The 120280-nt window shown below is 49.4% G+C and overlaps 5 protein-coding genes across 60 annotated transcripts; 1 reads left to right on the top strand and 4 right to left on the bottom strand.

Annotated features, from left to right (window-relative positions):
* Positions 1 to 61504: 61504 nt before the first annotated feature.
* On the bottom strand, positions 61505 to 65126 carry ZBTB9 (zinc finger and BTB domain containing 9). Of its 2 annotated transcripts, XM_005603517.4 has the most exons (2): positions 64256 to 65126; positions 61505 to 63968 (listed from the first exon to the last, which is right to left on the bottom strand). In XM_005603517.4, exon 2 carries the CDS (start codon positions 63897 to 63899, stop codon positions 62514 to 62516), a length of 1386 nt encoding a protein of 461 aa, XP_005603574.1. In that variant the 5' UTR covers positions 63900 to 63968; positions 64256 to 65126; the 3' UTR covers positions 61505 to 62513. The 2 variants fall into 2 exon arrangements, with proteins under 2 accessions (XP_005603574.1, NP_001244056.1); NM_001257127.1 differs by lacking the exon at positions 64256 to 65126 and having other exon boundaries at positions 62514 to 63899.
* On the bottom strand, positions 65126 to 98760 carry SYNGAP1 (synaptic Ras GTPase activating protein 1). Of its 23 annotated transcripts, none has more exons than XR_011429678.1 (21): positions 96726 to 96811; positions 93324 to 93445; positions 91015 to 91120; positions 84737 to 84828; positions 84207 to 84328; positions 82309 to 82462; positions 81984 to 82082; positions 79869 to 80495; positions 79590 to 79734; positions 79207 to 79351; positions 77498 to 77734; positions 77171 to 77372; positions 76785 to 76963; positions 76117 to 76158; positions 74647 to 75721; positions 74072 to 74245; positions 71936 to 72141; positions 70795 to 70885; positions 69856 to 69935; positions 67731 to 67848; positions 65126 to 67062 (listed from the first exon to the last, which is right to left on the bottom strand). XR_011429678.1 is itself a non-coding variant. In XM_023624717.2 (19 exons), exons 1-19 carry the CDS (start codon positions 98646 to 98648, stop codon positions 66916 to 66918), a joined length of 4029 nt encoding a protein of 1342 aa, XP_023480485.1. In that variant the 5' UTR covers positions 98649 to 98760; the 3' UTR covers positions 65126 to 66915. The 23 variants fall into 23 exon arrangements, 17 of the variants coding, with proteins under 17 accessions (XP_023480485.1, XP_070100551.1, XP_023480488.1 ...); XR_002802211.2 differs by having other exon boundaries at positions 65524 to 67062; positions 71936 to 72147; XR_002802213.2 differs by having other exon boundaries at positions 66933 to 67062; positions 70795 to 70898; positions 71936 to 72147.
* On the top strand, positions 89055 to 100518 carry CUTA (cutA divalent cation tolerance homolog). 10 transcript variants are annotated; one of them, XM_014734352.3, is made up of 9 exons: positions 89055 to 89567; positions 90736 to 90876; positions 98702 to 98999; positions 99083 to 99254; positions 99402 to 99610; positions 99790 to 99849; positions 99958 to 100003; positions 100129 to 100178; positions 100301 to 100518. In XM_014734352.3, the coding sequence occupies exons 5-9, from the start codon at positions 99429 to 99431 to the stop codon at positions 100422 to 100424; spliced, it is 462 nt and encodes a 153-aa protein (XP_014589838.1). In that variant the 5' UTR covers positions 89055 to 89567; positions 90736 to 90876; positions 98702 to 98999; positions 99083 to 99254; positions 99402 to 99428; the 3' UTR covers positions 100425 to 100518. The 10 variants fall into 10 exon arrangements, with proteins under 10 accessions (XP_014589838.1, XP_070100557.1, XP_070100559.1 ...); XM_070244458.1 differs by having other exon boundaries at positions 89080 to 89667; positions 90730 to 90876; positions 99083 to 99134; XM_070244456.1 differs by lacking the exon at positions 99083 to 99254 and having other exon boundaries at positions 89055 to 89667; positions 90730 to 90876.
* A 76-nt stretch (positions 100519 to 100594) lies between these two features.
* On the bottom strand, positions 100595 to 106125 carry PHF1 (PHD finger protein 1). Of its 5 annotated transcripts, none has more exon segments than NM_001416116.1 (15): positions 100595 to 101248; positions 101407 to 101487; positions 101757 to 101851; positions 101940 to 102129; positions 102239 to 102343; positions 102509 to 102576; positions 102685 to 102808; positions 102946 to 103014; positions 103204 to 103299; positions 103482 to 103630; positions 103725 to 103825; positions 104261 to 104356; positions 104462 to 104543; positions 104636 to 104810; positions 105541 to 105763. In NM_001416116.1, coding segments are annotated over 14 exon segments (1704 nt in total). In that variant the 5' UTR covers positions 104795 to 104810; positions 105541 to 105763; the 3' UTR covers positions 100595 to 100959.
* Positions 106126 to 106835: 710 nt separating this feature from the next.
* On the bottom strand, positions 106836 to 119576 carry KIFC1 (kinesin family member C1). 20 transcript variants are annotated; one of them, XM_005603812.4, is made up of 11 exons: positions 119307 to 119576; positions 113598 to 113735; positions 113394 to 113493; positions 112803 to 112856; positions 112630 to 112683; positions 112028 to 112428; positions 110593 to 111372; positions 109723 to 110013; positions 109549 to 109622; positions 109331 to 109406; positions 106836 to 107024 (listed from the first exon to the last, which is right to left on the bottom strand). In XM_005603812.4, exons 2-11 carry the CDS (start codon positions 113622 to 113624, stop codon positions 106980 to 106982), a joined length of 1902 nt encoding a protein of 633 aa, XP_005603869.3. In that variant the 5' UTR covers positions 113625 to 113735; positions 119307 to 119576; the 3' UTR covers positions 106836 to 106979. The 20 variants fall into 20 exon arrangements, with proteins under 20 accessions (XP_005603869.3, XP_070100535.1, XP_070100540.1 ...); XM_070244434.1 differs by having other exon boundaries at positions 112028 to 112425; positions 119307 to 119473; XM_070244439.1 differs by having other exon boundaries at positions 112606 to 112683; positions 119307 to 119381.
* Positions 119577 to 120280: the final 704 nt, after the last annotated feature.

Genomic DNA, 120280 nt, shown 5'->3' with positions numbered 1-120280 from the left:
GACACGCCCTTGAGCCCTTCTCAATGGCTTCCAGCCTTTTTTCTTACTCCTAACAAATGGTCCACATACCACTCTGGCGTCTTCAGAGTTCTTCCCACTTCTTCCCCATTCCCCAACCCACATTAACCAGGAATGTCTCCCCTCAGCCATCTCCTTTGTTTGTTTAAACATAGCTACTTCATCCCTTAACATCCAAAGGGCAGCAGGATATACCGTCCCCAAATATGCCACTTCGGTATATTTTGAGCTGTAGGCACTTGAAAAATAGCAAATGCAAGGAGAGGCTTTCTCTGAATTCCTGTATCTGCCTAAAGACAGATCTTCCAAAAGGAACTCAATGGTCATATATCCCCCTACCCAGGAGTTTCATCAGCCAGGGAAGGTTGACCCTTATCCCCTAGAGGAGACTAGAAGTCCACATCACACCCAGACAGACTGTCACAAACTACCATGTCTTTCATCTCTTCTTCTAAGGGCCCATTCATCTTTCCTAAAAATCATTTACTTTCCGCTAATAATGCCTTCCCTTTCCCTATTAAGATGGTATTAAATCCTGAATTTGAAGGCACAGCAGGAAGTTACTCATTTTTCCCTGGGGATCTCCCACGTACACACGAGGGATACATGTTAATAAACTTCTGTTTGTTTTCCTCTGCTTAATCTGTCTTTTATTACAGGGATCTCAGCCAAGAACGCAGACGAGGAGAGGGAAAAGGATCTCTCCTCCCCTATGTGTCCACTGCGACTGCCTTCTCTGCCAGGAAGCCTTCTGTGACCACCTCTCCAATTCTGGGTCAGTCTCTCCGTCCTCTCACCTCCAGTGCCCCTTGGGATCTGATCCACTCCCTTGACAGGCAATGGCCTTGTCCAGGTAGGAAGAACATTTCACTTTAAATTTTGGGACCTGAGTATAAGTCTTAGATCAGCCTCTTATATAGCTGTTGGGTCAGTCCCTCTAAATATGAAACCAAATGAGAATTCATACTTCCTTTCATTCATTCAACATTTCTTGAGTACCTGGAAGGCTCTATAAAGCGAAATCAAATAGAAGGTCTTAGGAATGAGCTATAGTATTTGTGCTTGTCATATATATGATTTGAGGGTAGGAATTCTGAGTTTTATCTATTGTATTTTGCTTATCAATACTGCTAATCAAATAATAGGCCCTCATTATAATCTTCAAAAATATTTTATTAACAAAATAGCTAGGACTTGTTGAGTTTTTACTATGTACCTAGTACTTATTGTCCCCTTTACGTACTTTATCTTGTTTAATTTTCACAAGTTTAGTGAGTATGCCCATTTTGCAAATCAATAAACTGAGGTTTAGAGGGGCTAAGTAACTCTCCCAGAGTGTGAGGGATGAGCCAGGATTTGAACCCAAATCTCTTTAGTGCTTGTGATTCTTTTGAAGTCTATGATCTTTATCATTATACTATTCTGCTTTCTTTTTATTATAATTGGGAAACATATTTATTGGGGAAAATAGAGAAAAAATTAAAAATCACTATAGCAGGTGTTGGCCCCGTGGCCGAGTGGTTAAGTTCGCGCGCTCCACTGCAGGCAGCCCAGGGTTTCGTTGGTTCGAATCCTGGGTGCGGACATGGCACTGCTCATCAAACCACGCTGAGGCAGCGTCCCACATGCCACAACTAGAAGGACCCATAACGAAGAAGATACAACTATGTACTGGGAGGCTTTGGGGAGAAAAAGGAAAAAAATAAAATCTTAAAAAAAAATCACTATAACATACTTTTCTCAACATTTTGTATAGTCCTTTTCTAATCTTTTAAAACTGTACACACATATTCAATAACTATGTATCAGTTAGTTATCACTGTGTAACAAACTATCTTAAAACTTAACAACTTAAAACAGCAACCATTTATTGTTCCTTACAGTCAATGGTTCAACTGGGCAATTCTGCTGATATTGGCCAGGCTTGGCTGCTGTTGGTTGGGTTCACTCATGTGTTTGTAGTCAGATGGCAGGACAGCTGAGGGCTGGTTTGTCTAGGATAACCTCAACTGGGACAACTCACCTTTCCTTCATGTGTCATTCACATCCCTCCAGCAGGTTAACCTGGGCATGTTTTAAGCATATTGTCATGGTGATCACAGAGAAGTAAGAGAAGAAACAGAAACACATAGACACTTGTTCAAACCTCTACTTGTGTCAAGTCTTCTAACGTCATCGTCATTGTAATGGCCAAAGCAAGTTGCACGGCCAAGCTCATATTCTTCAAGAGAGTGGAGAGATACATTCAGCTTCTGTTATGAAAGGAATTGCTAATTCACAGGACAAAGGACACGGATATAGGGAAGGGTGAAGAAATGGAGCCATCAATACAATCAGTCTACCACAGTCTGCCGTCTGGCCTCAGGCCTGCCAACTGGCTATTTGCCAGTGCACGTTACATGGCCAAGTTCAGATTTAAGGGGCAGGGAAATGGCCTGTGCTTCTTTTGTGAAAGGAATCAAAGTCACATGGCAGAGGATGTGGATATAGGCAGAGGAGAAGAATTGGAATTGTTAATGCAATTAATCTATCACAAATTATTGGCCAATTTTTCTTTTCTTTGAGAAACTAGATTGCTCTAAACCATTTTGATTTAAATCATCAATCTAATAATTTAAGCAGATTTTCTTCTTTAAAAGTTTGTTTTTCTTAGAATTCTTAACATAGCTTTTAAACCAAAGACACAAATATGCACACTATTTCTTTCTTTCTTTTTTTTCTTTGCTTGAGGAAGATTTGTCCTGAGCTAACATCTGTGCCAGTCTTCCTCTACTTTGTATGTGGGTCACCACCACAGCATGGCCGCCCACAGGGCCACCAAAGTAGAGCATGCTGAACCTCACCACTAGGCCACAGGGCCGGCCCCCACACTATTTCTATTTTTAAAAAATGGTATATTGTCTTGAAACCCCACTGTGAACAGTGGAGGAATCAGAGTAAGGAGAAGGGTACCTCTCTGAGAAAGACATTTTTGTTTGTTTTCACAAAACTGCCTCCCGGATGTGGCCCCTCCTAAGAAAAGAAGAGACACTGGCATTTCTCAAAATTAATCTGAGTTTTGGGGAAAGATTGTGGCACTAGGAAAGGAGAAAAGAGGGAATGAACATGTGTTATTATGCTTATGACAGACATGTCATTTTGGCTGTGCGTCTGTCTAAGGCAGAAATTGTTATGCCCAAATTATAGATGAAGCAAAAAAAGAGATCTAAGTAAAAGCAGGAAAAAAGTATACTAAAGAAAAGAAAACATGATAGTAGAAGGTTTGTATACAGTATAACGTTACTTGCATCATTCACTCTATCATAAGTGTTAATTTTGTTTCTTTGCATAGCTAAACAATATATGTTAATAAATATATTAGTTTTTTTTAACTCTAAGTTTACGTTTAGAAGAGTAATTATCAGACTTTTCTTTAGTTGTAGGGGCAAATCAGTAAAATGATTGTAGATTTGTGGCAAGAAAAATATGAACAGAAAGTATTTTTTTCTACCACCTTGGGAAGGAAAATAGAAATGACTAAATAAAAACAAATCCATAATGTTGCTTCCTTTGTGTAAAGGTTAGGGAAAAGATTTTGGAAGCTTGAGATAATCTGTGTGTTTTTGTTTTTTAATGTGTCTATAATATTTAAGAGCATTTGGCATATTAGAGAATCTGACAGATTAGTCTTGTGATTTCAAATTAAATTGTATAATTTATTTTAGACTTGTGATTTGGAGCTGTAAGGTATAAGATAATTTGATTACGTTTGTAAACAGTATTGAAATCTTTAAGATAACTTGATTTGCCACATTTAGAAGTTTAAGTTATCAGGTTTATGAGAGTTATTTATATGCTTAAGAAGATTTTTTTCTTGTTTGACTTGTAAATCTGCCCTATGAGGAATTTGAAGTCCTTGAAAAAATCAAGTATATTAAATTTGTAAATGTAGTTTAAATATTTAAGAGAATTTAATTAACTAACTTTGTAAATGGCATGAGTAATGTTCAAGCAGATTTAATATGTCAAGCCCATGGGCGAAGTGAACGTTAATCAAGGAACAAGTTATTGCTCTTATTTTTATACAAAAGTTAACAAGATTTCTAAATAGAACATCAAAGTTATGCAAGTTGAACTTAAAAACTCAAGAAAATCTGTTTGTAAATTTACAACTTTAATTAATTGAAAATTGATTAAAACATAAGCAACTGCAAATAGTCCTTTCTGTTCTCAAATGTGTCTCTAGGATCTTTACCTCCTTGGCAGCTGAACACCTTCTTCTCAGTGTTCTCCTTTCTCTGGGCTCCGACAGCCCTCATTCCTGGCAACTCTTTACTGGGCCCTGATTTTTATGGTTATTGAACTTTTATGAGAATGCACATTTTGTCTGAGCCTTTTGAAGGCAGGATTCATGTGAAGGGCTTAGCAAATACCTGGCGTGAAGTAAACCCTCAATAAATGTTAGCGATTCCCCTCCCCTGTCATCCCTGTATCCCACAGCATCTACGAGCCTCAATACTCATTGAATATACTTTCTCTTGATCCCGTATTTTCTAGGAGTTTAGCTTACAGAAAAGCCTAAATATAAAAAGCAACAATATTTCAAATAGCTAAAAATTAGGATTGCTTATTCAACAGTAGGGAAATGGTTGAGCAATTTTATTTATCCCGTGTAGACTACCTTGCTTAAAAAGAATTTAAGCTGGCTTACGGAGGCCTAAACCAAAGCAAGATAAAATACATTTAAAACACAAGAAAGATAAGGCAAAGGGAAAACAAGATAGCAGACTGGGAGGGGGCCAGGAGTGGCTTTAGCAGTATAAAAATATACACATTCTGACGTCATATGTCCTTGCCCCTTAAGATTTGCCCTAAGCTTTGTGGCAGCCAACTCAAGCCAAATTCAAAACCCGCAGGGTCCATATGCCCAAAACTAAGCAATTGCTCTAGAAAAGTTAAACTCTTCTTGACAGCGAGACCATAAGAACGTCCTCCGTTGAGTAATTATAGAGGGGCTGTGTAATGAAGGAGCACCATCCTCAACAGCTTCTTGGAGAGAAAACACAGCGACAGCTTCACAGCACTTCCCCGAAGGCCGATATTCCCGGGCTCATTCTAGGTGCTTTGATACAAAATGAATAAATAAATGATGATAATCCAGTTAATGGACTATCACAATGCTTGCAGCAGTATGGGGGGAGAAGAGAGCGCTTACATGACAAACTTAAGTGGGGAAATTGAAGGTGACAAAAACACTAAAATATCAAACTATGTGTATAAAATTATGGGGGGGAATTCACTAAAATGTTAACGGTAGTTATTTCCATATATTAGGAGTAGGATTGCTTTTCTTTTTCTATTTTTTTTTTTTAGCTGTCCAACGGGAATACAATGGGAAGAAAGTATTCTTAAAGATGATTCACATAAAATCTGAACAGTGATGAGGCCAGCTCCCCTGCGCATTCTAACGCGGAGCGGAGGGCGCCAGGTAAAAGCCTGGACAGGCGGTACCCAGGCGTCTAGGCAGCCGTCCACAGAGATGCGGGTCCTCCGCGGAGCCTAGAGAGGACGTGGAAGTGGGCTGGGGGCGGGGTCCGAGGCCCCTGCAGACTCCGCGTCCGCCGGCTGGGTGCGGCCCCGCGGCTGCCAGAGAGTCGGTCGGAAGCGAGCGCTGGAGGGGCGATGCCGTGCACTTTGCCCCTCTGTCCTTCCGTTTCCCTCGCCGAGCCATGCCCCTGGCGGCCGAGGAGAGTGGGCGCGGGTCCCGAATCCCCCGGCGGGGTCGACGCCGCTGTGCATCGCCGGGTGCCCGGGGTCGTTGGGGCCCCGCCACCCTCGGTCCCCGCGCCCTCCTCTTCTCAGGCCGTCCGTCCCGCGCTGCTCAAGTTTCTAGCCCTGCTCCTCTTGTAGGAGCAGGGGTGGGATGACCCCGGGCCAGAGTGGACAAACCTCCTGTTCCTGGAGCCGGTGCCCTGCGAGGATGCGGACGTGGGCTTCAGATAAGAGTGGAGGCGCCTGTCCGCCCTGGGAAAGCTCTGCGCGGACGTGATGCCGAAGATTTCTGGAAACGTCGTCGCACTGAGTAAGGCCTTTCCTGGGACCCACAGTCGGTCTGACTGGGAGGCTTAACTGCGGCTTCTTACTGGGGTCCTCCTCCGCATTCCCCCTCTCGTGTGTCGTGGAACGTGTCAGGGACTGGAGAGCTTCCAGAATGTGTCCGAATACACCTCTGAGCTCGTTTCTTCTGTTTTTTGTTTGTTTTTGTTTTCTTAGTATTACTTTATTTCTTCTTTATATTACTTATTTGTGTGTCACACAAAAGGCTTGGAATTTCGCTGTGTCCCTTATTGGTATGGTGAGAGTGTTGCTGAATCCAGGTTTACAGTCCCTGATCCCCCCTATATTGACAGGGAGAGCCTGGAGGTGCTACTGGGCCTTGAGGCAAGGTATTTCCACTTCTAGACTCATGTCTTCCGATTCTTACCTGTGAAAAGCGGGCAGTTTTCTAAGTGTTCTCAATGACTGCCTTTCTCATACCTGGAGTTCCCCACAGCAGGATCCCAGGCCTGCGATGGACTGACTGGTAGGTTTCTAGGGTAGCTGCCCTCTGCCACTGCCTTTCAGGGCATCCCAGACACACAAAAAGGGCCACGTTGCTTTCCAGGCCTGAGAATATATCTGACCCCAGAAAGAGCATATTTCTCCAACTTCCCCAAATATATGAAATGAGTCTTTAGCTCCTTTTGTCCCTGTAATTCTGTATCAACGATTTAGTGAGATTCGGTTCAGGGGGATATTAAGGTGGAAGGCTCTCACCTAGAGTTTGCCAGCCCCTCATACTTTGTAGTTAGAAAAGGAGTCCCCACCTCAAGTGTTGGAGAAAGTGTGTAAGAATGGGATGGAGCTGAACTCCACCCTTGATATGAGAGTGTGATAGAAAAAAGATCCCCAGAATATCATCTAAAAAGGAAAACCGGAACTATGGACCAGGCTTTAACTGCCCGTTGCCTGTATTTGTTTAGTGATCAGCAGGAAAATCTTTATCTGCGAAGCTTTTTTAGGTTAGAGTGGACAGCACGAAGGCAGAAAACTGGGAGGTCTACAGCTAGTCATGGGGAGAAAGGAAAGAAGGAAGCGGATGGAGTATCTAGAACCAGAGGGAAGGAGCCAAGGGTGGAGCAAGAGGAGAGTTAGCCTGCCTGGGGCCATGAGATTAGCGGGCTCACCAGCGGAGAGGTGCCCTGATACTCTGATTCCTTAACATGCTGACCCTTTTCCTTGCCCACTAGTAGGCTTTTCAGTTTATAAACCTGAGGCGATGAGCCTTTTGGAAAGGGAGGAGGCCTCGTGTGTCCGTGCTGGACAAAAAACCACAGCCAGACGGTGGGTGCAGGAATGCCTTTGGGGCCCCTGTCCTGCTCTGCCTTCGACTCATACTGATTATAGTAAGTAATTCTAAGGGCTTGTGGGTTCTATTGGGCAAGATATAGGCTCATCCTAATTAGTTTTCTCCTGGTTGATTTTACTACTGCCCATGATTATGCAGCCTTTTTCTCTCAGCTCTTGCTCTGATTCAGAGTTACTGTGAGGGGAGGCTAAAGATGGGTTTCTTTGCCCCTCATCAGTTCCCAGTGGATTTAGGATTTCTAAGTGGGCAGAGGAGCATTTACAGAAATAATGTGCCCTATTTAGAATCAGCATCTTCCTTTTTCTTTGGAAATGGAAGCAGAACAGAGACTGGGCCTTTGGATCTGGAACCCCCAAACTCTCAGAACCCTCCTGTTCAAATAAGCACCACGCTGAAGCCGGTGGCCCGTATGCTGACATTGGATGAGAAAAGGTGTCTGGGTGATGGCAATGAGACCTCCAACCCTCCCTCCTCACCTCTGTCCTCTTAGTGAAATCGTAGGGACTTCTCACCCAGGGGAATAGGAAGAGGACCTGAGAGATGTCTCGACAGGAAGAGCTGTTTGCCCCTTGAGGACGAGACCCTCCCTGGCTGGGGAGGGCCGAGAGCCCCTGCCTGCTCCATGCTCTCCTGGCTGCTGAGGGCCGGGGCCCTGGCCCTGGCACAGGATTGATGCCCTCCTTGCCATCCAGACAGTTGGGGCACACTCTCCCTGGTTTCCTAAAGGCAGAAGAATAACTTCAACTACCAGACATTTAAACAGTTGGAGCTTTATTACAGACAAGGTTAACTTAAACATATACACTGTCAAATTCTGTTTAAAGACTAAATCCAATAAAGTCATTGTTTCTATTCATTTTATTCGTTTATTTATTCTGTTTTTTTTCCCTCCCCAAATCCCCCCAGTACATAGTTGTATATTTTAGTTGTGGGTCCTTCTAGTTGTGGCACGCGGGATGCCACCTCAGCATGGCTTGACGAGTGGTGCCGTGTCTGTGCCCAGGATCCGAACCGGCGAAACCCCGGGCCGCCGAAGCAGAGCGCGTGAATTTAACCTGTCAACCACTGGGCTCCACTATGCTCTTATGAGTAGAGGAGAGTGCTCATAATGACCCTCTCCTGGCTTAAGAATGGGAAGTCACACCTTCTAGAAAACGTAGCATATCTATTTCAATAGTGCTACCAGGACTGCAAATTATTAGGTATCGAATCAGAATTATAGACTTTAAAAGTTCAAGTTAAAGATCACTTTCCCATGATGTAAAAACAAACCCTGAAGTCCAGGAGTCCTGAAAGACTCCTTAAAAACACCCTCAGCGAGAGCGGTCGTATGACGTTGGAGAGCACTTGCCCTTCTGCCGCTGTGGGGGAACACAGAGCTTTTTCCTCTCCTGATCTCGCTGGGACTTTTTCGTCTAGCGGTTGGGAAGAGCTGCAGTTTCAAGGCCGGACTTGGAACCCTGTTAGTTAGTACAGGGGGAGGGAAAAGAGGCAAATCTGAGGAGCTCAAAACTCACAGCGTGGGAAGGAAACGGGCTGAAGAGAGTGATTGTCCAGCAGAATGTGGGAACGTGCCGGGGTCCTGTTTTCCAGCTGCAGAATCTGGAGGGTACTTGTTAGGCAGAACTCACATCAGATTGAAGGCCCAGCTGGTCCCGGCCTCTCACAGGGTCTTGGGCCTGTAATCACGGCCTCTCCTGTCACTGCACGGCCGGTTTTTGAGCCGGTGGCTGACCTGTAACCCCTGGGGTCCAGTGAGAAAAGGGGAGCAGAGGCTGGCTGAGGGAGGACCTGACCCCACTGAGTCCAGGTGGAGCCCTGACCCCCGGAGCCTGTGTGGTATCATGGGAGGGACCAGGGGGCTGAGAGTCAGATGAACTCATCTACTGCCCCTCCTCCTGAAGCACTTTTCACGTCTCGGCCCCGGGGATCAGGGCCCCCACTCCCAGGGCCCTCCCCCGGGCCATGGAGGCCCTCGGCTTCCTCTCCAGGATTCCAGAGAGGAAGATGCCAAACCTTGGTGTGTAGTAAGCCCTTGCAGTAGGTCTTCTGGATTATTTACTAGGACAGTGGTTTGAAGAGGTTTCCTGCCACATCCATAGATAGTTCTCAGGCGAGGAGCTGGAGTTTACCCTAGGCCGTAGGGAACACTTTCATTTTAGTCGGGTGGCCGGGTGGCAATATGTCCCAATTTGTTTGAGGCACTTCCAGTCGAGATCCCATGTCCCAGTGTGGTTATTAATAGCATTCCCTTTCACTCCCAGAAATAAGAAGTATCCTTATTGTGACAATAAATCATACGGTCCCTGGAGTTCTAGGACAGGTCGTATTTGCTCCAGTATCAGCTCCTACTCTCTGAATTCCCTCCCCAGTCATTCTTTCTTACTGGAACCGGTAGGACTAACTTGCCTACAGGCCCCTCAACTGTCTAACCAGGAACCCCTCTGTTGCTACAGGTTGGTCACGCAGTTGGTTTCTGTCATCCCTGTGGCCACTGACACTGGGCGAGGGTGAAACTGTTCATTGCTCTCTGCTTTGACAACAGCCTGCCTGAAGGAGCACTGAGAAGTGTTTGAAACCCGGTTGTAAACACCCTGAAGAAAATGGAGCGTTGACTGGGGTGTCCTGTGCCACAACCCGTAAAGTTCACATCACTTTAAATTGTTGTTTTCCGTGAACACTTGAATGCACAAGTCAGGGCAGTGGCAGGGCAGGTGTGGGCTGTCAGGCCCATGCAGGGCTTTAAAATGAGCTGAGTTGAGGTACTTCTGGGGGGTCCACCCTCTTCAGGGAGCCAGAGCCGCCCCACCCCACCCAACTCCCAGCTGCTTCGCTCACATTTATGTTTCCTGTCTGGGGCCTAAGGACTTGTGAGTTTGTGACCTCAGTTCTAAGTTTCCCCTTCCGTCTTTGTTACCTGTTGTGCACACTGGAATGGGATGGAGAAGTCTGCTGGCCCCTCAGGCTGGCTTTACAAGTGGGGTCACCACGGGTGACCGCCTCACACCACCATATTTGCAAAAATTTCCATGCTAATAGCCAACCTTTACTGAGCAACTGCCACCTGCCAGGGACTGTTCTAAGGGTTTACCTGTCCTGGTGACCTTAATGGGGAGGTGGTTTTATTCCCACTTTGTAGGTAAAGAACCCAGCACGGAGAGGGTGATTAGCTTGCCTAAGGTCATCTAAATGATAACTTTTATTCTATTTTTTATTTTATTGAGGTCATAATAGTTTCTAACATTGTGAACTTTCAGTTTTACCTTATTATTTATTGGTCACTGTATATATGTGTCACTTCACCCCTTATGCCCACCGCCAACCCCCTTCCCCTCTGGTAACCACTTATCTGTTCTCTTGGTCCATATATTTGTTTAATGAATGATAATTTTTACAAAAATTACTGCCACTTATTTTCTGATTATAGAAGTAATTATTGTTCATTATGGAAAATAGAGAAAAATTATGACATAAATTTACAAAATTACAAAATAAAACAAGTCATCTCTAATTGCACCCTGAGACATAGCCTCTTGCTTTGTAAGGTTCTGTCAGGTTTTTTTTTTTTTCCCCTGAGTATATATTTTTTAAAGCACAGCTGGGATCATTTGCTGCATCTGTTTTATAGCCTGGTGTTTTAAACGTCCTCTGTTGTGAACATTTTCCCTTGGCAGTATCTACTCTTCTACACCGTGCTTTTCATGGCCGCGTAGTCTTATACACAGGCGCCATAATGAATTTTGTTCTTAACCAATTTCCTATTGTTGGACATTTATGTAACTTCCAAGCTGTTGGAATGAACCAACATGCAAATTCACAATGAGAAATATATCTGGCAAGCAAACAAGACTATTTCTGCGAGTTGGTCACACATCTTTTCCCTGTAAGAAAGTAGGTAGAAAATCAAACTATATCATAGAACTCAAAAAGGGGTGTTGATCTTAATAACTGGGTCGGCAAGCCGTGTGATGGCCTGCTGAGACGCAGTTGGACGTGTTTGAATAAGGTTGCGTCCGTTGCAGCTTTCCCAGTTACATCAAAGACGATTCCCGAATCGTGTGTGTCGGGGTCCCCCTATCCACACCTTTAGAGGTGCCCTGAGGTCAATGGGTTCTGCCTGGGATTAATCTCGTCTCTCCTGCCTCTCTCAGGGTCCTGAGTGCCTGTCACCATCATCCCTGTGGACTGACACATGAACATCTTACGTGGCTGTCCATGGACACATACATCTTGTCATCTGTTCCTCCGTGACTTACGTCTCATTGTCTTGTGTGCGGAGAATCCATATCTTTGTAACAGCTCCGTATTTGGTTGACAGCACGTGTCTTAACGTCCTCCTCTATTAGATGAATGCGTAGGTTACTGGGAACCTATTCAGTGTCCTTTTCTCTTGCGGACATTTGCAGATTGATTTAATGTGTGTCTGTGTGTAACTTTTTAATTCAAGCAAAGACTTTGTTCATTGCTATCTCTAGTCATTCAACTTTTTTTTTTTTTGGCACACCTAGTATGTGCCAGGTACTGTTCTAGATGCTTGGCATCATCAGTGAACAAAAAAAAGACAAGACCCCTTCCCTCACGAGTTTGTATACTGTGGGGTGGGGCTTAGGTGTTGTGAATTTCACTGCGTGGTAGTATCTGCTTAGCCACTCTCTTGTTACAGTGTTCGTTTAGTGTGAGTTTTGCCAGTTTGAATTGTTGTGTAGACATTTTAACTTAGCTACGTTCAAAAGACAGCTTAAATAGTGTTGTCTAAAAATTTTTTTGTAGTGTTCTTATATATAAAGAGTGTGGAGAGTAGAGCAAGAAGGAAAAGGAGAGAAGGCAGTGTGCGCACCGGGACCCTGCAGTGTGTCTTAAGTGTGTGTGTGTGTTTCAGCGTTTCCCCCTAAGTGTGGGCGCCTGGGGAGCTGTACTTGGTTTCGTTTTGCTGGGCTGGCTTGCAGTGTGTTTGGATTTGCCTTGGAAGCTGATAGATACATGTAGGCCTCAGACGTGCCAAGTCCTTACTTCCTGAGGATCATTTTATTATATTAATTTATTTATATTATTATTATTTATTATATTAATTTAAATGTAGCCAAAAGCGACTTAGTGGAGTCTGGAAACCAAGGGACTGCTGACCCTGTGAGTAGATACATAGTCAGCAATTATGTGATGTGAGCGGGAAGTTTCTGGACCTTAAGAGTAGAGGGTGTGCAGTTTATACTCAGTTCGGGGCTCGTTGTCATCACGGGTGGAGCAAGGTCCCTCTCACTTTATTCCCTCTTTCCTCCTTAGCCCTCTCCCACCCCAGAGGGTAGGCAATTCTTTGTCTCATTCGACATGTGCCTTTTTTTTTTTGTCTTCTTAAGAAAGGTGTACTTTTGTGTGGGGTACACATATCTTTTTTTTAAAAAAAATTTTATTGTAAAATAAAACTCATGCAAATGTAAAAAATTCAGTCAATAAAGAAAAGTATAAAGAAGAAATTCAAATTTATTCATAACCCTACCACCTACACTATGAGCATTTTGATGTGTATACTTCTGTCCTCCAGACATTTTTATACACGTATATGTGCCAACATATGTTAACTTAAAATGAAATGATTATATATAGTTTGTAATCAGGTAATGGTCGTCTGTGCTCTTTCTTGCCCAGGGCCCTCTGGTTTCTCTTCCAGTCTGTACATCTGGAGTGGCTCCTTCTCTGTAGTAAATGCATGTGGTAGAGGTTGTTCTGTCACCTTAAAGAGGTCTGGAGGTAGGCACTCCCAGGCAGCATAGTGGCTCTAGGATGCCATCAGGGCCTCAGGCTCCATCTGTTTTGTCCACTGCCATCCTTAGCATATGGCCTCTTCAAGGTCACATCATGGTCAAAAGACGGCCACTGTAGCTCCAGCCACCACATTCACATTCCAGGCGGGAGGAAAGAGGAAGGTAACTACATCAACTCTCCTTAAGGCAGCACTTCTCAAAACTTCAAATGCACCTGTGAGTCAACAGGGGCTCTTGTTAAAATGCACGTTCCAGTTCTGTAGGTCTGGACTGGGGCCCCAAATTCTGCCTTTCTAACAAAGTATCTCACTTTTTAATAACAGGGCTGTAAAGAGCTTTCTGGAAGCCCTGTCCAGTGACTCCTGCTTTCGTTTTCTCGGCCAGAACTGTATCATGTAAGCAGCCCTGACTGTGGGGAGGCTGGGAGAGGTGGACTTTTAAGCTAAGCACTTTGTCACCCTGAATGCAAATGTGTTTCTGTGAGTAGGAAAGAAGAGGGTGTTGTTGGTTGGTGACTAGCAGCTTCTGACAGGGTGCTCAGATCACATAGGAAGAGCTTTTTTAAAAATCTGTCCCTTTAGAGGCTGGCCCGGTGGCGTAGTGGTTAAGTTCACACACACTACTTTGGCAGCCCAGGGTTCATGGGTTTGGATCCTGGCCACAGACCTGCACACCACTCATCAAGCCATGCTGTGATGGTGTCCCATTTTACAAAAAATAGAGGAAGATTGGCACAGATGTTAGCTCAGGGACAGTCTTCCTTAAGCAAAAAGAGGAAGATTGGCAACAGATGTTAGCTCAGTTCCTCACCCCAAAAAAACTGTCCCTTTAATAGTCACAGTTCATTTCCTTTTTTTTTTTTTTTGAGGAAGATTAGTTCTGAGCTAACATCTGCTGCCAATCCTTCTCTTTTTGCTGAGGAAGATTGGCCCTGAGCTAACATCTGTGCCCATCTTCCTCTATTCTCTATGTGGGACACCTGCCACAGCATGGCTTGATAAGCAGTGGGCAGGTCCACACCCGGGATCTGAAGCACCGAACCCTGGGCCGCAGAAGCGGAGCACGTGAACCTAACCGCTGCGCCACTGGCCGGCCCTGCAGTTCATTTCTGATAGAACGCCACATACAAATATGTAAGATCCTGTAAATACATTGTTTTTTCAAAATAAAAAACTAAAAATCTCCAAGATCCTGATCCAGCTGTAAAAAGATATTTTTGAGACATTCTTGGTTGTCGAGAGCAAGTAGATGAAACAAGAATAGCAGAGTGTTTTTGACTGCACTTTACTTTCTCTGCTTTTGTGAATCTTAGAAATTTTCCATGCAGAAAGCTTTTTCAGAAAGTTTTTTTAAAACCTGAAAGATATCCAGAATATATAAAGTACTCCTACAATTCAACAACAGGAAAACAAACAACTCCATTAAAAAACGGGCAAAGGACATTTCTCCAAAAGAAGATATGCAAATGGCTAATAAGCACATGAAAAGATGCTCAGTATCACTAATCATTGGGGAAATGCAAATCAAAACTACAATGAGATACCACTTCACGCCAATCAGGATGGCTATTATTAAAAAAAAAATGAAAATAACAAGTGTTAGGCTATGGAGAGATTGGATCCCTTGTGCATTGCTGATGAGAATGTAAAATGGTGCAGCCACGGTGGAAAATGATATGGCAGTTCCTCAAAAAAAATTAAAGACAGAATTACCATATGATCCAGCAATTCCACTTCTTGGTGTACACCCAAAAGAACTGAAAACAGAGACTCCAGTAGATATGGGCACAGCCGTGTTATAGCAGCTTTATTCACAATAACCAAGAGGTGGAAGCAGCCCAGGTATCCATCAGTGGATAAACAAAATATGGTATATATGGATAAACAAACAAAATATGGTGTATATGTACACACACACACACACACGCTGGAATGTTATTTGGCCTTAAAAATGAAGGAAATTCTGACAGGCTACAACATGGATGAACCTTGAGGACATTATGCTGGTGAAATAAGACAGTCACAAAAGGACAGCTACTGTTTGATTCCACTTACATGCGGTACCCAGAGGAGTCAAAATCATAGAGACAGAGAGTAGACTGGTGGTCGCCAGGCGTGGGCGGAGGGGGAAATGAGAAGTTATTGTTTAATGGATACAGAGTTTCAGTTTGAGAAAATGGAAAGAGATGGATGGTGGTGATGGTTGCACAGCAGTGTGAATGTACTTAATGCCGCTGAGCTGTACACTTAAAAATTATTAAAATGATCAATTTTGTGCTATCTACATTTTAGCACAGCGTTTGAAGAAAGAGTGGCTGCTGGCTGGGCTGGGCAATGAGGAAGTCTCGTTTGGGATTATCCTTTTAGGCTGGGTGCTGGGGAGCAAAGACTAGCTGACCGCAGCCGTCATGTTTCTTTAACGTGCTGTTGTTAAAGAAAAAAAAATACATGCGTGCATGCATTTATGTTTATATTTTACCATAACAAAAACTTTTGGAAGAAAACTTGTTTTTTTTATTATGAAATACAAGTTTTTTGTGTAAAAAAAAAAATTGTGGGAAGTGATTACCTGAATACTTTTCTTCAAGAATTTAGAGTAAATTCGTCCAGATTTTATGTATGAATACCTATTTTTTAAAAGGATCAAGCTGAATCTTGTTTTTCCACTTACGGCAACTGACTTGTTTTTCCACTTATGGTGTCATGAAAGTGTCTCCAAATCTTTCCATGTGGATTTACTACGTTCTCTCTATAGCTCGTGGTGCTTCACTGTGTGGATGGGCCGTATCTATTTGGCCAATGGAGAGTTATCATTTATGATACTTTTAGTTGTTTACTTATTTAGCAGCCCAAGTTAAGATGTTTTAAAATTATTATTTTGTTGTTGTTGTTGAGGAAGATTAGCCCTGAGCTAACTACTGCCAGTCCTCCTCTTTTTACTGAGGAATCCTGGCCCTGAGCTCACATCCGTGCCCCTCTTCCTCTATTTTGTATGTGGAACGGCTACCACAGCATGGCTTGCCAAGCAGTGCCATGTCCGAACCTGGGATCCGAACCGCCAAACCCAGGCCACCGAGAAGAGGAACGTTCGAACTTAACCACTGCGCCACGGGGGTGGCCCCTTAAAATTCTTAAGAGTGAAACCTGCCTATTCTTCTCCCACACGAGAGATGTTAGGCGCATTATTACCCTCAGAGTCTGGTTCCTGACGTGGATTTTGGTGCAAGTTCAGAACCTCAGCGCTGTGTGCGCTCCCTGCTTTGTAAATATTCCTGCCTTGTGTGTGTGGTGCCCCGCTGGTCATTGGGAGCTGGTCCTGGTACCAGGCAAGAGGGCTGACTTTTTTCTCTCCTAACTCAGACTTTTCCCCCAACCTGTGCCAGTCGTGGCCCTGAAGTGTACGTCCTCTGCAGAGGAACGCCACAGGGCCGGGGCATGACGGCCACAGCCCTGGCACTTGAGTCCTGTAAGCCTCACTTCCCTCTGCTGTCCTTTCCAAGACTTTCCCTAGCCACCTAAATAAGCTTTGCATTCCTTCCTGTGGTATAATAAATATATTTGGTCCTTGTCCCCATTCCCAGCACAGAGCTCCTAAAACTCTTGAAATGTCCTGAGTGATAGAATTGTCTTTTGTTACTCATAAAGGACCCCTTTTGAGCACACCAGAGTTTATGCTAATGAGGTGACTTAGGGTGGGACCCCTGGATAGCCTTAGGATGGGGCCGGTCACCAGAAAGACCAAGTGACTGGAGGGCCAGAACCTCTGGGAAGTCGGGGGGTTGGCTGGATATTAAGCGCTATAAAATGTCTTGGACAACGAGATCTGATGAGCTCTTCTCTGTTGGGGAACAAGAACGCGCTTAGGTCCACAGAGGAGCCAAGCTCCTGCCTGTGCCTGTGTATCTCTACATCTGGCTGTTCACCCTTTAACGTCCTTTGTAGTCAGCTGGCAGGAGTACGTAAACTGTCCTCCTGAACTCTGAGAGCCGCGCCAGCCAAAAAGCCGTTGTGGGAGCCTTTGCTTTGTAGCCAGCTGGTCAGAAGCGCAGTTGACAACCTGGATTTGAGATTGGTGTCTGAAGTGGGGGCAGTCTTACGGGACCGAGCCCTTAACCTGTGGGATCTGACGCTATCTCCAGGTAGACAGTGTCAGGATTCATGAGATTGTGGGGCACCCGGCTGGTGTTGCAGAATTGCTTGGTGCAGGAACCCCCCTCCCCATACACACGTCTGGTGACCAGAGGTCTTGAGAGTAGAGGAGGGAAATAGAATTTTCCCCTTGCTGTGACACTGCTGACACGGCAGCCCTGACCCTCCCCCTCCCCGTACAACAGGGGCTTCCTAGACTTGGCCCTCGGCCTCCTGTGCCCCAGCTCTTCCTGCTCCGCAGCCATAAACACAGACTCGAGGCCTCCCCCTCCCTGTGAATCTGGGGTGTCCCTCAGGGATTTTTCCTCCGTGGCAGAGAAATCGTGTGCTTCAGGGTTGGGTGACCTTTGAGGATGTGGAGGCCGTGGCCATATGCTTCACTCGGGGGGGCTGGCACTGTCTGACCCCTCCAAGAGGAATCTCCATTAGCATGTGATGATGGAGAATTTCGAGAACGCGGTTCTGACTGCACAAGTCTCTGTTTGACTCAGTTCACCCATTGCTGCCTCCCGTTTGTTGGTAGCGATGTGGTCTAGAGGTTTCAGGTTAGTTGGTTTTAGTTTCGAACCGTTTGTATCGGAGACCCTGCCCGTGGGAGTTTCACTTCTCTTCTGAGATGGCCGGCCCCTTAGACAGCAGCCGTGGTGTTGGCGCTTCCCCAGCGAGCTCTTCATTGTCCCCCGACCTCGTCTGTTTCATGTTGACAAAAGGGCTAAGGCTGGGTTTGCTCCATTATCTCTACTTTCCTGTTTTCAGTGCTATGAACAGAATTTCATTTTTCCAACCCACTCTGATCATCCTCCTGGAACAAGGGGAAGCACCGTGGGTACCAGATCTGCAGGCGGCCGAGGACACAGAGCTCATCGCATGGGACCGTGAGGGAGAGCCCATTAGCGCCCCTCCTTGTTCTGGCTCCTTCCCTCGTGGTTTAGAGCTTTGGAGAGCCCCAGGCAGCATGCTTATTTAGAGGATTCCTTGTTTTCTCTTGGTCTCTAAGCCACCAGGTGGAAGTCTGATGGAGACCTCCACATAAATACCTCACCATGCGTTCCTCTCCTCTGGGTGAGCCGTCTGCAGGGAGGAGAGTGGCCCGACTGTGGCCCTGCTCGCTCTGTCTGTGCATGACGAGGACACCGGGACCTCCAGCCCTCAGCCCTTCCCCTCAGCTACCGCTTCATTTTCTCGCCCTTTCCTTCTAGGGGTTGACTCTGTCTTCACACATCCCCTGACTTCCCTGTTTATTTCTCAGGCATCATGTCCTGCCCTTTGCTCCCTCCTGCTCATTCTCCTTCATGCAGGTCCAGTACACTCGGCTCCTCTGTCTGCTGGCTCTGGAGGTTTCCATCTTGGTCCCATTCCCCGCCCTTACTGTTCGGGCTTGTGAAGGAAGTGCTGCCGTTCTCTCTTTGTTGTTCTTGATTGTTCTGTTCTCCTCAAGTTGACTTTTGCTCTGAATGGGGATCAGGTCACATCTGGTTTTTTGTCAGATGTAAGAGCAGAACCAGGCAGTTGGACCCACCCCTCAAACAGGGCGTTTCTGAGGATGCTCAGTGTGGAGGGAAGGCGCTGGGAGAGCTCCCAAAGGCTGGGCTCCAGAGAGCCAATGTTCTAGAATCTCGTGGATCCCAAGAAACCACAAGAGGTCTTAGGAGAAAGGATCCTTCAAGTATGGTGCGTGCAGGAAGGGCTCCACTAGGAAGTCACGTCTTCCTGCTTGTCAGAAAATCCACACTGGAGAGAGAGAGGTTTGCGCTCTCTCCCTCCTGCAGCCCCGAGGCCTTCCCCCGGCAGAGTCTTATAGATGTAAGGAGTGTGCGAAGGTGCTGGAACACAGACACGGGTTCTCTCACAGCAGTGGACTCGCGCCAGAGGGCCACCCCACACCTGCAGTGAGTGTGGGACGTGCTTTGTGTCCAGTGGTGTGACTTTCCACAGCGGAGAGAAGGCCCCTGAGTGGGAGCAACGTGGCAGGGCCCTTAGCCGTAGTTCCCAGCTGACAGCACGTGGGAAGAAGTGTCCCGAGGGCTGAGAGTGTGGAGAAGCGTCGCGAATCGTCACTCAGGCTGCTCATCAGTGCTGCATGATAGACAAAGCTCCACTACATCACCAGGCAGGCCCCAAGAGGCCGCTTTTATTGTTCATCACACGGTCCACACTAGAGAAAAGCTGTGTGGAATGTAAAGAATGCAAGAAAGATTTCAGACAAGTCACACCTCATGACACACCAGGGAGTTCACACCCCTAATAGGCCCTGTGTGTGCAGCAAGTGTGGAAGAGTGTTCATGTATTACACTAACTACTGTACACTGCGGGGTTCACACCAGAGAGAAGCCCCGCAAGTGCAAAAGCTCCCGACGCCTGGTTCCTTCGAGGAGTCCCTCTGGGGAAAGCCTTGACGTGTGGTGAGTGTGGGAAGGCCTTCAGGGGTCAGCCCGTGTCATCGCCCATCAGCATCCATACTGTGAAGAAGCCTTAAGACCGCCAGAGGCGTGGAAGAGCCTTCAGCCCAAACTGGAATCTTGGCCCATCAAAGAGCTGGCACTGGAGAGAACCCCCGGGGGGTTGCAAATACACGAAGGCCTTTTCGAGGAGCACCAACCTTCCTATTCATCAGACTCCACGCCTGGAGGGAGGAGGGAAGAAAGGTTGTTAATAATCATGGAGACCTTCGTTAACATCACAGAATTCGCACAGTTTCAGATCCCATGAGTGCGATAAGTGGGAAAGCAGAAAAAGATCACACCTTACCCTATCCCAGAAAGGATGTGGGAGGCAGATTGTGCACACAGACCGAGGAGGGGAAGGCTGTCAGTGGAGCCGACTCAGTCCAGAGCCAGGTTGGCATGCTGCTCTGTGAAGGGCAGAGAGTAAATATGTTAGCCCGTGGGCTCTGTCTCAGCGCCTCAGCCCCGCAGGTGGGGCAGGAAAGGAGCCAGAGAGCATACACGAGTGAGCGGGGCTGTGGGCTGGTAGAGCTTCCTTCACAGAAACAGGCGGCCGGGCAGATTTGGCCCACGGGTCATACTTTTCCATCCCATGTTGTAGAGAGAAAGCCTCTTAAGAAGCCTTAATAATCCAAGGGCGGAGTCACACAGGACTGGATTCCTTCTTTTTTTTCTTAATTTTTTTTTTTTAAAGATTGGCGCCTGTGCTAACAACTGTTGCCAATCTTTTTTTTTTTTTTTCTGCTTTATCTCCCCAATCCCCACAGTACACGGTTGTATATCTGAGTTGCATGTCCTTCTAGTTGTGGGATGTGGGATGCCGCCTCAACGTGGCCTGACGAGTGGTGCCATGTCCACGCCCAGGATCCGAATCCTGGGCCGCCGCAGCGGAGCGGGCGAACTTAACCACTCGGCCACGGAGCCGGCCCCTGGATTCCTTCTGCAGAGAAATCCTAGCAGAGCGTGGTCCGTGGTGCGGAACCCTCCAGGGTGCCCCAGCGTTGTGTGAGGGGTCTGGGAGGAGATGCGTGGAAGATCCAGAGACCTGGGTTCTGTCACAGAATGGCTGAGGGACTAGCAGCCAGTCCCTCAAAAGCCATAGGGCTTCTATGAGGAGGGAGGTAGCATCTCTAAAAGTGCTCTCAAAGTAAACATGGCAGACGCACTTAAAATCGTGATTTACGTGAAAAGTTTCACTCTTGCCAAAAAGTTTGTGAGCCTAGCTCTGCCAGTTTCCCACAGAGGTCAGTTTGGGAGTATCAGCTATGGGTGGCATGTACAACCATGGGGCTGGGTGAGTTCACCGAGGGAATTCGTGCAGGTTGTGCTGGGGGCCTCCAACGTTTAGAAGTCAGGGAGAAGGGAGGGGTCTGGCACGAAAGACTGCATCCTGTGAGGTGGGCGCCCTGTAGTGGGCAGCCAGGAAAGCGGGTGAAGGAAGCGTCTGAAGGATGGGATAGTCAGCTGCCAGCGCTGCCATGTGTGTTGGGGGGTAGCAGCAGGGCGAGGAATGGACCACAAATCACCACCACCTTGGGGGCCTAAGACAATGGAAACGTGTTCTCTCACAGTTCTGGAAGCCAGATGGTCCGAGTCAGCAGGGCCGTGCTCCCTCCAAGGGCTCTGGGTTATAATCTCTGCTTCTTCCGGCGCCTGCCGGCCCCAGATGTTCCTCGGTTTGTGGTGGAGCTCCGTCCTCTGCCTTCATCTTCACAAGCCCTCTCTTCTGTCTGTGTCTCTCCTCGTCGGTCTCTTAGGACGCTTGTCGATGGATTTATGGCCCACCTGCTAATCCAGGATGGTCTCATCTCAAGATGTTTAACTTAATTACATCTGCAAACACTCTTTTTCCAAATCAGTTCACATTCATGGGTTCCAGGGTCAGGATCTGGGCATATCTTCTGCGGGGACACCATTCAACCCACTACAGGTTTTGTTGGTGGAGCGAAGGTAACCAAGCACCTGAGCCAGTTCTGGAGAGAACAGGGGCAGTGGGAGTGCAGACAGCAAGCATGCCTAGAGCTAGAGGGTACGACTGAGTCACACTCGCCTGATGAAAGCCAGGATCCTGTTACACCCACCTCTCCGTGTCTCCGTGTCTCCGTGTTGGATGCAGCACCCCCCACACACGTTCTCAGGAGGAGGGGCCGGGGGAGGCGGGAGGGAGTCATATCACAGTGTTCCTGTCACACAGCCATGGCCTTTCTGGAATCAGCCATTGTAGGGTGCGCATTGCGTCAGGGTCTCTAGATGCCACACGAGCTTGACTGGGGGTGGGGTGGGGAGGGCATTGCTGAGGCCGGTGGGCAGGAGTAGAAGAGAACAAACTTGCGGTGGCCCGAGCTGCCGTGGGCACCCCCGGAAGCCCTTAGGCTGCGTGCGGGCTCGCAGAAACCGGGTTACTCTGGTACTGAGGCAGCTATCCAGAAGGCAGGTCGTGTGTCCTTCCTGCAGCCACAAGTGACTTGTCCTCACGAAGCTACACCCACCTGCTGAGCCTCCAGGAGAAAGAGGCTGTCCTGTGTGCAGGTTTGGCATTGAGGCCCGTGCCCAGATAGCTGGTGGTGAAGGCCCACCCCAGCTGTTTTACGTACGGTTTCTTAAACAGGGACACAAACAGTGGTGTGCTTTGGGGAATGGTGGGTTGAGGGAATCTCAGCCTTGAACCAAAGAGAACTAAACAGAAGGTCTTGGCGAGGGGCCTTGGCCGGAATAGGCCAAGTTTCGACATATAGACAAGACGGATGCCAGGATGAAACTGCTCACTGGAGCGGGGTGGTACCCGGAGGAAGGTGGTTCATGAGGAGGATGTATTTCAAGTCTTAAACATAACTTTTTCACAAAGGCTTTCTTTGAGACGGGCCTAAGTAAGTTGGGTCCCCTGTTCTTTCAGCTCACTTGTTCAGGGTCCGTCATCAGCCCACGGGGGTGGTTCCACCATGGTAGGGGCTGGCCCAGCATCTCCGCCTGACACCTGGCTGACACGGAATGAACCGGAGGAGAAGCGTAGGGAGAAATAATCAGCTGTCTCCTGCTTCTCCCTCCGAGAGGGCTCTGCTCTGAGCAGTTACTGTGCCATGTCCTGGAGGACTGCAGTTGCCAACCACCTGGAGGAGCTGTTCTGTGAGCGCTGCCCCGTGCACAGCACAGGCCTGTGGAGGAAGAGTGGCTGGCCCTCTCCCGGGGTCCCTGAGGATGGAGTGACTCCACCCTGTCTCTGTCGGCTTGTCTCACCAGCGTCCTCTATTGTCACCACACCAGTTGCTTGCCGTCTCCCAGCTCTCCCTCTTCCCTGTCCTGTTCCCAGACTGAGGAATGCCAAGCTGAAGGGTTTCCTGGGAGTCTCCTCTCCCTGCAGGCTTCCCTTCTGCTCTGTCAGCCAACCCCAGCTGAAGCAGTGAACAGGGGCCGGCAGTGTGCCGCCCCCAACGCCAGCATAAGCCCCTCCATCCGATTCCATCCTCCCACTGGTCAGATGTTCTTCAAACCATCTGATGGCAGCAAACGTTTTTCCTTGTCTTACATGCACTTCCGGGAGCGTGTTCACACAGGCGTGTCACTACAACAAGACAGGCCAGCACTCAGCCGTTTCTGAGGTTTGTCATTGGAGATGGAATTCCCGGAAAGACCCACTTTCTGTGTCCTGTGCCTCTGGCGTAGTTTGTAATCAGAATGAGAAATTAAAATATTGAAAACTCTCTGTGTGTTGTTTGCTAACCTTTCGTAAGCAATGTTTCAGGAATAGGGCTTTGCTCAGCTGATCTTTCCGTGACGTCTGATTCTTTTGAAATTTAATTTTGACACACAAAGCCCATATGGTTTGTGAAGCACAGATTTAAAAATTTTTTAAACCTATTTTTAGCTAAAGGAAGGTTGTAGAAAAATAGGTTTTATCTAATCAAATAGTCTTTTTCGAAGAGTGAAGCCTAGTTCTAATAGGATCGCTGGAAAGGGTGTCTAATCTTGCAATCTTTGAGAGGTGTCCATTTCATTGCCTACTGGTGTGCTAGCTGCACCGGGTTTCCCAAGTGATGTTTATTTGCTGGCTGTGAAGAGAGGGGAATGCCCCCCAGACCGTCACTGGGGCCTGTCTGCAGAAGTGGAGTGGACTTCCTTATGACCCAGGGTTTTCTCGGTGTGATGCTGCCTTCAGCGTGACCTAGAAGGGATGCCCCAGTGTCCTGATGTCCTCTCCACACACGGCACTAAATAAGTAATCTGAAAATAAAAACGAGAATGTCCTGTTTTGTAGACAATTTCAGAGGGAAACCCTTGAAATGGGAATAGACTTTTTAAAAAGCATCCTTTGCTTCATCCCTCAACTTTCTTTGGTTCTGATTCCATTCCTCACTCTATAAACTCTTAAATATTTGAATTTCAGTTTTATTAAGATAGGTAATTTCCACTGTTAGACACGGACTTTTCTGAGGGGTGGCATTAAAAACATAGGGCTAGACGGAGCTTTTTGAAAGCGGGGACCCTCTCTCAGTCGTCTTGGTATCTCCAGCTAGACCTGAATGAATAACTGAAGGAGGATTGAGTGACTGAAGGAGGATTGAGTGAACGAGGGCCTCTGTGCTTCCAGGTGGCCATAAAGCAGCCAACCGGGTGCTTGCTCCTGGGAGGAGGTGGGGTCCGCGGTCTGCCCGCCCCGCCCCGCCTCTTGCACCCCCGCCCAGAGAGGGGGTTACAGCTGGGTGGACCCCGAAACCCAGGCGGCCGGATGGCCTCAGCACCCCGGGTCAGAGAACAGTGAGGGCGGCGCCGAGATGAGGCGGGGCGGTGGGCTGAGCGCACCTCTGCCCCGGCCAGGGAGCAGGGGTGCAGGGAGGAGGGGAAAGAAAGGGCCGCCCGGCGGGAGAGCGCCTCGGACCCGCGAGGGAGCGTGCGAAAGCTTACAACGCTGGGAGGACAGGCAGGAAAAAGGTTTCCTTTCGGGGGAAAAGGAAGGAGAGAGCTGACGGCAGACGGGGGCTGGGGCGCTCAGATCAGCCCCCAACTGCAGGCAGCACAGTCCTGGAGCCGGAGAAGCAGGTTTATGAGCCTTGAAACCTCTGAGCCGGGAGAGATAATATCCATAAAATCCGGGATTGCTAGAAAGCCGCAGACTTGCTTCTCCACTGCTGAAAATAGAAAATAGGAAGTGAAATTAATAGCGCTGGGAATGAGAAAGAAACAAGGCCATGTGTGCATGTCTTTAAAGCTAGACAATAACAGCATCTTCTGAACACATTACGTCCCAGGTGCTGAACTGAGCAATGTGCACTTATTTCATTTAATCCTCGTAACGACCCGAGGAGATGGGTATCACCATCCTGTTTGATCGGTGAGGAGATTCTCTTTGGTTGAGTAGCATGCCCAAAGGTACAAAGCTGAGCCCACTTCCAGCTGACTCACAGGAGGGATTTAATCACTACGCCAGCAGCTTTCAAACTGTTTTGACTCAGACCCACAGGAAGAGATGTATTTTAGGTCTTAACCCCATGTACACAGATGTAATATATAACTGGAAGGAAAATTTCATAGAACAACATGGACCCTCACTGCCTACAGCACTCTCTGATACTTTCTATTCATTCTATTTTATTTAAAAGGAAGTGCTGGTCACAGCCTGCTAAATGCATTCTATAATTCATTAAGGGGACAGGACCCCCCAGTCGGAGAAACACTGCATTACCACCCCCTACACTGGGGGGGCTGGGTTGGACTCTGAAGAGGGCTCTACCAGGCTCCCCTGAATTGCTGGGCTGAAGGGGAAATACCCTCCTCAGATAGAGCCGTCCCTAAGATCTTCTTGACTCTGCTGGTCCTGAGGAATTACATCCCAGTGTAGTGGGAGGGCTTGCCTCAGAGACCTTTGAGGAAGTGCGGCAAATGAAACGGGCAGTGAATTATGAACAAATAATTAATAAGCGGTTATAAAGGGGAGCCGCGTGCATACACGAGGAGCAGTCCACGCCAGGTGGATCTCTGTCCTGTTAGAAATACCTCTCCCAGCGCTGTAGACACAGTGCTCCCGAATCTCAGCAAAGCATTTGACTAAATTCCTAATAGCCCTAAGGATAACTTTGGAAATGTGGGATGGTGTGTCGTTAAGTAAATTTATCCCTGCTTGACTGCCTATCCCAAACAGGGCTCGAAAGAGACAATTCGTGAGGGAGTTCTTTGTAAAAACAAAAGCCCTGAACAAGTGTAAGTTATAATTTATATCGTATATTTTGTTGTGTCTGCCTCCTCCACTGGAAGGTGAGCCCTCTGAGGGGAGAGAACTATTTCCCTTGCTGCCTTTGTGTTCCCAGCCCCCAGCCCGGGCCCAGGCATTTAGATGCTCCTCGGTAACTGGCTGGAATGTTATCATTAATTAGTCAATATCTGCCTGAAAGAGGACTCCAGGGACACGGTCCGGGGCTCTGGCCTTCGTCCTCTCCTGTTCCATATTCTTCCCAGTTACTTGGACAGGGGAACGGATGATAAATTTATCAGTTTCAGGTGGCAAAAAACTGGGACAACCCAAGCACTGGATGACAGAATCAGGATCCAAAAATAACTTAGCAGCCTGGACTGGTGGATGGAATCAAGATGAAAAATAATAGAGATCTGTATTCTGCCTGGAGGGTCTAAAGTTTAACTTCATAAGCACAGGGTAAGGGGGTATGTGGTTTAACAGCAACACATGTGAGGGACTTGTGGTTTTTATTGGAAGCTAAAACATGTAGCAGCAATGTGGCGAGGCCACCGACGCTGCAGACTTAGCCAGTGAAAATACAAGGTTAGTGAGCAATCGAGGGAGGTCAGAGTCCCTCTACTTAGTGAGGTCAAATCGTGCTGGAAGAATTGGCTTTGCCTGAACAACAGTTATTTAGGACGATATGGACACTGCAAACCTTCTAAAGAACAAGATGTTGAATTTGCCCACATGAAAATCAAAGATTTCTGCTGAGTAAAGGACACCATAAAGTCTGGATGGATAACAGACTAGGAAAAGATATTATATAAAATTAACAAAGTTGGGGCTGACCCGATGGCGTAGTGGTTCAGTTTGCGCACTCTGCTTTGGCAGCCCAGGGTTCACAGGTTTGGATCCTGTGCACGCTTGTCAAGCCACGCTGTGGCAGGCTCTCACATAAAACAGAGGAAGATTGACATGGATGTTAGCTCAGCATCAATCTTCCTCAAAAAAGAAAAAAATAATTCACACAGAATTAATATCTAGTGTGTTTGAGAACACTTGCAAATCACCAAGAGAAAAGCAGGAAACCACGGGCAAAGAGGACAAGAGGGTACGGGTGGGCATCTCACAGAAGAGAAAACTTGCCCTGCTAGCAGTGTAAGACCAGGGGCGGGATTCACCCCATCAAAGAAATGCAAATTAAAACCTCAAGCTTCCCTTCCTGGTAATAGCAGGATAGCTCTCTGCAGCAATCCTCCTGCTGAAAACAACTAAATAAGCTGGATCGAAAGTTTTCAACATCTGTAAAGGACTGACAAGATGGGACAGTGTCACTCTGTAGGTCACAGGAACCAAGGAGGGAAGAGCCCAGAGGCTGCTCTCTCCCTAAGGACCTTCACCCACTAGGGGAGGGGTGAGCTTTCCTTTTGATGGCATCTCGAGATGAAAGGGGTTCCATCACAGCCCAGAGCCTATCCCGGGTGGGAAGTCTAACAGGAGAGCCCTCTCCCCCGGTGAGCCAGGACGAGGGCAAGCTGGAGTTACAGCTGGTTCTCTCGGCCTGGGTTGCCCAGGGTATCGAAGCCTTGACTTTGGATAACTCGGCACTGACGATGCCCCCAGCCTCCTAGAAGAAGCCAACACAGATTCTCTCTGGAGGAAATTACCTTCATCCTGGCCCTCAAATTATTCCTACAAATCATTTTTCAAATATAATGACCAGCAGATAGTCAAAGATAACTCGGGACGCAAGGAAATTAGGCTCCAGCCCGTTGCCCTAGAAGCCCAATTTCTGTGGCTGCCAGACTCCAAATCTGATACCTGGGGGCCGGGGTGGCACAGGGCATGTGGCTGTCAACAGCTGTGTGCGCCAGCATCCAGGGACTGTGTGAGTGGGTGACAGTGTGGCTGCATGTGTGTGCCACCAGAGTGCTGGCGATTTCTCCCTGGCAGAGCTGGTCAAGTTTTGTGAGGATATTCTAACTTTTCAGAAAATGTGCTTGAGGAAGGGTCATTTTTTCTAGCTTGCATAAAGGTGCCCTGTGGCCTAGGGGCAGCCCCCTGTGAAGACTTTAGATACTGGAACTATCTGTTATGGAGTATAAAATAACTAAGTTTATTATTTTAAAGACATAGCTTGAATATGCCTGCAGGAAATAGGAAATCAGAACAAGTGATACAGCAGATTTTAAAAAGAACCAAATTGAACTTCTAGAAATGATAAATGCAATGAAAGAAATGAAATACTCACGCCAGTGAGATAACCACTTTATACCGACTAGAGAGACAACAGGAAGAAAGGTGGGATATAGCCAACACTGGCCAGGATTTGGGGAGCTGGGGTCCTTGGGCAACAGTTGTGGACGTGTACAGAGTACTGCCCTCTGGAGAGGCACCTCTAGTGCCTTGTGCAATTGGCACATGTGCCCACTGTCACCTACCGGTCCTGACCCTGAGATCAGAGCTCAGAGAAACCATTTCACAGGCCCATGCAGAGATAAACGTGAGGGCATCTGCCCAGCCTTGTACTGCGGGCAGTATGTGCCAGTACCTGCAGCTGGCAGTGGCTTTATTAAGGCAGATAAGGGAAGAACGTTTTTGTTTGGAATAATTCGTTCTGTTGCCTGTGGAAACTGAAAAAGGAGGAAAGCTTATCTTTAAGGGGCTCTACCTAAATAGGAAGCCAAGGTGATTTTTCATGTGGAGATGATTACAAAATTCAATTTTAACAATATTTTATTTGTGTTGATGTCATAGTTATTAAAATCACTTAGCTTGTTTTGTTAAAGTCAATACGCACTTGTTATAGAAGAAGTTATTCGGATTATGTGACGTGGCTCTTTTAGAAAACTAAAGTACTTTTATAATGTCGGTGTTTCTTGGTAAGGGTCTCCTTATAGAGTGTAGCAAAAATAAAGTCACAGCCAAAGTGCAAAACTGACCAATTAGTTGAAGAGAGTTTTCTCCCAGGGACTTCAATTATTTGCATCATTAATTTTTGCTAAATTTATTAACAAAATTATCTTTCCATATTTCTTTGGATACATTTGCAAAGTTAATGATTAATTACTTATAAAATTATTTAATGCTATTAAATTTAAAAAGTCTATATAGTAAAATGTAACCTAGAGCCAAATCTGAGATGTGAAGATGCTGTATTAAATTTACATCAAATGACAAGCACCAACTTTGTGTAGAAAGTTGATTAAATAAGAGACACAGACCAGCACTTTAATTGAACTCATAGCATATGCTTTAAATAGTGAATTGAATCTATGGTATTAAAATTAGATCCCCTGGCTCCAAATACTGGATGCTGTTTGTGCTGATAATATTTAAAACAGTGGCAATTCCTGAACATCACTGACTCACCCCTGGAAGATAATCCTCAGAAAAGTTCGACAGGTGAGGTGGGCCAGCCCAGAATCCAGCATCCTGAGCGGGCGTACCCCAGCACCCGTCTGGGCCTGGATAAGAAAGGATTAACTACTGAAATGTATTGCCACCAATCGGCTTTAATGTTTCCTGGCTCGTTGATGTAAAATTGTTTGTGTTGAGGCTACATTTGCAAGCTCCTTATTAAGGGATTAAATTTACACTGGTTTGCTTTGTTGTCTTTGCAATGCTCAGATACATTTTTATTACCTTCTGGGAGCTCTAGGGGTTTCTCATAAGTAAGCTTCTTGTTAATTGCCTCTTTTGTACATAAGCAAACTCCCAAATTAGACAAACGAAGGAAAATGGAGAACTGAAATTTCTCTACTTAAAATGTAATTCTTTTGTAGTTTTATGCACTCTTTCTTCCTTTTCATTAATTATTGAACACACTTTTATAATCCGTGGGGTTAACTGGCCCGAATTAAAGTTGAAACTGGGAAAAAATACATATGTAGTCCAAATGATGGTGCTTTTTTCCAGTAATAGTTCTAAGGGACAGTGGGACGAATTTGAAAGAGCACAAACTTTACACTCGTTCAGACCTGGGTTTTGACTGGGGTTCCCCAATTAGCTGTGAATTAAAAGCTCTGTGAAATGGGAGCATCTCCTCCCCTGCATTGTCACGAAGGTTAAAGCTAATATGAGCAAAGTGCCTGGCACACGGCAGAGAGTTTTTAACATCATTCCCTTGTGTGATTCTTGCCGGGGTCTGATGATTTAAGCACGTCACTCTTGTGGGGTTTTTGTTTTGTTTGTTTTCACGCGTAGCATGGCCTGGTGGACTGTTCTTGCCCTTCTATTTTTCTTTTCAATGTGATTTTATTTCATCTGGACTTCAGACATACCTTCACATGAGTTAGTTTATCCAATCTCCTCAGTCGCCTATGAAGGTCTGTCTCAAGGCCGTCAACATGAGCTCACAATCCCAGATTAGAAAACCCACGAGGAAATGATCCATATGAGTGAGAGTTTGCCTACGTAACAAACAACAGGATTAGATAGACCCTCAAGCACTTCGGACATTGGAATTATGTGGTTCAAGTTATAAGTATGTTAAAAATTATTGAAGTCATAACACAAGGAATCAAAAAGCATGAGAAATAAACAGAATGCTATAAAAAAAGATTAGATAGGTATCAATGATTACAAATGATCACTATAAACTCAATGGATGAGTTAAACAGAAGATGAGAAGTAGCTGAGGTTAGAATAGGGCACTGGAAGATAAATCTGACAAAATTACCTCAAATGTCGCACAGAAAGATAAAGAGATGAAAAATATGTAAAAGAGAAGAAAAAGCATGATGGATAGAATGAGATGTTCCAACAGATGTCTGAAAAGAATTTGAGCAGGAGAGAACAGAGAGAACGAGGCAGAATGGAGAAAAATTCATGTATTTACAGATTCACTCAGAACTATTAATAAGCACCTAACGCGTGTCAGGCACTGCTTTAGACTCCTACAGCGGGTAACGAGATGATCAGAAGAGATCATGGTTGATCATCTGTTCGAACTGATTCTGGACAAGCATCCTCAGTCTCAGGGAAGAAATCCCAAGATCTTCTGAATCCTCACCCAGACACATCAGAGACAAGTGGAAGAACTCAAAGATGGGGGAATATTTGAAAAGAAACCAGAAAGAAAACATGTGTTTTCCACAAAGCAAGGATGCCTGGATGAATAGCAAATTTCTCAACCACAACTATAGAAACTAGAAGACTTGGAAATACCGTCTTCATGGTTCCTGGAGGAACTATCTGGCAACTTAGACCATTACACCCAGCTAATCCATCATTTGAGAACAAAGGTGACTTGAACAAACCCCCAGTATAAAGTCAACTCCTGTTTAGATTTACCTAATCTTTCCTGATTTTTTAAACAGTTGGACAAATATGAATATAGACTGAGTATCGGGTGGTATAAAGAATTATTATTTTGTTAGCGATAATGATATTGTGGTTAAGTAGGAAATGTCCTGATTTTCATAAGATGAATATTCAAGAATTTAGAGGTGAAATCTCAGGATGTGTATAATAACTTTAAAAAAACCACAATGAGATATTATCTCACATAATCATATTGACAAAAGTAAAAAAAAAATTGGAAAATACCAAGTATTGGGGAAAGCCAATGTCTACATGCTGCTGGCGGAGGCATAAATTGGCTAGCTGGAGAGTAATTTGGTATCAAGTGGTAAAGCTGAAGATGCATTTTCCTCCTACCCATCAGTGCTGCTGTCGGAGGAGGTAACTGAGAGGACGTGACCGCCAGTTGACCCGAGAACTGGACCTGGGCAATCGGACGCTCCTCACCACCCGCCCTGTGCTGGGAATATCTTCTCTCCCCATCATTCCCACAGTGGGAGCCATTTTCAAGGACGCAGCCTTGAGAGGGCGCTGTGCTGTTGAGACCATCTGGACGGCATACGTGACTGAACTCAGTTAAGGCTTCTATATAAACTTTTAAGATTTGGTGGGCGAGTATGGAGATCTACCTGTCTTGTGGCCGCCCGAGACAAGCCTTGTAAGTAAGTTCCCGTGCTTATTAAAACTGCCACCTACCAATCTGGAATGGTCTACCTCTTTCTAGGGTCTCAGCTGGCCCTCTGGGTCTGGGGGCTGGTTTCAGATATCACCCCAGAAGCTCCTGAGGTTGTGAACCAACAGATACTTTCTACATTTATATCCTAGAAAAATTCTCCTACGTGTGCAGAGGCATATTCCAAGTGGTCCCAATGCGCGCTAGCTAGAAGTTAAATCTACATGCCCCTCCATCCTCAGCATGCATTTTTCCAATACCCTGCCCAGTCTCTTGTGTGTTGCATCCTCATTGGAATCTTTCACACAGACGTCCTATGTAGAAAACACCTGAAACAAATCGTTAATGAAGGACACAATCCTCGCACAGAACTCTGAACAAGAATGCTTATCTAACAGGTGGATCAGTAACAGATGATTATATTCTGATGTGAATATTGCATCACCTGTGATGTGCTCTAGCCAATAACGTTTAGTTTAAATTTAATCCAGCCTTTGGATCTAACTTACAGTTTAAAGGAAATACAGAGGAAAGAGGAAGAGCAACATGCTAACACCACCACAAGGAAGCAGTCCGATCCTAAGGTGGGATATTCCACAGCACAGGCGGCCCTGTCTGTTCAGCTCATCAGTGTCATGATAAAAGGGACTATTCGAGATTAAAAGAGGCTTAAAGGACACAATAAATGAACCGATGCAGCGTGCGGTTCTGGATTGGGTCTCATTTGGAAAACTAGACCTTATTGGGATAATTGGGAAATCTGAATATGGAATGGATAGCAGATGATATTAAGAAATTATTTTTCATTTTGTTAGATGTATTCATGTTAATTTGATGTAAGCAAAACTTCTTTCTAAAATGTAGACACAAAGATTGTAATATCAAGACATCTAAAATTCTGGATTTTTAAAATATAAAGCAAGTTAGTTTTTAAAAATGAGGATGAAATAAAGTCTTTTTTTTTTTGAGGAAGATTAGCCCTGAGCTAACATCGGCTGCCAATCCTCCTCTTTTTTGCTGAGGAAGACTGGCCCTGAGCTAACATCCGTGCCCATCTTCCTCTACTTTATATGTGGGACGCCTGCCACAGCATGGCTTGACAAGCGGTGCCATGTCCACACCGGGGATCCCAACCGGCGAACCCTGGACCACCGAAGCGGAACGTGCGAACTTAACCACCGTGCCACCAGGCCGGCCCTATAAAGGCATTCTTATTCAAAGAAAAACTCAGAGTATATCACTTACGCAGCCTCAGTGAAAGATTCTTAAGGGATGTATTTCAGGATGAAGGAACGAAACACTGAGATGCAAGAGAGAAGAATATGCAGATAAGGAGGTGAAGACATTTAGACAGGTGTTGACTGGATGAAGCAATAGTAACAACAACATCCATGCGGTGGGTGTGAAATCAATACAACTGAATGCTGGACATAGTAACATGCCGGGGGAGCGGGCGGTCAGTGTGGTAGCAATCAGGCCTCTTGTTGTTCTGAAAGAAGGTACAGAGTTTAACCAACTTTGGACTGTCAAGTACGCGTGTTAGAATATGAAAGATATTTACTAAAAGAATGAAAATAGAAAGTGTAACTTCCAAACTACTAAAGAGGAAATAAAGGAAAAAAGAAAACACAACTATTTCTAATGCAAGCAGGAAAGGGGGAAAGAAGCAGCATAGGAAAAATCAAGAAACAAAACACAAAATAGGGGCTGGCCCCGTGGCCGAGTGGGTAAGTTCTCACGCTCGTCTTCGGCGGCCCAGGGTTTCGCTGGTTCGGATGCTGGGCGCAGACATGGCGCCGCTCATCAGGCCACGTTGAGGTGGCTTCCCACATGCCACAACTAGAAGGACCCACAACTAAAATATACAACTATGTACTGGGGGGACTTGGGGAGAAAAAAGCAGGGAAAAAAAAGAAGATTGGCAACAGTTGTTAGCTCAGGTGCCAAGCTTTAAAAAACTCACACACACACACACAAGATAATAGTAATAAATCCAAATATATCGCTAACTGCAATAAATATGTTTCTCATGTTTCACACAAGGGTTGTTGGATTGGATAATTTTAAAATATCAAGCTATATGCTATTTATTAGAGTACATTTAAAACAAAGAGGCACGGAAAAGTTGAAAATAAATGAATGGTAAAAGACATAAAGAAAAAAAACTAACCAAAAGAAAGTATTATTAGAAATGAAGAGGACTTCTATACAGAACTCAAAATATAATGATGTATACCTTAAATTTATTTAATGTTATAAACCAATGAAACCCAAGAAAAAATATAAATAAATAAAAAAAAATTTCACAGCAAAAGAAAAAAGAAAGGAGGATCTCTCCATAATCGTAGACAATATAATTCACAGGAAAGAATTAATAATTCCTAATTTGTATGTACAAAATAATATAGTCTATAAATATAAGAAGTAAAAACTGACAGAATTATAAGAATAAATTTATAATTATCAATGAAAATAGGAGATTTTAGAGTATATCTCAGAAATTTCTAGATCAAGCAAGGTAAGAAATATACTAGCACACCATCAATAAGCAATCTTGTATATAATAATTAGAGAACACACATTCCTGTCAAATACATATGAGACATTTACAAAAATGGCAAAAATTGGCCATGTCCTTGGACGTAAGTCTCAACAAATTGCAAAGGTTATTATCATACAAGACCATATACTTAGACCACAATGCAATTGTTAGAAATCGATTTTTTTCAAAGATACTTTTAAAGCTCCACATTTTTGTAAGTTTAAAACACACACACCCAACTTCTAGATGAGTCATAGGTCCAGTAAAAGACACCACGGTAAAGAGCCTACATCTTACATCTGGACAGCAGCTGCAGTGGGAGTCAGCATTAGATTAAGCTCACAATAGGCCACAGTCATTTTTCTAAGATCCGCCTGACTAGCACGGGCCAAAGTGGTGAATCAGACGGAAGGGTTAGGCATCACTACCCCTGCTTCTTTCAAGTCCTTGATGGGAGTATTAATGTCTGCATTTCCCACGGGGATGCAGTGCTGCTTCCGGTTACTATCTTGGCAAGAGGCAGAAGTTCCAGAGGCTTCCACTTAGCCCTACCCACCATAATGACCAAATAATTAATAATCCCATAGGTCAGAGCTGGTGTGAGGGTTCTGCTAGCCGCCAAATACATCCGTTCCAATTATACTTTCAGGAATCAGGGAAATAACCACAGGGTGAGTTCATGGGCCAACTGGGCCCCTTGTGAGTCAGACTTGGGTTGAGATTCCACCATCTGTCCACCATATACCCCTGCTTCGAATGGTGGGCTGCAGCGGCGTTTTGAATCCTAAGGAATTGGCCGAAATTGAGAGCCAGTATCTAGTCATCCCTGAAGGTCTGGGTATTTCCTTTTCCCCAGCGCACAGCCACTCTAGAAAATGGCTGCAGGTCCTTTGGGGGATGCTTGGAGGAAGATTAAGGTGTTTACTTGTGGCAGTGGTACAAGGTCCTTCTTCAAGGAAACCTGGCCTTTTCAAAGGGCTCTGGGTCTGTGAACTGACTTAAGTCTGGAAACTGGGTGAGAGGGTATCATCTCCACTACGGTGAGTCAAGTTAGGTTTTTCGCTACCAGACCAAGAATTTTTCCTGTTATATAGATCAAGCAATATTCTAATAGGCTGACTGCCTATTCCGTTCCTAGGGACACCATGATCAATTAGCTACCATTAAAGATCTCTGGAGGCCAAGGCATTCTGATGGCCAAAACATCCCTGGGGCCCTTCACAGTTGATGTGGCCATCTTGTCTTTGATGGTTAAGTGCTTCCACTTTGGCCTCTGCTACAATGGAATGCCATCATCCTTGTTGAAACCGGGAGCCTGTCTGGAAGGTGGCATCCTCTGCAGTCATAACTGGCCTACAGCAGAGAGCAACCATAGAACTTTTGAAGAATGCAGGTCCTCCTGTCACTAATATATTTCTCAACGCCTTAGTGAAGGGAGCGTCTTCATGGGTCTTCACATAGACTGTAGTTAGGGATAGGTCACACATGATAAATCCTGTCCAACATTGTGATCTCCCCACACCTTTGGATTTCCTTCTCCACATCACGCCAGCGGAGCTCTGGCATCCTAATCTCAAAATCAGACCTCATTAAACTTGAATATTGAGTTCAAGTTTCAGTCATTCAACTAAATAAAAAGTTAGAGCCACCTCTAGCTACACAAGCTAGAATTCTAGCCTGGAATTCTAGTAAACATATTCATATAAAAAATTTAGCCTGATGTAGTGTTATATTTTGCCCTCCTTGATTTACCAACCTTAGAATCCACTCTCACACGTGTTCCCAGGTTACTGCCCATATATATTAGCAAAGTCCTGCAATTCTTTTGGTGCCTAAGTGACTTTCTCGTGGCTCATATTGTGTTCCTGTCCCTCTGGAACATGCTAAGATTTGACACTAGAGATAGGTCTAATGGCAACACGGGATGGCTGTGGTGGATCCTGAGGGGAACGAGCATCCTCTCTCAAGGCATCTAGCTCAGGTAAGGCTGTCAGGAGTTTTTCAAGTAGAGGAAAACTAGTACTATCAGACAGCAGAAGGCAAACTGTGTCCACTGGTAAGGGGGCTTAGAATGACCTGGGAGTTCAAGATTATCAGTTTTATTTGGATGTTTCAATTCATTTGAGATGTCTCAATTTCAAGTTCAGCATCTCATTCTTTCCTGATCAATGCTCCAATTTTTACATGAAAAACTTGGCAAGATTATTAATCCAAGAGTGCTGTAAGGATTTGCAAGATGAAGCAAGCAAAGGGGTGCAAAGTGAAGAAGGAGATTCTTTCAGCTGTGATGGACTGGCTTGTAGCAGACTAGCCCTCCCATCAAGAAAAGGAAAGCCTAGATAAAAATGAAAACAAAACAAACAAAATTTTATTTGAAGGCATCAGAGAGCTATCAAGACAGCCAGAATTTGAGGGGCCAAGTTTCCAGAGAGAATGGAAAATCATTGAAGTGAGCCCATTTTGACTCCACTTTTCGCCTAGAAGTATTTGCCAGTCTGTAAGTGGTGCAGGGCGAGGGGCCGAGAAGCTTATCAGAAAGTGGCCACTAAGAGGCCAGGAAGCTCAGCAGCTCTCTCATGGGGCTGAGGAGGCTCCTGAAGCAACCAGGACGTGAGGGGCTAAGATCCTGGAGAGGAGAGTCCTAAAAAATGCACTTTCCCTGCTGGGCATTTACTTCTTTGCAAGTAGCAGAGCGAGAGGCTGAGAAGCTGAGCAGAAAGCCTGTGCTAGATGAGAATCTAAACAGAGCTCTTGGCTGTCTCATGGTGCTTGGGACATAAAACATGGAGTTCAGGCCGGTTAAAGAGAAGGGCTCCCCATAAACCCAAGCCTCTCAGTTAGGACCTCTTAAGGTCTACATCCTAGGAGTAATGGGAAACCTGAAACCGGAAACAAATAAAGCTTTGCAGAGCAAACCAGACACAAAGTAGCTCAGTTCCTGAGTGGATTCAATTAATCTGTCCTGCCTCTGACTCTCTGCCTGGAGAAGCCAAGTAAGTCGTCTCTGGACAAAGATAACATCACCCAGCGCCTCTACAATATGTCATACAAAGTGTTCAGCACTGAATAAAAAACTACCAGGCGTACTAAGAAACAGGACCAAGAAAAAAAGTGAACAGGAACGGACCCTTAAGTGATCCAAACATTAGGATTTCAGATGCAGGTTTTTAAATGGCTAATTAATACGTTCAAGAAAAAACATGACACAATGGAGAATTTTACATAAGAATTGGAGTCTATAAAAATAAATAAAATGGAAATTCTAGGATGTAAAAATCCAATCAATGAAATTAATAACTTAATAAATTAATAGCTTAACAGACTTAATTTGACAGCAGAATGGATGCAGCTGAGGAGAGATTAGTGAACAGGGAAATGGATTAGTAGAAACTATCCAGACTGAAGCAGAGAGACAAAACGATGAAAAATACAGAAAAGAGCAATAATAAATGGTAAAAACTGTAGTATATGTGTAGTTGGAGTTCTAGAAGAAGAAAAGATAGAGAATGTGACAGAAGCAATATTTGATAGAATAATGGCTGAGAATTTTCCCAATCATTAATAAACATCAAACTACAGATGCAAGAAACACACACACACAGGCACATCATAGTAGAACTGCTGAAAACCAAAGAGAAAGGAAAAAGATTTTAAGCAAGTAGATGTTGCTGTCTCCAAAATCCAGAGACCAAGGGTCACTGCATCCTTTTGGTGGCAGAAGATGCAAAGTGCAGTAAATTGCCCGTTACCGTGGAGAGGATGTCTCATCACGTCCAAAATCATTGGACACCTTATTCCTCACCAATATTTGAAACCCCTGAATCTGTGTGTCATTTATCTCCCACCCTCTGGCATACCTGTGTCTTATGGGGGCATCCAGAGTACTTGCTACTTCCTGCTCCCTGACCCAAGATGTTTTCAGTGTAGTGGATCAGCATAACATTCTGGGGAATGTCCAGAGGATCAAGGTCGTGTTAGCCTATGTCGTGACAGACAGAGCAAGGGAGGGAGCAAGACAGTAGCCCTGGGAAAGACCATGATTGTACACTTCTGTCTATTCCATGTGCATGTGAACTGTTTCTGATACAGACAGAAAAGAATACAATCACCAGATCAAGAGCCAAGAGCCAGAGGCTGTGCTGGACGACCAAACAGTCCACTGCCACCCACTGCGATCAATCTGGTTTTTACAGGGACCACACTGGGGAAATAAATAGAAATATAATATGTAACAACTGCGTTCTTTAAGTATTTGAGGATGATACTAATGTCTGCCATTCCATGTAGGAGGCAAAACTATTTCTGATTTACTTTGGTTTGGTAGGGGGAGATGAGACAGTTTTAGAGGCTTTTCCAAGTCTTTTCCTACCTTTATGGCTCTTTCGCCATAAGTCAGGGAACCACTGTGAGGGGTCTACCAGACTCTAAATATGTCCATTCTTACTGGGCTTTTGAGAGCTAGGGATAGTACCAGAGGATCTGTGCACGGACCCATTAGGCCCACTGTGGGAAAAACCTGGGCCAGAACTCCAAGTATCACTCAGCCTCCATACACCACTTAACGGGGACCAAGATGTCACTTTCGGTATCCTGATACCAGTGTTGTCTCAGACTCTGAAACCCACCTCTCTCAAAAGATCTTGTTTCTCCTCTTTTTCCTGTGTACAGTTATCTTAGTAAATTGCAATAGGTCCCTTTAGGATTAGAGGAACCGCCATGGTGTTGTCACAAAGTCCTTCCTCAAGATAAGTCAGTCTCCTCTGGGTCTGAGCACTGCCTCAGAGCTAGCAGTTGAATGAAGGATCGATTTTTCTTTTGGCTCATCCACTCTTGATCTTTTTTTGGTTATATAGGTTGAGGAATATCCTAATTGGCTTTCTGTCTATCTTGCACTGGGAATACCATGGCCTGCCAGCCACTGCCACAGATCTCCATAGGTGTCTTCCCTCTGATTGCCACTCTGGCTCTGCTGCCTGTTACAGTAAGTATGTCCACTTTGCCCCCGACAATTGAGTCAGGGCCTCTACTCTTTCAGAATCCTGTCGTCCCCATCGACACTAGGGACTCCAGCTCCATATCAGCCTCCTCCAGGACGAACCTTCGCTTTCAAAGAACAGCTACTGCTGATATTCTCGACAACGTCAGTGCTCACCTCTAGCACATTTCTCATTACTTTACTGAGGGGAATGCCCTCTGGGCCCCCCAGGGAACACAGTCAACTGATGGGCTCTTTAATCTTCAGGTAAACCCATTCTAGCATGTCTACATTTTAACTTTTCCAAGACAGTTCCAGCACCTCCACCTCTCTTACTATGGGGCATTGTTTTTCCAAGCTCCAAGAAGCTTTCTCAGTGATGTGTTAGGATTATTCCAGATATCTTTGCCAGGACATTAAATCCTGAGCCACAGGAGAGTGTCTTTATATTAGCATTCTCTTTCTTATCCAGTCTTACATTCCAATCCCCTGGGTCCAGCACCCTCAAGATCCCCATCCCCAGGCATATTCTCCCAGTTACTACTGGTACATATTAGCTAAATCCTGCAACTCTTTTGGTGAATAATTTCTTTTCTCCCAAAACGAAGTCAGCATTTTCCCAGTTGGGCCATGATGAAAAAATGATCTAGATTATTGGCCTAGAAGCCATGAGGGAAGTTGGGGACAAATCTTGAGGAGGGCAGGTACCATCTTACAAGGCATCTGCCTCAGATGTGGCCTCCACATGTTTCTGAACAAGGGGAAGCTGTTATCCTCCAAGAAGGGGGAAATGGGAATGCTTCTTTAGGTCTACAGAGATCAGGGCAATTGGGGTTCAAGGTTCTTAAGTATGTCCACCACAGGTATCAGGGTGCCACTCTCTCCTTATCAGCACACTGATTTTGATGTAGGAGTCTTAACGAGGCTGTGAATTAAGCCTTCTGCATAATTCTGATACTCTTACAATTAAGTCCTGTGCTTGGTTTTCAGCTCAATCAGCCCTCTAGCTGCAGGTGATGCATGTCTTTTAAAATACCGTCATAGAGGTAATCTGCCTCTCGCACCTTTCCTGAGTTTAAGGCTAGTTAGCTAGAGTGTGTCATTTTCTTCATTCAGCATATTGGTGGCACTTAACAATAACCTAAAAAAGAGTATCTAAAAAAACCTTCAGCAAACGTCATAGTCAATAGTGATATATTGAAAGTTTTCCCCATGGCATCAGATATGAGACAAGGATGCTCACTAACACCACATCAATTTAAGATTGTATTAAAGGTCCTAGCTTTTATAATAAGGCAAGAAAATTTAATTAAAAGTAAAAGGATTGGAAAGAAAAAATAAAACTGTCATTATTCATAGACGACATAGAAAATCCAGAAGAATCCACATAGAAACTATTAGAATTAATAAATAAATTTAATATGATCATTGGATCAATATTAAGGAATAAATTGCATTTTTATATACCAGTAACTCAAAATTAGAAAATGAGATTAAAAAATACTATTTATCATTACATAAAATACCCAGAAAAATATCTAACAAAAGATGTGCAAGATCTCTACAACTAAAAGTTTGAAACATCACTGAGAGTTACATGAGTGAGAATAGTGCAGCTATCCCCAGAAACACCAAACCACCTGTCAAAAATAGTCAGAATCAACCTTATGGGACTCTGGAAGCTAGTGAAAGGTTTACAGCAACCAAGTGCCTGCCTAACCAGGAGAAAGACTACTGTAATAGGGCAGAAGAGCTTTGAGGTGTTTTACTTTAGTCTTACTCCCACCCCCCTGCCACCCCCAGCATGGGGGCAGTCTTGAAGACGGCAGCTTGTGTTCCTAGTGAGGATACTTGGTTCTAGAGAGAGTAGAGGAGACTTTGCTCCCAGGGAATTCTGTTTGTCTGTATGACCTGACTGGGGTTTCCCGAAGAACTGAGCTAAACACTTGCCTTTGTTTTTCTTATCTCAGAACTCTATCAGGGTGGAGCAGCTATGCAGAGGACATTCTTAAAAACACTGAAAGGCAAATGAACAAGCTGGTGCCACCTGGGGCAAAATATAACAGTTGGAGCAAACAACAGACATGCCAAAAACCTGGGAGTAAAAGCCAGGGAGTGAGATTCAGTGGGGAACAGCGTTCTTGAAAAGCTCCCGTATAGACTGGGGAACCTAGATATCCACACACATGCCCAGGGCAGGATGCATGCTCAGAAAAGACCTGAGAAGAGCACAAGCAGGAAGTGAAGGCTAAGACAGAGTTGTAAATGGCCTGGTTAAGCATTGAAGGAGTTCCCCCAACCCAGAGCCAAACTGAAAAGACCTAGAGAGTAATTTTTCTTTTCTTTTCTTTTTTTCATAATATTAAAGATGTCCAGTTTTCAACAAAAAATTATGAAGCATTCAAAGAAAGAAGAAAGTACAGACCATTCACAGGGGAGAAAATGGAGAATATCAATAAAGAGATGGAAATGATAAAAATGAACCAAATAGAAATTCTGGAGCTGAAAAGTACAATAACTGAAATGAAAAATTTATTAGAGGGTTTCAACAGCTGATTTCAGCAGACAGAGGAAAGAACCAATGAACTTGAAAATAAATCAAATAAAATTATCCAGTCTGAGGAGCAGAAAGAAAAAAGTATGAAGAAAAATGGATAGAACCTAAAAGACCTGTGAGACACCATCAAGCAAACCAACACATGCATAATGGGGGTCCCAAGAAGGACAGGAAAGAGAGAAAGGGGCAGAAAGAATATTTGAAAAGTTAATGGCTGAAACCACCCTTCCCCCCCAAATTTGTGAAAGACATGACTCTACACTTCCAACAAGCTCAATGAACTCTAAGTAGGATAAACTCAAAGAGACCCACATTGAGATACAAAATCAAACTGTTGAAAGCCGAAGATAAAAAGAGAAAATTGAAAACAGCAAGAGAGTAATGAACCATAATGTGCAAGAGATAATCAACAAATATTAACAGCTGGGGTTTTTTTTGGTTTTTGTTTTGTTTTGTTTTGTTTTTGGGTTTTTTTTGGTGAGGAAGATTAGCCCTGAGCTAACATCTGTTCCCAATCTTCCTCTTTTTTGTGCTTGAGGAAAGATTGTTCCTGAGCAAACATCTGTGCTAATCTTCCTCTATTTTATATGTGGGACACTGTCACAGCATGGCTTGACAAGCAGTGTGTAGGTCCATGCCTGGGACACGAACCTATGAACCCTGGGCTGCCAAAGTAGAGTGTGAAAATCTAACTACCATGCCACCAGGCCAGCCCCTAACAGCCAATTTTTAATCAGAAACCGTGGAGGCCAGAAGGCAGTGGGCTGACATGATTAAACTGATGGGAAAAAATCCTGTCAACCAAGAATTCTACTTCCAGCAAAACTATCCTTCAAGAATATAGATGAAATTAAGACATTCCCAGACAAATGAAAACTGATAGAGTTCATTGCTACTAGACCTGCTCTATAAGAAATGCTAAAAGGAGCCCTTCAGGCAGAAATGAAAGCACATTAGACAATCTACATGCAAAATAATGAAATTGGAATCTTACCCCACACAATACACAAAAATTAACTCAAAATGGATGAAAGACCTAAAAGTAAGAGTGAAAACTATAAAACCCTTAGAAGAAAGCTTAGGGGGAAACCTTCATGACTTTGGGTTTGGGTATGGTTTCTGAAATATGGCACCAAAAGCACAAGCAACAAAAGAAAAATAAATAAGCTCATCAAAATTTAAAACGTTTGTGCATCAAAAGATACTAGCAAAAGAATGAAAAGGCAATCCACAGAATGGGAAAAAAGACTTGCAAATAATATATCACAGAATGGGAGAAAATATTTGCAAAAAATATATACAGAGAGAGAAGATCCAAGATGGCAGCGTGAGTAGTCTTCTTTGTCTCTCCCCATTCTAATCTACAACTAATTGGACATTCATCACTTAACAAAGGATATCCGTATAGCATCTCAGGACGCCTGAGAGACCCACGCTGCTATACATTGGAAGGCGGATGGACTTCCCTCTGGGAGGAGGTGGAAATAGGTGAAAACTCTCCAACCCCGACCCCCGAACAGCCTAGTACCTGCAAGCGGCTTTCTTCCAGTGGACGCCCCCAGAACATCGCCACACACCAAGGGCAGGAGGGAGCGCACACCAGAGGAGCGATGGTGGAAACAGGTGACCAGAGCCCTACCTAAGCCCCCCACAATTACAACTAAGCCCAGAGGGAAGCTCCAGAGTTACACACCAGAGGCAGCGGGGAACACCCCTACCCGCCATTAGCGGAGAGGCCCCGCCTAGCATCCACAATGCCGGGAGGCTCCTGGAGAGAATCCCAAATGGCACGGCGGCCCACCAGCTGCTGCCGCCGGCTCCACTGACCAGGCTTTCACCCGGGAGGGGCTCGGGACTACCAGAGATCTCCTGGGAGAGGACTGGGGCTGGGTGGAGCTCAAGCGGCTGGCTCCGTGGCCCGGGGGGGAAACTCCAGAGTTCCGTCCGGGCAGCAGGCAAAGTGTCTACCTGCCATTAGCGGAGAGGCCCCACCCAGCATCCACAATGCCGGGAGGCTCCCAGAGAGAATCCCAAATGGGGCAGCAGCCTGCAAGCTGCTGCCGCCGGCCCCACGGACCAGGCTTTTGCCTGGGCGGGGCTCGGGGCTACCGGAGATCTCCTGGGAGAGGACTGGGGCTGGGTGGAGCTCCAGCGGCCAGCTCTGCAGCCCAGGGGGGAGACTCCAGAGTTCTGTCCAGGCAGCAGGCAAAGTCTCTGCCTGCCATTAGCGGAGAGGCCCCGCCAGCATCCACAATGCCAGGAGGGTCCCGAAGAGGAGAATCCCAGGCAGGGCAACAGCCAACCAGCTGCCACTGAACTCAAGGTCCCCAGCTATCCCCCAGGCAGGGCAAGGGGCTCCCCGAGATCCTAGGGGAGAGGACTGGGGCTGGGTGGAGTTCCAGTGACCCAGCTCCGTGGCCCAGGAGCAAACTCTACAGTCTCACAGCAGCCTCAGCAATAGCCTCTGCACAGCACTAGTAGAGAGCACCCACCTGGCAACCACAAGGCTGGAAGACCCTGGGACAAAAGTAGCATGGCTAGGTGAGCTAACCACAGACTGCAGAAGACACCCATAGCTCTGCTGTGACCCATAGTGGACAAGTGAGATTTTGTGGGTGCCGACAGTGACAGAGCTGCAAATATAAGTGATCCTGCCCCTGGCCGCTGGGAAAGCCCATAACATCACTGCAGACCCTAAGGAGGGAGCATGTCTAGGTGGTCTGCAACAGTAGGCACCAGCAGCCTGAAGCCCCCTTGTGACGGCCCCCACAGCTGAAGAGGGAACCCACAGGATCACTGTGACTGCGAGGAGGGGCCCAGGCCCAGTTAGCAACAGCTGATAGGGTTCCTGGTTGGTGCAGTATAAACAGCTGTCCTCCCACCACACCAGCAGAAACAAGTGGAAGCAGTAACTAAGCTCTATCTCTATGTGGAGGCACAAATCTACACCATCAAGCAATATGAAAAAATATATTAAATCTCCAGAACAGAAGGAAAATGACAAACACACAGAAAACAATCCCAAAGACAATGAAATATATAACCTAAATGATGATGACTTCAGAACAGCCATCATTAAAAAACTCAATGAGTTAAAAGAGAATTCAGATACACAACTCAACGAGTTCAGGAGCTATGTCACAAAAGAGTTCGATACTGTAAAGAAGAACCAAACAGAAATACTGGAAATGAAGAACACAATAGAGGAGATTAAGAAAAATCTAGACGCACTGAACAGTAGGGCCGATAATATGGAGGAAAGAATTAGCAATTTGGAAGATAGGAATATAGAAATGCTGCAGGCAGAGGAGGAGAGAGAACTAAGACTAAAAAGAAATGAAGAAACTCTCCGAGAATTATCTGACGCAATTAGGAGATGCAACCTAAGGATTATAGGTATACCAGAGGGAGAAGAGAGGGAGAAGGGGGCAGAAAGCCTATTCAAAGAAATAATGGCTGAGAACTTCCCAAATCTGGGGAGAGAGATGGAACTTCAGGTGACAGAAGCCAATAGATCTCCAAACTTTATCAGTGCAAGTAGACCAACCCCAAGGCACATAGTGGTGAAGCTAGCAAAAGTCAACGACAAGGAGAGAATACTAAGGACAGCCAGGCAGAAGAAATTAACCTACAAAGGAACCCCCATCAGGCTATCAGCAGATTTCTCAGCAGAAACTTTACAGGCTAGAAGAGAGTGGAATGATATATTTAAAAATCTGAAGGACAAAAACCTGCAGCCGAGAATTCTCTACCCAGCGAAAATATCCTTCAAATACGATGGAGAAATAAAAACTTTCCCAGATAAACAAAAATTAAGGGAGTTCATTGCCACAAAATCTCCTCTTCAAGAAATGCTCAGGAAAACCCTCATACCTGAAAAATCAAAAAAAGGAAAGGGGCTACAAAACCAAGAGCAAAGGAGATAAGTAGAAGGACAACAACAGAGAGTATCAGCTCTCCATCAGAACAGACTAAACCATGGGACGAGAAACAAAGGAAATTGAAGAAAACCAGAAAACAAGATATAAAATGGCAGTGGTAGGCCCCCACATCTCAATAATCACTCTAAATGTAAATGGATTGAACTCTCCAATCAAAAGACACAGAGTGGCAGGATGGATCAAAGAACAAGACCCAACAATATGCTGCCTCCAGGAAACACACCTCAGCCCCAAAGACAAACACAGACTCAGAGTGAAGGGATGGAAGACAATACTCCAAGCTAATAATGAGCAAAAGAAAGCAGGTGTCACTATACTAATATCAGACAAAGTAGACTTCAAAGCAAAACAGATAAAGAAAGACAAAGAGGGACAGTATATAATGATAAAAGGGACTCTCCACCAAGAAGAAATAACACTTATAAATATATACGCACCCAACACAGGAGCACCAAAATTTGTAAAGCAACTCTTAACAGAACTAAAAGAAGACATCAACAACAATACAATAATAGTAGGGGACCTCAACACCCCATTAACACCAATGGATAGAACATCCAGACAGAAAATCAACAAGGAAATTATAGAATTAAATGAAAAATTAGACCAGATGGACTTAATAGATATATATAGAACACTTCATCCAAAAACAGCAGGCTACACATTCTTCTCAAGTGCGCATGGAACATTCTCAAGAATAGACCATATTTTGGGAAACAAAGCAAGCATCAATAAATACAAGAGAGTTGAAATAATATCAAGCATCTTTTCTGATCATAATGCTATGAAACTAGAAATCACCTACAAGAATAAAGCAGAGAAAGGTGCAAAAATGTGGAGACTAAACAACACACTACTGAACAAACAATGGATTATTGAAGAAGTTAAAGAAGAAATCAAATATTATCTGGAGACAAATGAAAATGAGAACATGCCATACCAGATTTGCAGCAAAAGCAGTCCTAAGAGGGAAATTCATTGCAATACAGGCTCACCTCAATAAACAAGAAAAAGCTCACATAAGCAACCTCAAACGACACCTAACAGAATTAGAAAAAGAAGAACAAACAAAGCCCAGAGTCAGTAGAAGGAGGGAAATAATAAAAATAAGAGCAGAAATAAATGATATTGAAACAAAAAAGACAGTAGAAAGGATCAATGAAACAAAGAGTTGGTTCTTTGAAAAAATTAACAAAATCGACAAACCCTTAGCCAGACTCACCAAGAAAATAAGAGAGAAATCTCAAATAAATAAAATTAGGAATGAGAGAGGAGAAATCACAACAGATACCAAAGAAATACAAGGGATCATAAGAGACTACTATGAAAAACTATATGCCAACAAATTGAACAACCTAGAAGAAATGGACAAATTCCTGGACTCTTATAACCTCCCCAAACTGAATCAGGAAGAAATGGAGAATCTGAATAGGCCAATCACAAGTAAAGAAATAGAAACAGTAATCAAAAACCTCCCCAAAAATAAGAGTCCAGGACCAGACGGCTTCTCTGGAGAATTCTACCAAACATTCAAAGAAGATTTAATGCCTATCCTTCTCAAACTATTCTAGAAAACTGAGGAAGATGGAGTACTCCCTAACACATTCTATGAAGCCAACATCACTCTGATCCCCAAACCTGACAAGGACAACACAAAGAAGGAGAACTACGGGCCGATATCACTGATGAACATAGATGCAAAAATCCTCAACAAAATTCTGGCAAACCGAATACAGCAATACATCAAAAAGATTATACACCATGATCAAGTGGGATTTATACCAGGGACACAGGGATGGTTCAATATCCGGAAGTCAATCAACGTGATACACTACATTAACAAAATGAGAAACAAAAACCACATGATCATCTCAATAGATGCAGAGAAAGCATTCGACAAGATCCAACACCTATTTATGATAAAAACCTTCAATAAAATGGGTATAGAAGGAAAGTACCTCAACATAATAAAGGCCATATATGACAAACCCACAGCCAACATCATACTCAACGGACAAAAACTGAAAGCCATCCCTCTGAGGACAGGAACAAGACAAGGGTGCCCACTTTCACCACTCCTATTCAACATAGTACTGGAGGTGTTGGCCAGAGAAATTCGGCAGGAAAAAGAAATAAAAGGAATCCAAATAGGCAATGAAGAAGTAAAACTCTCGCTGTTTGCAGACGAGAGGATCTTATATATAGAAAATTCCAAAGAATCCATAGGAAAACTATTAGAAACAATCAACAGCTACAGCAAAGTTGCAGGGTATAAAATCAACATACATAAATCAGTAGCATTTCTATACACTAACAATGAACCAACAGAAAAAGAACTCAAGAACTCAATCCCATTCACAATCGCAACGAAAAGAATAAAATACCTTGGGATAAATTTAACCAAGGAAGTGAAAGATCTATACAATGAAAACTACAAGACTTTCTTGAAAGAAATTGACGACGACATAAAGCGAAGGAAAGACATTCCATGCACATGGATTGGAAGAATAAACATAGTTAAAATGTCCATACTACCTAAAGCAATCTACAGATTCAACGCTATCCCAATCAGAATCCCAAGGACATTCTTTACAGAAATTGAACAAAGAATCCTAAAATTCATATGGGGCAGCAAAAGACCACGAATTACTAAAGCAATCTTGAGTAAGAAAAACAAAGCCGGAGGCATCACAATCCCCGATTTCAAAACATACTGCAAAGCTACAGTGATCAAAACAGCATGGTACTGGTACAAAAACAGGTGCACAGATCAATGGAACAGAATTGAAAGCCCAGAGATAAAACCACACATCTATGGACAGCTAATCTTCGACAAAGGAGCAGAGGGCCTACAATGGACAAAAGAAAGTCTCTTCAACAAATGGTGCTGGGAAAACTGGACAGCCACATGTAAAAGAATGAAAATTGACCATTCTTTTTCACCATTCACAAAAATAAACTCAAAATGGATCAAAGACCTAAAGATTAGGCCTGAAACAATAAGTCTTCTAGAAGAGAACATAGGCAGTCTACTCTTTGACATCAATTTCAAAAGAATCTTTTCGGACACTGTAACTCCTCAGATGAGGGAAACAATAGAAAGAATAAACAAATGGGACTTCATCAGACTAAAGAGTTTCTTCAAGGCAAGGGAAAACAGGATTGAAACAAAAAAACAGCCCACTAATTGGGAAAAAATATTTACAAGCTACTTATCCGACAAAGGATTAATCTCCATAATATACAAAGAACTCACACAGCTTAACAACAAAAAAAACAAACAACCCGATCAAAAAATGGGCAGAGGACATGAACAGACATTTCTCCAAAGAAGATATAAGTATAGCCAATAGACACATGAAAAGATGTTCATCATCACTAATCATCAGGGAAATGCAAATCAAAACTACACTAAGATATCACCTTACACCCGTTAGATTGGCAAAAATATCCAAAACCAAGAGTGACAAATGTAGGAGAGGTTGTGGAGAAAAAGGAACCCTCATACACTGTTGGTGGGAATGCAAACTGGTACAGCCACCTTGGAAAACAGTATGGAGATTTCTCAAAAAGTTAAAAATAGAAATACCCTATGACCCAGACATCCCACTACTGGGTATCTATCCTAAGAACCTGAAATCAGCAATCTCAAGAGTCCGTTGCACCCCTATGTTCATCGCAGCATTATTTACAATAGCCAAGACGTGGAACCAACCTAAATGCCCAGAACCTGACGACTGGATAAAGAAGATATGGTATATATACACAATGGAATACTGCTCAGCCATAAAAAAGGACCAAATTGTTCCATTTGCATCAACATGGATGGACCTTGAGGGTATTATGTTAAGCGAAATAAGCCAGACAGAGAAAGACGAACTCTATATGACCCCACTTATAGGTGGAAGTTAACATATAGACACGGAGAACCGATCGGTGGTTACCAGGGAAAAGGGGGAGTGGGGGGAGGGCACAAAGGGTGAAGTGGTGCACTCACAACATTACTAACAATAATGTACAACTGAAATCTCACAAGGTTGTAATCTATCATAATCTTAATTAAAAAAATAGAGAGAGAGAAAGAAAGGTCTAGTCTCAAGAACATGTAAAGAACTCATAACTCACAACCAGAAGACAAACAACTCAATTTAAAAATGGGCAAAGTGCTGGTGGGAATGTAAAATATGGTAGCTGTTGTAGAAAACAGAATTATAGTTCCTCAAAAAATTAAACATAGAATTACCATATGATCCAGCAATTCCACTTCTGGGTATATAGTGAAAAGAATTGAAAACAAGGACTCAAACAGATATTTGTACACTAATGTTCCTAGTAGCATTATTCACAATAGCCAGAAGGTGGAAACAACTCACATGTCCCTCAGTGAAAGAACGGATAAACAAAATGTGGTATACACATACGATGGAATATTATTCAGACATAAAAATGTGTGAATTACTAATCTATTCTACAATATGGATGAACCCTGAAAACACGCTAACTGAAAGAAGGCAGACACAAAAGACTCCATATTCTATGATTCCATTTATATGAAATATTTCGAATAGGCAAATCCATAGAGACAGACAGCAGATTTTAGGAGGTGGGTGAACAAGAGAATGGAGAGTGACTCCTTAATGGGTACAGGGTTTCTGTTTGGGATGATGAAAAAGTTCTGGAACGAGATAATGGTGATGGTTGCACACCATTTTTAATGTACTTAATACCACTATATTACTTTAAAATAATTAAAATGGTAACTATTATATGTATTTTACAACAATAAAAAATACTATTGATAGGAATTAGTAAAGATTTAAACAAATGTAGGGCTATACCATATTCATAGATTGGAATATTCAATATTGTAAAAATATGAGTTCTTCTCAAGTTCGTCAATAGATTCAATGCAATTACAGGTGAAACTCCAGCAGGGATTTGTGGAAATTGTCAAACTGATTCTAAAGTGTATATGGAATTGCACAGGGCAAAGGATAGCAACTACAGTCTCGAAGTAAAAACACAAGTTGAAGGACCTACTCTGATAGATATCAAGACTTACTATAAAGATGTAACAATCTTTAAGACAGTGTGGTATTGGAGCAAGGATAGACAGTCTAATGTTATATGTTTTCTGTGTCAGTTCCCCCTATTAGAAAATGAAACTTAGGGGCCGGCTCCGTGGCCAAGTGGTTAAGTTCGCACACTCCGCTGCGGCGGCCCAGGGTTCGGATCCTGAGTGCGGACATGGCACCGCTCATCAGGCCACGTTGAGGCGGCGTCCCATATCCCACAACTAGAAGGACCTACAACTAAGATATACAACTGGGGGTGGGGGGGGGGCGCGGGGCGGGGTTGGGGAAATAAAGCAGGGAAAAAAAAAGATTGGCAACAGCTGTTAGCCCAGGTGCCAATCTTTAAAAAAAAAAGAAAATGAAAATTAAAACCTGTGGAAAACCTGTGAAGAAAGCACTTGAATTAGATTAGAGAACCACGTATATTGAAAGTGATCAAGTGTTTTAATAGCTGAAAGCATAAAATGATACATGCATGGCCATGCATGTTTCCCTTTCTATGAACACCCGATTTCCTGTGTGTGAGGAAATAAAGACAAATTGTTCAAATGTTGATCCTGGAAAGTTTTACCATGTTCCTTCCAAGAAGCACATCCAACTGGAAGGAATAATGCTCGAGGAAGCTGGAGGAAGAGGAGGGTTACTGACTGAATTGTGTCCCTTTACCCACCCAAATTCACATGCCACAGCCCTAACGCTCGCTGTGACTGTATTTGGAGATCTGGCCTTGAAGGCAGTTCAGAGTAAATGAGGTAACAAGGGGGAAGCCCGCGTCCGACATCGCTGGTGTCCTTGTAAGAAAACAGAGTTCCTACGTGCACAGAAAAAGGCCATGCGAGGACCCAGTGAGGAGGTGATGATTTGCCAGCCAAGGAGAGGGGCCTTAGGAGAAACCAGACCTGCTGGCATCCGATCTGGAACTTCTAGTTTCCAGAACTGTGAGAAAATAAATATCTGTTGTTTAAGCCACACAGCCTGCGGTGTTTTGGAATGGCAGCCCTAGCAGACTGAAACAAGGAGCCTCAATACTTGACAACAAATCTTTAAAGGAAATTTGAGATCATGTGGACAGATGACTGCTGTTGCCTACAAGAGATCATGGTCCTGACAGGAGCAGAAAAATCACATTCGAAAATGCAATTCCCGCACAGTCTAAGATTATCAGAAGCTGCATAACATGAGCAAAGGGAATGTAACACTTGTCCATTTCAAGTTTCCTGTTATGCTGTGTCAATAGTTTCAGAAGATTATTTACAACCATCCACTCCTGAAGACTCCATTGCCAAGGAAAGCAGACTCGCCGCCAGCTTCTCGGATCCGGACAAGGACGAAGCTCGGGCATTTACTGTGTCACCCGCTCCTTCCGCAACTCCTTCCTGTTCATCCTCATCCACCACTGAACAGCAACAGGACGACGGCCTCCACATCTCCCTTCTCATCTCCAAACCTCGCTCAGGAAACACAGCAATCTTCAGTCATCATGTTTGAAAACTTGCCTTATTTATTTTATTATTGCTAAGTATTATTTACTTTCATTAGGTGTCTTTGACATATTATTTCACTATTCATTTACATTACAGTACACACTTGTTGCAGTTAAAAGGAAAACATGATTTGTATCCTATAATGTTACTGCACAAAGTCATTAATGAGTTAATTAAGCGTTAAACAATTAGGTAACTGGTGTTTTAAAGGCTTTATACTAAGCAGAAAAACATGGTTGATTGTTATATACATATTTTTAGAATGTTTCAAGAACGGAGAGAAATTGGTGGGGGTTTTTAGATGGGTTGAGAATACATTATCATTTTTTCCTTTTAAAATAATGGTGCACAGACTCCCACTATCTAAAAATTCACTATCGAACATGTTTTTAGGAACGGATTAGATTCTCTGAGGCATGCCTGAACTGGGACACAAGGTGCTAGGGAGAATAAAGTCACCGGGTTGTCGTGTTGCTGTGTACTTGTGCTGTGTTCCATTAGAAGACAATATGCTCAAGCATTAGTGACGCGGATTCACCCACAGATTAGGGTGGCCACACACTGATCACCCAACTTACATTTAATGCTTTCCTTCTCGACACTGGAAAGTAGTCTGTGTGCTGTTACTTTGTTTCTATGTGAATGTTTACAACAATCAATCATCAACTGGTTTTAGCACCAACCGATGATCATTGCCTGAATCCATCATTTCACTGGAGTTTGTGAAATCATGTTTTTCTAATACTTTTATTTCCTTCACATTGTTTAACTAGCATTCTGTGAAAGTTTTCTTCATTAACTAGGACTATTTGGTTATTCTAAGATAAATTTTTACTGGAAGAGCAAAGTAAATGCTTAATATTTTCCCTTTAATTACAAGTTGTCAAAGTAAGTATTTGTTTTCATAGTTGCCTCAAATGGTAACAAATGAGACTTCTTGACTTACTCTCATTTTGAGTATCACTATAAAATAATTAATTTTCCTTGATTCAATGTGTTCAATACAATCATTATTCTTTTAGCTGCTCAGATTGTCACAGCTCTGTTCAGTGGGGACACCTTCATATGGGCTCCTAGGTTTTTGACATAACATTATCTTCTAAAGCTTTCCTGCTTCTTTACACAAAAAGGTGTCCTAGGTGCACCGTGAAAAGTGCCTGCTCTAGACCTGGAATCAGCAGTTTCGCAGAGAAGCCAGACTTTGCTCTCGTGGGGATGGTGTTAGAGATCGAATCACGCGCGCTAGGGCTGCTCGTCGCTTCTAGTCCGTTTCAACGGACGCGGCCAGAGAGCATGTATTTGAAAACCCATGAGTTCACATTGATGTTTCATTTTTAACACTATTATGTTTTCATCTAGTTTTTTTGGTTATCCAATTGTATATCTTTTCTCTTACACTAACAATATTGATTCCTTACATTATTAATATAATTACTTATGTCCTTTAACCTATTTATAAGAAATACTATATTTTCAAAATTCCAGTACTGATAATACTACAAACAATATAACTTTTGAGAGAAATTTAAAATTTAAGAGAGTTTCATATTTAAGGGTATAAAGTTTAAAATTTTAGTTGGAGACTTTTTTTTTGTCCTTAAAGTACATCCCATTAAGGTGTAAAGTCTTTAGAAGAAACACTGTCTCTATGTGATTATGTTGCCAAGTTGATATGGTTCAGTTCATTTGTTCTCAAATTAAAAGAATTTTTTAATTTTTGCTTTTGTTTTTTGATTAGGTAATAGAATTACGTGATTCAAAGTACACACAGAGGTCTAAAAGTACACAGTCTCGTTTCTGTCCTTACCTCAACTTCCTTTCCTGTTTTTATTGGAAAAAGAAGTTTCTTGTTTATTCTAGCAATGCTTGTTTTTGCAAATGTAGGCAAATATTATACCTGTCTTATTTCCTCCCACCTGCACTGTCTCTCTACAAAATACAGCATGCTATATTTACTGTTCTGCACTTCGATATTTTTCACTCAACAATATATATTGGAGATTTTTCTACTTCGATACATAGAGCAATTGATTATGTTATTTTTAAGAGTCAAGCAGAAAGTTTTATTAACTTGAACCAGAATAACAAACCAGAATGTGTTCATAATATAAAATTTCTGATTAGACATTCTTAAAGAGTATAGCTATTTCCTAACATATTTCTCAATCTTTTAAAAATTGATATATATCCAAAAATTATAATTTATACAATTATCTAGAGCTCATATATATGTGTATTTGGTATTTTTATTCAATCCATAACTATGGATGAATTTATCTACTCATAAATAACCAATGCCATCAAAAGACAAGGACTTTTTTTTTAACGTTAACCACAATACCATTATCATACCTAAACATTTTAAAAATAACTCCTAACATCATCAAATGTCCACCCAGTAGTTGAGTCACCAGTTGTCTCATAAAGGCCATAAATGTTACTTTAAATCTTTTTAAAAAACTATGATCCGAATAAGGTCGGCATATTATGATTGGTTAATATGTCTTTTTAAATCTTTTAAACTACAGGTTTCCCTCCATCCCTTTTTCCCCTTGGCAATTTTTGGTGAAGAAAATGGGTTGTTTGTTCTTTAGAATTTCTTACAGTCTCCGTTTTGCTGATTGCATCACTGCGGTGTGGTTTCACGTGTTTTCCTGCCCTCTGCATTTTCTGTGAATTGATAGTTATATTTCAAGGCTTGACCACATTCAAGTTCGGTATTTTTGGCCAGACGAATTCAAAGGTGGTGGTGGTATTTTCCATCAGAAGCACATAACGTCTGGTTGTGTCTTTTCGGTGGTGTTAGCAGCCACTGATGCTCAATGCCTAGATCCTTTAATCTGTTCGTGGTTCATTTATTTACTTTTTTATTGTGGGAAAACATACCTAACATAAAATTTACAATTTAAGCCATTTTTAAGTATACAGGTCAGTGACATTAAGTACATTCACATTGTTGTGCAACCATCACCACCATCCATCTGCAGAACCTTTTTCATCTTTCCAAACTGAAACTCTGTACCCATCAAATAATAACTCCCCATTCCCCGCTCTCCCAGGCCCCGGCAACCACCACGCTACTTTCTGTCTCTATGACCTTGACTGCTGTAAGTCTCTCATATAAGTGAAATCATACAGTATTTGCCCTTTTGTGACTGTCTTATTTCACTAGCATAATATCTTCAAGATTAGTCCATGTCACAGCATGTGTCAAAATTTCCTTCTTTTTTAGGGCTGACTAACATTCCACTGTATGGAATAGATTATATTTTGTTTATCCACTCATCCGTCAGTGGACACTTGGTGCAGACATGGTAATGTTTCTTAATGAATTTAATCTAAAGTTCCAAGGCACAACAGTGCTCCTCTGTGAGACATATATGCAGCAGCCATTATCGTTGTCTGAATCACAGGTGGTGTCAAGCGGCCATACACACTTCCGGTGTTACTGAAAGTTAGAACAAGAAGCAAGATCTCGTTTCCCATATAAATTTTGCAGCAGATATATTTTCTGGGCTCAAACTACAGTTCCGACAGTGTTTTTCAGACCTCAATGCAAGCGCGAAGGAAATTTCTATATTGCATATAAGGAGCTTACACCTAACCTTCAACTGGATGTGATTAATCTACAATGTAATGTTGAGATAAAAGGCAAGTATCAAGAGGAGAAGATAACAGAATCCTATAAGTGGCTTTCAAGTGATGAATACACTCAATTAAAATCATATGCTCTTGGACTGATACCAGTATTTGGCAGTACTATCTGTGTGAAGACATTTTCAAAAATGAAATCTGTAAAATCTCATTACAGATCAGCATTAACAGGTGAACATTTGCAATTGATGTGGATGATAGGGAGCACTAACTTTGAGCCTCAGTTAAGCAGCAGACCTGTATTATAAAAAATTGTACTCAATTATTATATTTTGAATTTTGTCAGTAAAAAATTTCTGGAGGGGCTGGCCCTGTGGCTGAGTGGTTAAGTTTGTGTGCTCCGCTTTGGCGGCCCGGGGTTTTGCCAGTTCAGATCCTGGGCGTGGACACGGCACTGCTCATCAGGCCATGGTGAGGCGGCGTCCCACATAACACAACCAGAGGCACTCACAACTAGAATATACAACTCTGTACTGGGGGGCTTTGGGGAGAAGAAGGAAAAAAAGAAGATTGGCAACAGTTGTTAGCTCAGGTGCCAATCTTTAAAAAAAAAATTTGTGGAAATTTGTTTTAATTTTTACGTACTTACATAGTATCCTTGATTTCGCTTCTTGGCATGCAAAGCCTAATACTTACTGTCCGATCCCTTACAGAATAAGGTTGCCAACTCCTGGTCTAGAAGAACACTGGATGAGTACATCCAGCTGCCCACTGGATAGCTTCTAGTCATTCAAACAAAACCCTTGATCCACTCCTAAGTTCTTTTCTTGTCTTCCACTTGTTAAATGGCCTCTAATTCAATTGCTCAAGCCAAAACTCTAGAGGTCTTCCTTGATTTTTTTACTTTCCCACAATCTCTATATTAATCTGTTAGAATGCCCTGTGTGGGTCCTACCTCCACACATAAAGCTTTAATCCATCTACTTCTCTCCATATCTTACCCATCTCTTATCCGCACTACTGAAACAGTCTAATTGGTCTCCCTGCTTCCACTCTGGCCCTCTAATGATCCAATATTTGCTCTGTAGCTAGAAGAATCTCTTTAAAATATTAAAAGATCGTCATTCCCCTGTTTAAACTCTTTTGCCTCCCCACTGCATTTAGAATAAAATCCTACTTTCTTATCACTCTTTGAAAGGCTCTGTATAACCCAGGCCCAGCCTACCTCTTCAGTCACATCTGCAATGGACTGAATGTTTCCGTCCCCTCCAAATTCATATGCTGAGGTCCTACCCCACAATGTGATGGCATCAGGAGGTGGGGCTTTGGGGAAGTGATTAGGTCATGAAGGTGGAGCCCTCCTGAATAGGATTAGTGCCCTTATGAAGACACCCCAGACAGCTCCCTTTTTCTTCCCGCCTTGTGAGGATACGGCGAGAAGATGGCCATCTATGAATCAGGAAGCAGGTCCTGACGACACTGAATCTGCTGGCACTTCATCTTGGACTTTCAGCTTCCAGAACGGTGGGAAATCAATTTCCACTGTTTATAAGCCAGTCGGTCTATGGTACTCTGTTATAGCAGCCCAAACAGACTGAGACATCTCATTCCTCTCCAGGTCCACTGGTCTCCTCGTCAAGCATACCAGCCTCTTTCTCTTTCCTGGCTTTTGCACCAATGAATCGCTTTACTGGAACCCCCTTCCCCACTTCCTTTGCATGTCTGGGTCCTTCTTTGCCTGTGGATACTAGATCATGTGTACAGTATGCTTTCCTTTTCTGTTACTCTCCACCTTATTACCTGGTTTATTTCCTTTTCAGCACTGGAATGTGATATTATGAAGGCAAGCAACATCCACCACGCCTAAAACAGCACCCACATATAATGGGTAATCCTGGATAGTTGGCAAATACTTTTGAATAAAGGAAATTCTAGGAAAGTCTCATCATAGGGGGAAATAAGAGCCACTAGAGCACACAGCTGAGGTCCTACCTGGCCTAACGGTCAGGAGATTTCTAGAGGGAGTGTTTAAGTTGATATCTGAAGAGAGTAGGAATTAGTCCATTGAGGGCTATTTCTAGGTAGGTAACACTATTCTAGGTAACTATTCCTGGTAGAGAGATGAGCATGAGGAGCAGAAAAAGCAGAGGCCTAGGGGAGACAGTAATAAGAGCCGAAACTGTAGTAATTGGGACCAGATCATTTGGACTTCATGAAAGCGCAAGAGGAAGCAAATGAAAGGTTTAAGGTGGAGAGCTGGCAACAGTGCTTTTTCCTTTGGCAACATCACTCTGGCCATAGTGTGTAGAGTGAAATCTACAGGGAAGCAAGACAGAAAGCAACATGTTAGGAGGTTACAGTAGCAGCAGTGAGAATGAAGGAATGTATCGAATGAAGGAATGTATCAATTTGAAACATCTAGGAGAGACAGCATTGGTAGGACAAGTGTGGGACGTGAGACAGGTGTCCAGGAACACTCCTAGGTTCCAGTCTTGGGCATTTGCGTGGATGGTGGAGCCATTACTAAAACTGGAAACAACACAGGAGCAGATGGCTAGAGGTGGGGTAGAGCATTCAGACATGTTGAGCTTGAGCTGCCTATGAAGTATTCACATAGCTGGTTTAAACATGTCTCTTACAGTGGTAATCCAGGGTCCAAGCCCCTCTGATACCTTCCCCTTTCTTCATCAGTGTCTGATACACAGCAGGCACTTATTGTTGCAGGAAGGAAGGAAAGGAAGAAATCTAGGTGGGTCTGGGGGTCAGGAAAACGAGATACAACATTAAGGGTCATCAGTATTTAAATGGTTTAACTCAGCAGAGTGGATAAAAATCAGCCAGCAGTGTACAGAGAAGGAGGGTGCAAGAGCCCTGAAGAACTCCGGCATCTATGAGGAAGGCATAACAATGACATCTAAGCCTCGCTGAGCGCTGTATGCCTCATTTCCCTGTTACGTGAAAATGTTTTCCCTTCACGTATGTGATCCCTACCTGAGAACTGAACCCAGTGAAGGTGTGGGGAGCTGACTAACGTTCTCAATCGTAATAACAGCTAATGTTTACTGAGTTTACAGAGTGCAAGGCGCTGTCCTAAGCATTTTACATGTACTAATTCTCATAACTCTATGAGATGATTAAATGCTAATGAGGAACTCCAGAGACAGGGTGAAGATACAGGATGGAGGGGATAACTTAAAAAGCAAAGGCCCTGGGAAGGGGGCCAGCCTTGGACAGTAGGAGGGACACCTTTTTGACTATAAGGAGGAAAGGACAGAGGCAGAGAGGTACATGTTTAAGTTTGTTTAAACTCAAATCTTTCATCATGAAACTTATTTTCTGTATAATACCCAGTAACTTAAAAAAAGAAAACCTCTAACATGGTGTGTTTTTTTTAAAGATCTGCACCTGAGCTAACATCGCTTGCCAATCTTTTTTTTTCCCTCTTCTTTCTTCTTCTCCCCAAAGCCTCCCATACTTCGTGTATATTCTAGTTGTGACTGCCTCTGGTTGTGGCATGTGGGACGCTGCCTCAGCGTGGTCTGATGAGCGGTGCTGGGTCCGTGCCCAGGATCTGAACCAGCGAAACCCCGGGCCGCTGAAGCAGAGCGTGTGGACTTAACCACTTGGTCATGGGCTGGCCCCTGACACGATGTTTTTTTTTTTTTTAAAGATTTTATTTTTCCTTTTTCTCCCCAAAGCCCCCCGGTACATAGTTGTATATTCTTCGTTGTGGGTCCTTCCAGTTGTGGCATGTGGGACGCTGCCTCAGCGTGGTTTGATGAGCAGTGCCATGTCCGCGCCCAGGATTCGAACCAACGAAACACTGGGCCGGCTGCAGCGGAGCGCGGGAACTTAACCACTCGACCACGGGGCCAGCCCCTGACACGATGTTTTAATAGGTATTATAGATGTAGTAATGAAGTGCTGTGGGGATTAAGGAGAGAGGAGAAGCAATTCTGCCTTAAGTTCAGCGGGCACAGATGGAAGTTGGGCAGGTTCAACGTTTCTTGAACACCTATTAAGTGCCAGGTATATCTGAGGCTTTAAGGATCCCAAGATGGGCAACACGTGGAGATTGTCTGGGGTGGGCCTCTGTTGCTGTGGGCTGGCCAGCACCCATTCCCCACTCTTCTGTCCCAGGACTTCAATTTCCCCTTGAGGATTCCATGTCTACTTTTTTGCCTTAATGGAACATATGACCAAGGTGCTCTGGCCAGAGGGCGGACTGAGGCTGAGTTCTCTCCCAGAAAATTTCATCTTGAGATGAGTGACACAAGAAATAAAAACGACTGGGTCATCATCCCAAAATATACGACCTGAAAAGATCCCTTAAGAGTTCCTGCTTCCTGGAGCCCTGAGCTGACCTGGGCCTTGTCCTTCCAAAGGCTGGTCCTTCAGCTCTTCCTTCCGTTCCAGGAGCCACCCCACATCCTTCTACAGAGTCTTGTTTTGATAAGGTTAGTCAGAGCCAGCTTCCATTGCTTGCAAACAAAGGATCCTGGCCAATGGATACAGCCACCTACAGAACGTGTGCCAAAGAATGGCAGGGGGGTAGGCTTTTAGTAGATCCAAGATTGGCAGTCCCCTCTGACCCCTTTCCCAATGTGTTCTCAGTCCCTACCATGGGGATGGTACCATGGCATGGCTCTTTAGAGAGGCTGACACATCCCAGCTAGAATCCACCTTCTCAACCATAAAGTCACACTTTTCAGCCCCTTCTGGGTGCCAGAACTAACAACTTTTGAGGAACATGCTTTGGGGAAGGCTATCACTCCTGGCCCTGTAGTTGTGACTTCAATGCATGTTTCCACATCAGTTCAGCCACCCACACCCACTGCCATACTCTGGCATGTGGAGTCCTTTGTGAAACTTCTGCTGACCTATAATAGGTCTTTGCTGGGCTTCCTTTGTGCCACTACAGTAGCTTGTCCTGCCCACTACCATGGACTTATCACACCACATCATCATTACTTGTCTAGCTTTGGTAGTAGCTGTGAAATCTTTGAGGGCAGAATGTAAGTGAGGGTCCAGTACAAGGCTTTGCATTAAATGTTTGTAGAACAGACCAAACGTTACACATAATACACGAAGCCAGGGAGTATTACAGGTAAAGGTCAGCGGAACCAATCCCTTTAAAAAAAAAGACAGAGAACCAGTTAAAGGTACCTATCACCTTCCCCCTCCAACACATACACACAAAAAGTGACAGTTGACTCTGAAAGATAAGGTAACACACCAGAGGTTACTCATTGGCAGGTCAGGGCCTAGAATCCGGCCCACTGAAGTCCCGGACAGTGTTCTCTGCATGGTGTGAAACTATCCCACTCTCCCCCCATCAACATGGCCCAGCTGCATACAGATCGCATCCAAGTCTTCGCAATTCTGTTCTCAGGTCGTCTCTCCCACATAAATTACTCCTCAGTCCACTGTCAGCTTGGGTTTCAGGACAAAGTTTATTTGAAGAAATTAAGTAACCTGTGACAAACTCCCCATCCCAATATCTACCCTTCTACCTCTCAACCAAGGGGCTGTCCTGTGTGGGTGGGGGGAGGGGGAGGGGGTGTTGTCCCACTGCACAGTTACTCTCCACCCTTCAGCACGCCCCATCTCAGCCCTGAGTCCCTGTGACCAAGGCCACTTTTTCAGAGCAGTGGTGTTGCCCTGAGAGCATTTCAGGTCAGTTGTCATCTCCTGAGTTCACTGGTCACATTCCAATCACTATGATCAACACGAGTGATGACTGGTGGTCAAAGGTAGACAAGAGGCACCGGCTGCCGAGGGCACACTCTCTACTCAGGAGGGCGCTCGGAATGACACGTGGAATGCTTGATTTGTTAACGTGCTCAACTACAACATAAAAAATACAGGTGCTGGGAAGGTACCTACTGTAAGAAAGCAAGTTATGATCTGAGGGATGTCTGGAAAGATATAACATAAGAAGGTACATAAAGAGAACTCTGTTCGCATCATCTCAGCAGTGATGAGGGGGCGGCAACCTTAGAGCTTGGTCTCTAAATTACTCAAACTCTGAGTCAAACGTATCTCGAGATGGAGACCAGCTCCTTGACCTCCTCGTGGACACTGAATCAAACACTGATGATCATGTCTTTTTCTTCTAACTCTTCTCTCATCAAATAAACTTCTAACCTGAAATCAGGTTTCCTGTATGAAAAGAAGGTCTATTATGGGCAAGTGATCAATTTACATATAGCCTATAAACCACTTTCCTGTAGGATTATTAGTAAAAACCTTGGGTGAGACGAGAAATCTGAATTTCCAGATCTGTGAGGTTGAGGCCCACACCCAAGAAAAAGAGGTCTACAACGTATCTATTCTCTTGGCCTGATTACAAGATCGAGCATGGAGGTGTGTGGGAGTGAGGGTAAGACTCCGTCAGCAACAGTGGCGCTCTCGGACTGGAAGTTAGTATTTGGCTTCCGCAGTCATTCGTAAGTCCAGTGAGCAGTGGCCCAGCCCTGGCCCTTGCACAGGTCCTGGTGGCGAAGGAAATAGGCATGGACTCGGAACTGACGGCCACAGTGGGGACAGGCATGCAGGGCTCCTGCATGGGTCTTCATATGCTCTGTCAGATGGTGCTTCAGCTTGAAGCGCTTGTTGCAGATGCCACAGCCAAAGGGTCGAAGGCTGAAGGTCAGCATGATGTGCCGGTCACGCTTCGGCTTCACTGCAAACCGCTTCCCACACAAGCAACCAAAGCGTTTCCCATCGGCAGGGGGTGCCCCTCCAAGCTTCACAGGCCCGTGCACAGCCTGCCCTGCTCCTCCAGGTCCCCCACTTCCTGACACGATTTCATTCCCGTGAAGATCCACTGGTTTCCCTGACGAGCCCGCTCCTCCAGACGCTGCCCCTGCTCCTGACGGCAGCAAGAACGCTAGCTCTCCATTCCCCTCTGAGTCCCCTCCAGCAAACACTTTGGTCTCCTCCTCTGCTGCTCCAGACTGAGTTCCACCTCCTGATTTCTCCTCCTTAGGCTCAAAGGGCTCCTGCTTAATGTAGAAGATTTTGAGAGGCCGTGCAGTCTGAGGGGCAGGAGGCTCAAGTGGTGCACTCTCCCCCTCTGGAAGCCTGCGGGGAGTAGAGGACACGGGCAGTGGCTGGGATCCATGAGGGCGAGGAAAATCCCCTGACGCTCTCTGAGATTGAGGAGTCTGAGAGGGTGCTGCTGACCCCTGGTCCTCCTCCTCCTCTTCCTCAATTTGAATCTGTAACACATCTTCCAGTTCACTCCCCTCCCCTCCAACAAGACTCTGTGTAGAAGTGGACGACTGCACCTCGGTCTGGAAAGAGGAAGAGCTTATGCACCAGCCTCCTGGAGAGGATGTGGTGGAAAGAAGCGTGTGGCAAGCGGTCGATCCAGGGGTTGAAAGTCCGCCACCTGAGGTTTCTAGGTCTCTAAGAATCTCTGAGCACTGATCTACTACTTGCCACATCTGGAGCCCACTGGCCACAAGGAGGTGAGCAGGGAGAGCATCCAGCGGCAGGCGGAGGCGCCCTGAATAAATGAGCTGGAGCAGCCCCTCGAAAGCATCCGCTTCAATGACGCTGGGCAGAGTGAGCCGTGGCGCGTCCCTCAGAAGCAGTTTGTCATGGAAGTAAGGAGAGGCCGCGGCCAACACGGCTTTGTGAGCCCTAAGTTCCCGGCCCTGCACCAGGAGGGACACGTCGCAGAACTTTCCCTCGAGCCTGTGGCGGTTCAGGGCTTCCAGCAGCAACGAGCTGTGCTGAGGGAACTCGATCTGGATCGTCCGTGGGGCTGGGCTGAAGTTCGGGGAGGGGGCTACGGGAGGCAAGGGCGTCGAGGTATCCATGGCCTCCTCGGAAAGAGAGCCTCCGGAGGATCGAGCACAGGAGACGAGGGGCCGGGGCAAGACTGAAGGCTGCGGAGGAAACAGATGGGGTCACAGAAGCTCCGGCTAAGAGGGACCAGGTCTCCTCGCACTCCACCCGCCTCCCCCACCCCCCGGCACGCGGAAACTGTTCGGCCAGCGGTGGTTTCTGCCGATCGGTCCCGCGCACTCCTCCACCGAGAAAACAAAAACTGCCCACAAGACACCAACCGGGGTTTCACTTCCAGGACCGCGGAGGACGAAGCGCTTCAGCCACGAGCCTGAGCTCGCCGGCCCTGACCGACCCAGCCCGCTGCCACGACCCCGCCAGTACTCACCCGGCAGACCCCGAACGCCTCCACAGCTGCCGCGCTGTCCTGGGCCGGAAGCCGCCGCCTCCTCGCCGGACGCCGACGCCGGGCGCGGTGGGCGGGGCCAGGGCCGCAGCCAATCGGAGGGCGGCGGCCTACAAGCCTCGTGTTGATTGGCTGCGCGGGTGAGGGGGCGGTGCTGGCAAGAGGCCGCGGGCCCCCGCGGCGCCGCGTGGGGTGGTCGTCCCTGCGGGAGTGGGGAGGGCGGCTCTGGAGAGCGCAGCCCGGACGGAGTCAGTGACGCGGGAGTCACCGCGGCGAGTAAACGTAGCGCCCGTCCCCCGGTAGGTGCCGAAAGAACGAGATTAAGTGGGCACCTGCTGTGTGGGCTAGGCGTTGTCCACAGCACCCTGTGTCCTCCCCCCGCCCCGCGAGGTAGGTGTTGCCATCTCGTTTCCTCGGGGGACACCGAGTCTGGCGAGTGGTCGGCCTGCGACTGGAACCAGGTTCTTTCCTCCATTCCGCACGGGAGCATTTTAACCAGCAATTAAACCAACCCTATTTCTAGGTAATTTCTTTTGTTGTTAAGATACATATAAATATACTTGGAATCTTTTATCAGATGCTGGTGCTTGCTTCTTGACTCTTTTCTCCCTCGGGTTAAGTGGAGCAGTGGTGAGGGAAGAGCTAGACTGGGTACGTTTGGCCACTGCAAAACCCCTGGTCAAAAACGGAGTGAATCTCCTGACTGGGTCGGGGAGAGAGATTCTAGGGGGAGACTATGGCATCACGCAGGGATATAGTTTCTCCCAGGCTGTCAGCCTCCTCTCAAAAGGCAGATCCTATCACCCTGCTGGTCTCCCTGGAGATCCCAGCCTAGGAAAGTCAGCACAGCGATAAAAGAACAATCTCCGTTTATTAAACATGATTTTTCTGTTTCACCACACACTCCAGAAAAAAAGGAAATGGGGCTGGGAGTGGAGAAAAAGGGACAGTGAGGGGGGATAGAGAAGGCTGGGAGTGGGGTGGGGTGGGGAGGGAGAACGAGAAAACAAAATAAAACAGGTAGGAAGAGCATCTCCCTACCCTTAGGGGGGTGGGAGAGAGGGAAGCGTGGAGGGGAGGGGGCCAGGAAGCTCTGTACAGAGGGGTTGCCCCCAGCCCCCACACACACACCCCGGATATGTACAGTACAAATCCCAGATAATTACAACAGCCAAAGAAGAGAGGAGGGAGGGGGTTCAGGGGTAGGGTCTGGGGTTGGGAAAGCAAGGAAAGGGCACAGGGATAAAATATCACATATTTACAACTTTTATATAAGTATAAACTTGGCCCCGGCTGGGTGTATGTGTGTAGGGGAATGGGACTGAAGGGGAACTGTCCATACAAAAGAAAGAAGGGTGGAGTCTGGGAACAGAGTCTCAATACCAAACGCAAGAAGGGATGAGGGGGCAAGGCTGGGTAGGGGACAGCAGTCAGGGAAGAGGGGGTGCCAAGGAGGGGCTTCACCCCTCCCATGACCTACCCACCCCAAACCCCATCCATCCTACCTCCCCTATCCCGCCAGAGAGCTATATACAGAGAAACACCGAAAAATTGTGGAGCTGGCGGGAGGGAAGGAGGGAGGTGGAGGGAGATTGGGGAGGGGGGGAGGATGAGAGGGAAGCCCAGCCCTGTCCTGCCTCCCCCCAGGGGGACAGAGTCATGGAAGGGGGCCCCCAACACCCCCCCCCTCCAACACAGGTCCCCCCACCCTGGGGGAGAGAGACATGGCTTTTCCTAGAGTAAGTTCCCCCCTCCCCCTGGGAGTAGAGACCAAGAAGAGAGAGGGGAGGGGCAGGGGGGACTGTATGTGTTAGGGTAGGGCAGATCAACTAGTCTGTCCTCCCCAACATACACACCCTCCTAAACCCTAACCCTTCACCCTAACCTCAATTCCACCCCACCCAACACACTGGGGGAGGGGGGGGCATAAGCCCCCTCACCCCGCTCTGGGACCAGCCAAGAGCAGATCAGGTGTGGGAGGAAGGGGAGACAACTCCCATTCCCCCCTTGCCGCCCCCTCCCTGCCCCGGTGGCCCCTCCACCCCATCTGGGTTCTGGGTGGGGAGGGAGTAAATTTAAGAGTGGTAGGAGGAGAAGGAGTTTGTGCGTGCTGAGCCCCCCCAGACGCTCCTGAGAAATCAAGGGGTAATAGGGCCCCCTCACCCGGGGTCCCCTCCCCATAACAAGGGGGACAGGGGAGGCCAAAATGGGGCGGTGGAGGGGAGTTAGATTGTCAGCTCTGGTTACTGCTAAAAAATCACCCTGAAGTTGAAAGTTTGGAGGTGCCGCACCCCCAGGGTGGGGGCAAGGGTCTGTCCCCCAGTGCTCAGGGGAACGATGAGGCAGAGGATGGGGATAGCACCCCGGAGTGAAGGGGTCTGTGTGGGGTAGGTGGTGTCCTGGGGCAAGGGTCCCTGGGGGTCACAGGGGGCAGCACCCCAACAGGAAGGAAAAGGGGGCAGCTAAGGGTCCCCACTCTCCCTCCTGGAAATGGTGCGGTGGGGGTGGGGGATTGGTGCCCCCCAAGGAGGCATTTAGGGAGGCAATCCCGCTGTCCCTCGGCGACCTCCAGTCCTGGTGGTTGGTGCTGTTCCAGGGTGGGGTGCATGGGGAGGGGAAGAAGGTCTGTGATGCTGGGTGGGCTAGTGGTCTGCGGTGTTTCGGAACTCGCCGTTCTCGGTGATCTGCAGCCGGGGTGGGGGGGGCGGGGCTGGGGGGGCCAGGCCGTTCCAAGGTGGGGCCAGCGTCACACGCGGGTTTGTTGGACCCAAGGGGGGAAGCTGCCTCTCCTGCAAGACACCAAAGAGGAGAGCGCGGACTTATTGAGACGCTTCGCGGGGGCCTGGGTGCCAGTCCCCTAGTAGTGGCCTCCCCCATAACCAGCCCCCTCCATAAACCATGTCCACCCACTTCCCCGGAAGCACCCTTCCCCCATCCTCCTCTTGTATCTCTCACCTGCAGTAGAAGTTACATCTTCTGGGATCAGAGAGAGGAGAATCTCACCCCAGACTCCTAACAGGGGCCTTCCTTCAACCCAGGGAGTCACTCACACCAGGAAACCAGTTCAAAAGAAGCAAGTTCCCACCTCACCCCCAACCTCACCCTTGTTATTTTGCCCTGCCCAGCCCACCCTCCTCTTGGAACCCCTCTCAGCCCACCTCCAATCCAAGGTAGGAGCTTTGTGTTGAGGGAACAAGGGGAGGCAGTACAGCAAAACCTCATTAATCCAAACCCCCGTGGATTTGGAAATTTTTCATAATTTGAACAAAAACTGGGCTTGAGTTTTCCTTTATCTATGAAGAAAGGGTGTGCTAAGCAAATTAATAGTGGAAATGTGCCTGTGGGAGGGAATAGTTAAGCTGTACTAGAAAACAGACTTTTCAATCCTATCTGTTCATTAACGCATGCTCCCTGAGGGCCTGGAGTGGAAAAGCCTTGTTCATCGAGTTCTACTTACTGTATATATTTTGAAGACATGCATTTCATTAAATAGACACTGTCATTCACTTTTGTCACTTATTCAGAGTGGCCATCTTCTCAAATATAACATTCCAAATTAGAGAGGTTTAACTGTACTGGGGGGGGAAAGGAAGGGGATTCAGGGAGGTGATGTGGGAAGGTACAAATACTGTGGGAGGGCTGCCTCATGCTAACAGCAGAGGCAGAAACGACCAGGAGCTTCTGCAGAGACACAGCATGCCCCAATCTCTGCATCCCCAGGAAGCAGAAACGCTTCATTCCTTTCCACCCCCACATTCCTTTCAGTCCCTCTCCCTGGGCTCCCACTTAGAGAGCCAGGGGTACCAGACCCTACTCCCACCCCTGGGCCTATTCTGTCACCCCCTACCGCTCCTGGACCAACTCCTGGCTCCTGCCCTCAGCTCTGGCTTCTGTTCCTCTGCTGGGAGAGGAGAAGAAAGCCATCTGTACTACACTTCTGGTCGCTCACTTGGCTTTTTAAAATAGAGGTACCAAATTAATTTTTAAATTAATGGCTGAGTTGCAGAGGGACCAGTACCTAAAAGTGGTTTAGAAAAAGTGTCCAAATTTATTTCCTGGGCCACAGGGCATTTAGGCCTGGGCAACCTAGTTATGTGTGACCATAGCTCTAAAGGAAACAAACATGTTCCAAGTAGAGGCTCCCAAACCAGCTCTCCCTTCCCAACCACAGAGCCCACCTCTCAGAAGGTCACCAAAACCCCGGTCTTAAGCAGAGCTGCCCTCTTAGCTTGCTGAGCATATCCCACACTCCACAAGTCAGCAAAAGAGGAAACTGCGTGTGGTGGGGGATCCTGAGTGTGGCAGGAGGGCAGGGACAGGAAACCTCAGATTCCCTTCCCTCTGCTTGTCTGCTGGTGACAGCACATAGGCATGCCCCCTACACCCCCATGGACCCAAATTTAGAAAGTAGATAAATTAGGGTGCCATTATTCATTTTACAAAAGAAGTCACTGCAGGAGTCCTTTAAATGGTGAGGTCCCCTGGTGCCTTTTAGCATCTGCTTACAGATCACTAACTACTTTGACAGAGAGGCTGGCCAGGCAGAGTTAAAATTACAGTGTGAGGAGCCACTGCCCACTGCAGATCAATCCCACAGAAAATAAAGCAACTCAGAAATGATGTCGGTGGCTGACAGGTTCCCATTTACTGGCTTTTTAGGTAGGATTATGTGTCCGGCAAGGCCACTGGGTGGTGGGAGAGGGGGAGTGAGTGGCATTCACAACCCCAGGATGTGAGCTCTGACAAGAAGAAAGATTTATTTAACATGCGGTCCCTGGCATCTCTGCCTGGGAATCAACATGGCTCCTGAGCCCATGATGTTACTTAGGAAGACGCCTCACCCCACTGCCAACTCCCACGCCACATGGGCCAGTCCACGTCCTAACATCTGTCAAGGCTCCTTTCTTGCTCCTTGCTTTACTCACCCTGCCTACTGTCCCAACATCTGAACAGCATTCCTTCCAGGGCCCTGCAAAGTCTCCGTGAGTTACCTACCCACTCTTAGTTCTCACCCAGTGGGGCCGACTAGGAGCCCCTGATGCCTTCTACCTCATAGATGTAAGGGAGGAGGAAGAGAAACAGGTGGGGGTGGAAGGAGGAGGGGCAGAGAACCAAGGTTAGGGAAGGAAGGGAACCCCCAACCTACCTGCTGCAGTCAGTACAGCCCCTCTAGCCAGGGTCCCCCAACCCATCATCACCGCCACCCCTTTAACAAACCCCACCCCCAACATCCCAACCCCCAAGGACGCTCTGGTGAAATGGGGGGTGACAGACATACACTGGAGAGGTAGAGGAGGAGGACTGAGTCAGGAGGAGGCTGGGGAGGGCGTGTAGGAAGGGAGTGTGATCTGGGGATGCGCTGGGGCTGGGCCTGTCTAGGGGTGAGTGCTTGGCGCTGGAAAGGTATCACTAAGAGTGCGGGGAGGCAGCGGGAAGGGCTCTCTTGGGGCAGTGCCTTGGGAGGTGGGTCTGTGCGGGAGGTGTCAGGACGGTAGGGTCTGTGGAGGATGTCGGGTGTGGAGGGCAGCAGTGAGGGGGGAGAGGCTCTGGAGAGTCGGAGGGGAGTGGGCTTCATGACCAACCTGCAGTGGTCCGGAGTCACCTCCCCCTGTGTCCTCCGCCCGTGGTCAAAGCGGAACCAGGAGAATTACCTGATGAGGAGCTGCAGGGGGAGAGAGTGGGGTCATGGGGTCAGGAGCCTTGGTGGTGGTGGTGGGGAAGCCTGGCGGTCAGAGCAGAGGAAGGAGGAGCATGGGAGGGAAAGTGAGCAGAATTTGGAGACAGCAAGGGGTAAGGGCACAGGAGGGAGGTCCTGAAAGCTGGCTGGTGAGAAGAGAAGGAGGGCAGCAGAGAGCTGGAAAGCCAGTCAGGTGTGAGGACCAGAGGGAGAGAGACCAAAGGAGGCTAGACTTAAACACTGAGGGAAAGGAGAGCCTGCGGGGGAGGCCTTCAAGATCTGAAGAGTCAGGAACAGGAAGCTCTGCGGGAGCTGCCAAGGAGTCAGGAAAACTGGGGAGCCAAGAGAACAGAGGTGATGGGGACCCCAACTCCCCAGGGCACCGTCCAGAGCCTGGGGAAACTAGAACTCATACTGCCCTGTGCTCTGTTCTAGCAAAGTGCAGCCTCCAGCCCTCCCAGCCCAAGAAGAGCTCAGAGGAAGCTGAACTCCGACTTGAACAGGAGCAGGCACAGAAGGGGCAGGGGACCCGGGAACTGGATAGGGTCTAGGGGCAGAGAGACTGAGGTTCTGGAAGAGATCCTGAGACGCAGACAGGAGTGGGAAAGACAGGGTGGGAAGGCACGGGGGTGGGGCTGACGCTGCCAGGAGTGACAAAGGCACAGACGATGGGATGAAGATGGGGTCACTGAGGGGCTGCCAGGAGCAGCCAGTGGACAAACGGAAGACAGTGGGAGAGACAGATGGCGATGGGGCTGGGCTGGCTGGTGCAGTGAGTGCACGAAGGACAGTGGGATGGATGGGGATGGGACACGGAGAAGATAAATGACATTGTAATTTCCACCTGAGCGTCGAGCAGCCTCTTCTTGGGTTCAGGCAGCGGCTCAGCCATGGCGGGGTGGTCCCGGCGCAGCTCCTCCTCCACCAGCATCAGCCTGAAGGGACGGGCTTCAGTGGGGTTAGTGGCGGGCACGGGCTCGGAACCTGCCCATGTAACTTCTGATCTCAGGGAACCCCTGCACCTCTCTGGAAAAGCCTCAGGCATCCTTCTCCCCTCTCCCTCAGTCCCTCTCCACCCAAAAGACTCCATTACTCACCTTCTTCTCAGGGTCCCTCACATCTCCCTGCTAAGGACAGCTTTCTGGGCCTCAGAGCGCTCTACCACCCAGACCCCCCCGGCCCTCCACCCTCCATTCAGGCCAGTGCCCCCCCACAGACCTTCTGTGGCTGAAGACCTGACACCTCGCCCAAGAGGGATCTCTGCAATCACTATTATTCCCAGCGTCTCCCTGCCTTTGATAGAGATTCTCAAGGTGATTTCTCATAAAGGATATGAAGGAGAGCAGTCGTTTTCAAAAAAAGTTTCAAGTCAAGCCTTTTTCTTCTAATTAATTGTACTCAAAAATACTTTTAGACTGGATCGAAATGGAGCTGGCTCTGGTTGGAGTGGGGCCCGGGGTCCTGCCCAGTCCTCAAGATAACTGACCCCCTTGCTTGGCAGAGCAACTGAAAGCGTGCACAGGCTTTATGAAACAGGGGTTACTTATTTTCTAACGGAACACCTTTCCAAGGCTGGAGAGGGAGGGTCTGGCCAGGATGGGGATGGTCAGGAGCTCCTCTGGCTAGGCACCCCTGCCTAGGTTTGGGGGAACATCCCAGGCTGGGTTGAGAATAACCAGTGAGTAGTCCCAGCCTAGGCTGGGTGCAGACACACAGTGATGGCTGGACACTAACAGGCACATTTTCCAAGGGCTTCAGAAGTTAGTCTATCAGGAGCGAGGTCAGAGTTGGTAAATGGACATTTAGTGCACTAAGCAAGAGGTTTCTCCCTTCTGGTGGTGGGTAAGCGGTGGCACCCGTGGGAGTAGGATGGTGGGTTTTCCTCACGGCGTCCTGAGTTGGGGGCTGGCAGCTGGAGGGGGAGCTCCCTGGGTCTCCTCAGCCTCAGGTTCTCCCTTGCTACCCCTCCCCGGGCCGCTCCTCACCTGCCAATGATGCTCTTGATCTGCGAGTCCTTCTCCACCTGCTGCTGCCTCAGCCTCTTCTCGCTCTGCTCTAGCCGGGCCTGATACTGCATCAGGATTTTACTGGTCTGTTCTTCCTGGGACAGCAGCCTCCGCTCATACTCTTCCAGCTTCCGGTTAGACATGTGCAGCCGCTCCTTCAGTGAGTGGATCTCCTCCTCGTACTCCTTCACCTGCCCGCCGGGCACACGACCCCGCACTGTGAGGGGCGCCTTGCCCTGAGCCCACCACCCAGCCTCCCTCCCTGCCTGCCAGGCACAGCCACTGCCTTGCGCGGGATATCCCAGCTGCCTTCTCCAGCCTGTCCCCTGCCTGTTGATCATACACACGCTCGCTTTTGAGAAGGCCCTTCCATGGAGCTGAGGCTCCCTCAAGATGGAGCGAGGTGATAGACCCCTACACCCCGAGAGGTATATACATGTCCTCACCTGTGTGTCTGGACACATGAGGACCCACACGGGAACCTAGGGAGACTCACGGACACACCTTGAGTGACTGTACCCCAAAATTAAAGCTAAGGTGATTCCTCAGCCCCAACCCAGGCCCCAGAGCACACTGGGGAGACCAGGAGGAAAAGACGTTGGCTAGGGAGAGGAAAGGCTCTGTCCTGGGGACACGGCATCTGGGCTTCAAGTGAGTCCAGGCTGAGAATCCAGCACTGCCCCTCTGTGGATAACGACCCTGAATACGGGGGCTGGGAGGGCTCAGAAGACTCATTTTATCTGCCCTGTTAGCTCTAGAGTTGAGAGCTGTGCCAACCAATCCAACACAGTAGCCATTAGCTACTTAAATATGGCTACTTAAAATTTAAATAAAACTGGGGCCGACCTGGTGGCATAGTGGTTAAGTTCACATGCTCCGCTTTGGCTGCCAGGGGTTCACCAGTTTGGATCCTGGACACAGACCTACACACTGCTCATCAAGTCATGCTATGGCAGCATCTCACATAGAAGAACTAGAAGGACTTACAGCTAGGATATACAGCTATATACTGGGGCTTTGAGGAGAAAAAAAAAAGGAAGATTGACAACAGATGTTAGCTCAGAGCCAATCTTCCTCACCAAAATAAATAAATAAAACTAAAAATTCAGTTAATTGTACCAGCCACATGTGGCCAGTGGCTACCGTACTGGTCAGTGCAGATTAGAGAACATTGCCATCACTGCAGAAAGTTCTACTGGACAGTACTAGTCTACAGCCTTCCTCAACAAGGACTCCTCATCTGAAGCACAGAACAGAATAAATGATCTGAGAGGCCTTTCTCATTCTCCAAAGAGGGTACATACATAACCAACCCCATTCTAGACATAAAGGATGTTAATTCATTACCTACGATGGCTCCGTTGGAGCATCAAGGCTTAATTCTCATGGAATTTGCTGGACCAAACCCATCTAATCAGTCCCCAAATTTTCCTATGCTCAAAGACCACTTCCCCCAGGAAACCTCTCTGCTCCCCCAAACTGGAGTCATTACATTCTTCACATATAACCTAATCTTGCTGCCACCCTCTTCTTCAGGGTCCTGGGAGCAACGGCTTCCCTAAGGAACTTTCTGCTAAGTTATCTGTGTGTGCCCCAGCACTCTTGCTGTCTTTTGCTCTGGTCCACCACCAGCTGAGAGTCTGGATGGTCTTTCCACACCTGGGTCAATACATACCACATCCCAACACCGACCCTCTGTCACCAATGCCCATGGGACAGTGACTGGGTAAGCATAATGCAACCCCTCTGCCCCTGCCCAATTTATCAGCTCACACTGCTGGTAAAATAACTTTCCTTTCCCGAGCAGTCCTGAGAGCCAGGGCTTCCGTTCTCCCTGGGGAAGAACATGGAGGTAAACCTGAGATAGAACATGTTTTCCCCACGTGGTCTACGATGTGTATAACCCACAAAATAGAGTTGAAATTGGCTTTTCAACAGACTGATTATATCTGGTCTCCCCTAATAGACTGAAGGCTTCTCAAGAGAGGGGAGCAGGTCTTTGTCTTTTCTTTCCATCATAACTACCTGACCCTGGATGCCTCCCTTGGCAATGACTAGAGGCCTCCCCAGTGGGGAAAGGGCAAGGTGGGCATGGGGCTGGTGGGGCCAGCGTACCCTGTCCAGCCGGCTCTCATCCATCGACTTTGAGTACTCCTTCAGCTTGTACTCTTCCCGCTCAATGTGGGCACTCTCGATGTCAGCTGACAGGTGAGGCATATTGGAGACCCAGGCCACCGTCCGCTCGGAGGCTGGCATCGTGGGGTTCAGCGTGGATGGCGTCTGAGAGTGCTGGGATGAGGCAAGGTGGGGGCAGAGAGAGGGAAGGTGGGAGAAGGCAGGGTGCACTGAGAGGGAGAGCACTGCCAGAAGAGCTGACAGTCCCCACCCTGTTCCCCTGCTCTGGCACTGGTCACCTCGGGAATGCTATGTGCGTTATTTATCATGTCTCCCCTCTGAACGTGAGCTCCGTGAGGGCAGGGATTTGTGTCTGTTGTTCACTGCCGAATCCACAGTGCCAGACAGCACATGGCACAGAGCGGGCACTCTATACACATTTGTTTAATGAATGAAAGGAGGTGAGAAAACTGTGAGGAACTTCACACCACAGACTATTCTACCCCCACTTCTCCAACCCATTTCCTTCCCTCCCTGCTCTTCACCCATCCGGCCTTCCTCCCACCCTCACCTACCTGCTTGGTGATGGAGGGCTTGAGCCCCCCACCCCCTCCGCCACCGCTGCCCCCGCTGCCCCCAATGCTGCCCTCCTTGCTGAGGCTCTGTTGCCGTGGACGGGCAGGGCCGTAACTCGGCTCCGGTGACTGCAATAGATTCCCGCTGGATGGCCGGGGTTTCTGGGCAGCGCTGACTGTCAACTGCTGAGACTTGCCCCTCTGCAATGGAGGCGGCTGGCCCCCGCCACCCCCACCACTGCCCCCACCACCACTCCCACCTCCAGGCCCTGAGGGGGCGGGCCTCTGGGGACCAATGGTGATCTGGGGAGGGGACAGCATGTGCTGCAGGTTGTCCTGGAGTGAGAGCTGCCGACGGGTGAAGTCAGTGCCAGAGGGTCCAAACTCATCACTGTAGCTGTGGCTGTGAAGGATGGAAGCAGCGGGGGGCTTGGGGACCCCTGAGGAGAGGTCCTCACTCTTGCTATAGCCATGGAATGGGGCGAAGGTGTCTCCTGGGGGCTCTCCACCTCGGTGGTGGTGGTGGTGGTGATGGTGGTGATGGGAGGAAGGTGGGCCGTGGCCAGCACCCGCTCCGTGGCCTCCTGGGGGGCCTGGCCCATCAGCAGCCATATGGAAGAGAGGGTTCTGGAAGGAGAGGGGGATGCGCAGTTGCTGGGCAGGGACACCGTCCGTGGTGACGCCCATCTGGCTGAGGCGCATGCCAGCCGCAGTGATGGACGAGCCACTCCCCTGGGAGAGGCGCCCAGCAGGTGCAGGCCGCAGCCCCAGGGCCGCTGTCAGGGAGGCCTGGCTCGAGTGCAGCAGGTCCCCAACAGCCGCCAGATTGGACACACTGCTGCTGTTGAGGCGGCCGCCAGGCCCATCGCCCTGCAGATCCAGCATGGAGACACTCTTGTTGACACTCAGCATCTTCTGCTCTGGCTCTGTGATGTCCGAGCTGCTCGTGCAGTATGCTGGCGAGGAGCGGGCCAGAGGCGGACGGCTGACATAGAACAGGTCTTTCCCCCCACCAGGAGGCGGTGGGGGTGGCTTTTCCTTGGTTGGGGAGGGGAGGCGAGCCATGTCCATAGAGCTGTGGGAAGGGAAGGGGGCACACAAGCAGGAGGTAAGACCAAGGCTGCTGGTGATGCAGCCTGCTGTGGTCTGGCACAGGCCTCGGGGTGCAAAGTGGGACCTGCAGGGAAGGGCTGAGAGCTGGCGGCAGCAGCTCTGGAGAGGGCAGGCAGGGAGGATGGGAGGGGACATGTGGGCAGAAGGCAAGGACAAGGCCCCGCCAGGAAGGGAGGGAGGCCTAGAGGAGGGGAGATGTGGGCAGCAGGAGCGGGGATGAGGGGCAGGTCTGGGCAGATATGGAGGAGATGAGGGTGCATGGAGGAGAAGAGGAGAGTTCGAGGAAGGTGAAGGCCATTGGAGTGGGAGAGGGGGAGCAGACAGGAGAGGAGGGCTGGGGAGGGGAGAGCCCCTCACCTGTTGAGGCCTCGAGCCATGAAGGACTGAAGGTCGATGGAGCTGGAGAGAGATGGAAAGAGGGGCGAGCACAGAGAGAGAAGGAGAGCAGTGGGCAGAAGACATGGGCGAATGGAAGGGGAGGTGGGAATGGTGGAATGGGTATGGCATCATGGAGGGCGAGATGGCAGAGGAACAAGCAGGGCGGTCATCAAACAGTGAGCAGCAGCTGAGGCCCGTCGCCGTTGCATCGGAACGTATGCTGTGGCTCGGGAGGCCCACTAGGGTCTTGGTGTTACTTCTCTAGTGCTGGATCATGGCGAGGTCTGTGGGGTTCTAGTGGGAGGCTGGGGGTGGTGCCTATTTACCAGCTAGTACAGAGATATTTGCATGTTTTGACACCACATTGTTGATCCAGCATGCACTGGCTGAACCTCAGCTCTGGGACAGCCAGACCCCTACGCTTACAACAAGCTGGAGCTAGAGGAGCCTCCACACTTCTCGGGCTCCCTCTGGCTTTAAAGGACTCTCAGCCTAACCACTGACTGTACCTGTCCCCTTACCATTTTCTCTGAGAACCTGCTGTTTTTCCCTTTCTTTCAAGCCCTAGAATGATGTCTAGTGAAGTGCATCCAGAACAGAAAAGGAGGGGTTTCTGGGGCACAAGGGTGGGGGTCTCAGGTGCTCACCTGTTGAGGTCCCGCATCATGTAGCCCTGCATCTCGGCTGACGGACCCCGCAGCACCACAGGCTGAGGCCGGGGCCGCTCGCTCTGGCGGCTTGGCTGCCTTTGGATGTTGGGGTTCCTCAGAGCTGTGCTGATGTCATTGAGGAGCCGGGGCAGCGGGCCCAGCTTCAGGAGGGCTTCCTGGAAGGGTGAGGCTGTTACCTGGGGGCTACGTGACCAGCTCTAAGAGGGCCTCAGAGAGTGCAGGCGGAGGGTGTCTGAGCTGGGGGAGTGGTGGTGATACGTCGGAGGACAGGGCAGGGAGAAAAATGTATGGAGGGGGTGGTCCCTCAGGCCACAGGAGCCTCTGGAGACATCTGGGGATGGGGCAAAGGGGCATCTGCTGACCTTGCTGAGCTGGGGTAGCACCTCCCAGAGCAAGGCATGCAGTGTGGAGAGCTCTCGGCCCAAGTCGATGTAACCCTCAAAGCTGCTGCTGTTGGTCAGCGTGTCCAGGTTGGAGATCTCGTACAGGAACTGCTGCATGGAACCCCACTCCAGCTCCAGAAACTCATTCATGAATCCCAGAAAGTCCTCCTTTGAGGTAAACCTGGCCAAGGCATCCAGAAGGCAGAGGTCACACACGCAGAAGGCCTCACACCCACCCCGGTCTTAGGGTCTCTGAGGACTCAGGAGACCCTTCCTGCCCACCCCCAGCCCTGAAGCTTCCCTCACTTGGAAAAGTTGGCCAGGTTCTGGATGACCTTGGCGATGAGGGTGAGGGTTCGTGAGGTCTGCTCATCTGGGTACTCCTGCATGAGCCCAAAGAGACTGGGCGACATAATGGCTGGGCAGAGGAAGCGCAGGAAGAGTGAGGCGCTGATCAGCCTGTCAGCGATGTCCTCCCGGCCCCGCTCTGCGCAGCGCAGTCGCCAAGATGCAAACACCTCCTTCAGCTCCCTCGGGAACACGCTGGGGGGAAGGGGTGGGGAGACAGAGAGAGAGAGAAAGAAAGAGAGAGACTGGGACTGAGCCCCAGAGACCCTCAGCTTCCAGGGAACATGCTGAGGGGGGTGGCAGGAGGTGAGGGTGTAGAAACAGGTGAGAGAGACAGGGAGGGAGGGACTGCAGGAAGACAGGAGGCTGCTGGAAGGAGAGGGCTATGGCAGAGGAAACAGACAGATTAGGGAGAGAGAAATGGAGGGGGAGAGAAGGGGACGGGAGAGAGACACGCGGGAGAGAGACGGAGGGTGTGTGAGAGAGACAAGGAGAGGAGGAGAAGAGAAACAGACACCAGGGAGAGACAGAGATGGGAGAGAGATGGTGGGTCACTTGAGGTACAGGGAGCTCGGACCCCCCAACTCTTCTGGATTCCAGGGAAATGGGGATGGAGGTGCCCCCGGCATGATCCCCAGTCCTTGGAATGGCTCAGAGCTCACTCTCCCCACCTCCCCATTCCACTTCAGTGTTCCATTGACACCGGAAACTCTGACTGGAGTAAGGCGGAGCTCACCATCGCCCCCACACCTCCAACTGGCTCCTCCTCCTGACTTCCCTGGTTCTGTCACTGAGGCCACAGGTCTCCTAAACACCAGCCTCATGACCTCAGCTCCCGCAGTCAGGTGAAAAAGCTCTTCCTCAGTGGCTCCTTACAGTAGCCCCTTCTCTACTTTCCTGTCACCATCCTGATTCAGGATCTGACTTCCATGCCTGACCCACGAACAAGAGCTTCCAACTAGCCTGGACTTCATTCTCCCGACTCGTCAACCCCCACCCCCCACTCTACTTAAGAATTAATCTTCTCAATCATGATACCTCTTGGCACCAGCACCATAGTGGCATCCCATGACCTAACAATGAACTCAGACTCCTGAACCTGGCAGCTGAGGCCCTCCAGATTCCCATTCTAATCCTCCTGTCCAGACATCTCTCCCTCCACTCTCCATTCTGAGCCATGTGCTCTGTTAAACCTGTTCTAACTGCTGTCCCCTGAAAGCTCCTAGGCCTTCTCACCTCTATGCATGTGTGTGTCCCACAGCCTTCTCCTGGAATGTCTTCTTTGCCCACCATATCCATGTATCAGAACCTGACCCAGTCTTCACAGCCCAGCCCAGGGGCACCTCCTCCACAAAGACTTCCCTGCTTATCACAATCAAAGCTCTGCCTTCTCTGACCTTATGTTGTATTGGAGGACCCTCCCTTGACATTTAACACATACTACAACTGTTCTGTGGCTTTTTGTACATCTAATTTGTCCCTCATTCTAGTGGAGGCCCTTTGAGGGCAGGGACGAGGCCTCATTCTTCTGTCTGCTCTACAGCACCCAGCACAATGCTTTGCCCATAACTGGTACTCAGTCCTCTTTGAGGATGGACAGATGGATGAACAGATGAACACACGACTCCCCCGACCCCGGCCCCCCAACCCAGCGCTCCCAGTCTCACCAATGGGAGTTGACCACCTTGCACAGGGCCAACTCACAGCACATTCGCAGGTTGGCCTGGTGCTCTGCCAGACTGGACGCCGTGCACTTGATGGGGTCCACCTCACAGTTCTCCTCAGACTCATACAGAGCACGGATGAATTCCCCTGGGGAGTCGGGGTGGGGGCAAAACCGGGTATCGTCACACTTTCCAAGGGCAGGGACAGGGACTGCCTGGGCTGGGGGAATCTTGGAATCATGCGGTTGGAGGCTGAGTCCGGGGACTCTGGGCTTGGAAGCATCAAGCTGAGGAAGGTGGATCTGGGGTCTGGACTAGCCGGGTTTAGGGTTGGGGTGGATCTCTGGTAGGTTTGCGAAGAAGAGGACCTGAGGGTGGGCCATTACCAATGGCATCCTTGAGGTATTTCTGACCAATCAGTCTCATGTACTCTTCTATGGCTTTAGTGGCGAGCGTGTTCTCGCGGAATATGAGGTGCTCCCGTTCCATGAACCGGTCCACCTCAGACATGGCCATGTCCGAAAGGAAGTCCTGGGGCCGAGGAAAATCCAAGGGTCAGCCTCTGTACAACCCAAGCTCATGAAGACAGAAGTGCCCTATGTTCACTGTCCCCTCACGCAAGTGCCCACTCCCAGGTCGCCTTTTCCTGAAGGCACAGCACTCACCTTGGCCTTGCCCGTACTCTGCAGGATGTGAACCAGTGCACTGGCAACCTCCTCCTTGCCCTTGACATTCAGGGCAGGCTCCAATACTGCACACAGCATCCGATAATGGTTGGTGACATACTCTGCAAACTCCTTATACAGCTCCATGGGCAGGATACTCATTGTCTGGTAACGTGCTTTCAGCCGCACAGCTGGGCAACCTCCTTTGCCCTTGCCCCCTGAGCCACCCCCTGAGCCCCCTCCCCCTCCTGAGCCCCCCATGCCCCCGGAGCCCCCGCTGCCTGTTGGCAGGGTTACAGGGTACCACTGCTCTGTGAAGTGGCGCCCAGCTAGGGTGGCCACGGGCACAGTCACCAGGCCGACATAGCCCGCCTTGTCCTTCTTGCGCTTTTTGTCTGAGTCACGGTAGAGATGCAGCCGCAGGGCACGGACCGCTGGCAGGTTGTTAAACTCAAAGTGCTCGCCCCAGAAGACGGTGTCCCCTGAGGCTGAGCGGGGCTTGGAGGTGGTGCGGGCATACAGCATGTCGTCCAGGCAGAGCTCACAGTAGTACCGCTTCTTAGGGGGCAACTCCCGGGCCTCTATGATCCACAGCTTCAACACATTGTCCACCCGGCGGCTGTTGTCCTGGCATGGTGGGGTGAGCACAGCGGATAAAGGGGAAGGGACAGAGAGACAGAGACACCAAAAGAGGAGAGCCAGTGAGAAAGTGAGACAGTCTATGAGACAGCAATCATAAGGCTGAGAAGGTGTGTACTGGATTGAATAGAGTACCCCCAAAATTCATGTCCACTTGGAACCTCTGAATGTGACCTTACTTAGAAATAGGGTCCTTGCAGATATACCTATATTAGGATGTGCTCATATTGGATTCGAGTGGGCCCCAAATCCAATGACTGGTGTCTATGGAGAGGGAGGTTTGGAGACAGAGACACACAGACGGAAGGTGGCCATGTGAAGGGGGAGGCAGAAACTGGACAGATGCAGCTACAGGTCAAGGAATGCCAAAGACTGCTGGCAACCATCAGAAGCTATCAAGAGGCAAGAAAGGATTCTCCTAGAGCTTCGGAGGGAGCAAAGCCCTGCCAACACCTTGGTTTTGGACTTGGAGTCTCCTGAACTGTGAGAGAATACAGTTCTGTTGTTTTAAGCAACCCAGTTTTTTGTAATTTGTTACAGCAGCCCCAGGAAACTACTACAGAAGGGTAGCTCATACATCAGACAACAGAAGCAGTACTGGGAAAGATTTTAAAAGCTAGAAAAACAAACCAAAAATATTAAGGTGGAATTTGAAGGGGACGGGGGGGACTCCTTCAAAGACAATCAGAAGTGAACTGCATAAATACAGGATGAGTGAGGCTATATAGTCAGTATGAAAAGGGCCTGAGGGGATACTACTGACCACAAGCTCATGGTGAGACTCTGATGACGCTGCAATGCAAAAGGGGCATGGTGTTTGGTGTCTGGAGCAAGGTGCATGAGTTAGATCGCATCCAGCGTCTTGGGTCTAGTTCTTTAAGAAAGACACTGAGAAACAAGGGGTCCCCCAAAGGAGGGTCACCAGGACTGTGAGCTCACTGGAAACTGGGATAGAGAGAAGAACTCACAGAACTAGGAGCATTTCTCCTGGGAAACAGAAGCCTTGGGAAGGACACAGACTCACAGAATTTCTGAGCCAAAGACACTGTAGAGAGCATCTCTTCCAACCTGACTCCCGCCAGTTTTACAGAGAGGAAACCGAGGTCTGGAGGCTGGGCCAGCCAACAACTCATGTGGCCTGCAGAAACGCTGCAAGCGGGGGCTGGGCGGCCGCCTGTCAGGTTCTTAGTGGGGCATTTCTGCCCGCAGGGAAGATGGGCCAGAGGACTTGCAGAGCCCCATCAACCCTGTAGTCTGTGATTTCTATGGTAGAGAAACAGATCATGAGGTGGAAAGAAACAACGGACTCAGAAAAAATGGAGGTCACCTCCTGCTCATCCAGGTCCCCTCCACCTTGTCCGCTCTTCCCCCAAGTCTCCCTTCCTTTAATTCCTCTTCCTCTCCAGGCTCTCAGCTTCCACTGTGGCTTGACCTTTGCCTTGCCCATGCTGTCTATGTCCCCTTTACTCCCAATACCTTGTTGGGTTTTACTGCCCGTTGTAGATTCTCGATCCATTTGTCCCTTTCGGCCGCAGAACGACAGGCAAAACATTTTGTTCCTGATGACGTTGTTACCTAGAGAGGGGTGTGGAGTTGAGACGGGGCCGCAGAGGGGAGCTGACTCCTAAGTACTGGAGACCCCACCACCATCTCCTCCTCCCTGGCCTATCCTCCTTTCTCCCAGCCCCAAAGGTTTCTGTTCTCTTGACATTCCCACCTGTGCCGCTTTCTCCAGGCCCCTCTGCCCTCACCTTCCCTCACCCCAGCCCTTCAGCCTTTCCCAGGTCACTAGATCCAGTACCTCAAAACAGAACTCCTGGCCCAGGATGGAGCTATGCACTGGCTTGATGATGGAATCTTCATCCAAGTTGAGCTCCAAGGCCTCAGCCGCACTGCTAGGACTCAGCAAGGACTCATGAGAGTGCGACTCCTTAAAGCTCTGCATCAGCCGGGCCCTGGCAGGCGGGAGGTTCAGGAGAGAGGATCAGGGCCCCACTCTGCTTACACACCCAGGGGCCTGCATCATCAGTCTGGCTGTAGGACGGAGACTTGGGGAAAGGGCCTCCTGAACCCCCATCCCACACGGACACAGACAGAAAGAAATCCAGCCTATCCTGGGGAAGGACATGAGGAATGTAAGAGAAATCAGAAACTTAAGAAACCCCCTCCCTCCAGTTCACACTTAAGGGGTTGTGAGGACTAGGGACACCTAGAAATATCTCAACCCAGAAATGGACCATGGCAGAAAAAAAAAGGGAACAAGTGGGCCTGGGACACTTCCAGGTGGGACTTCTAGGTGACCCCCCAAAACCAGAGCCTCAATACAAGGGAAAAAAAAAGTGCAAGTAAAAAAACAGAAGCACAAAGATGTCTGTCTGGGCCTGGCACACAGCTAGTGGCTAAAAAACATTTAGTGATTCAAAGAATGAATGAATGAGGTAAGAGGACAAGTTTTAGCAGAATCAAGGGGAAAAGTGAGAGAAAATCACAAGAAATAGGAGAAAGCTGTGGGCAGAAAAGGAAAATGAAGATGAGAAACTGAAAATGGGGACTGGGGAAAAAGAGGAGATAGGACAAGAAGCAGGAAAGAGGGAGGCAAGGACATGTGCAGAGAGACAGAGGATGGAGAAGATGAGGAGGGGCAACTGGAGAGATGGACGTAAGAAGAGAGATGGGGAACAGAGGGGATGAAACCCGGACAATCACTGCGGGAAGGCAGAAGGAAAGGAGCTGAGGGGAATGGAGGATGGGGGCACGGAACAGGAGGCACAGGAGAGTGAGGGCGATGGAGATGGCCTGGGGATGAAGAGTGGAGAGCCGTAGGGAAGCGGGAGGGGGAGCTCGGGTGTGGGAGCCTCCAAGAAGCTATTTATAGCAGCCCCGTCATCTCGGGCGTCAGCGCGACGCTCCCCCGGCCCCCCGCCCCCGCGGCCAGGAATACCATGCCCTCACCCCCCGCCGGCCCCAAATCCAGCTCTGGTGACATGGGAGGGGGGCTGGGGAAGGTGTGACTCACCTATCCCAACCTCCCTACCTGCCCAATCCTGGGGGCGGCCAGACATGGGGGAAAGGAAGGACAGGATTCTCCCTGGGGAGAGATTGGGTGAGGGGGAAATGCAAAGAGGGACCCCAAGAAGCAGACAACAGAAGCAAACATGAGCCTCCTGCAACCCCGGCTCAGAGACAGTGCCCTCTGGACTTCTCCAAGGGCTTCTTCCTAGTGCTTCAGGCCACGGATTAACCACAGCCTCTCCCTATTCTGTCAACCTGTATACCTGTGCCGGCCTCCCCTTTCTCTGTCATGCTCTATGCTGTCCCTTCCCTCACACCCGTCTGCCTAGATCACACCGCTCTCTCTCCTCCCTTCCCTGGATCCTTAAATGCCCCTCCCAGGCTCTGTCACTCCTCTGCCTTTCTGTGCAGCTCCTTCAGTCCTGGGCTGGAGCCCATCCTTCTGTCGGCCAGGAGACTCCCTCCTTGGCTTCACCTTCACTCTCTTTCCTGACTCTCTGCTCATCCTCTCGCTGCTCCCTGCCCCTCTCTTGCTTCCTCTTCTCTGTTCTGTCCCATGCCTTATAACATCCCTCGACCAATCTGAGGCCCTCAACCTCTGTACTCAGGTAACCCCCATCCCTCCAATCTCAATCCAGAGCCCACTATATGGCATCCAACTCATCCCACCCGCTCCAGCCCCTGTACCGGTCATGGTCAGCACTTCGGAAGCGAGGCAGGATCTGGCGAAAGCTGCTGGTCCGGTCAAGTTTGGGTTGTGACTTCGTGCGTTTGATGGAGCTTTTTAGCCTCCGGCTCAAGAAGCCTTGCTGGGGGTGACAATGGGGGTAGGGGTGATTTGGGGCAGGGTCAATGCTACCTACTCACCCCTCAGCTGGTAAAGAGTCCCTGGATGAAGGTGGGACGGGGAGAAAGGGAAGTCTCTAGAGGCGAGGAAAGGGGGATAGAAGCCCTGCTACCACTTTGTCTTCCTTTGCTCCCACGGGTGCAAGCACACACACAAACACACACACCAGCTTGGAGAAGGTGGGAGGGCTGGTCTGAGAGGCAGGGGGGCAGAGCCAAGAAGGGGAAAACCAAAGAGGTGGGGAGACACACACATTCTCTCTCTCTTTTCCCCCTCCTGCCCCCTTTCTCAGAATCCTGAGGCTCCAGCTGGGGCTGGAGGGGAGGGGGCCCAGCTGAGCCACATCTGGCAGGCACCTTCACTCACTCACCGAGGGCCGGAAGGGTGCAGCGGGGGCGGCCTCCATGCTGTACTGCTTCCCCCCTGGGACGCTCTTCCTCCTCGAGCGACCCAAGTGGTATTCTGGAGGAGAGGAAAGGGCCAGAGGGAAGTGGGGAGGGGTCGCTGTTAGTCTGGGTCTCCACCCATGGCCCCAGTACATTTGCCCACCTCCCTCTGCCCCTCAGCTCCAGCCTCACCTACCCCCCGGAAAGCAGCAGGAAGAGCAGCGGCGGCTGAGAGGCTGGCGGCGGGAAGGAGGGGGCAAGGAACCCGAGCCGGAGCCCCCGGAGGGGGACGGGGTGGGAGGCCTTAGGCCCATGACTGGGACTGGCAGTCAGCAGAGGGGCATGGCTGAGAGGGTCAGTAAAACCCCAGTAATAAAGGATACCAAAAGTCCACAGAAGCTAGGTCCTTGGTGCTCACCCCCCCAGGAAGGGGCCAGCTTGGGGGGGGGGGGAGTTGGGTTAAAGGTCATTGCCCATAAGCAGGCTTTCCTCTTCTCTTAGCTGGGCACATCTTCCACCTGCTCTCCCTTCCTGGAATCCCTGTCTGTCTGGAGGGCCAGGGCTGCCTCCCATGACCCCCTCCCTGGACTGGAGGGGGAAGTCTTGGAAGGGACCTGTGAGGAGTAGCAGGGGAAGAAGCCTGGGGACAGAAAATTCAAGGAAGGGGCAGATGGAGGGAGGGGAGGAAGGGTGGGTTCCACGTGCACTGCAGTGGCAGGGACTCAGAAGGGAAGGGGGGGAAAGGGAAAAAAGAAGAATGCAGGGGAGTGGGGAGGATGGGCAGTGGAGGCTCGGGGACTCCCAAGTGAGGGTGGGGGGGAGGTGAATGCGGATGAAGCTCAGACTGCCAAGAGTCTAGAGGGGTGGCAGCTCCGAGGTGGGAAGCTGAGGCTGTGCTGCCAGGGAATTTAGAGGGGCCGAGGGGCTAGAGGAGAATGAAAGTGGGGGGATGCCAAGCTCCGGCTCCAGCTCCAGAATGGCTGCCCAGGCCTGGGCTCCCCCCTCAGCCCCACAGTCACCACTGCAGCCAATGGGGGGGCAGGTACTGCATCAGGGGCGGGGCTACCATCTCCACGGCAACAAGAAGCTACAGGCTTGGGGGGCGGGTGGACCGGAAGAGCTGCCTGTTAACCCTCTAGGTTCCAGAACAAGGAAGAGCCACAGCTACATTTTCACTGTTTGCTTCCAGAATTGCAAATCTCCCGCAAACTTCCCTAGAATCAGTCCCCAGCTTCCCTCTGCCTCTAAAACCCAGGTGTTAGGAGGTCTGCACACAAAAATGTGGATCCCATGACACAAGAACCCTTGTCAGTCCCTCGGGAACACATGTGTAGAGCACAGAAACATACACTGAGCTGTGGGGGTACACATGTGAGAACCACAATACAAAAATAAATGGGGATCTAGGTGCTTATGAGACACACAGACAACTGTGAGCATTGGGGTGCCACGGATCCACATTCTGAGACCCTGAGGCTCACAGACCCCACGGGATACATGCTTAGACATATGTGAGCACTGCAACAGGAGAGTACATACTTGAACCCCGCACCCACGAGAGCTGCTGGTGTGGATGCGTGGCCCGAGTCCCCCGGGGAATCATGTGGGCAGCACACTGCAGAGATGGACATTTAACCCTGAGACATACACATGGCCCCCACACAGGGGAAGCCAGTTTAACTTCTAAGATACATGCTTGAGTACACCATGGATCTGATGACATCGAGGTGTCCCCATATCCCAAAAGCGCGAACATCCTTCATTCACAGGAAAAGTACAACCACATCCGCTCTGTCTCAGGACAACCCCTTTTTCTCCCCCAGCCCTTCCCTGACTCCGTGACTGCTACCAGAATAACAAAAAACCAAGAAGCAAAGGCATTACTTATCCTTCTGTTACACACTCAACCGTGCTTCAAAGGGTGCAGGCTATCTTTTTCCTAGTCTCTGCATTTCTCAGGTATGGCTGCCTCACTCTCACTCCAGGGAACCTAGCTCAGCCATTATTTTCATATGCTAGCTCCTCTAAGAAAGACATGAAGTCTAACTTTAAATCCACTAAAATTTTGCTTTGGAACTACAGAATTCACAAAAAGAGAACGGATTTGCTAATTGGTTTGCTTGATTCTTGGAAGTAATATAACCTTATACATATCGCCAGAAACTAAGATCCATGAACTCACACATAAGTCACATACACACATACTTACAAAGATTCTCAATGCTGCAAAGAAAAGAATAGCAGAGACACATAGGAAAAGGGGGCAGAGTGACAGAAACACAAGACATCTCGTTATTAGTGCTTCATGCAGCGACACATACAGAAAACACAGCACACACTGTGTACACACAAAGCCAACCTGATAAGGATACAGTGCGATCCTGGGTCTCCATGTCCCATCCCTGCATGATGTATACACGCATGCACACACATAACAGCCACCTACACAGACCCGTAACACAGGCATTGTGCATACACCCACACATGTACACACCCTGTGTACACACACAATTGCACTCACACACACACAGCAAGGGCTTGGACTCCCGCCTCTCCAACCTCTCTAATCTTGCCCTCACCCACAGAATCTTGCTCTGCTCTCCAATTCCCCAAATCCTAACCTTCCCTTCGGCCTTTCTTTCTTGTCACACCCAGCTGGCAGCTCTCAAGGAGAGCCAGAGGAGGGAGGTAGCCAGAGCAGGATGAGGAACAGAGTTGGACAGAGAAATGGGGGCAAAACTCTGTGCTGGAGACAGGAACCTCTAATGACAGTTTCTGCCGTGACAGGCCTCACTGTGAGCCAGCCTCTATGCCTGAGTGGCCTCCCCTGATCCAATCAAGCTTGATCTTACAGGGCCTCTATGAACCCGGTGCCTCTCCCATTCTCGCCCTTTTCTTCTCTCAGAGATCACTTTCCCCGAAAGGCCTGACCGTCCTCCTCCGGCCTCCCCAGCTCCCAGGCCCCTTCTCCCAGCACCTCCATCCAGTTCTCCATCTTAAGCTCTCTTATCCTCTTTTCTCTCTTCTAAATCTGGCTCAACTATCTCCCACATTCTCATTCTCCAGCTATTCTTCCTCCCTGGCTCTCTCTCCTCTCCTCTCCAAGCCTCTCTCATTCCTCCTCTCCTCCTTTCCCCGGACTTTTCCTCTTTATCCGCTCTTTCCCTTTTCAGCTTTTCTGTCCCCACTCCCCGACTGAGCAGGGGTTCACACCTGTGTAGCCCAAAGGTGTTTTATATACGGTAGGATTCCAAGGAACACACTCACACACATTTACTCCTTCCCCCCACCTGCACACCACCCACATCCAGACACACCCTGGACACCCATGCTGGGATTGACACAGATACCCAGGCCAAAGATGGAACACACATGCAAAGACACACACCTGCCACCAGGGACACAGAAAATCCTGCTCATGCAGCCACACATTCCCACACACAGGAGACTGACAGGAGGTGAGCCCTAGCCAGGGGCATGCATGCTTAGGGTCAGAGGTGACATATATCAGTATGGCCAGGGACTGCTCACAAGACAGTGGCTGGGCCAGCAGCCCTCTAGGCAGGAACCGGGCAGAGGCAGGATAAGACAGGACAGGCTTGCACACGGCTGGCTGCACCTGTGTGCACGAGGAACTGGGCCCCCGTGTGCACATGGCACAGACATACGGGACACGAGCATGAACACGAACACACACGCGGACACACGGGCTGCCGTCTCCACTGAGGGTCTTCAAGACCACCCCACACCAGCCGCCCCCGCGCACGCTAGCGACCCTGGCCTCCATGAAGCCGGTCCCCGAGACCCCCCCCACCCCACCTCCGCTGCCCCCCCTCCAGTTACCATAACTCCCCCCACTCGGAAGATGCAGCGAGAACATGCGGAGGGAGCAGCTGCCGCCGCCGCCGCGGCTTCCCCACCCCCCTCCCCGCACCCACGCACACGCGCGCCCCCGTCCCCACGCGCGCGGCGCCCCCCTCCCCACACGCGCGCGCTCCTCGTCCGCCCGGCCCCGCCCTTACCTTGCACCGCCCCCCGGGGGGGGGGGTCGGGGGTGTCCCCGGTGGGGGAGGGGCCCCGCCCCTGCGCGGGGGAGGGGCGGGGTGCGGCGGGAGAGGGGGCGGTGCGGCCCGGCTCGCGCCGCCCGGAGCGATGGGGGCGGCGGCGGGGCCCGGGACGGCCGGGACGGCCGCGCGGTGACGGCCGCGGGAACGGCTCCCTCCGCCGCCGCTCCCGCCGCTGCCGCCGTTGCCCGGGCCCCGCCGCCGTTGCTAGGCGACCGCTGCTGCCGTGGCCGCCTCTGTCACGAGCCCCGTCGCCCGGAGACAGCGCGAGAGAGACGGGGGAGGGGGGCGAGGGGACCCCCAAAACCAACCGGGCCTCCCACCATCCCCGCCTGAGCAGGACCCCCCACCAAAACCGCGGAGGGAACAAGGGGTGGCGGCTCCACCCAGCAGAGGAGGAGCCCTGGATTCTAATACTCCTCAAAGGTCCGGCGACCTCTCCTGGGCTCGGGCATTCACAGCCTCAGCACACGTCTTCGCAAGGCCCCAAAGACCCCAGTGTCCCCTGCACATCCTCCAGACCCTTTACACATTCCATGTGCCCCTAAAAACGCCAAACGTTCCCCAGCTATCAACTCTTTCACTAACCCTCTCCCAAAACATCTATACCCCTGGACCCCCTCCCAACCCCTACTGAACCCTCAACACAACCACCTACACATACCATCCCCAACTCCAAACGCACACGAGTCCCCCCACCCAAAGCACACAGGAGACCGACATCAAAGACCCCAGACCCTGAGGACTTAGGGTAAGGAAGAAGATGGGGAAATGTGGGCAGAGACACCAACCACGGGACATATGATAAACATGCTCCATGAGCATGTGACCATTCTGGCCTGGACACACAGGTATGCACACGTGCACACAAACCTTTCCCAGACATGGCATGACTCACACACACACACACACACACACACACACACACAGATGTGACAGACATCACATTCTCTACACACACTCCACCACCACTACCACCACCACCACCACCACCTGGCTTTGCCTCACAGAGATGTACTACCCACACACCCCCATGGTCAGAGGTTTCCATGACAATGACACACATCCCTGGCCACCCACCCAGGGTCCCAGAGCTGGTCCCCAAGGGCAGTGAGGCCTGGGCTTATCAGAAGAGGGCTGATGGGAGCCAAGGGACGGAGACAGGCCACTGGTTCTAAGGAAGAGAAACTGGAAGCCTGGATCCCTGAGGGGAAGGGGAGCTGGTGGAAGAAAGGGGTCACCAGGGTTTGAGGGGATAGAGGACCTAGATCCCTGGTCCTGGAAGGGGAATGCGGTAATGGGGGCAGTGACTAGGGGGTTTCCGGGGGCTGAGGGCGTCTCTCTGCACCTTGGCTGCAGATCACTGTTCTCTGCCTTCATCTCCCCTCACTGTTCCCATGGAAACCTTTTAAGCGAACTTCTCAGGAAGACAAAAATCTTTTTTTAAATGACTAAAGAGGGGGGTGGAGGGGGGGCAGAAAGAGGGAGGGAGAGGAAGAGACAGATGGAGAGAGGGAGAGAGTTGGAGACAGACTGAGCAGATAGCTCTACAGACAGAAAGGAGATGAGATGGGGGTCTGATGGAGTTCCACCGGGAGCGGTGGGGAGAGACAGAGGAATCAAGAGGGGTAGAGAAAATAAGAGAAATCGGGGAAGAAAGAGAAAGGGGGTGACAGAATTGCAGAAAATAGAAGCAGTTGAAAAGAAGAGGAAAAAAGGGGCAAGAAATGAGGGAGGGCCCACAGAACAGAAGGTCTGGAAGAAGAATCAGGAGCTTGGGGGTGGGGCAGAGGTCTGGAGGGAGGGCAGGAACTAGGTCATTCTCTCCAAGATCCCAGACCAACGGCTGGGAGGGGCAGGGGCAGGAACACTCGGACAGGAAGCTAAAGATCTAAAGAGACTATTTTTACAAGCACCAGGAAAACAGTCAAACTTCGCTGCTGGAGAGGAAAAAGGGAGCGAAACAGAGCCAGGACCACTGGGGCCTCTCACCCACAGCCCCTGTCGCGCTCCAGATCCCAGAGGAGGGCGCTTCTCCTCCAGGCTCCCACACGCAGGAGGTGAGACTTTGTCTCCGCCTCCTCCCACCCCCTGACAGCTCCCTCAGGTCCCCGACTCCCCCCTCCCTGCAGCCCGGTCCACCTTCAGCCCTCTCCCCGCCACTGTCCGGGGCACGAGAGCCTGCTCGGCCGCCGTACCATGCTCGCCGTGGGGCCGCCCCTCCACCGGCACGGAGACTGTGCGTCTCAGCAGTTTGTTGCGGCTGGACTCGCTCCTCCGGTCCCGGATCAGAAGGGGGTGTATCTAGGGGATGCGGGGGTGTGTCAGACCTCACTGGCCCAGGCCGACCCTCCTCTTTCCCTCCCCCACCAAGGAAGGATGAACCTCCCTTTCCACCCGGCCTGCCCACCTTCTGCCCCTCCACACTCTTTAAGTGTCTCTGGGTGAGTCGATCTCTCTTTGCCTTCTCTCTCCAAGTCTTTCTCCCTCCCTCCCGTCCCACCCTCCTCTTTTCTCCCTCCATTTCTTTTGAAACACCCTCCAGGGAATTCTCCCAAACCCTACTCAGCTCTTCCCGCAGCCCCTCAGGAGTCTGCTACTCCCTGAATCCACTTTCCCCTTGACCTTCAGTTCCTCCATTCTCTCTGCTTTCCTCCCAACCTCCCACCTCCCTCACCCCCTTCCCTCCCTCCCTGCCTGTCACGGGGGTAGCAGAAGCTGCATTTATAATCAGGATCCACAGCTTGTCTCCCTCCCACGGCCAGGCTTGCGGCCAGACTGGGACCCAACCTCCCCACCCCCCAGAGGGCCTGGTCACCTCCCCCCACATTTCATCTCTTTCCATCGCCCCCCCCCAACTCAACCTCTCTCACTTCCCTCTTCCCTTTAGCCATTACCTCTCCCTAAGCCTCATCCCCAACATCCCCTCTCCAACCCTCCAATCTCCTCCACCCCTACGGGAACCATCCCCACCCCACTAGTCCCCAGCCCTAGTTCCACAAGCCATCAATTCTAGCTCCCTGTGGCCCTACACACTGCTCATTTTCCCAATTCCATCCCACTCCCCTCTCTCTGCACCCTTCCTACTCCAGACTCTGGCCACTCTTGTTGCCCCTCAGCTTGCTGGCCACCGGTCTCCTCAACCTGTCTCCATCTGTCATTTCTTCATTACCCCACCCATTGTCCTCGTTCTTCATCCTCACAACAGGCCCCACTCTTATTGGTTCCAGTTTCCCCAATTTATCCAACAGACCCCACACCTTCGCTTAAGACTGGTGACTCTTAGTGAATCAGTCAAATGCCCCCCAATGCCTAAAACTTTGACTCCCCAAACCACCCTTTAACGTTCCCATGTCCTCCCCTAGACGCCTCAACTTTGTGGCCTGGAATCTCTCTACCCAGCCATCTCTCCACACTCTCTCTTGCCCCCAGGTCCCTCAAAACCCTGGTTAACCCCGACTCCAGTTCTAGCCCTGCCTCACCACACCCTCCAACAGCTTCTGGGCACAGCTCTCACCACCTCTCTGGTCCCACAGGCTACCCTCTAAGTCTCTAAAGCTGGTCCTCCAATCACCCCTACACCCTGAATCATACCTCTGGACATCCACCCTTCATATTCACATCCACTGTTTCCTCGGATGGACCCTCCACTGCTAACTCAGCTCCCAGATCAGAATCCACACTCCCCTGGCTCTCTAATCACCCTGCTTGGCCACCACCTCCCACAAGAACCCTCTGTTTATTTCTCATCTTTCTCTGGCCAGTCCCTGCCCCTATCTTACTCCTTTAGACAGCTTCCCATACTCCCAGTTCCCCTCATCCCTCATCCCAGGCATCTCCTCCCTTATATTCCTTCCTGATGTCCCTGGAGAAAGCCCTCTCAGTGTTTCTCTCAACTCTGGTCTGAGGCACCTTCCCAGTCTTCACCGCCATCCAAGCCAACATCCTCTGTCATCTCTCCTAGTACCCTCCAGCCCCCTCCCAGTTTCCCAAAGACCCCACTCTCCCCTGCCTTTTCTCTGAGCCCTTCAGTTCCCCTCCCTGCACTCTGCCCCATGACGGGAAAGGACAAGGGGTGGTGAGTGATGGATCTTGCTCAGTCAAGGGAGAGATTAGGGTTCTTGGGGTGATCCTACAAGTGATTCTCATTCCTTCACCCTTTCTCCAAGTCCTTCGGTTTCCCTTTCCCATCCTAACCCATCCCACAACACGCGCTGGGTGAAAACAGGAGGCACCCCCCAAATCTTTGGAACCACATTTCTTCCCCAACACTGGACATGGCCCTCAAAGACCCCCCTGGCCAAGGTGAGGGAATTCTTGCTCCTTTCCACATCCCAACCCAAATCTCAATGGCCACCCTCTTCCTATCACTTGCACATGTTTCTCTCTTCTTTGTCTGCCGTCCTGTGTCTCTCGCCCCTTCACTCATGAAGCTTCTCCCCATCTTTCTCTCCATGTTCTCCCACATTACCCAGAGGTCTTCTCCCAATCTTCCTACCCTGCTCACCTCATCCTCATCCAGCATGAGAAGCTGGTTCCCCGAGATGATGCAGAACCGAGGGTTCCAACCAGGACGATCATATGGGGAATGAACGTATTGGGTTCGGTGCATAGGGGGTCCCCGTACATCTAGGGGACAGAGACACACAGAAATGGTAAGGGAGGCTATATGCATTTGGGAGACAGAGGCCTATAACGGCTAGAAGAGAGTCCACAAAGTGGGAGAAGGGGACCCCACCCACCTTGAGGAGATCACAGTTAGGGGTGAGGCACCTGGTAACTTTAAAGGAACAGAAGATAAGCCTCTATATCTGGGGAGAGAGAGGGGAAGGGAGTTACATCACAGGGGGCTCTGTAGACTTGGGGGAAGACATACAGAGAGGTGGTTCAGGGAAGCAAATTATATCATGACAGAGAGGGTACAGGTTTGGAGGCAGAGACAGGTGAAGGAGCTCTCCATCCCCTTCAGAAAAATAAAAAGGTGGAGGGTACAGCAAAACTGGCAGAAGAAAAACACAATGAGACATTGGTGGCAGGTGTCTGAGAAGAGGGAGGGTGTCCGAATAACTACAGAAGACAAGAACCACCCGTCTGCAAGAGAGCAAGAGGAAAGCTGCACAGCTGTGGGAAAGAAGAATGGGGTTGGGGATGTAGAAACATTTGGGTCATGAAATTCTAAGAGCTAAACATCTGGAAAAGAGAGGAAGTGAGGGGGCTTACCTGCTCACAGAGTCAGACATGAGAGGGCTTCCCCTCCTGCCTCTCCTCTATCCTCCATTCCCTCCTCCCCTAGCCCCACCCTGCTCATCCTTTGGGGCAAGTTCTGGTTCTTCTGGTGGTAGGGGGAGGATGGATGTTGTCAGCATCTGGCTGTGGAGGGGCTGGGGAGTGAGGTAGGAAATATGCCCTTGTTTGAATGACTAAAGACTGAATTGATCTCTTCCCCCACTCTGTGCCCAGAGATCAAAAGATTCAATACTGTCCTCTCCCCTCCCCACCTAGTTTCCATGGACAGGATGGAAGCCAACTCCACAGGTTAGGAACCTTCCCAAGGCACAGTGAGGAGCTTGAGGAAGAAAGAAGGAAGGGAAGGACAGAAGATCCAGGCCTATGATATGGAGGGGGCCTTCAAAGACTAAAGCTGGGGATGGGGACAAAACTTCTAGAAAAGAACAGTAGACTAAGGGTTGCCCAGGCTCAGAGATGCCCCCAGGGTCCTTCTTCCCCAACTCTCCTGTTCTTCCCATGCTCCCATCCCTGCAAACTGCCTCTCCTTTAAACCCCAATGCCACACACCATCACAGGAACACAGGGGACAGGCCCTATGGGAGTAAGAGAGAAATCAAATTGGTGACAAAGTGACAGAAAATAAATAAGCTTAAGGCATCAGAATAAGAGAAAGTTTAGAGGAAGAAAAATCAAATTCTGTCTCCTTTACAGGATAATTAATCTTACGTATATTGCAGGAAAAGAACTGGTCTTTGAGCTTCATTCCAACTTAATGCCCTACGTAGGAGAGTTTTGAAAAACCTAGCCCCTTTCTGTCTACAAACATGTCCTTCAATTTCCCCAACCTGCAGATCAGAGTGAGAGATGAACCCCCAGAATATAGATATCTAGAAACCCCAATACTTTGAAACTCTCACTATCTCGGTGCCATCTCAGAGACGCTAAGCAGTACCCCCTAGATGCAGAGATTACCAATACCTAGGCTCTGAGACTGCAGACACTGCAGGCAACATGCCCCGCACACTCAGACTCTGAGGACCCCCAGAGGAGGAGAATGTTGATACACATGATCATTATGGGAGGGGATGGTTCAGGGTGCAGCCACCGGGAGGCAGTTAGACTTCAGGGGGCACCTTCCTCCAGGGAGCAGGGAAGGACACACGGAACTTAGCTTAGGAGCAACTCTGGAAACATACACACGCGCACGCACACACACACACTGTGTGAACTTAAGTTTAAGGATGACTCTAGGAGGCAGATGCAAGAGACAGGAACATAGCTGAGAAAGGAGAAAGATGTACTAGGATGAGAAATCCCACAGAGCTCAGATGGGCATCTCTTATAGGCCCTGTTCCAACCGTCAAAACCTGTCTTTGCACCCCAAATCTCCAACACCCCAGGAAGAGAAGAGACAAGCAAAGAGGAGTAGGTGATAAGAGCTGAGGTATTACGGGAAAGTGGGTAGGCACAGACTTGTGACAAGAGAGGGAATGGGGTAGGGAGTAGAGGATGGGCTGGGGGACAAATAGCAGGGATGGATCTAAGAGAAAAGGAGGCATAAATGATGGTAAATCCCTAGGGACAAGGGAATATACCAGAAGAGCCCAAATGGACACGGGGCAGCGGAAATGAGGTGGACCTAATAGGAGTACTGGTGCAGGGGGTCAAGGAGGAGGAGCTGAAGAGGTGGCAAAGATATAAGGGAGCTACCAGATAGAAGACAGGGAGAGAGCATGGACACCAGAGAAGAGACTGATACAGGGGAAGGACAGAAGGGGGACTCATATAAGGAACGGACACCATATGGGGGGAAAGATATAAGTGATGGACACCAGAGGAGGGAGGAGGAATGGAAATAAGGATTGGAGGTGGGGGAGGGGGGTAAAAGTGGTGAAGTGAAGGGAGCGGATAAGACCCCAGGGCTTACATTTCACTGGTCAAAGGCCTTAATGAGGGCCAGAGCCTGGGGCAGGGTCCTAACCTGCCCCCTACTCCCATCACTCAATCTTACTTGTATTGCCCCCCCCCAACAAACACACACATAATGTGGTCCGCCCCCCCCCCCCCCCCCCCCGTCTCTCCTCCCCCAACCCTTTCCCTCTCTCCTCTCTTCCCTCCATCTGGACCCTTCTTTCCTCCCCCCTCCCTGCCTCCCTCTCTCTCCATCTGGCCCCTTCTTTTCTCCCTCCATCCTCCTCTTTTTTCCCTACCCCCTACCATTCTCTGAGCCCCCCCACCATATTCTAACCCCCATCTTCTTGGCTTCTCTTTTCACCCCTATGTTTTCATCCCCCCAGCCCCTCTTCTAAGACTGTTCTTCTATTTTCCTTGATATTTTCCTCCTCTCTCAGCTCCCACCTCCAAATTATTTCTGCAGCTCTTCCCCCAAGCCTATCCTTCTATCTTCCCACCCTTTCTGGCAGTCTTTCCCCTTCATCATTTTTCCCTCAGCCCCCTTCAAAGCCTGTTTCCTGGCCCCTCGGGCCCCTATCTACCCCTATCCTCTGGCGCCCAACCCCTCCTTCTCCACTGCTCCCATCCCTGCCTTCCCGGTCCTCCTCTCTCCCTCCATTTCAGCTGCTCCCCTCCCTGGCCCTAGCTCTGCTCCCCCCACCCCCCGCCCCTGCCCCTCCCCCTCGTGCCCCCCCCACTGGCCCTCCCCCTCCCCTCAACCACGTACCTCTGAAGGGGGCATAGGACATCGCGGGGATGCTCCCCCGATGGATGGAGGCTCGAGACCTGCTCATCAGGCCTGGGGGGGAGGGGGCGGGGGGACGGGGGAGAAAGAGAAGAGAGAAAGAGGGGGAGAGAGAGGGGGAGAAGGAGGAGGAGGTGGAGGAGGAGGAGGAGGAGAGAGGAGGAGAGAGGAGCGGAGAGGAGCAGAGAGGAGGAGAGAGGAGGAGGAGGAGGAGAATAGGAGCCAACAGCAGCAGCGGCAGCCGGGAGAGAGAGAGAGGGGGGCGGGGGAGCGAGCAAGAGGAGAGAGCAGGAGGAGGAGGAGAGAGAGAGAGAGAGACTCTGCAGCCCCCACCCCTACTCAGCGAGAACCAGAGAGAGAGAGAGACCCCTAACTCAAAAACACACCAGAGAGAGAGAGCAGTTCTAAAGATGCAGACCCGAGACCCTGAGACCGAGAGACCCCAGACCCGGAGAAAGATACCTTGCTACCCCCTGGGAGTTAATCTGAGGCACAAACCCAAAATCTAGAGGAACAGAGACCCCAATTTCAGAAAAAAAAGACCCCAGACTCTCCCCTGAGAAAGGGATCAAAGGTCAGAATCTGAGCGTCCAGTCTCAAAAAGGTTCTCCACAGCCACAGAAATCTTAGACTCCAGACTCAGATGGTGATTTCAGGCACCAAGACCTGAGATGGAGACTCAGAGAAAAGGATGAGACCCAGATTCAGAAGAACCTAGACCTAGAATTAGGTCTTAGAGAACTCAGATCCAGAGAGAGGTATCTGAGACCCCGGTCTTAGATCTCAGAAAAAAGAAACTGCAGACTCAGAGACAGAGACACTCCAGACCTGGGTGGGTGGGGGGTAAGGAGAGAAGGGAGAGAGAGAAGAGACACTCAGCTAGCCCAGAGATGGAGAACTCAGAAACCCCAAACACATCAAGAAGAGTTTGAAAGACCTCAGAGAGAGACTGATTGCAGACACAGAAACCCCCCAAACAAAAAGGAAACTCCATCCTGAGAAAGATCCCAAGGCAAATCCTGAAAGACCCCACAGAGCTCCATCTCAGAGACAAACTCCAAACCCAAAGCAGGGATCTCAGGGAGATCCGAACCCCAGAGAGGCAGGTATGAGAGAACACTGACATCAGCCTGGTCACACCCACCCAACAGACGGGAGACCCCAGACCTTGGGGGGATACTGGGTAAGGGGAGTGGCAAGAGCCTTTTTCTCTGCTGCCTCCCCCCACCTGTCTCTCCTCTCATTGGCCCCTCTCTCCATTTTTGGGTCACAGGATGTGCTTGGGCCCCAGGGAGGTTATGTAGGGCAGGTCCTGGCTCCTGGGGGGATGGGTTAATGGAAGGAGACCCAAGGCTGAGAGGTAGACCAGTCCTGGAGAGTCAAATAGGAAGGGTGTAAGGGACAAAAGGACCATGACTACTTCCTGGTGTCCTCTCCATATCTCTAACCTGCAGCTCTCATGTGCCCCCACCTCCTCAATTCACAGTCTCTAGTTTTGGGGTTTCAGTTAAGAAGGCTGAGGCGCCCTCAGCCCCTCTGTCCCATTTACAGGGTCTCACTCTGTCCTTTTAAAATGCATCTTTCTTCACCTAGCCTTCGTCTTGCCAAGCCCATGCCTGCCTAATCACTTCCCTCTACCCAGGGACAGCTGGCTTCTCCTCAGATCATCACTGTTCATTCCCAAACCCAAGCATCTGTCAGTCCTAACCAAAATGGCAGGGGGCGCTCTCTTCGCCCCCCGAGGTTCAATCTGCTCAGACCCTCCCACTCCTTAAGGCCTCGGGAACAGGGCAGGGGCTGTCACTGGGCACATTCTGGGGGTTAAGTATGATTCCCCACTCCACAACCTGACGCATCGAGTCTGCGGGGTCTCCAGCCCCCCTTTCCTAGCGCCAGCTCTCTCATCACGTGGCCTGCGGGGCTGGCCTGTGATTGGCCTCTTCGCGTCGCTCATTCAGGTCCCGCTGCCTGAGGGGCCCGGTCCCCTCACGTGACAGTGGAAAACGCCGCAGGAGCTCTCCTCAGCCCGCAATTGGCCGTTTCCGGTTTACACGGAAGCGAGCATGCCATTTCTGTGCACGTCTGCAGATCCGGCTGTCGATTGGTCAGATTTCCCCTGCGCTCCTCCCTCAACAGGAGGCGGGGCAAGCCGGGCCACGTGAGGGCCGGGATTGGCTGGCTCTGGAGGCGCGGGGTAGTCCGGTTTCTACTGTCACGTGGTGTGCGCTGTTTTCTTATCACGTGCCTGCTGCCCAGGTAAGAAGAGGTCGCTGTTCCTGGGTTTGGGGGCCTTTCTCGGCGTTACGTGTGGCTTTTGATATTCAACCCTCCTCCTCCAGCATAGGCTGCATGCGGCGGGGGCGGGCTTCCGCAATCCTGCTCGGCGGAGGGGTGAGTGGCCGGCCCCGCCCCTTCCGGTCCTTGAAGCCGCGACCACCACCTGCGCCCACATCCCAGAGGTTGGCCCCTCAGGAGGCAGTGAAAAGAGAGTCTTTGCCTTAAATTTTCCAGGTTTCTTTCCGACCTTCAGGGACCTTTTCCTTTGGAGTGCAAAAGAGGGAGGGCAGAATCTGAGTGTCTACCCAAGCCAAAGGTTCCTGGGATGCAGTTTCCTGGGGGGATTTGTGGGGAGACACCGAATTCACCTCCTGCTCTCAGGCCGCTCTGCTCCTGTCGCTTCTTTGGATGCCAGTGCTGCTGCCTGGGGCCTCCCGCCTTCTGTTGCTACCCCGAGCCCTGCTGTCCATGGCTTCAGGAAGCCCCCCGTCCCAGCCCTCGCAGGCCTCGGGCTCTGGCTATGTTCCCGGCTCCGTCTCTGCAGCCTTCGTCACCTGCCCCAACGAGAAGGTTGCCAAGGAGATCGCCAGGTGGGGACCTCAGTGTGAAGCAGGGAAGAATGATCATGAAGGGAGAGTTGGGGGTGGGCGAGAACAGTGCCCGCCCGCTGCTTCCTGCCTGCTCCGGCTTGGGAAGCCTGTCTCTGGGCTGCCAGTGCACAAATCCGGGTCATGGGGCGCTCTGAATGGGGCTGTCTCTTCACCTTCAGGGCTGTAGTGGAGAAGCACCTGGCAGCCTGCGTCAACCTCATCCCTAAGATTACATCCATGTGAGTCATAGGAGTTGGGGGGTTAAGCTAACTCTAGGGGCTGACTGGCAGTCTTTTTCCTTGATGGAAATCTTTTCTCCCACAACACTCTCTCCCTGACCTTTTCAGCTATGAGTGGAAAGGAAAGATTGAGGAGGACAGTGAGGTGCTGATGGTGAGAAACATTCCCCCACCCAACAAAACGTCAACTGGCTGACCCCTTTGACCCTATCCCTCACCTGATCCTGAAATCCATCACCCCCACCCCTTGATTCAACCATGTCTGTCTTCACCCCTTAGATGATTAAAACCCAAAGTTCCTTGGTTCCAGCTTTGACAGATTTTGTTCGGTGAGAACTTGGAGATGGGTTGGGGGGAGGGTGTATACTGTGTGGTGGGACTTGCTGGGCAGTCTGAGGGGGTGTGCTCCTTTGGGTAAGTCTTTGAGTGATCGCCCCCATCTTTTTCACAGTTCTGTGCACCCTTATGAAGTGGCCGAGGTGATTGCATTGCCTGTGGAGCAGGGGAACATCCCATACCTGAATTGGGTGCGCCAGGTGACAGTTATTTCTGACTCCAGCACAGTCCAACCATGATGAGCCCTGTTCCTGCCATGTTCCCCTCATACACTTCAGTGCCCTCTGACTTCCAGGTGATGGCACCCTAATAAATCCTATCTTTGGTTCTTGCTGCCTTTTGCCTTTTTCCTTGTCACATATGGAAATTTGGTTGGGAAAATTAGTCTAGTCCTATCTTTCACAATGACTCAGGGATGCTGGATTTGTTTATTTATCTTTATTTCAATCATACAGAGTCTGGGATCCTTTATCATTCCCCCCTCCCCCCTCAGTCTCCGTCCCCAGGGGTTAAATAATTTTAAAAAATATTTAAAAAGCTGTAACAAAATAACATCAAAGGAAATGGGAAGAGGGATGGGGGAAGGGTCAGGAATCATGAAGGGAGTAGAGAAGAGAGAACCTCTTCCCCAGCCCCCCACCTGGATTCCAGCCTGGGCAGCAGGGAGAATGACCCCCTACCTCCCCAGGTACATCCCAGCTGTAGGTGAGGTCAGAGGTCAGGGTATGAAAGTGCCGGTGTGTGTGAATGGGGAGGTGGACAGAGGCAGGTTGTTCAGAAGATGCCCCCACCTCCCCACTCAACCAGGTACTGCACAGAGCCATCAGGCCGTACTCTCCGAGCAAGGACCCGGACGGGGTCCCCTCGGGACAGGTAGCCAACCCCACCTCGGACTCCTCCCCCAGTCCCAGGAGACAAACTACGGCACAAAGGAGAAGGGGGAGCTGAGCGTCTAGGAAGACCTGGGGAGGAGGCTGGGACTGAGGAAGATGAGGCAGTCATCGAGTGGGGGGCACTTTTAGGGATGTCTGTGGGGAAACCAATGTGAAGTTCCAGGGGTGACCTAGGGAAAGAGGGCAATTGTGAGTCCAGATGCAGATGAAGATTGACCAGAAGTGGATGCCCCATGTGGATCAGAGGAATGAAGAAATGGACAGACACTGAGAACTTAAGAACACAGAGGTGAAGAGGGGTGTGACAGGTAAAGGGGTAGAATCTCACCTGTCTGGGGGTTCACCATCCCCAGAGGTCCCTGCGGTGCTGGCAGAGGGGTGGAAGGAAGCGAACATCCGGATGGGACTGCTGGGGTTGGGGAGGGGGAAAGTCAGGACCTGAGGCAGGGGAACAGACCCTCTCCCCGTGAGAAGGGCAGAGCTCAAACACTACCCCAAGGAACCCCCATCCCCAGAATACTGGGGATCAGACACTGGTTCTAGAAGTCTCTCTAAGACAAGAAGTGGGAAGCCAAGGGTGAGAGGGAAAAGAATTTGGGGTGAGAAAGTCCAGAGGATATAGATAGTTGGAGGGGAGGTTCCAAGGGAGCACATCTGGTTGGGTGAAGGAGCACTCACCTGGGCAGGCAGCGGGCGTCTGTGGGCCGGAAGTTGTAGCCGCTGCTGCCCTGGTAATTCTGGTTAGGGCTGGGGGGTGGTGGAGACACTGAGGCCTGGAAGAAGGAGCAAAGGACTGAGAGAGAATCCTTGATTGCTTCCCACACCGCCATTTGCCCCATGGCGTTCCCTCTGCCCCTGTACCTGCAGTGCCCTCTGCAGACGAGCCCGCTCCCTCTGCTCCTGGGGCTCGGGCTGATTGCGCACTGCTGAGGGTGGCCCCAGCTCCTCCATTTTCCCCTTCTGCCTCCTCCTCAGGGGCTCTGGCTCCGGCCTCCGGCGCTTCCCCAGGGGACGTGAGACCCCTCCCCCAGGGCCCTGCCCTGAAGGGAAGCTGTAAGAGGCCTCCTTATCCCCCCAGCCCCCTCCCGGACACCCCAAAGACCTCCCCATCTCCATACATATACCCCCAGATTATACCCCATCCCCCCTGGACCAGTGACCTGGTGGGGGCTCCATCTCCAGTAGGGGGCTCCACAGGGGGAGGGATCCGAGCATGGAGACCAAACAAGCATTTCCTCTTCTTAATCTCCCTCCCTGAAATGAAACTGGGGTGAGGAGAGAAATGATATAGGGTCAGTGCTATAGAAAAGGACCCCTCTTATGCCATCATTCAGTCCTTTTCAGAGATGATCCAGGTAGCTTGCGGCCCCTCCCCTCCTAGGCTTCCACATCCACATCTCCATCTCTTTCTGAGCCTCCTTCCAACTCACCGGTCCTTGTGGCTGTTGAGAGCAGACAGGAGCTTGGAAGAACGTTCTCCCTTGGGGGTGTCTGAGAGCTGCGGGCGAGGAAGGAAAATGGGGTCAGGAAAGCAGTGAACCCTCCCTTCCCCTTTTCTTCACATCTCCCTGTTCCACCCTAAGCGCCAAAGCTTCATACCCCTTACCTCCCCAAGGAGCAAACTGTCCCAATTCTCAGAGGTGAAGGGGAGGATCTCACGGTCAAAATCAAAGTATTTTTTCTTACAGCAAACACTGAGGTGATAGAGGACAAGATGGGCTACATCCACCCTGCAGAAACATTGAGTTGTCAAGGTCGTGGAAGCATTACAAAAGCCAAGGGAGTCCCGAGGTAGGAGGTTGGGGCATGTAGGGTGAAATACTGCTGAGAGAGGAGTTAGCTTGAGGTCATGCCCAATCCAGCTCACCAGCGAAGCTGTAGTCTCCTGACCTTCTCAGGGCCCCCCCGACACACACAGCATTCAAACTCATAGAACCTGGACGTGAGCAAGAGGGAGAGAACATACCTTATGTGGGAGACCATACCATTGCCATGAAGGACTCACAAGCAAGGACGGGGCGAACAGGTGGGGAAGGCTTCAGAGGTGGGGAAGAGAAGGGATCTGAGAGGGTGGAGCAGAGCAGGAGGGCTCCCTGGGCTCCTGGCGAGTCTGGCCTGGTCTCACCTGTCCCCATAGAGGAGGGGCTTGCTCAGACACTGGGTACAGGCCTCGTGGAACCACTGCAGGCAGCTCCGGCACTGCAGCATTTTCAGGTTCCACCTGAGGGGGACACAGGACTAGTGACCTCCAGACACTCCCCCCTTAACTGCCCCAAACCCTGCTCACCACCTACTTCCACCCCATTCAGCACCCCTCACCGTTTTTTCTCCTTCACTCCCTAGGATTTCCCTCTGCCACCACCACATTACTCATTCCTTAACCCTCTGCCTCTGATTACTCACTCCCCAGGGCCACCACAGTAACAGTAGCTCTGTTGCCGGTTGCTCAGATGTCCAGCGTCCCAGTCCAGCCCCTTTAGCCCGTATGGCAGAGAGAGTTTCATGCCCAGCATGGCCCGGGCATAGGGGCCCTTCTTCAGCGCACCCCCCCTCTGCAGAGACAGAACAGGTGGGCCACCTCAGGGGAGTGAGGAAAGGCTTGGGAGAGGATGTGAGTGGGAGGCTCCCACAGGAAGGTGCCTTTACCTTGGTGGCGATGGCAAAAACGCACTGGCGGCAGACCCAGGATGTGCCCTCTCCCTCTCCAGGGGCTGGGGCCCTTGGAACGTGGCAGTCCTGGTGATAAGCTGAATAATGATAATATTGATGGTAGACCACTTATTACAACCTGTACATGTATTACAGCCTTATTTTCAACCTGCGTGTGCTAGGTATTGGGACAGGAAGAGTCTTATCCGTCCCACTTAATCCTTGACCATGGTCCTGCTGGGCTCTGTGTATTACCATTATCTTACAGGTAAGGGAACTGAGGTTCCTACAGGTTTAGGGTCTTGCCCAAGGTCATACGATTACAAAAGGGTGTATTTGAACCACCCTCTGCCTGCAGAGCTCACACATCCCCATTCCATGGCTGCCTCTGCCTGTGCTGGAAAGGAGTGAGGTTACATGGTTAAGGAGACTGGCAAGAGCAGTGGCCTGGGGACCAGTGCTGGAGTGAAGGGTCAGAAGTAGCCTGGAAGGACCAGGGCAAGCTGGACCATTCACGTGTCCTCCTGTCTCACCATGGCGACACTTCTCACAGCTGACCAGCCGGTTCCCAGGGACCACAGTCTCAGAGCGACAGACACAGCAGAGGAGTTCCTCCCCAGGGAGAGCAGCTGTGAAGGAACAGTGTCAGGGGGTTTGTCGGTCAGCCCCTCTCTGTCCCCGAGCCAGGTTTCTGTGTTCCGGGGAGGTACACTCTCAGGCCTCTAGGGTCTCACCAGGGCTAATGTCTTTCCATAGAACCAGGAACTGGGAGTCATCCTCAAACTGGACCAGACACACCTCCCGAGCACTGTCCACCTGGAATGGATGAGCACAGAGGATGAAACAAGAACCAGAACTAGATAAGCGGAATGGGGAAAAGGTGACAGGTCAGAGGTCAAAGGTCTTACCTTCTTGATGGTCCCCAAGTATAGCAGCCCATCCGTCCATCTGGCCAGCACATCTTGACCCTCCCAAAGTCGAGGCCTGGGGCCTGAGGTGGGAGCAGGGGAAGCTGGGTCCCAAAGTGGGGGGGCACCAGAGCGGCTCAGCCGGGGGGGCTGTGCCATTGCATCCTGGGGGGGCCTAGTCAGAAGAGGGATGGGAGGAGGAGGTTATGAATGCTGAGCGACTGGCCATGTTTTCTCTGGCTATGTTTCTCTCAAGGGCTCAAGCGGCTGCGCCCCCAGTCTTCAAATCCCTGAGACACCCAGATAGGAAACCACTCCGCACCCCTCACGAGCTTTTTGACTCCTGCTCTTCCAACTCCAGTGACTAGCTCTCCTTTCCCTAACCACCCCCCCAACCTAGTTCTCTAGATTCCCAGCTTACAGAGCTCCCCTGGGATATTATATCCTGGTCTTGAGATTTTAGCAGAAACGATGGTTGCAGAAGCAAAGGTTACCGCTCAGTTTCTACTGTCACCTTCTCTTGTTGTTTAGAGGTATCATAATTGGGGTGCTGTCACCCACAGATGTGTTTTGGGAGCTTTTCTGGAGAGGTATTCCAGAGTAGAAACGGCTGCCTCCCTGGGCCTGCGTGTCTCATTCAGAACAATCGTCCTGATGCCAGGTTATGTCAGGTCACCCTCAAATTCGGGGCTCCCTGCCCCCGGGTTAGATAACTTCCCTGAGTGCCCCGGGAGGGGGGCGTGTCCCCGTCCCGGTCTCTACTCCCCACGACGGCGAGTCCGAGAGGGGACTTGAGTCGGCCCAGCCGGACCCGATGCCAGGGCGGCGAGGCTCTCCCGCCCGCGCCCTGCGCGCCGACCCCCGGCTCCCTGCCCCCCCACGGGCGCCTCCCGCCGCCTCCTTACCAGTGACAGCTGGGGCCGCCGAGAGCCGAGCAGAGGCAGACGTGGGGGACCGAGGCGAACCCCCCGCGCGGGGAGGGCACGCCTGGGCGTCGTGGGGCGTGCAGGCAGAGGCCGGGGGGTCCCCAGGCCCAGCCCCTCCGTCCCGGCGGCTCTGGGGCGTATGACGCAGCAGCCAAAGCAGCAGCAGCGGCAGGAGGAGGCGGCGGGGGAAAGGAGGGGAGGGGAGGGGAGGGGAGGGGAGGGGAGGGACAAACCGGCTCGGGCGGAGGGTGGTGGGAGGGGAGGACTGGGGGGAAGGAGGAGCCGGGGGGGCGGGCACCACCTCACCCCACCTCCCTCACCTCCAAGAGGCCTGGAGGGCGCCGAGCGGGCGGCGGCCTCTCCGCGGCTGGGGCTGGCGGGCGGGCGGACCCGGCGGGAGAGGGAATCCCCGCAGCCCCTTCCTCCGAAGGGACACCCGCCCTCGGGGCAGGAGGGAATCCCCCCTCCCGGCCGCCCGCCTCCCGACTGGCCCCCACCCCATGCCACATCCGTTAACTGCCCCCCCAACCTCCACAGTCACCTCAAGCCCCGCCCCCCGGCCCCAGTTCACGACCCCGCCCTCCATTCACCCTTCCCATTGCCCCCGCCACGCCCTCCTCCCTCGAGTGCCCCGCCCCCTCCCGCCCTCCCCGTGGCAAGTCGTCCCCCCACCACTGCCGCGCTTCTGCGCACGCGTGACCCCTCCCGCGCGCGGCACCTGGGAGCGCTGAGCCCCGCCCTCATGGGGCGGCGGCCGTTGGCGGTTGGCGCGAGGGAGTCGGCGGGCTGCGTCCCGCCCCGCGCTTCCAGGGCGGGGGCACAGGCCCCGAGGTTACTACCGAGGCGGTGACGCCACCCAGAGCCAGCCAATGGGCAGCGGGCGGGGCCGGCCCTGGCGGTTCGAACGGGAAGGCAGGGAAAGGGCGGGAGAAGAGAGCCAGCGGTTTGTGGGACGGCGCGCGCGCGGGCCCCGCCCCTGGGCCTGGGTGCCCCGCTTCCCACCCTCGCCGAAGCAGCGTGCCTGCCCGGGGCGGGGGTGGCCGGGGCAAGGGGGACGCACAACCAGTGACTGGAGGGCTGTGGATGGCTAGTGCGCACACCTCCTGGATACGGACGACGGGGAGGGTAGGGGAGCTGAAGGCCACCCAGGCGCCAGGGGACGGCCCGTCCGGGAGACAAGCCAAAGCCCTCGCCCTGCGAAACACACAAATGCTTGGCCGACCCGGACAGACTCACAGTCCCCATCTTTACAGATATGAAAAATATCTCCCTTCTTGGGCAACAGCTAATACAATCTTTATTTTTTAAAAAACAACAAAAAACTTCATTTGATAAGCCCAGGTAACACAGCAACCCCTCCCAATAAAGCATCCCTCAGCCGCCCCCCTCCCCCCTGCACAGAGGATCTGGATCTGTCTTCATTTCCTGTTGGCCTGGGCAGTGCCAATCACACACTGGTTCACCTGTGGGCAGGAGATTTAGACAGAATAAAAAAGTTTTTAGAGTAACCAACAGAATAGTTTTCCCAAGATCTCCTCCCAACCCCCACGATTAGGGCTGCCCTCAGAGAATACTGAAATAAGGGCTCTGGAAGGAGGTTCAGGCTGGCCTCAGCTATGGTGAGTTCTCCTGTGCCCACTAGGCATACAGGGTCTGGAAGAGGTGAAAAGGCCTGAGAAGGGATGGAAGCCCCGCAGAAGCAGAGAGGAGGAAAGAAGGCTCTTTGGAAAATGAATGGTTCCAAGTCCAAGGCAGGAAATGTACAAGAAGAATCTAGAATAAAGATTACTGGGGACCTCTCTAAAGGACACAGGAGCCAACTTGAAGGCGCTCCCACTGGCCAAAGATGTGACAATTTGAGCGTCAGAAAGAACAACTACTGCAAAGGATATCTATCAAATACACAGGCATCTGTAAAATGATCCCCCCAGATAAAAATTCACTGGTTACCTTTTTGGAAGTTGCCAGGATATAAACTTATAATACTGAAAATTGATAAAGAATCCAGCATTTCTCCTGCCTTTCCTATAGGGACTGAATTTCAGAATAACCAAATAGATGGCAAGGGGAAGTTCTTTACAAAAAAAATCATGACTAATAAATGTAGAACAATTTGAAAATCACCATTTTAAAACTCCCTGGTAAAATAACAGATCTAGGTATGATCATTGTTTGATAAAATCACTAGGTGAAAAAGTCAACAGGGAGTTTTAAAATGGACAGATCAGACTGACAACACCCAAATCCAATGATCAATTTTTATATCATTAAAACTAGAACAACCAGCTCTTAGGTGCCTCCTGATATGATGCAATAGAAAGTGCATTGCACCATCTAAGTTTTCTTGCCAAAAAATTTGAACCTGACTCAGCTCTAATCAAGCCCCCAAATCTAACTACCAGATAATAAAAATTAGGGATAATAGAGGAAGCAACCAACTGAAATCCAGAAGGTGGTATATTTTATAGGGTAAATGACCCTATTTCTTCAACAAATAAATGCCATAAAAGGGGTGGGGTTTTTATACATTTAAGTTTCTCGTAGAGACAATTTCAACCAAATGAAATGGGCGGCCCTTGCTTAAATCCTAATTGGAACAAACCTAACATATAAAAGACATTTCTAAGACAATCAAGTGAAATTGAACGTAAACCGGGTATTAGAGGATATGAAAGAGTTCAAGTTGTTGGGTGTTAATGATGTTGATATAACTTTAACTGAACTTGCAAGACAGCAAGAGAAATCCTGCTCAAAGTAGAAGCCGAGGGCAGGGTGCGGAGGTGGCTGTTTCCACGGCAGCCACCGGGGCTGAAGCCCAGGAGCAGCAGGGCTCACCGGCAGAGACCTGGACAAAGCCAGGGCTATCGCAGGGCTATCCCCTCAGGAAGATGGGTAACCAGAGGAAAAAATCACCCTCCGGAGGCAGACACTAAAGAACTTTCTGACTTAACTCTAGTGGAGGGAGCATAAGTCTCCTAGAAAATTCATGGCGATGGCCACGGCTAACCCTCGTGTGGTTTGAAGGCTGAATTCACACTGTTTGGAATGGTCTGAAAAACCTCTAAGTCTCCTTTGATCAGCAATCCCATTTCAAGGAATCTCTCCCTAGTTAGATGCGACTAAAGAAATACAAAATGACATGTGTACAAGATTAGCCAATGTGGCCTTGTCTGTAATAGAAAAATGGTGGAAACAATCCCAGTGTCCAGGAGAGGGAACTGTAGATAAACTTTGGTGCAACCACACAGTGGAGTCCTAGGCAGAAGTAAAAATAATGGGATGATGTCTGTGTGCTGTTGAGGAGTAAGCCTGGGGCTGTCTTGTGAATCAAAACCACATATGTATGAGAGACAGAGGATGAGAGATGTCTTTTATATGAGGAGAGGAATGAGCACGTGCATATTGCTTGTATTTGCAAAAAGAAACACTGGAAGGATAAGTAAAATGATAAATGATAGAAATGACTACATCTCCTAGGACAGGAAGGGAGGATGGGGTGGATAGGGGTGATGGTAAAACTTCATTTGTTGTGTTTAGCTTTCTATTAGTTTTGACCTTTTAACTACCTATTTTTAAAAACTTAATTAAAAACCCCCAAAGCCAATAGGTAAAAAATGGATCCAAGTGAGTAATGCCCCAGATGCCTGGCAAATATAAATCCTTTCTAGATGAATGTGCTCCCTAGCCTAAAGGACAGAAGGGGTTGGGATGGAGAAGCCCACAGGCACCCAGGGGTCCTGACACGGCCCGGGCTTGGAGGTAACCGCACCTTGGAGGCAAAGCGAAGGGAGTTGAGGGACTCGGAGACATTCTCTTCTAGCGGGGAAATGTTCACAAACATGAGCCTGTGGAGAGAGGAAAGGGGGCCAAACTCCAGCATCAGTGGCTGGGTGGAGCCTGGACCAGGTCTCCACTGTTTTCTGTTTCCCACCCTGACCCCGACATCACAGTTTCCACCTGACGCCTTCCACCTGCCCCATCGCTCACATCTTAGCGCTGCCGCCCAGAGAGTTCTGCAGCAGGTAGGTGAGCTTGCTGTTCCGGTAAGGCACGTGGGACTCCTAGAGAATTGACGGGGACAGATGATTAGGATAGGACAGAGTTCAGCATGGCCAGCCTCAACCTATCCCCAGGTCCCACCTGCCCCCACCCCATTCCCACCTTGTTGCTCAAGGCCATGATGACCAGCCCCAGGGTGGACAGGCTGCTATTAATGGCCTGTGTTTCCCGAAGGCGTTCCCGCTCGCCAGGGCCAAGGGCTAAGCCAGGGTCTAGCCGCTCGCTCCCGGCCAGGTCCACAAGACTGAGGGGGGCCCCGCACTGCAGGCCTCGTGCAGCATGCTCCCCAGAGATCTGCAGCTGGAACACACTGTGACTGCGTGATGACCGCTCGTTCTGGGCTGTGCGGGCTACAGCCCGGTTCTGGCGGGCCAGATGGAGCAGGGCCTCCACCTGGGGATGGGGAGCAGCAAGGGGCAAAGGAAGGCAAGAAGTCAGTACACAGCAATGTCAAGTACGGCAATGAACAAGAGTCAGCACCTGCCCGCTTGGATCTTTCTTTCTAGCCAGTGAAGAGATAAAATAAATTAGTAAAATGCACAGTATGTCTCAGAGTACTAAGGAGTAAAATAAAACAGAAAAATAAAGAGCGGGTGAGGGTTGCAATTTTAGACAGGATGGCCAGGGACGGCCGAGAGTGTGGATGGCAGGCTGAGGAACAGCCAGGAGGCCGGAATGGCTGGAGTGAATTGGGCAAGGAGAGTAGTAGGAAATGAAACCTGAGATGCAATGGGCAAAGGGCCAGCGCCACGCCCCCTCCAGCAGATGCAACGCTCCTCTCCACTCCCTGGTTCTATTAAGGAAGATCTACCTTACAGCCCACCAGCCAAAACAGAATGTGGCAATCTATCCTCACACCTCACCCTTCCTTCATCCTTCAACTTTCTCATGTTCCCTTCTCCATCCAACTCCATCTTGTGTCACCCTGCCCACTTCCCCCATTTTCCAATCCCAATGCCCATCAGTGCTTACCTCTTTCTCACAGGAGACAGGAACATATCGGGCATTGGTGACAGTAAGCTCCTCGCTCCCTGGCCCTGCCCGGCGAATCTCGCACTCACCCCCCTGGCCCTTCCGTGTCCCGGTGGCCAGCAGGTCTCGGACAGTCTCATTGTAGATCTCTACGTAGCTTGCCACAAAGCTGTAGGTCCAGCCCTGGCCACCCAGCTCCTGAGCGATGGAGAAGAGGTGCCGCAGGGCCCGAGGGATCAGCCCCTCCACCTGGGGGTCTCCCCCAGGCCCACCCTCCATTGTGAAAGTCTTGCCGCTGCCTGTCTGGCCGTAGGCAAAGATGCATACTGGGTAGCCATCCAAGGCTGACTGGACAAGCATGGCAATCTCCTCAAACACTTCGTCTTGTCCACTCCCTGGTGGGAACACCCGGTCAAAGGAGAAGTCATGGCGGGTAGGGGGGGCTGGTGCCCCACTCAGGGTCCCACGCCGCTCATCAGACCGGGAGAGGCTGAGACGGGTTGGAAGGTCAGAGGGCCCACCAGGGCCGGAGGGAAACAGGAGGAAGCCAGGGGATGGGGTAGGCTCCCCTGGAAGGACAGGGCGGACCCGGCAGAATACTCGGATGTTGCCTTTGAGTTCCTGGAGCTGGTTGTGTAGTCGTCGACGCTCCATCTCTAGCCCATGGAGACGTTCTCCTCGCTCAGCCAGTAAGGCTGCCTGGGCCACAGTTTCCTGACGTAGAGATGCCACCTCCGCTTGACTGCCTGACAGAGCTGCTTCTGATGTCTGCAGCCTCCTCTGCCCAGAACAGAAGACACACAAAGGGTGAGATGCAACCAAGAAGAATAAGTCATGATAGCGTGGGGGCAGGAGTTGGGGCAGTCCCTGCCCCCAGGGACTTTACAGCCTGGTAAAGAAAGAGATAAGAAAATAGGAATCATGGTGCTAGAATAGAGAGTGCTATGGGAATATCCAGAAGGGGCAGAAGGAAGATGATATCTAGGCTGACACCCATAATTCTAGGCGTAAAGCAAGGGAGGACGGAGTACAGAAGGAACGCTCCACAAAGAAGGAAGCACATATGCAAAATGCTCTGCAGAGAGAACTGAGCCATTTGAGAGACTGTAAGTAATTCAATCTAGTTGGTGCACACCAAGGAGTCAAACGGATGTGAGAAGAGGGAGAGAGAATGCATGGGGATTTTTATTCGAGAAAGAAAGAAGGGCAGAGAGGAGAAGGGCAGACACAGATCCAGGGGGAGCTCTGAAAACAGAGTCAAGGAGAGGGAGAAGTGGGGCAGAAAGCAAGAGAGAGTCAGGAGCGGGCTGGGCTGGAGAAGGGTAGAGGACAGAAGGGTACTGTGGAAGAGAGGTGGTCAGGGATTCTAAGCCCAAAGCGACTTCAGGGTAACCTGGAAAGGAGGGTCAGCATCTGGGGAGAAGCTGGCCTTTACCTCCTGCTCCTCCAGCCGGGTAGCCAGTCCCCTCCGCTCCTCCTGCAATCCCAACTGCTCTTTCTGGAGCTCTTGTACCAAGCTCTCCTGCGTGCCCAGCCGCTCTTCCAGCTCCAGGACACGGGCACTCAGGTTCCCCAGCTCCTGTTGGCCCTGCTCAGCCTGGGCCTGTACCCTGGCCAACTCCCCTTCCAGTGTCCTGCGCTCTGCCCCCAGGACTGTGGCCTGCTGCTGGGCCTCCCTGAGCTGGTCCCGCAGCTGTTGGTTCTCCTGGTCCAGCGTCTGAGTCCTCTCACGGTAGCATTTCAGCTCTGCGGTTAGGTCACATAACTGACCCTTTAAGTCCCAGGCCGGACGTTTGCTGGGTTTCTTCCCCCCCAGCATGGGAGGAGCAGCTGCTGCTAAGATGGGCACAGAAACGATAAAGGTCAGGAAGTCTGGGCTCTCTGTCTCTCCTCCCTCCTAGCCTTTAGGGCCTCCACACCTGATGCTACATCTCCTTCCCCTCCAGACAGGGAAGAGACCAATTGGATTTTTCTGGTACTCACCCCCTCCTCTTCCCTATCCCAGCCTCTCACCCAATGATTATGTTTGTCACCTACTGCCAGGCTTCTGGGCAGGAACAGCAGCAGGGCCTGGCTTCTGATTCTTCAACACTATGGGATTGGGGAATCGACATAAGGAATTACAGCACCAGTGTCCTTCCAACTCCATCATTCTCCCTTAACATATGCCCCCAAATCCCTTCTCGGCCCCAGCTCTTACGCGCTATTACCTGTGGCAATAGCTGTGGAACATCGGGGTCCTGTCTTCTTGGGAACTTTTGGTGCTGTTAGGAGATGGGAGAGGGGAAAAGGTAGAGCGATCACTCTCAGGTTGTCCTGTACTCTGGCTGGCCAGGGGCAGAGGAGTTGCTTTTTCTAAGGATCAGAAATAAGATAACTTCCCTCTTCCCCTAAGTCTGGCCAGCTCCTAAAGATACCCTTCTGAGGACCAGAAATTACTCAACATGCCAAGAAACAAGTTGGACTAAGGTAAGCAAAAAAGAGCACGGGGGCAGAATCAGGTATAAAGTGTGCTACCATTTGTATAAAAGAATGTCGAGGAACATGTCCACATTTGCTTGAGTACCCACAGAACAGCCCTAGAAGGACACACAGCTGCCCCTGGGGAGGGAACTTGGTGGCAGGGGACAGGGTAGGAGGGAGACTTCTCACTGTATAACAACCTTTATGCTGTTGGAATTTGGAAACAAGTGAAACTTATTACCTATTCAAAATAAGCTAAAATTGAAATAAAAGAAATAACTGAGCTCAAGAGCACTGGACTTCCGTGTCCTTGGCCTCTGGCCACCCCTAGAGCCCACCTGCGGTCTGGCCTTGTGTCTGTGGCACTGTGGTGAGGGCTGGTGCTCTGGGGCGGGATGTGGCAATTTTGGGTGCTGTGCCCAGGCCTCGTGTCCTTTTCTGGGGAAAGACAAGGATGGGGTCCACAGTTACTCTCCCTGATTGGTTTACACTCTCTCACACACACACTCAGGTACATGTACAGCCTTCCAAACCCAGCTCACCTTCTCAGGCTCCAAGGCATCCTCCATCTGGTCAGGCCCCCTCTTAAATCTGCTTCCTGGGAGAGGCAGCCGGGAAGGGGCCTTGACCAGGGGTCTCTTCACCTCTATGTTCCCCTTCACTTCCAACAAGGGTGACCTCTGCTGGGAAAAGAGAGACCCTTAAGAAAACACCCTAGAGCCCACATGTCCTAAGAACTCCCTTTTTTGGCTTCCTGGCCTGATTCTCAACATCACCACCAACAAGCTTTAACTGAGTACCTCTTGTGCCACAAACTGGAGCTCACAGATTATGTGCCAGCCAAAAAGCGTGAAGAAAAGTGGGACGTAATGCAAAAGTGGGAGCAATCTCTAAGGGAAAAGCTGGCTGGACATTGGACTTCAGCTAACCTTAAGAGCAGTACCTAAACAAGCAGAGAGATGGACACCCCTTAGAAGGCAAAACCTCAAACATGCACATGGTGTGGCTGGGAAACCAATAGGACCTTTTAGCTACAGCTGAGAATCATAAATAAGGGAGAGAGTGGAAGATAGATAAGGCTGAAGACTGTGGGAGACTGTGGGAGGAGCAGGTAACATGGATTAGGAACTGTTTTAAATGCTTTGTCTGTATCGACTTACTCAATCCTCACAGCAGCCCACTAAGGAGGTGCTATTATTAGTCTCATTTTGCAGATGAGGGAAAGAAGGCACTGAAAGGTAAAACAGCTTGTCTAAGGTCATCAGCGAGTAAGAGGCAGAGCAGGGTTAGAATCTAGACAGTCTGGTTCTGGAGGCCATGGTTTTAACCATTAGAGCACACTGCCTCGTAGGTCTTTGATGCCAAACTAGGGAAGAGTTTAGGCTTTAGCCCGGCATACTGGCTCCCTGGAGAGCCAGATACAGTTTCTGATCAGGCATGTGAAAAATACACAAAAGAGCCTGTTATAAAGAATAATAATGAGTTGTAAGCAGACAGACTTGCATGGGGACAACCAGGAAGTAGCTTGACCAGTTTGGAGACGACCAAAGTACAGGTATGAGGTGGCGGCAGTGGGAAAGAAAGAGAGATCCCCTCCTCTAAGCAGCCCAATTCAGTGTCTTGGGATTACGCCCACCCCACAGTTACTCCCACACAGGGTGACCAACCATTCTGGTTTGCCCAGGACTCGGGGGTTTCTTGGGATACAGGACTTTCAGTGCAAAAACCAGTCATTCCTATGCAAACCGGGACGACTGGTCACCCTACTCCTATGCCATCATCAGGAAAGCACCATGGATAGATCAGCTTCTGACTTTCACTACAGACAACTTTTAACTCCTAGGCCAGTCTCTCTCTGCCTTCAGTTTAGTGCATTCATTCAATATTTACTAAGTGCCTGTGTGTGCCAGGAAACGATCTGAGTTCTGGAATAACAGATGTAGTCCCTGCCCTCAGGATGCTCATGGGACAGTGAGGAAGAGAAGCATTTAAAGAGATGATTAAAACTTTAGCGAGTGCTATCACAAACGGAGTCCAGAGGAGGGGGTGGGCATCTAGTTTAGATGGGGAGAGTGTCCGAGAACACTTCTAAAAGGTACTTTGATGCCAAGGTTGAGGATGAAAAAGCGCTGGCTTGATTGGCTTGAGCTGAGGAAGAGCATTCCAGGAAGAAAGTAAGGAGGGATGCAGGTAAGGAATGACAAACTGTTCTATTCAGCTGAACACAGGGATGTGCATGGAAAGTGGGGAGATGAGAACAGAAGCAGAAGGGAAAAGATTGTGGCGCTCACTATCCCATGACAACGAGTCTGCAATTGACTAAGGGCAAGAGGGACCCTGATGATTTTTAGTCAGGAGAGTAATATGACTAGATCTGTACTGAAAACATGAACTTAAGGTGAAAATGAACGGAAGTAGAAGATGAAGGGTGTCATGGGCAGAGAGACTGCATCATTCCCTCATTCCTCCATTCGACAAGGACTCCTTGCACTAAGATTTGTTGAAAGACTGCTCTGTACCAGACGTGCTAGGTGCTGGGGTGACAGTAAGGAGCACAGAGCCCCTGCCTTCCCAGAGCTTACTTTCGATGGCGGCCTCTCCAAACTGGGGTACCACAGGAGAATTAAGCTCTACAGAAAATGATCCATTTTCTCAATTCTCCCGAGAATGTATAAGCTCTTACTATTCTAGGTGCCTAAGAGAGCAGTTAATTGTTGACACAAAGGATGCCTTAGGGCATTAGAGCTTACCTCTCACGGAACTCAAGTTGAAGGGACTGTTCTAAGAGTTTGAGGGCTAAGGAGAAATCCATCTCACCGAAGGCCAGAATGAAGAGGACCAGAGTGGGGGAATACTTACATAATACTTAATATTTAAACTGTAATACATCCAAACCATTGGTTTCTATACAAATAAAAATGAAAAAGAAAAAGAAGGTGGTATGTTTTTCCTGTCACCTGCAGAAATGTGCACAAGGAATGCTTATTTTAATTTCGTTTAATCAAATGTGATAGGAAAACCAAATTTTTCTTTAAGTGTTCCAAGGTCCAACACTGGATTTTTTTTTTCTAACCCACGCTCTTCATTCTCTCTACACTACCACACTAAAGACCTACCTCCCTAGAATTTGTGTGGGTTCAGAAAATGTGTTCAAAAGTTTGTTCATTCAGGACAACTCCAAAGAGTACGTACGCATTCCTCTCCCATCTATAAAGCTAGACACAACGACTCCAACTTTCCACAATACACATCCGCACTCAACCTTCTAGAGAACCAGACATTCATCCAACCCCGCCTATCCCCACTTCCCAGAGCAGAGATGAGGCCCTGCTCTAAGGCAACCCCTCCAGGCGTGCATCAAACCCCACCCCCTCACCTCCTCAGGAACAGCGCTGGGGCATGCTTCCTTCCCTCCTCTGCACAATCGACTTTCACTCTCTACTGGATCATTCCAGTCAGTACACAACACGTGCTATTATTTCTTCCAACCTAAAAAGAGTTTCTTGACTCTGCTTTCTCTACCAGCTACTACCCTTTTTCTTTGCTGTCCTTTGCAGCAAAACTCCTCCAAAGTGTGTCTATATAGTATTCACTGTGTCCAATTTCTCTCCTAAACCCTTCCCAATCAGGCTTTCTCTCCCACCATCCCACCAAAACTGCTCTCAAGGTCACATGTAACCCTGTGTTGTTAAGTCAATTCTTCATCTTCATGTTTCCTGACTCATCAGCAGCACTGATCGCTCCCACTTCCTTAATACACTTTCTTCATTTAGCTTCCAAGAGACCATCCTCTCTTGGTTTTCCTACCTCACTGGTAGATCCTCGTCATCTCTCCAAACTTTACTGGTGGTCTTTCTACTCTCTATCCACACTCCAGTCCATTCCCATGGCTTTAAAAACCATCCATATTCTGACAACTCCGAAATTTATATCTCCAGCCCAGACCCAGCTCCTCAGTGTATACGGAACTGCCTTCTCAACGTCTCTCCACGTGGAAGTCTAATAAACATGTCAGACTTAATGCATCCAAATTGACCTCCTGATTTCCAACCCCCTTTCAAACTCGCTCCTCTTGCAGCTTTCTCCATCTCAGTTGACAGAACTCCATCTTTCGGTTGCTCAAGCCAAAACACCCAAGGTCCTCTGGTCCTCTTACATACCGCACCTAATGTCAGCAAAGTGTGGCTGACTCTATCTTCAAATCTGACCACATGTTACTACTTGCACTGCTACTACCCTGATCCAAGTCACCATCTTCTCTCATCTAGATTATCATATTCCACTGGTTCTCAACTGGGGACGATTTTACATCTGACAATGTCTAGTGACATTTTGATTGTCATGATTAGGTGGGGGTTGCTACTGGTATCCAGTGGGTAGAAACCAAGAATGCTGCTAAACATTGGACAAAGTACAGGACAGCCCGCCACAATAAAACGTCAATAGCATGAAAGTTGAGAAACCCCACCTCATTCCTAACAGTTCTTGTATCTATCCTTGCCCCCCTACAATCTAATCTCAATGCAGCAGCTAGTGATCCTCTTAAATGTAAGACAGATCTTGTCTCTTTGCTTAAAACCATCCAATGATTCCCCACCTCACTCAAAGTCAAAGTCCTCGCAACCGTCCCTACAAGAAGCAGTGGGATCAACAACCTCACTCTCCATTATCTGACTTCCCTTCCTCCATCTTTCCCCCTTGCTCGCTCTGTTCCAGCTTTGCTATACATCTCTTTAGGGACTTCTCTAGCAGATTCCCTCTGCCTGGAATGCTCTTCCCTCAGTAGCCACTTGCCTATCTCCCTCACCTCCTTCAAGTCTTTATTCGACTCTCACCTTAAGGGAGCTTACTGAAACCACTCTATCTAACACTCTATCCTGCCCTCCTCCCTCCCTCTTAATCTACTTGAATTTTTCCTTTTCTCCATAGGACTTACCACCTTCTAATAGAGTTATATAATTTATTTATTACATATTGTCTGTCTCCCCATAGAATGGCAGCTCCATGATAGCAGGGATCTCTGTCTTCTTCATTGCCGTATTTACAACTGTGCCTGGCACATACTAGGTGCTTACTAAATATTCGATGAATAAATATGAGAAGGCTTCTACTCTTTTCCCCTATTACATTACACTGCTGTGCTCTTTGGCTGTCAGGATACAATGAATATCTCTTCAGGTTGAAACTTGACTTTCAGTAAATCTGAATGTGAAACACTAGTAAACAGAGGATTCAGGCAGGAGCCCTTTCTGGCACCCGAAGTCAGTACACTCTCACTGTCACACACACACATCTCTATCCAATGGAGAGGGGAGGCTGCAGATGGTTGTGGGGTGCAGCAGGGCACCGATAAGAGAAGAAACTAAGTCAACCAGTCTCACTGGGCAGAGATCTCTGCAAAACCTGGGGAAGGAGAGAAAATGAGAGATCCTTCAATTGAGATTACCATTCCCTCTCCCCCCTTCCTATATCGTGAAGCGGCAGCAATAAGGAGAGAAGAGACGACAGGACATCAGCCGGGATTTGGCTCAGACACCATTTCCCCAGAGGCGGAGTCATCTCCGAACTCCCCCGTCTCAATCACACACTGCAATCGCGGGTTGGAAGGGAGAGACGAGAACGTGTCAGACAAGCCTGAGAATGCCAAATGGGAAATCCTGGAGACACGAACGCGAGGAAGGGCATCAGGGACTCCCTGAAGCTGGGGGCTGGCAGGCAGAGATGCCCTCCGACCTCCTGGGGCTGCTCCCTGCCTTCTCCACTATCCCTGCCTCCCCCCTTCCCACCGCGCGGGGGGCACGGACCAGCAGGACCAAGGCTGGCCGGAAGCCGGGGACTGTCAGCATCTGGACGGCCAGCCGTCGTCCCCGCTCCCGGGGGCAGGGGACCCGCGCCGGCCCCTACTCACCTGCGGCTCCATGTCCAGCTCCGTGCCACACGCGTCAAGGGAGCGCAGTAGAGGAGGACAGGGCGCTGGGGCTGCGGGGACCCGCGTTCTCCCGCCTGCTCGCGACGCACAGCACGCGCGCTCCGGGCTCCTGTGCCCTCCAGCCCCGCGCCACACCCGCCACTTTTGAATTCCAACGGCCGCCACTCTGCTCGCCTCGCTCCGCACGCAGGAGCCAATCGTCGCCGTCGCCACAGCCGAGGGCCAATCGCAGCGCCCTCCGCCTCCCGAGGCCACACCCCGCCCGGCCGGCGCCGTCCCCTGCCTGCCTCTCCCGAGCCCGGGCGGCAGGCCGGTTACTTACACTTCCGGCTCCACTTTTCCTCCCTCCGGCACCCCGCCGCTAGCAGGAGTCGCGCTCAACTTCCGCTCTGCTCCCGGCCGCCGCGCACGACGTCAGAAAATGCCTCAAACACGCCTCCCGAGCGTAACTGGTGGGGGGGCGGGGACGCCGGAGGAAAGGCAGCGCGCGTGCGCAAACGAGGGCCGGGCCCGACGCGGGGTGGGACGAGCGCCCCCTCGTGACTTCGGTAGAGAGCGCACTGCTTAGCCGCGATTGGATCGACTTGACTGCGGCTCGCGCGCGGCGACCCCCTGCCGAGTGGAAGTGGTCCCGGAAGTGGGAGCTGGAGCCCCCACGCGGGCGGGAGGGTGGTTGCGTCTGCCCATTCCCTGCTCTTTTTGCCGTTTGTCACGAAACTTAGGGACCTTGGGTACAGTTCAGCGCTCCATGGAACCCCCCAAGGTGGGGATTCGAGGCTCAGGGCAGGAGGCTTTTTCTCTGCAGTCCTCTGCCTCGTTGTACCTCCCTTGTACCTGGGCGCTGTCACTGCTGCTGGGGAGCTGGCTTAGGGCTTTCAGAGCCTCGAACTCACAGAGGATTTAGTGCTTCCATTTATGGAGTATTTTATGCTTTTCAGACTAAATGCACATGCATGATCCCCTTTAATAATCGCTAAATTTACTGAGCTCTTACTATGTGTCAAGTGCTTTGCATATTTTATCTGCAAGGAAGATGGAGACAAGTTTAGAAAGGTTAAGTAACAAGTACAAGGTTACACTGCTGATTGGGAGTGGGTCTAGATTCCATTAGCTTCAAAATCCAAGCTCTCTCTTGTCATCCCACACTACCGCTAACAATCCTAGTAACAAAAACAACTCCTTACATGTGAAAAATTTACAAAGTGGTTCTACTACGTTTATTCATCTGAGTTTCCTACCAATCCTGGGGGTAGGCAGGACAGGCATTTTATTTATGAGACTAAAAGGTAGGGGACC

This window comes from Equus caballus, chromosome 20, assembly GCF_041296265.1.
Source record: "Equus caballus isolate H_3958 breed thoroughbred chromosome 20, TB-T2T, whole genome shotgun sequence".
Taxonomy (NCBI): Eukaryota; Metazoa; Chordata; class Mammalia; order Perissodactyla; family Equidae; genus Equus; species Equus caballus.
The sequence above is the reverse complement of the archived record's forward strand: the minus strand, read 5'-3'. Positions and strand labels throughout refer to the sequence as shown.

Bases quoted from the DNA above. Each gene is read 5' to 3' on its own strand.
- ZBTB9 (XM_005603517.4), bottom strand. From the start codon at position 63,899: ATGGATACCTCGACGCCCTTGCCTCCCGTAGCCCCCTCCCCGAACTTC.
- CUTA (XM_070244456.1), top strand. From the start codon at position 89,588: ATGTGGGCAGAGACACCAACCACGGGACATATGATAAACATGCTCCAT. The intron at 90,877-98,701 runs GTGAGACTTTGT...TCGCTCATTCAG, and splicing joins CAGGCTCCCACACGCAGGAG to GTCCCGCTGCCTGAGGGGCC. The intron at 99,611-99,789 runs GTGGGGACCTCA...CTTCACCTTCAG, and splicing joins GTTGCCAAGGAGATCGCCAG to GGCTGTAGTGGAGAAGCACC.
- SYNGAP1 (XM_023624715.2), bottom strand. From the start codon at position 96,792: ATGAGCAGGTCTCGAGCCTCCATCCATCGGGGGAGCATCCCCGCGATG. The intron at 79,735-79,868 runs GTGAGTGCTGTG...CCTCGGCCCCAG, and splicing joins AGAGTACGGGCAAGGCCAAG to GACTTCCTTTCGGACATGGC. The intron at 79,352-79,589 runs GTAATGGCCCAC...CCGACTCCCCAG, and splicing joins ATACCTCAAGGATGCCATTG to GGGAATTCATCCGTGCTCTG.
- PHF1 (XM_005603814.4), bottom strand. From the start codon at position 104,794: ATGGCACAGCCCCCCCGGCTGAGCCGCTCTGGTGCCCCCCCACTTTGG. The intron at 104,544-104,635 runs GTAAGACCTTTG...CATCCATTCCAG, and splicing joins ACTTGGGGACCATCAAGAAG to GTGGACAGTGCTCGGGAGGT. The intron at 101,249-101,406 runs GTGAGATTCTAC...CTCTTTCCCTAG, and splicing joins GATGGTGAACCCCCAGACAG to GTCACCCCTGGAACTTCACA.
- KIFC1 (XM_005603813.4), bottom strand. The intron at 113,494-113,597 runs GTGAGCTGGGTT...GTCTTTCCCCAG, and splicing joins ATGCCTTGGAGCCTGAGAAG to AAAAGGACACGAGGCCTGGG. The intron at 112,684-112,802 runs GTAATAGCGCGT...CCAATCCCATAG, and splicing joins TTCCACAGCTATTGCCACAG to TGTTGAAGAATCAGAAGCCA.